This window comes from Jaculus jaculus, chromosome 11, assembly GCF_020740685.1.
Source record: "Jaculus jaculus isolate mJacJac1 chromosome 11, mJacJac1.mat.Y.cur, whole genome shotgun sequence".
Classification (NCBI taxonomy): Eukaryota; Metazoa; Chordata; class Mammalia; order Rodentia; family Dipodidae; genus Jaculus; species Jaculus jaculus.
In genome coordinates this window covers 94,818,905-94,926,315 of record NC_059112.1, presented here as the reverse complement: position 1 = coordinate 94,926,315, position 107,411 = coordinate 94,818,905, and the positions used below count along the sequence as shown (strand labels likewise).

Here is a 107,411-nt window from a genome sequence, read left to right as displayed (position 1 = left end):
ACATTTGTGCTTATTGCTGCACTATTCACAAAAGCTAAGACATGGACCCATTCTAGATGTCCGTCAACAGATGAATGGATAAGGAAAATGAGGTTTAAGTCGGGTGTGGTGGCTCATATATTTAATCCCAGCACCTATGCTGGGGTGGGCTTTTCCATGATGCGGGGTGCCTTTGAATCACCCATGCTCCCATGAGCAGCCCCTCATCCTGCTCTGTAAGTAGCCCCAATAAACTTATTGGTTCACCAGAGCTGATTTTAGAACAATCTTGCTTTGGTCTGTTTCAGTGCCCTACATGGGATAAGTAGACAGGCACTTACATCTTCCTAGGAAAAGAAGTTCCATGCAACATAGACTTCGAAGGACAAATATGTTTTTCCCATATGCAAATCCCAGATTTTAATTATACATATATATATATGTATTTATTTATTTATGTTTGTGTATATAAGTCATGAATTTGAAAGGGGAACATGAGGGCTGGACAGATGACTTAGCAGTTAAGGCTTGCCTGTGAAGCCTAAATGACCCAGGTTCAAATCCCCAGGGCCCACGTAAGTCAGATGCACAAGGTGGCACATGCATCTGGAGTTCGTTTGCAGTGGCTAGAGGCCCTAGTGTGCCCATTCTCTTTTCTTTATCTCTTTCTCTCTCTCCCTCCCTTCCTCTCTCTTTCTCTCACACTCTCAAATAAATAACTTTTTTTTTTTTTTTTTTTTGGTTTTTTTGAGGTAGGCTGACCTGGAATTCACTATGTCATTTCAGGGTGGCCTTGAACTAACAGCAATCCTCCTACCTCTGCCTCCCAAGTGCTGGGATTAAAGGTGTGCGCCACCATGCCCAGCCTACTTGTTTTTTTAAAGAAAAAGGACCATGAGCTGGAAGAAGAGATCTGTGGGATAAGGGGAGAAGGTAATAGAAGGAGAGCCAGGCATGGTGGCTCATATCTTTAATCCCAGCAATCAAGAAGCAGATATAGGTATCACCTTGAGTTCAAGGCCACCCTGAGAGTACATAGTGAATTCAAGGTCAGCCTGGGTTAGAGCGAGACCCTACATCGAAAACAAACAAACAAACAAAAACACAGAAGGAGGACTATTTGGAGGAGGAAGGAGACCAGCACTAAGTGGGGCCGGGGAAATGAGGGAGAAAAATCAACAAGAACAAAGCGTGTATGAAAATGCCATAAGGAAACCCAGTACTTTGTATGCCAGTTTTAAAACGCTAATATAATAAATAAGGATCATGTGTGATACTTACAGTTTCCTGTCACTGTAAACTTTTAGGACTACACAGCACTCCATGTCTTGGATGTCCATATGTTAATTGTAATCCCATGGGTGGGCATTTGGTTGTTTCTTGATCTTTTGCAAACACATTAATGCAGCAAGACACATCTGTGCCCATCCTCTTTGAGCCCTGGAAGGCTGATACTTCCAATGGTGAGAGTTACTGAATTAATACAGCTGTAGCCATTCATTGATGGACCTGCCAGATGGGAGCTGGCTTTCACACTATTCCTAGTCTTGCCCCTGACTGATTTGTGGATAGTCCTCCCCTTGGGCATTCCTGCCCTGACCTTCACCTCTGTCCTAAGGTGTCTGGTGGCAGAGATCCTATTGCTTCAGCCAAGACAACTCTGTTTGAGAAGGCCCACTGGGACTATTATCCAACAGTCAGATTGTCTGCCTCTTACAGCCACAGGGAGCCTTTCTGCCTATAAAACTCTGACTTCTCCTTAGTTGATCTGCCGATTCCATATGGACCCTATCAGAATCCCAGATGGCTTTTTTTTTTTTTTTGGTTTGTTTGCTTTTCAGAAATTGATTAATGGAATAGAATGGAGAGCCCAGAAATTTACCCATACCTTTATAGAGAGTTGATTTTCACCAAATGCACCTGGGTCTATAGATACCCCACGTATAGAAAAATAAAGCTGGGGCCCTACCGCATCTCAGATAAAAAATAACTCACTTGTGTTAAAGACCTAATTGGTATTTTAATACTCTCAAAAAGCACAAGTAGGCCTGGAGAGTTGGCTTAGCAGTTAAGGCGCTTGCCTGTGAAGCCTGAGGACCCATGTTCAACTCTTCAGAACCCACGTAAGCCAGATGCACAAGGTGGCGCAAGTGTGCACGTGCTCACAAGGTGGTGCACACATCTGGAGTTCGATTGCAGTGGCTGGAGGCCCAAGTGTAGCAACTCTCTCTCTCTCCCTCTCTCTCATAAAAGAAATAAAAAATTAAAAAGCAAAGGTATAAATTTGTGTAGCCTTTGATTAAGCAGTGATACCCACACCAAAGGTAGGCAGGGGACAATGGGAGAGAGAGAGGATAAGTTAGGTTTCATCAAATGTAAAATAATTTTAGGGCTAGAGGGATGGCTCAGCAGTTAAGTGCTCACCTATGACGCCTAAGGACCCCAGTTCGAGGCTTGATTCCCCAGGACCCAGATGTACAAGGGGGCACATGTGTCTGGAGTTCGTTTGCAGTGGCTGGAGGCTCTGGCGCACCCATTTTCTCTCTCTCTCTCTCTCTCTCTCTCTCTGTCACTCTCAAATAAATAAATAAAAATGAATAAAATATTTTTTTAAATGTAAAACAATTTTAAAATAAAACTGGAGAAAATCTTTCAAACAGTATCTGTGATAAATGTTCATCCTCCAGAACCACCTAAGCACAGAGATGTAAGCCCTGAGCTGCAACCTCAGGACCCAGAAACGATCATCTCTGTCCCTGTGCAGGCACGGGGACCTCACACAGGGCATATCTGGGAGTGAAGCATTTTCATCTGGGTGAGGGAGGAGGAGGAAGCAGAGGAGAGAAGGAGAGGTTCACCAGGGTATTCACACTGTACTGTCACAATGACGCCGCCACCAGCAAGTGTGCTGCTTTGCTAATGCTGTCCTAACTACACTCCACAGACCAGGGGGCCCAAACGGGGGAAATGGATTTTCTCCCAGGTCTGGAAGCCCCAGCTACTAGCATGGTGCAGGTCTTGGTGAGCTCTTCCTTCTTTGCTTGCAGATATAGCCACTCCTGGCTGTGAGCTGACATAGTGGAGAGACCTCCTTGGCATCCTCTTCTCAGCTTACAATAACACCAGCCCTAGGAGATCAGTTCTTCCCTCCATATGACTTCATTCAATTTTTATCACCTCATAGGCGCCATCCTCAAAGACAGTCACATCAGAGACTGGGGCTCCTACCTATCAAGTTAAAAGGGGACATAGTTCAGTTCATAGCAACAAGAATAATAGATATCATATGATGGTTGGTGGATTTTGTTTTTCAGTTTTGTTGAGGTAGGGTCTCACTCTAGCTCAGGCTGACCTGGAACTCACTATGGAGTCTCAGGGTGGCCTCCAACTCTTGGCGATCCTTCTACCTCTGCCTCCCGAGTGCTGGTATTAAAGGTGTGTGTCACCACGCCCAGTGGTTGGTGGATATTTAACAACCTTGCCTGTTAAAGTCATTGTTACCAATGTTGGGAGTCTTTCTCCCTCTGTCTGTCTTACTCTGTGTGTGAGTGTGTGTGTGCACATGCACATGTGTGTATATGTTTCCAGGTTTTTGGAGTCTTACTTAAGCAATTGAAGAAAGACACGCACAAGTCGTGAAGCAGCAAGAAACTTTATTAAGAAAGGTAGTAAAGGCTTGAACACACTGTCAAAGGGGTGTGTCAAAGGGTCTCAAGGGCACCAGGAGCTGACCTAGCACTGCAAAAAAAAAGGGAGAAAGCTAGCTGAGTGCGAGCATTCACCTCTCTCCATCCTCCTTGGTGACATGAAGATGCAAAGCTTATTTTCCATTCCTGCCCTGTTTTCCCCACCACGATGGACTCTACCTTTTGGAACTGTAAACAAAAGCAAACCCTTCTCTTCCCTAAGCTGTTCCTAGTATGGTAGTTTGTCCCAGAAATGATAAAGTAACTGATACAAGTTAGAGTTATATAACATTTCTTAATAAAACATTTTTATTTGTTTATTTGTTTGTAAGCAGAGAGAGGGAGACATACGGAGAGAGAGGGAGAGAGAATGAGCATGCCAGGGCCTCCAGCCACTGCAGTCAAACTCCAGATGCGTGTGCTACCTTGTGCATCTGGCTTTACATGGGTACGGGGAATCGAACCCCACTATTAAGCTTTGCAGGCAAGCGCCTTAATCTCTGAGCTATCTCTCCAGCCAAACATTTTTTTTTTAACTGTTGCACCTTTTCATGATATATCTGACTATAATCATATACACACTGAATTATGTATGATCATAAATAAGATGGTAAATGGAGATTCCTCCCTAAAAGTTCAATTCAATTGGAGTTTCCTGCCTATGTACCCAGAACCAGTCCAGAATAGGCGGTCCCCTACTGTTCTGATCCCGGATCTAAGAACTTCCTGGGTGGCTAAACTATTCCCTGTGCTTGCTTGCCTCGTCCTGATTTACAGAACTTTGTGATTTCCATATTTTAAATACTCCACAGATGGCCAGTTTCAAGCTAGCAATGCCAACTAAAGTGAATTAGCAACGACTACACGAGGGTTGCACATTTGGATATTTAGACTGAGAAGATCTCAAGAACACAGATAATTGGGAAGATGTAGCACAGTAAGTAGAGAGTGATGAGGCTTTAGTAAGAATCAGTGAGCTGGGCGTGGTGGCGCACGCCTTTAATCCCAGCACTCGGGAGGCAGAGGTAGGAGGATCGCCGTGAGTTCGAGGCCATCCTGAGACTCCATAGTGAATTCCAGGTCAGCCTGGGTTAGAGGGAGACCCTACCTTGACAAAAAGAATAAAGAAGTCATGAAGCTGGGGAGATATCTCAGTGGTTAATGATGCTTGCTTGCAAAGCCTCTTGGCCCAGGTTCAATTCCTTACCACCACATAAAGCCAGATCCAAAGTGGCACATGTCTGGCATTGATTTACAATGGCAAGAAATCCTGGCCCATACATATTTTTTTTAAAAAAAGAGATTTAATTGAAAGTATATGTAATTGAATTTTATGTTATTTTTATTTTTATTTTATTTATTTGACAGAGAAGGGGAGAGAGAGAAAGAGAGAATGGGCATACCAGAGCCTCCAGCCACTGCAAACAAACTCCAGATGCATGTGCTCCCTTGTGCATCTGGCTAACGTTGGTCCTGGGGAAATCGAACCTGGGTCCATTGGCCTTGCAGGCAAACACCTTAACTGCTAAGCCATCCCTCCAGCCCTAGTTTTAATCTTTTTAAGATATATATATGGGGGGAGGCAAATGGGGGGGATGGGCATACCAGGGTCTCCAGCCGCTGCAAATGAACTTCAAATGCATGTGCCGCTTTGTGTATCTGGCTTACGTGGGTCCTGGGGAATCGATCCTACATTCTTTGGCTTTGAAGGTAAGCGCCTGTAATTGATCTTTTCATGGAAGCAGAGCTTAGAAACAACGTTTCTACCAGTTGGATAATGGGCTCTTATATATCTAGCATGTACTAATCCACCTGATGTTGTCCTCTGGCTTCCAAATGCATGCATACATATACCACACCACATACTTTATAAGCTCATGCAAAAAAAAAAAAAAAAAACCCACACCAATGAAGGGATGAAGGAAATACTTTGGCTCAGTCTGAGGAGATTGTCTATAGTGGCAGGGAAGGGGATGGTGGTAGGATTGGTTCACGGTTGTTGCAAAGAGAATTTGAGGAGGACTGGTTGTATTATGTCAAGAATGAGAAAGCCTGGTGAGATCATGCTGGAAGCAGAACTGGCGTACAATCCTCAAGGCCTATGCTCAAATGACTCACTTCCTCATGCTAGGCCTCAGCTCCCAAATGTTCCATAGCCTCCCAAAACACTTCAACCAGCTGCAGGGCAAAGGTTCAAGCAGATGAGACTGCGTGTGATATTTCACATCCAAATCATAAGCAGGAGTTTCATGTTAACTTGGCCCGCAGTCCCAGGACATGGATGCAGTGCATGGACACTCATGCAGTCACATCTCACTGGCAGAATCCAAGTCAGTCCATCCAGTGCCCCAAGAGAAGCAATCTCTGAGAAATGTAGCTTTAAATCTTCCAGTCCTCACAACCCAGGGATTGAGGAATAAATGACATACAAGTGGTTTGTGAGTAAAATAGGTAATTTGGGGCTGGAGAGAAGGCTTAACAGTTAAGGTGCTTGCCTATGAAGCCCAAGGACCCAGGTTCAATTCCCCAGTGCCCACATAAGCCATGTGCACAAGGAGTTCGCTTGCAGTGACTGGAGGCCCTAGAACACCCTGTCTTCTCTCTCTCTCTCTCTCTGCATCTTTGTTTCCCTCCCTCTCTCTCACAAATAAATAAATATTTTTTTAAAAAAAGAAAATAGATAATTTCTAGGCTGTAATAATAGAAAAGAGTTTTTGCCATAAAATGTTATTTGGAACTTGATGTGGTGGTGCCTACCTATAATCCCAGCATTTGGGAAGCTGAGGCAGGAGGATCACATATTCCAGGCCAGACTGGGCTATATGGTAGGAGCCCGTCTCAAAACAGTGCTAAAAATTTACAAACAACTTGGCCTGGTGCTGCAGGTCTGTAATTTCAGCTCCTTGGGAGGCTAAGGCAGAAGGATCAAAAGTTCAAGGCCAATTTGGGCTACAGAATGATTTCAAGACCAGCCCGGACAACTTAATGAGACCTGTCTTAAAATATAAAGTAAAAAGAAGGCTGAGGATATCATTCATTGGTAGAGAAATTGCCTAGCATGTGCAGGGCCCTGGGTTTGACCCCAGTACTGCAAAATAGTAACAAAAACTGCAAGGCACTATTTGCAGTTTTTAAAATATGCATTGACTGATTTGAGAGAGAGAGAGAGAGGGAGAGAGAGAGAGGGAGCCAGGGCCTTGTGCTACTTCAAACGAACTCCAGACACATGCACCACTTTGTGAATCTGGCTTTGTTTTTGTATTGGGGAATCAAAACAGACCATCAGGCTTTGTAAACAAGCGCCTCTTACCACTGAGCCATCATCTCTCCAGCCCCCATTTGCAGTTCTGATGTAATGGAATTAGCAGGTCCACAGAGCCTCTGCCCCACAAAGCGCCTGCGAATCTGGAGAAAATCATCAACACAAAAGTCTATCCTTTCAATGCTCTAGAAACTTGCCAAATACATCAAACCAAGCCCGCATGACAATCACTGTTACTTGGATACAAATAACATAGACAAAAGCCCATGATGGCGTTCATCTCTTTTTCTTTGCTTGGCTGAGTTTTATCTTAACTTTAATTCTGGTATTTGTTTAGTCATCTTTAGTAAGTGCTCCACTTTGGTTATTATGGGGTTGCAATTTCAGAAGTGGAATTCCCATTTGGTTCTTCTGTATAACGTCCATCTTTGTGGAAGTTTCTTATTTATTGACCCATTGCAATCATGTATTCTTGTAGCTACTTAGCTATTTATTTATTTTGGTTTTTTGAGGTAGGGTCTCACTCTAGCTCAAGTTGACCTGGAATTCACTATGTAGTTTCAGGGTGACCTCGAACTCATGGAGATCCTCCTACCTCTGCCCCCTAGTGCTGGGATTAAAGGTGTGTGCCACCACACCTGGCTTATTTATTTTTAATAATTTTATTTTTATTTATTTGTCAGAGACACAGAAAGAAAGAATGGGTGTCCCAGGGCCTCTAGCCACTGCAAACAAACACTAAACACATGCTCTGCCATGTGCATCTGGTCTATATGGGTTCTGAGCAGTCAAACCTAGGTCCTTAGGCTTTGCAGGCAAGCACCCTAACTGCCAAGCCATCTCTCCAGCCCCTATTTAACTTTTATAAGTTTAACCTTTGGACTTACTTATAATAGCTGCTTTGAAGGCTTTGTGTACTCAGTCTAATATCTGAGGACAATAAGATACAATTTCTATTGAGTGTCCTTTCTCCTGAGTATGAGTCTTTGCAAGTTCTATTGAATACTTGGCATTTGAAATAGAGTGTTGTACTGACCCAGGATTACACTTAGTGCTTTTGCTTTGTTTGTTTGCTTGTAAGCACTGTCTCCCCAGCAATATGTGGCTATTTAAAAAATATTTATTTATTTGAGAGAAACAGACAGACAGAGGCCTGATCCTGCGAATGAACTCCAGGTGCATGTGTCACTTTGTACACCTGGCTTTACATGGGTACTAGGGAATTAGACCCTGGACAGCAGGTATTGCAAGCAAGCGCCTTTAACTGCTGAACCATCTACCCAGTCCTTGTTTTTGTTTTAAAATATTTTTTATTTGTATTTATTTGACAGAGAGAAAGATGTAGAGAGAGAAAGAGAATGGGCACGCCAGGGCCTCCAGCCACTGCAAACGAACTCCAGATGCATGTGTCACCTTGTGCATCTGGCTAACGAGGGTCCTGGGGAATAGAACATGGGTCCTTTGGCTTTGTAGGCAAACACCTTAACCACTAAGCCATCCCTCCAGCCCTATTTTTGTTTTTATATGTAAGTATTGCTTGCTGATATTGCTTCTGTGGCTTCATAATTTAGCATTCAGCCAAAGGTTTGCCTAATTATATTTATAGCCAACCAGCTATCACCTTTTGCAGAGAGATCTGCATTGGAGCAGAGCATATTCCAACCATGACCTCTTTCAAGTTGCCATTGGCTTTTGTATTAGGAGAGGGAAAAGAGGGACAAAGAATGGAGGAGGGAGAGAGAGAGAAAGGAAATACTTGCTCAGATATCCCTGTTTAAGAAGCTCAAATCCCATCACCAGAACCCTAACCTCATGATGTAATCACCTTCCAAAGGTCTCACCTCCAAACAAGATTACATATGTGTGTGAAGTTCCCAGTGGCTGGAGAATGAACTGTACTGGGACACCTGAACATCGAGCCCATCACACTATGATTCCAACACCTTTTGACGAGGTCCTAAAGGGGATACAGTTGGATGAGAAAGAGATGGGGAAACAGTGGTTTCTGGGTTGGTGGGATTAAGATAAGGATGTGAAGGAATGCATGAATGGGTTTTTGTGACATGATTGCACTGTCTCTTTAGCTGAACGTGTTAATAGGGTGGATATTAGCCAGACTGGAGACTGTCTCCCTATCTAGTATTGTGAAGTTGCAAGAGTTTGGCCAGGCGTGGTAGAGCACGCCTTTAATCCCAGCACTTGGGAGGCAGAGAGGTAGGAGGATTGCCATGAGTTCAAGGCCACCCTGAGACTATATACTGAGCTCCAGGTCAACCTGGGCTAGAGTGAGACCTTACCTCAAAAAAGCAAAAAGCAAAGAGCAATATATATATGACAAGCGTTTGCTCTTTAGTCACTATTAATTAGACATGGTAAATAGGAGCTCCGTGATTACCCAAGTCCATACACACCATTAATTTGAAACAATATAAAGTATCAGCTGGGTATAGAGATGTTCTCCTTAATTAATGATATGTTAGAAATAGAAATCCTAGCACCAACAAATTTTCCTCATACCATCCTGTGGCCTACAAAAAGAAAGCAATTTTTATAGACCACTTACACAGATTGGGGGGTTTATGGTAAGAGCCCATAAGTGCCACCCAGTGGTAAGCACTGGGATTTTGGAGAAGGAACTTTCCAGACGGGGTGCGAGCATGTATACACTGGAGACTAAATTACTAGCTTGCAGCCAGGCATGGTGGTGCACGCTTTTAATCTCAGCACTTGGAAGGCAGAGGTAGGAGGATCATCGTGAGTTCGAGGCCACCCTGAGACTACAGAGTGAATTCCAGGTCAACCTGGACTAGAGTGAAACCCTGTCTCAAAAAACCAAAAGAAAAAAAAAATTACTAGCTTGCAATCATACATTAACTAGAACTGTTGCTAAGATTGAATGACAAAAAATAAATCTTGAAAGTTGAAATACCCCTAATATCTTGGATGGTAGCAGAGACACACTCCAAGGAAGGCCATGCCCAGAAAAGCTCTGTTCTCTAATAATATATGAGTGCTTCGTACGAGAACATCCTAACCAGTGCTCTGTGAATGAACAGCCTTTAACAGCCGACGCAGAGCTGCTCGGTTTACAGATGGCAATTTTAAGGTGGACGGGTAACATCTGACCTCAGGGTTATCCCGCCATGGCCAGCTAATGAAACTCTGAGTGAAGAAGGTGAGAAAAAAAATCTCACTCCAGTGAAATGAATTGCATTGTGTTCCTGGTTGTAGTGGGTGAATTGCGCAATGCTCACAGCCCCTATGTTTAGATTTTACTAACTTGGGCAGTAACTGACCAACAGCCTGGCCACGGAGCCAGACAGATAGATGGCAGTAACAAATGGGTTACGAAATGCCTGTATGGGGCATGAGCCACTATGGAGATCTGAAGAACCCCTTCCAGGATCAGGAAACGAGTAGATCTGGCAGGTGGGGATCCTGGTGTACTCACTTAAGATGCCCACCTGGGTCCAACACATGAGGGGAACATGGGGCACATGCATCTGGGCAGAGATGAGGTGCTCAACCTATTCCTCTTGTACCCTCTAGGGTACACAGCGCCCACAGGAACTCTCCTGTCTGACAATAGAGAAAGAAACTACAGAGAGCTATGGGGGCAGATTCCCCAGGGGAAGATCCTACCCACAGCTGACAGCAATATACATGGGATCCCTGCTTTACGTCCTGAAAAGAAAAGATATTGCATCAAATGGATGGATCATATTGTGCATCATTCTCAGGTAGTTCGTTAGAGTCTGGGCGGCCAGGGAGATGACTCAGTGGGTAAAGTACTTACTGTGCAAGCATGAGGACTTGAGCTTGGATCAAATTACAAGCGATAATAAACTGCTGAATCTACTGGAGGACATCCGTTCAAACCGTCTCACTATGTAAGCATGAGGAGCTGAGCTTGGATCCCTAGCATCCATTAAGTGCAGGGCGTGGTGACCCACGCTTGTAATCACGGTGCTGGGGAGACAAACACTGGAGGATTCCTAGCGCTTGCTGGCTAGCTAGTCTAGCTGAATCACCGTGAGACCCTGTCTCAAAAAAAAAATAAGGTGGAGGGCTGGAGAGATGGCTTAGCGGTTAAGCGCTTGCCTGTGAAGCCTAAGGACCCCGGTTCGAGGCTCGGTTCCCCAGGTCCCACGTTAGCCCGATGCACAAGGGGGCGCACGCATCTGGAGTTCGTTTGCAGAGGCTGGAAGCCCTGGCGCGCCCATTCTCTCTCTCTCCCTCTATCTGTCTTTCTCTCTGTGTCTGTCGTTCTCAAATAAATAAAAATTTAAAAAAAAAAAATAAGGTGGAGAGTGACTACAGTAGTCATTAAAAAATTTTTATTTTTAAAGTGTGGGGGGGTATTACTATGGGATTTTTTTTTAATTTTTATTAACATTGTCCATGATTATAAAATATATCCCATGGTAATTCCCTCCTTCCCCACCCCCACACTTTCCCATTTGAAATTCCATTCTCCATCATATACTATGGGATATTTTTTATAATCATGGAAAATGTTTTAAAAATTGAGAAACAATAAAATAAGATTTAAAAATTATTTTTATTTATTTGACAGAGAAAGAGGGAAAGATTGAGAGGATGGGTGTGCCAGGGTCTCCAGACACTGCAAACAAACTCCAGATGTGTGCGCCCCTTGTGCATCTGGCTAACATGGGTCCTGGGGAATTGAACCTAGGTCCTTTGGCTTTGCAGGCAAATACCTTAACCACTAAGCCATCCCTCCAGCCCTACAGTAGTCATTTGATGTCGACTTCTGGCCTCTACATGCGCACACACGGATTCCCACATATATAAATAAGCATGCATACATGAATGTGCAGAACATACATATACACACTCAAAAAGAACAAAAAGGGGCTGGAGAGATGGCTTAGCGGTTAAGGCCTACAAAGCCAAAGGACCTAAATTCGATTCTACAGGACCCTCATAAGCCAGATGCACAAGGGGGCACAGGCATCTGGAGTTTATTTGCAGTGGCTGGAGGCCCTGGTGTACCCATTCTCTCCCTCTCTCTCTCTTTCTGCCTCTTTCTCTCTCCCTTAAGTAAATAAATAAATAATATATATATATTTTTTAAAAGAACCGAGCAATGAATGGAAACATTCATCTTAAATGAGGCACGATCAAAGCACAGAGAGCTTGCTTACATGTGGCCATGATTTAAATATGAGATGTTCACGAAAGTCTCATGCCAACCTCCACACACACCTAGATGCTATTCTAGGAAAGTTCTGGAAATTTTTGAAAGCAGAGCCTGGCTGAAGGAAATAGGTCACAGGGGCAGGTTTTGGGCAGCTATATCTTGCCCTTGTTCCCTCCTGTATTCTTTTTCTCTACTTCTGTTTGCTATGAGGTGAAAAAACTTCCCACCACGTCTCCCACCACAATATTCTTCCCATGGAACCAAGCACCCATGAACAGAACCTTCTGAAACCATGAGCTAAATCAAGTCTTTTTTCCTCCTATTAAGTTGTCTGTGTGGGGTATTCTGTCATAGTGAAGCCAAGCTTGACAGATAGACATGCCTTTATGAACGCACGCTCACATTCAACGTGACTCCTCCACCCAACGTGCTTCCTTTGGGTGCACGCAGAGCCTGCAGTGAGAGTCCTTTTCTTACTGACATTTGTATTTCTCACTCCCCTCCCTTGCTGGGGGCTAAAGGTTGTCCAATTTGATCAATCTGTTCAAAGAACCAGCTCTTTGGTTTTATTGATTTTTCTCTGAAGTTCACTGGGTTCTGCAGTTATTTTTCGCTATTTCCTTCCATCCATCTGTTTGTTTCAGGATTATTTTATTCTGTACTTTCTCAAGATGGGAGCTTAGATGGCTTATTCAGACAATTCTTTTTAGGCAAATAGTTCAGTGATTTTTCACATAAGAGCCACTTTATGCAACAAGTTTTTGAATTTTATTTATTTTATTTTTTTGGTTTTTCGAAGTAGGGTCTTGCTTTAGCCTAGGCTGACCTGGAATTCACTATGTAGTCTCAGGGTAGCCTCGAACTCACGGTGGTCCTCCTACCTCTGCCTCCTGAGTGCTGGAATTAAAGGCGTGTACTACCATGCCTAGCTATTTTTTTTTAATTTATTTGCAAGAAGACAGAAAGAGAGAGGAGGAAGAAGAAGGAAGAGGAGGAGAGGAGGAGGAGGGAGAGGAGGATGGGGAGGAGGGAGGGAGAATAACAACACCAGGGCCTCTTGCTGCTATAAACGAATTCCAGATGCACGAACCACTTTGTGCATCTTATTTCATATGCGGGGGGGGGGGGGGCGATCAAACCTGGGACATCAGGATTCCTTTAACTGCTGAGCCATCTCTCCAGCCCCAAGTTTTATTTTTATTTCAGTTAAAAATGGTTTCAAAGCCTCCTCCCTGTTGACTAGCTGCCAGAATTCTGGAAAGAGCTATGCAGCACACAGCTCCTTGGGGGAGGGAAGTCTTCTATGGTCTTAACCAGCAGTGAACCATGCAAGCCTTACCACTGGCTATCCAGGCCAAACGTGCTATCTGGTGCAATGGCGGCATGTCTATTATAGTGGAAATCATCTGCTCTCTGATTAGACTGGAGGCCTGCTCCACAGAAGGGAATTCATGCCTGGTACTGAAAACCTAGTCAAAAGGCTATGGCTGGGGAGGTCATAAGCCCTAGGGGTCAGTAATGACTATTGTTGCCTGGGTAAATGGATCCATTGTGTCCAGCAAACTACCCTCTAAACACTTATGTTTATGCCCATATATTCATGCTACTCTCACTTTTGGTTAAAAAAGCTTCTCTTTTCAGATGGCTGTGACCTCTGGGGTGACTCAAAACTCACCATAGTACTGAGAAGAAGTGACAGTGAGTGTTCAGCACTAAGTGAGACATCTCCACTAAGTGAGACCCTCCAGGGCTGAGGGGCCATTGCCGAAGGGGTGGCAGGAAGAAGGTAAGAGCCAAAGGAAGGGGAGGGCTGCTTACAACGTGCTCCTCCAGACACAAAATGGCCTTGATATTCATGACCTCGCAGTGGCTGACACTACCTACACAAGACCATCATAACAGGAAGGAAAAAATGATGGCATCAAAATAGAAGGAAGGCTAACTGGAAAGAAGGGAGGATTTGGGAGGGGACAGTGGAGATGATGGGAGAGGATTATGATCATGGTACATTATCTATACTTATGAAAGTTGTAAAAAAAAAAACATTAAAAAGTAGTTTCTAAACTAGGCTTGGCGGGTCACATCTATAATCCCAGCACTTGGAAGATGAAGGCAGGAGGATCAGGAATTCAAGATCATCCTTCGCTGCATAGTGAGCTCAAGGTCAGCCTGGGGCACACAACTCCCCACCCTCTATGCCAAAAACATTTTCCAAATTCTCTTGAGATTTCTTCTTTGATCTAAAGATTATTTAGAAGTGTGCTGTTTAATTTTCAGGGACTGGACAATTCTCCTGTTACCTTTGTGTTGCTGATCTCTGATCTCATTTCCTCTGATCTGAGAATAGAGTCTGTGCTGTTTTAAAATTTAAAGACTTTTTGCAGTTTGTTTTATTACCCAGAAAAAGGTTGCTTTTTTGATTCTTCTATATGTACTTGGGGAAAAAATATATTCTAGTATTGTTGGGAGGAGTGTTCAAAAAATGTCAATTTGGGGCTGGAGAGATGGCTTAGCAAATAAGCGCTTGCCTGTGAAGCCTAAGGACCCTGGTTCGAGGCTCGATTTCCCAAGACCCTTGTTAGCCAGATGCACAAGGGGGCACAGGCATCTGGAGTTCATTTGCAGTGGCTGGAAGCCCTGGCGCGCCTGTTCTCTCTCTCTCTCTCTCTGTCTCTCTGACTCTTTTTCTCTCTGTCGCTCTCAAATAAATAAACAACAAAAAATGTCAATTTGTTCTGCTTGATTGATGGCATTTCTCAGTTCTTTTTTTTGAGGGTCTCTCTCTAGCCCAGGCCAACCTAGAATTCACTATATAGTCTCAGGCTGGCCTCACACTCACAGCAATCCTCCTACCTCTGTCTCCTGAGTGCTAGGATTAACGGTGTGTGTCATCACACCCAGCAGTTCTTTTATTCTTATCAACTTTCTTTCTACTAGTCCTATGTAGAGCTGTTGAATTCTGTAGCAATAATCTTAGATTTCTCTATTTCTCCTTTCATTTATGTCAAGTGCTCCTTCTATAGTTTGAAGCTATTAGTTAATTATTATAAGTTAGAATATTATAAGTTAATTGCATATATATTTTGGATAATTATATATTGGTAAACTGAGCTTTTATCATTATTTACTATTCACATTTACTTTGATGACTTTATATACTAAGAAATCTATTTTGGAGCTGGAGGGATGGCTTAGCGGTTAAGGCGTTTGCCTGCAAAGCCAAAGGATCCAGGTTCAATTCCCCAGGCCCTACATTAGCCAGATGCACAAGGGGGCGCCTGCTTCTGGAGTTTGTTTGCAGTGGCTGGAGGCCCTGGCATGCCCAATCTCTCTCTCTCCTCTCTCCCAATCTCTCTCTCTCCTCTCTCTGCTTGCAAATAAGTAAATAAAATTTTAAAAAAGAGGGCTGGAGAGATGGTTTAGCGGTTAAGCGCTTGCCTGTGAAGCCTAAGGACCCCGGTTCGAGGCTCGGTTCCCCAGGTCCCACGTTAGCCAGATGCACAAGGGGGCGCACGCGTCTGGAGTTCGTTTGCAGAGGCTGAAAGCCCTGGTGCACCCATTCTCTCTGTCCCTCTATCTGTCTTTCTCCCTATGTCTGTCGCTCTCAAATAAATAAATAAAAAATGAGCAACAACAAAAATTAAAAAAAAAAATTTTAAAAAAGAAATCTATTTTATCTGATAGTTAGTTAGTTGTTTTATTTTTTTAGGTAGCCTCACTCTGGCCCAGGTTGACCTGGAATTCACTTTGTAGTTTCAAGGTGGCCTCGAACTCATGGTGATCCTCCTACCTCTGCCTCCCAAATGGTGGGATTAAAGGCATATATGACCATACCTGGCTTTATCTGATATTTATATAGCCATTCCAGTTTTTTATTTTTAAATATTCTGTTTACATTTTATATATTTATTTATTTGAGAGAGAGAGAGAGAGAGGCAGATAGAGAGAACAGGTGCACCAGGGCCTTTAGCCACTGCAGATGAACTTCAGACACGTGCACCTTCTTGTTCATCTGGTTTAACATGGGCACTTGGGAATTGAACCTTGGTCCTTTGGCTTTGCCAGCAAGTGCCTTAACCACTAAGCAATCTCTCCAGCCCGGCTTACGTGGGTCCTGGGGAATCAAACTGAGGTCCTCAGGCTTTGCAGGCAAATGCCTTAACTGCTAAACCATCGCTCCAGCCCAATCTTACTTTTTTTTTTTTTTTGATGTGCCAAGAATTAAACCACATGCAAGCACTCTCCCACTATACTATATTCCCAACCCTCATAACCTTACTTCTAGTCTTTCTCTTTTATATTTATTTATTTATGAGAAAGAGGGCAAGAAAATGGGTGTATCAGGGCCTCCGGCCACTGCAAACGAACTCCAGATGCATGTGCCACCATATACATCTATCTGGCTTACATGGGTTCTGGGGAGTCAAACCTAGGTCTTTAGGCTCCACAGGCAAGTGCACTAACTGCTAAGCCATCTCTACAGCCCTTACTTTTACTCTTTATAATAACATATTTGAAGTTAATTTCTTGTGAATGTCATGTAATTGCTTCTCTTGGGTATTTTCTTGTGGTAACATGAAGCTGATTAGGACTGGAATCTATATCCAAAGGTTGTTGTAAGTTTCCAGTAACATCTGCAGGGCTGTTGTGAGTTTCCAGTGACATACAGGCTAGAAGCAACGCTGGGGGCAGAGACCTCATGTTGCAGTTCACTTCCCGGTGTTGGGACACACATGGACCAGAAGGAGCCCGAGGGAGGAAAGGGCTGATTTCAGGCTTGTGAATTCCAGGGGGATGTTTCACCATGGCGGAAGAAGCTAGTTTACTCCAGTATCCACAGCAAAAAAAAAAAAAAGAGAGACAAAACACCATCAGCAAACGCAAAACAGCCAAAGCTCAGCCAGTCCTTTACATACCTACAACTCCTCCAGCAAATTGCAGGGGGCTGAAGGGGCAAGCTTCATCAAGAGTAACTGGGGAAATGAGCAAGAGCGCTGTTTTCTTGGTGAACCTGGTATCAGCATAAGGGTGAAGGAGCTAGACACAGAGAACACTCAACTCCTACCAAACCAGAGATGCAGAGACACAGAGGCTCCCAAGACCTCGTCACTGAAGCAGACCTAAAACGAACTCAACATGGCTCAGGAAAATTCAAGGAAGAGGGGCAGGAAGATTGTTAGAGCCACGAGTTGGGTCATTATGCACAGAGGCATTGCCTCTTCCCCATAACTGATGGCTACCCCCACAATGCATGACCCACATTCCCCAGTGAGGAGGGTCCCTGCAGAGGGGGGAGGACATGGAGGAGGCTAACGATGGAACCAACATGGCTGTATATACACTGTGTACATAACTAATAAAAATTAAAATAAAAAGATAGAAGAGGGCTAGGAAGACGGCTCAACAGTTAAGGTGCTTGCTTATGAAGCCTGCTAGACCTGGTTCGATTCCCCAGTACCCCTTGTAAAGCCAGATGCACAAGCTGTGCATGTATCTGGAGTTCATTTGCAGCAGCAAGGGGATCTGGCTTGCCCATTCTCATTCTCTTTTTCATAAATAAATTAATTAATTTAAAAAAAAAAACCTCAGGCTCTGGGGACCATATATTCACTTTCAAACCACCACACCCCATTAGACCCAAGCGAAGTGAGTGTGAACATCATTATGATAAAGATTAGGAAAATGAGGCCGAAGGAATGGGCTCCTTGGATAAGGCTTCGGATCTGGACATCCAGGCTGAACGCTGACATCCAGGCAGCAGCTGGATTTGCCGGGCACAGTTCGATTCCAGCGAATGGAATGGAAAACACAAGACCTACTCGGGATCCAACCAGGTGGATTTGGAAGGCCTAGGACATAGGCCTTAGAACCCAGTGACGGTGAGCACACAAAGTCCATCATGGTCTAGAAGCTTCCCACTTGTAGTCTCGCATCCCACTGTCCTCGGCTCTGGATCCAGAGCCATGCTCAGGAAGCATTCTAACCACTACCTTCTTATGGTGTCCACGTGGCAGACATTGGTAATTGATCCCTGCACAGGAAGCAGAGGACTGCAGAGTCCCTTGGGTACTAGCTAGTCTAGTCAAAAGTGAGTTCAACACCTCCACCTGTAACCTGGCTGCACTCCTAATCTTTGCACCTTCTGTTCCAACATCTAGAATACTTATTCCAGCTTCATGTTAGGGATTTTTGTTGTTGTTGTTGTTGTTTTAAGGTAAGGTCTCACTCTAGCCCAGGCTGACCTGGAATTCACTACACAGACTCAGGGTGGCTTTGAACTCACGGCGATCCTCCTACCTCTGCCTCCCGAGTGCTGGGATTAAAGGCGTGCACCACCACACCTGGCCTAGGAATTTTTTTTTTTTTTTTAATGAGAAAGAGAGAGATTGAGAGAATTGGCACGCCAGGGCCTCCAGACATGTGCACCATCTGTGCACAGGTGAGACCTTGTTCACCTGCATCACCTTGTGTGTCTGGCTTACATGAGATCTGGACAGTTGAACATGGTCCTTAGGCTTTGCAGGCAAGCGCGCTTGCTGCTAAACCCCATGTTGGGGATTTTTGATTCATCGATCCAGGTCCACAAACCTCTATTAGGGAAGCTTTTACTGCCCCTGACCAATTCTAATGCTTGATGGGCTGGCCGCGGTGCTCTGTCTGCTTCTGCTGAACCTGCCTTGTCACTATTTTAGCTTTAAGGTTGCAGGATACATGCTCCGTTAGACGGAAGTATTGGAGCCAGGACCTTTTTCTCTCTGTCTGTTCTGCAATCTGGACAACTTCCTGGTTCTTTGACCGTGCAATCTCATGGCTTCAGATTCAGGAGGGCTAAGCACTTGGTGTAATGAATTCCATGCTGTCACCATTTTGTGATTCTTAGTACATTTATTTTTTATTTAATTTTAATGTGTGTGTGTGGTGTGCGTGTATGTGTGCAGGCGCACCTGTGTACGGGGTGCACATATATGTGTGTGCACATGCATGAAGAAGTCAGAGGTTGACACTGGATGTCTTCCTCAATTCCTCTTCACTTTATTTGCTTGCTGGTGGAGGGTCTCTTCTTTGAACCTAGAGCTCACCAACTCATCTAGTCTAGCTAGATGACTTGCTCTAAGGATCCTTAGACTCTGCTTCTCAAGTGCTGGGATTATAGGTGGGCTTCCATGCCTACCTGACAGATCTGTGGTGCTGAGGATCTGAACTCAGGTCTTCACGTTTGTGCAGCAAGCACTCTATCCATGGGGTCCCCAGTATGTTCATCTCTGAACTTGTGTTTCATGAGTGAAAATCCTACGCGGTGACAGCCATTGGCCAGGGTCCTGCCTCTCCGTGATAACTTCTCAACAGCCCTCTCCCCTTCTTCCTGGTGCCTTGTCCAACCTCGCCCTTACCCTAGTGTGGGCACCGAGGGTTTTGATCATGGATGCACACTCTAGGACAGTTGGGGGCCATGGGGGAGCAGTGTTGCAGCCAGGCCAAACTCTGAGTCTTGAGATCACCTCTGTGCCACAGGATGGGGTGATGGCTTTGGGAAGGGGAGAAACTGGCCTGAACACCTCAAGAGCCAAGGATGATGGAGATGGGTGGGGGGGAGCCCAGCAACTGTGGAGCCCAATTCACAGGTTATTGAGTGCCTGTTGAGGGCCTGCACCTCCTGTGAGTCTTCAATATCTATGAGCTGGGGACCCTCCCCTCCTCCTCCCAGCCCCCCGAAGTCCAGGTTGCACTCGTCTCTCCTTTCCAGCTTGCAGCACCCTCACCCCGGAGAAACTACAAAGCGCCCGTCCTATGACTGGTGATCCTGCCTGCAAGTCACATTAACGAGTTTCTCTTTTTTTGTGATACTGGGGGTTGAACCTAGGGCCTTGTGATTTGCGCAACACTACCACTGAGTTATATCCTCAGCCTGTGTTTGCATTTAAAAGAGGGGGCTGGGGAAATGGCTTAGTGGTTAAAGCATTTGCCTGTGAAGATTAAGAACCCCGGTTCGATTCCCCAGGTCCCATGCAAGCCAGATGCACAAGTGGGCGCATGTGCCTGGAGTTTGTTTGCAGTGGCTGGAGACCCTGGAATACCCATTCTCTCTTTCTCCCTGCCTCTTCCTCTCTCTCAAATAAATAAATAAATAAAATATTTTTTTAAAAAAAATGTGGCATTGCACGAGGCATGGAACTATGAAAGTCATGTTCTGGGCTGGGTGAAGGTTCAGTGGATAAAGTGCTCGCTGGGCAAGCATGAGGATCTGAGTTTGGATCCCCAGCTCCCACTAAGTACTGGGTGGATGCGGCAGCCTACCTGTAATCATAGCACTTGGGAGGCAGAGACCAGCTGACCAGCTGGATTAGCAGCACCAATGGGCTCTGGGCTCAAGTGGAAGAGCCCGTCTCAGACGTAAAGTAGACAGAAACAGAGAAAGATACTCAGCGTCAGCCTGTGGCCCCCACCACCCACACTCCTGTACCAACACACACGTGAAATACATACACTACACACACATACAGGCAAAACAAGTCATGCTCATGATAATAATTTTTAAAATTTTTTTTGTTTTATTTATTTATTTGAGAGTGACAGAGAGAGAAAGGGGCAGAGAGAGAAAGAATGGACACGCCAGGGCTTCCAGCCACTGCAAATGAACTCCAGATGCGTGCGCCCCCTTGTGCATCTGGCTAACGTGGGTCTTGGGGAATCAAGCCTACAACTGGGGTCCTTAGGCTTCACAGGCAAGCACCTAACAGCTAAGCCATCTCTTCAGCCCCTCATGATTGTAATTTTAATTTTCTTCCTTCCTTTCTTTCTTTCTTTTTGTATTGTTACTTAAGGTAGGGTCTCACTCTAGCCCAGGCTGACCTGGAATTCACTATGGAGTCTCAGGGTGGCCTCGAACTCACAGTGATCCTACTACCTCTGCCTCCCAAATACGGGGATTCAAGGCATGTGCCACCACGCCCGGCAGTTTTCTTTATTTTGAATGGTGTTACATTGCAAGTACAGAGACTGTGGAAGGAAGGAAGGAACCTCAAGTGATCCTTTTCTGCTTTGTACGTGTAAGCCTAGTGCCCATTGGCATGTTGCAGTGGTCAGGACTTGGCAGAGAGCAGGCTCTGATGGTTCTTTCCTGAGCAAAGCGTGGAGTGTAGCTTTCAGTCCGGCCGGGACTCAGGACACCCCTCCCGTGGTTGGCAGCAGGATAACTCTCTGCTGCAGTCAGCCTGGGTAGGCTGAAGCCAGCTTGGCTCCGGGTGTCAGTTACACAAGGACAAGGGAGAGGTGAACAGGGGACATCTGCCTATGAGTTAGACCAAGGAAGACATGATTCCAGGAGAATGGTGTCACCTCCAAGACAACCTTTACTAAACACCAAAGATTCAGGCCTGCAGAGTGGGTCCCACCAAGAGCTAGAGAAAGTCCATGTTTTTATTTATTTATTTGAGAGAGAGTGAGAGAGAGAGTCAGAAAGACGGACACAGAGGGGGTGAGTATGGGTACACAAGGGCCTCCTGCCACTGCAAACATACTGCAGACACATGTGCGCCTCTTTGTGCTGGATATGTGGGTACTGGGGAACTGCGCCCAGACTGTGAGGCTTTGCAAGCAAGTGCCTTTAACCACTGGGCAATCTCTCCAGCCCAGCATTTTTTTGGTGCTTGTTTTTTTTTTTTTTTTTTTTTTGTAGAGTCTCACTCTAGCTCAAGATGATCTGGAATTTATTTTTTTATTTTTTTAAAATTTTTTTGTTTATTTTTATTTATTTATTTGAGAGCGACAGAGAGAGAGAGAGAGAGAAAGAGGCAGATAGAGAGAATGGGCACGCCAGGGCCTCCAGCCACTGCAAATGAACTCCAGATGCGTGCACCCCCTTGTGCATCTGGCTAACGTGGGTCCTGGGGCATCGAGCCTCGAACTGGGGTCCTTAGGCTTTACAGGCAAGCGCTTAACCGCTAAGCCATCTCTCCAGCCCTGGAATTTATTTTTTATTTTTTGACCTGGAACTTATATAGTCTCAGGGTAGCCTTGAACTCATGGTGTTTCTCCTACCTCTGCCTCCCGAGTGCTGGGATTAAAGGTGTGCACCACCACGCCTGGCTCCAGCCAAGTTTTTTTAAAAGTATTTTTTATGGGTTGGAGAGATGGCTTAGCGTAAGGCGCTTACCTGCAAAGTCTAAGGACCTAGGCTTGATTTCCCAGTACCCACGTAAGCCAAATGCAAGGTGGCACATGCATCTGGAGTTCATTTGCAGTGGCTAGAGTCCCAGAGCACCCATTTTCTAACCTCTTTCTTTGTCAAGTAAACAACTAAATAAAAATAAAAATATTTTAAGAACTATGTCACTGAAAGTTGCCATATCCTACAATCCACTCTCTAACCCTAAGCCATTCCTTTCTTCTTGGGTGGGCGAGGGGAGGGAGAGGGAGGAGGAGAGAAATCTTCATGAATTCGTCCACTCCACAGCTCAAATTTTCTTAATCTTTCAGTAGATTTGTCTATGTGTTCACTTTTAAGTTAGTATAAGTGCTTTCAATTTATACAGAGTTTGTCTTACTGTAACAAAACGCCCAAGATAATAAACTTAAGAAAAGGAAAGATTTGGGCATGGGGAGCTGGCTCCGTGGTTCAAGGTGTTTGTAAAAGAAAGGGTTATTTTGACTCACGGTTTTGGATGCTTCCATCCACGGTCAGTTTTCACCACTGCTTTGTAAGCAAGGCAGTAAGTTATGACAGGAACATGGAGAAAGGCTGCTCACTTCATGGTGAGCAGGGAGCAAAAAGACAGGAAGAGGCTGTAGGTTTTGAGTAGCACCCCCCCCAACAGTGACCCAACTTCCTGTCATTACATTGTGCCTCCCAGAGGTCCCATCGCCACCCAAGAGCATTACATGAGCCTGTGTGGCTCACTTAACCAAACCAACAGAACAAGTTCTGGGACTAGTTCTGCTCAATGTTATATTTAGGAATTCATCCCTGTTGCATGTGTAGGTTTAGTTCTTTGTATTTTTTGAGATGGGATCTCATTATATAGCCCAGGCTCATGGTCTCTTGCCTCATCTCCTCAGATTACAGCTGAGTGCTATGATGCCCAGCCTTATTTCATTTTTTTTTTTTTTTTTTGGTTTTTCAAGGAAGGGTCTCACTCTAGCCCAGGCTGACCTGGAATTCACTATGGAGTCTCAGGGTGGCTTTGAACTCACATCAATCCTCCTACCTCTGCCTCCTGAGTGCTGGGATTAAAGGCGTGCGCCACCACGCCCGGCTTCATTCATTTTCAACACATTATTTTGTATTCCAATGCATTAATATGCCATATTAATTCCTTCTCTTATTTTATTTTATTTTATTTGTGTTTATTATTATTCTTGGAGGCAGGGGTTTTGAGGTAGGGTCTCACTGTAGGCCAGGCTGACCTGGGATTCACTATGTAGTCTCAGGCTGGCCTCGAACTCACGGCGATCCTCCTACCTCTGCCTCACGAGTGCTGGGATTAAAGACGTGCGCCACCACACCGGCTTCATTAATTCCTTCTCTTAATCACAGGCATCTAATTTTTCACATAGTGAATTCCAGATTAGCTTCCGCTAGAGTGAGACCCTACCTCGAAAAACTTAAAAATAAAAAAAAAAAAAAAACTGTGTGTGGTGGTATCCTCCTGTGATCTCAGCACTCAGGAAGTGGAGGCAGGAGGGTCAGAAGTTCAAGGTCATCCTTGCATTACTTAGGGAGTTTGAAACTAGCCTGGGCTGCATGAGAGGCTGTTAAGAAAAAGAGACAGAGAAAGAAACAAGGAGAGAGAGGGAAGGAGAGAAAAGAGAGAAGTCCTGGCTCCCCATGGAGAAGCTCTTTTGATCTTTTCTGCCCTTGATAACAGAGGGGAACTGTCCCACAGGCCTTAGGACAAGCTTTGTGATCAGACTCAGGAGTGTAAGGAGGGTCCTGATTGGTGCATGGACTCATAGATGTGCAGAGCTAAGTTTAAGAAGCAGGAAGTTCCTGCCAAGGCATGTTGCAGCAAGGTGGCACCCTTGGGCTTTTGTCCATGGCTGACTGCCTATGAAAAGCTATGTTTCTTCTGTTTCTTCTCCAGGCTCAAACCCTTTGGAACAGAGGTTTGTGTGACATGTGATCGGGTTTTCATGTGACCAGCCACCTAGGGAATTTGTTTTGGGGTCAGAATTTAGGATGACTCCCCGAAATGAGTCAGTTCTTGCTCTTATCTCAGTGTTTTAGAAATTGTAAAGCAGTGTTTTAAAAATATTTTTGTTTTGGGCTGGAGAGATGGCTTAGCGGTTAAGCGCTTGCCTGTGAAGCCTAAGGACACCGGTTCGAGGCTCGATTCCCCAGGACCCAAGTTAGCCAGATGCACAAGGGGACACACACGTCTGGAGTTCCTTTGCAATGGATGGAGGCCCTGGCGCGCCCATTTCTCTCTCTCTCTCTCTTTTCTCTCTGTCTGTCACTCTCAAAAAAATAAATAAAAATAAACAAAAACTATTTTATTTATTTATTTGAGAGAGAGAGAGATACAGAAATAGGCAGGTAGGAAGAAAGAGAATGGGTGCACCAGGGCCTCCAGCCACTGCAAACGCACTCCAGAAGCGTGCGCCTCCTTGTGCATCTGGCTTATGTTGGTACTGGGGTGTCAAACCTGGGTCCTTAGGTTCACAGACAAGCATCTTAACCACTAAGCCATCTCTCCCTCCCTGTAAAAAGTTGTAAAGAAAAAAAAAAACTGCTTTATGGGCTGGAGAGATGGCTTAACCATTAAGGCGCTTGCCTGCGAAGCCAAAGGACCCAGGTTCGACTCCCCAGTACTCACATAAACCAGATGCACAAGGGGGTGCACGCTTCTGGAGTTTGTTTGCAGCACCTGGAAGCGCTGGTGTGCCCATTCTCTCTGGCTCTCTCAAATAACAAATAAAATAAAATTTAAAATTAAAACGTTTGGGCTGGAGAGATGGCTTAGTGGTTAAGCGCTTGCCTGCAAAGCCTAAGGACCCCAGTTCGAGGCTCGATTCCCCAGGACCCACGTTAGCCAGATGCACAAGGGGTGCACACATCTGGAGTTCGTTTGCAGCAGCTGGAGGCCCTGGCACGCCCATTCTCTCTCATGCTCTCTGTCTCTTTCTCTCTCTGTCACTCTCAAATTAAAATAAACAAAAAAATTAAAACGTTTTACAATTTGTTTAATTTATTTGCACACACATGTATGGTCATGCTGAAAGGCCCAAGAATTCAGAAGCCCAGAAATACTATCACGCTCCAAAGGGAGCTTAAGTGGGCCCCTGCATACCTCAAACTCCAGGCTTTACTCTCTGTTGGAAGCAAGTAAAGAATCCCTCTTCTCATTATATCAGAGCCCGCTCCTAATATAAAACTAGGTAAAAAGGGCATGAGATAGCCCTCAAGGATGGGAAATGAGTGATAAAGTGAACCACTTATTTGGTTTCTTTAAATAGCTTGCACCATAAGCCTTAATAGCCCACACCGTAAGCCTTAGTAGCCCGCACCATAAGCTGTAGCAGCCTGCCTGAGACCACCAAGGTCATAGGAGACTGATACCACACTCTGCTACCCCCACCCAAGGACCTGCGCAAATGCTGACCACCAAGGTCATAGGAGACTGATTGGTCCACGAGGGGCTTGAACAAATTAAACTAACTGGCTTAGAAACTATGGAGTGGCACAAACTGACTGGCTCGCACCCCACGGGCTCCTGATGTTAAAAAAATGATTGGTCTAATGCACAGGCTTTGTTAGAAACCCTATAAAAACTGTCGCGTTCCTGCATTCGGGCTCTGCAGTCCTCTACCCCTGCGCGGTGTACGACTGTGGGCCCCAGCGCGCTTGGAATAAAATCCTCTTGCAGTTTGCATCAAGACCGCTTCTCGTGAGTGATTTGGGGTGTCGCCATATCCGGGCAGATCGTGGGGTCCTCATTTTGGGGTTCCTTCAATGCCAGGTTAGCTTACCACTAAAAACAAAACCAGACAGAGTCTCATGAAGCCCAAGCTGCCCTTGTACTTTCTGTCAGGGAAGCTGAGGGCCACAGTGGACTTCTGATCCTCCTCCGTCCGCATCTCCACAGCTCGGATTACAGCCATGTGTCACTACATCTGGCATAAGTGGTTCTGAGGATAAAACCCAGGGCTTAGTGTACAGTGAGCAAGCACTCTATCAACTGAGCAACATTCCTAGCCACAGTCACCTTGTTTTTTTCTTTGAGAAAAAGTTGACAGTTTTGGGTGAAAAAAAAAATCTGAATTTGGACAATTAAATGAAGCCACCTATGCAAAGTATCTGGAACATAATGAACGCTCTGAAAATGAAAGAAATTCCCTTTTCCCTGGTTTTCATTTCTCATCACAGCAAGAGGAAAAAGAGGGATATTTTCACATAATCCATATGTTCTGTCTTCCCCATGTTTCCAGAAACCATTTTTCCAAGTGCCAACCACAGCTTCTGCGATCCTGCCTATTTTGAGTGTTTTCTCCCTGTTGTTACGTCACCCCTCCTGGTTATTTTGGTAACCACATAACACTTGGTGCCTCAGCTCTTCACATCAAGGGCTTTTTAGAAGACAAAGACATTTGCCCCAGACCACAAGCCTATGCTATTATTTTTAGGGATTTTCCCGGCATAGTGAAGGCCAGATGGGGACATTCAGGGATCTGAAGCCAGACCAGTCTCCGGAGGAAGGAACAAGAAGTAAGCATTTTCTAGGGCCAAACACCTCCCCTGGACACGGCTTCTTCTCCTAACTCTGCCTGCAGCATCACCCACCTTGTGGGCATCCACGATCGTGTCAGCAGTCTTGGGCAGCCAGAATTGTGAGACTGGGGTGCAGGTCATCTGGCCGCTGTCTGTTCTTTCCCAGCATGACACTCAAGAACAAGTCAGAAAAGTGACTTTGCCGCAACTTGATAGTCCCATCCTTAAGGTATATAAAGAACATGGGATTGGGAGGGGAGCAGGTTTGCATGTTCTGAGCAGTGTGGTTTTCTGAGCTGGTGGAAATTTCTCCAGCCTCTGGGGAGATGGCTCAGGGGGTAAGAGTGCTTGTGTGTAAGTCTGAGGACCTGAGTTCCACCCCAGCAGCCATGTAAAAAGCTGGGTGTGGCTGCCTATGCCCTATGACCCCAGCACTGAGTGGGGTGGAGACAGGATGGTCACTGGAGCTTGCTGGTCACCTAGTAGAGCTGCCAAACTGTGAGCTCTAGATTCAGTGAAGAGACCATGTCTCAAGCAAACAGGTGGAAGAAAGAGAAAGAAACAATAGAGACTGAGGAGATGGCTCAGTGGATCGGGTGCTTGCCACCCAACTCAGAGTGCCTGAGTTTGAATCCCCAGGCTCCATGTAGAAGCTAGAAGCTGTGGCAGGCTCTTGTAATCCCAGTGCACCAGAAGAGAGGTAAAGACAGGAGACTTTTCTGGAAGCTTTTGGAAACAACAAGGGACCTGCCTCAAATGAGGTTACAAGGCAAGGACCAACCTGCGAGTTGTCTTCTGATTTCCACATGTGTATCTGCCCACTGCCCCCAAACACACCAAATAAATAAAATATTTTTTTAATTTTTAAAAATGCTTTTTGTTTAGGCCTGGAGAGATGGCTTAGCGGTTAAGCACTTGCCCGTGAAGCCTAAGGACCCTGGTTTGAGGCTCGATTCCCCAGGACCCCAGGACCCACGTTAGCCAGATGCGCAAGGGGGTGCACACATCTGGAGTTCATTTGCAGTGGCTGGAGGCCCTGGTGTGCCCATTCCCTGTCTCTCTCTCTCTGCCTCTTTCTCTCTCTCTGTCACTCTCAAATAAATAAATAAGAATGAAAAAAAAATTTTGTTTTTAAAATGAAGAAAAAAAAGAGATCACTGGCATTCACAGTTCAACGACAGAACAGCCACCACCAGACAAGGGCAGATCTCTGCACCAGTAGGTATCGCTCCACATTTTACAACTCAGGAAGCTCATCCCATTGGTGGAAACTGGGGGTTGGGGTGGGGGCAGGGAACTGACCCACAGCCACGTCTTTAGCACTGAAACCAAATCCAGCCTGGAGCCAGGGCTCGCTCCTTGTCACCACATGGCCCTGCCTGGCCCTTTCCAGAATGTGCGTTCACCCAGATGGACGTCTTGGGGATCACAGCCGGTGTGCTTCTGTTTTCTGTGGGTGGAAGGGCTCCATTTAGAGTACAAGGGCTCCAGAAGTAGAATAAAAATCACCAAAATGAACTGGGTATGGTGGCGCATGCTCATAATTCCAACACTCGGCAGGCTGAGGCAGGATTGTTCCAAGTTCAAGGCCAGTGAGACCTTGTCTCACAAAAAAAGAAAAAAAAGAACAAGGAAAAAATGGCCAGGTGTGGTGGCACACACCTATAGTCCCAGCACTTGGGAGGCTGAGGTAGGAGAACTGAGGCCACCCTGAGACTATAGAGTGAATTCCAGGTCAGCCTGGGCTACAGAGAGACACTACCTTGAAGAAAACAAAACAAAAGGAAGGAAGGAAGGGAGGAAAGAAGAAAGGAAGAAAGAAAAGAAATGTTCCTGTTTGTCTTAAAATGGCCACGTGAGTGTGTAAACATGAGTCACTGTGGCCATGAGCCAGGACAGCAGCTAGGTCTGGGTGGGCCTGTGGTTTAGTGCTGGGGAAGAGCGTGGTGCCCATTGAAGAAGGAGAAAGTGCTTAATCACTAGTTTCCACCCATTTCCACTCTCGGTCAGGGTATGAGGGGGTGGAGGGTGGAGAAAGCTCAGGACAGAAACTAACCAGGAGCCAGAAGGACTTGGCAGAAAGGCGCCTCCATCGGGGGAAGATTGGTCATGATCAGGCGAGTGTTTGCAACCAGTTGCAGGGTGGATAAAGCACATTTAAAGCAGCTCCTGGTAAATTTTGGCTCAAAATGAAAAAGCCCATGTAAATGCTAGCAGTACCAGCCGGAATGAGTTGGACAATGACCAAGAATTAGGTCCTGAGACAGAAGTATGGGCATTAGTAGTCATGGAATCCTCTCCCAACAAGGAATGAGGACTTGGATTTTCACCTCACAAAGGGGCATAGTAAGGTTCCTCACTCAAGGTGGGGGTTAAGGCTGAGGCTCAGACCCCTACTACTGGTGCTCCTAGGGACAGGTTTTTTTGTTTGATTTTGTTTGTTTTTGAGGTAGGGTGTCACCCTAGTCCAGGCTGACCTGGAATTCACTATGGAGTCTCAGGGTAGCCTCGAACTCACGATGATCCTCCTACCTCTGTCTCACGAGTGCTAATATTAAAGGTGCGCCCCACCGCCACCACACCTGGCCTAAGGGACGTCCCTTTTTTTTTTTTTTTTTTTTTTTTTGAGGTAGGGTTTCACTCTAGTCCAAGCTGACCTGGAATTCACTATGGAGTCTCAGGGTGGCCTTGAACTCATGGAAATCCTCCTACCTTTGCCTCCCGAGTGCTGGCATTAAAGGCATGCACCAGCACGCCTGGCTGACATCCCTTTTTAAAAAACTAATTTATTTATTTATTTGAGAGAGAAGAATGGAGAGAAAGAGATTGCTATCTCCCCAGCCCCTACTGTATCAAGGTTTCACTTAATCAGTAATGTATCAGAGAATACTCTTTTTAAAGGTATTTTAGATGTATATGGATATGCATGACAAACACAGAGTCAGAAGTCATTTCTGAGTATCCGACCTCCTTCCTAACCCATCAGCACAGTGTGCAAATTCCAGGTCTGGAGGAAGCTACCTGGGAAGGACTGGTTTCCCAGAGCTGCTGCTTCGTGACTCCTGGTCAGTCGGCAGCACTTGGAGCTGTGGGACCCTGAAACCCGCCTTGCCTTCTGCCTCCCCCCACTTAAACAAGGACTCACCATGGGTAGGGACTGTCTAGGCTCCTTAGTGCCCCCAACAGACACAACCCTCACACGACATGCACACATCACTTACCTACAACACATACATACATAAAACACACGCCTACACGCTGAACACAGACACACTCCACACTCAGACATATATCACACTTACATCAGATATACACCTTGCACACCACACACCAGCCACACTACACATAGGCTTACACGCTCAGGAACAGATAGTGTCCACACGAAGATATCCTTAAGTAAATCCTTATCTCCTCTGGAGCCTCCCTCTGCATGGGGAAAAGTCCACGTACCCTAAAGAGACTCTCTGTAGTACTGGGGTGTTTGAAGATTCCTGCTGCTTAAAGACTCTCTAAAGAGTCTGCCAGCAGTAGTGGGTAGGGGAGTGGGTTCAAGAAAAATAAATAGCTTTGCCTCCCGTGCCCTTGCCAGCCTAAAGCCACAGGGACTCTTTCTGCTCCCGTAGCCCAAAGCCTGGCTCATCACCAGCCCAGTGCCTGCCTTGTTACCATGGGGACCCGTCTGTGGCATCGCAGGCTGAGCCCCCCCATCCGCCCGCCTCTCGGGCTCTCCACGTGCTGGCTTTGTCAGGGCTCAGTGTCTCTGCAGCTGGGGCCAGCAGAAGACAAGCCGATTGCCAGGGAGGCAAGACCACCCCGCGGGACCCCAGCCGGCTTCTGCCCTGGGCTCAGCGCACCTCTTGACATCCCTGAAGAGACCCCAGCTTCCTGACCCCTTGTGACCTAGCTGGAGCTATTCCGGAAGCTTTTCCCAGGCGTCTTGCCAGTCTTCCAGGTTGTCTGCTGGGGGCTAAGGGGAGCTGGCTTTTCTCGTTTGCTTTTCAAATGATACTCATTCTCAAAGGAAGTCAAGGTGAGTCCATTAGATTTCAAGTGCCTTTGGGATCCTGGGGGTAACATGTGTGTGTGTGTGGGGGGGGGGGGGTCGTTGTCCCTGATGCTAATTTTCCAGGAGGGGAGTGGGGGTGGAGGTGGGGAGTGGGCAGAATCCTTCCTGAGGAAGGGGAAGATGATTGCACAGGGTGTCATTTGAAGAGGGGTTTAAGTAGCCCACTTCCCTCTCCTGAGTGAGGCTAGGTGGTTAGGAGACCACCATGGCTGTCTGCTGAGGTTCTGGGGTTCGTGGCTCTTAAATGAATTTTCTAAGCATTTATTGAACTACATGTACTAGATTTCACCACCCTAGCCTCCCTCTTCCGTTGTTTTTTTTTTTCCCCATATGGAAAATAGAGTGCCTTAAAAACTGTATCATTGTCTGCAAGGTTTCCATGAAAATGGAACCGCGTGTCAGATGTCAGTGGGTTTTTTCTCCCCCCTTTTCTTTTTGAATTACTGCTGTTCATTGTTTCTCTGAGCATCACCTCGTATAAGGGACATAAAAACCATGGGGGAAAAGAGATCTTTAGCGTTGTTGTGGGAAAGTTTGAGATGCGTTGATCTTTGGATGAACATGGACAAAAACTTTATAGTCATGATGTGACTGCATTTGTCATTTGCTACAGTCCCCTGGGCACTCCAGGTTGTTCAAGTCTCTTTGGCTATATGTTTCTCTTTCTTTCCTTTTTTTTTTTGTATGTGTGTATGTGTGTGTGAGTGTAGAAGCCAGAGGTCAATGCCGGCTCCCTCAGTCACTCACCACCTTTTTTTCCTCTATCCCCCAGGCTGACCTGGAATTTACTATGCAGTCTCAGGGTGGCCTTGAATGCACGGTGATCCTCCTACGTCTACCTCCCAAGTGCTAGGATTTAAAGGCATGCACCACCATGCACAGCTTGCCACCTTTTTTTTTTGGCGGGGTCTGGGGAAAGCAGGATCTCATACTGAACCTAGAGATCACTGATTCAGTTAGACTAGCTATCCAGTAAGCACTAAGGATCCTTTTTTATCTGCCTCTTTAGCCCAGGGGCACAGGTATGTTCCACCACACCTGGCTTTTTTTTTTTTTTTTTTACATGTATGTTGAAGATCTGAACCTTTTGCCTATAGAGCCATCTCACAAGCCCTCTGGTCATGTATCTTGTACTGTGTATCCATCTGTGAATGAGGGCAGCTTGAAGGTTGTACTTTTCCAGAAGGACTGAGGACGCAGGCATCATTACCTGAAACAAGCCTGAGGTGAAAAGAATATATGTGTGTGTGTTTGTCACATGTGCTGGTGTGGACAACATTTAGTCTAGTAGACCAGGATGCAAGCAGACGCCAGTCCCATTAAGGTTGTCATGAGGTCATTCTTTGTGCAGTGAAGTCATGTCTCTCGGCATCAATGAATCTGGATGTGTTTGGCCACCACCCATAGCGCTTCCTTCCCTAGCTATGTGCTGGGACAGGGGGCAGTCCCTGAAGGGCTGCTGCCTTCGGGAACTGAAAGCCAGGGTCCTGGCTTCCAGGACTGACGGCTGAATCCTAGTCCATCGACTCCAGGCCCAGGCTGGGTCCCAGGAGCAGCTCCTTGTCCTCAAGCCTCAAGTTCACTCAGACACCTTTGGGCCGAGCTGGAGCTGATGTCAGAAGCCTCTGCTTTCTTATCTGCAAAACGAAGGCTTGTCTCTCGAGCCCCTGTTGAGAGTCCAGCGTGACCCTAGTCTGAGTCGGTCTGTCATAGGCCTCACCCTCTTCTGAGTCCCTAGGAGACTGGGTCACACGTGGCCTAGGGTTCTGGACAGAATATGCCAGTCTGCCAGTGTGGGGGCACATGTGAGGGTTATTCCTGGAAGGGGGACAGTTGTGGATGGGAAATCTGGTTCTACTCCTACGATGGGACTATGGGCCAGTGCTTCAGTTTCCCTGGCTGTACATGAGCTCAGGAGTCGCCTCCCAGCGGCTTTCTATGCAGTGGAGGAGCTCAGGGTACATTTAAGTGACCATCAGCTCTGTCTGGCTTGGGGGAAGCCATGCGTACCGGTGACCTTTTCCCAAGTTAGTTGGGTATCCCAGTGCCATCCCAGCGTTGTGGCATCCACACTCTCCCAGGGACGGATTCTGCGTGGGGACTGTCAGAGGCAGAATGGGGTGGGGCGTATGTTCGGCTTAGCGTTCCCAAGTCACTGCATATAGGGCCACTAGTGGTGCATCTGAAGCCTGGTGTGTGTCTGCATGGCCCAAGTCGCTGATATGCAGAGATGTGCCCAGGAAGACCGTAGAGACTGATGCTGTACTATGTGGGCCAGCACCCAGCTCTGAGGTGCCTGTCATTGTCCTGTGTGTGCCAGTGAAGTTTTAACCACTTCCCTTCCAATGGTCTGTTGAGGAGTTCTTTTTTTTAAAAAAAATATTTGCCGGGCGTGGTGGCGCACGCCTTTAATCCCAGCACTCAGGAGGCAGAGGTAGGAGGATCGCCACGAGTTCGAGGCCACCCTGGGACGACATAGTGAATTCCAGGTCAGCCTGAGCTAGAGTGAGACCCTACCTTGAAAAACAACAACAAAAAATATTTATTTTGGGGGGGCTGGAAGGATGGCTTAGCGGTTAAGGCACTGGCCAGCAAAGCCAGAGGACCCAGGTTCAGTTCCCCAGGACCCACGTAAGCCAGATGCACAAGGGAACGCACAAGTCTGGAGTTCATTTGCAGTGGCTGGAAGCCCTGGCATGCTCATTCTCACTCTCGCTCTCTCTCCTTCTCTCTCTGACTCTAATAAATAATTTTAATTATTTATTCTTTAACATTTTATTTAATTATTTATTTGAGAGAGAGAAAGAGATAGAGAGAGAGAAAGAATGGGCACACCAGGGCCTCTAGCCACCACAAGCAAACAAACCGCATACATCGCTTTGTGCATCTGGCTTACATGGATCCTAGGGAACCGAGCCTGGGTCCTTAGGCTTTGCAAGCAAGTGCCTTAACCACTAAGCCATTTCTCCAGGCCTGTTGAGGAGTTCTTACTGTCCCTGTACCCAAGGATCCCTATGCCTAGTGCAGGGGCCCAGCTAACCAGTTTGCTGAGCAAGCAACTAACTCTTCCCTTCTTCCCCCAACCCCTACCCCTCCTGCTACGGTTATTCTGAGGTGCCAGTTCTGTCCCTTGTTTTCCCCACTAGCCTTCCAACTCAGTATCATGTCTTTAAGACACCTTCCAAATGCATGCGTACTGTTGAATTCTGAATAGTTTTTGGTTAGTGAGAAGCTGGGACTAAATAGTAAAGGGTGGCTCCAAGTGATGGCAAAAATAACCATTTGGCAGGATTTGATGTCTCAATCGGACACCAAGAGCAGAGGCAGGGCCCGGCATCCTTTCGGCTTCAGTGGTATTCCTGGTTGATGCCGTGCAGCTGTCCCGAAACAATGCTGGAATTATCCTCTATTCAGGGCCTGATAGAACGGGGGCGTGGCCACCCTGTTGATGCCTTAGTTTTTTTTTTGTTTTTTTTTATGGCTCGCTTATTATTTATGCATCCATAATTTTTTTTTCTTAGAGTGGGGAGAGAGAGAGAGAAGGAGAGAGACATCAGAGCTTTTTGTTGCAGATAAGAGGGAACAATTGTTTCCACTTCAGTCAGGTTCAAATGTTCTCCTAGCGTCTGCCAGAGTTACCCTGTAATTACACCCCCCTGTCTGGGGGGAGCTCTCAAAATGTCACTGAATTCTGGAATTGCCTTTTCATGTCACTGAAGCTGGAATTGCCTTTTCAGTTCAGTGCTAAATGCTCCTTTGGCCAAGATGACTAAATAGTCAAATATTTTTAAAGTGATTTACTTATTTTTTTTTCCCCCCCGAATAAGAAGTAAAGACAAGCATGGTTTTTCCGCAGCCACTTCCTGGTGTCCTGTATTTGGGTGAAGGGCTCACCCAAGGTCACTGAACTTGGCTGAGTTTGCACACAGACCAGATCTGAGCCCGTTCACCCTCAGGCTCATAGACCAGAAGGGAAGGCAAATGAAGGTGAAATTAGTCAAAGCTTAGGAAACATTGTCTCAGTTCATTTTATGTTTAATGCGTCCTAGATAACTCTTTGTAGCAAATCTGTTTTCAGAAAACAAAATTACACTCAGTATCCCTTCCTTCTTGGTTTCTCAACCACATTTTTTCCTTAGAGAGTTTTAGGATGGCTAAGTAGAAATTAAAATCTCCATGCGTAAACAGACGTGGAGACAGCTGGCTCTCATTGTGCAAGGGTTCTGGGCGGCTCGGAGTCTTGATGAGAAATGAGAGTTTCTTCTGTTTTTTTAAATAGGTTGGCTTTTCCTCCAACTACATGGTAAATGCTCTTTGTAAAAATTTATGTGTTATTGAGAAGTATTATGAAGAAAAGGAAAACTCCCAGAAGCTCCCCTCCCCAAGATAGCCACGAAAGCTCCCCAGAGGAGCTTGTTTCCCAGGCTCTAGTGTTTAGTGGGATTTATCATGGGGCCTGAAAGCTGACAAAGTTGTCCCCTGTCCAAGCCTGGTGGAAAATAACAGAAGGGATCCCCACAGAATGAGACCTTCTAGTCTGATGCGTTCTTGTCTTGAAAAGATGAGAATCCGCTTGATATTTTGTCTAATATTTGAAGTCTGAAGGCTCCCAGAAAGCATGTGGGAACTTGTGGCTCTTGGTTCTGAACCCAAATAGGGGGATAACTGGAGAAGCAGTCAGGCTCCGAGCACCATGCACCCATGGCTGAAGGGACTGGCTGTGACCCCCAACAACTGAGGAGCAGAGTCAGCACAGGGGTCACCTTGCTCAAGAGAAGAAGCAGACAAAAGGGTCTCTCAATACTCCTCTCTCCATAGGAACTGCCTTATGTCCTGTAGCAGCTGCCAGCCAGGCAAAAGGTTGTTGGCTAACCAAATAAAGGCACTGGACCTCCCTTAACCTCAGTTGCACATATCTCCTGCTGAGTGGATGCCACCCCTGGGCGCTCGGGGAAAGTAAATACTTTCCCTTTGTTAGTAGGTCTGGGCCTAGCTGCTCCCTCCATAGAGACCCTTCCTTCTAAGTCCCCAAGTGTGTAGTTCCTTGACCTTTGAACCTTTTTCAACAAGCCTGGGCTACCACTTACTGCCTGTAAGTCACTGCTGACTTTTCTGGTAGGCAGGGCTAACAAGGAGCTGGGGGTGAGGGCGGTGGGGTGGTCCCTTTACTCATTGGAGCTGCCTCTCAAGCAGTTAGCCATTGGAGGAAAATGAATGCATACGTGAGGGGGCTGCTCGGGAGCATGTGGGTTTCCTCTGAGCTGCCTCTCGATCCATGAAGTTGTTCAGAGTCCTTGAGATTGAAAAGCCTGAAGAAGTCTTCACTTCCATGATGTTATGGTTTTAATCAGAAATATTCCCCCCCCACACACACACACAGCCTCGTGGACGTTGGTTCTTGTTGGTATTACTATTTGTTTTTTATTTTTTTCTTCCTGAGACAGGATCTCTTGTATCCCAGGCTGGCCTCAAACTCAGCAGGTACTTAGGATGACCTTGAATTTCTAATCTTTCTGTCTCCATGTTCCCAAGTGCCAGGATTACAGGCAAGTGCCAGCATGAGTGGCTGGTTCATGTTTGTTTTTTCTTTTTTTAAAAAAAATATTTTATTTATTTATTTATTTGAGAGAGAGAGAGAAAGAGAGAGAGAGGGAAAGAGAGAGAGAATAGGTACACCAGGGTCTCCAGCCACTACAAACAAACTCCAGATGTGTGCACCCCTTGTGCATCTGGCTTTACGTGGGTCCTGGAAAGTCGAACAGGGATCCTTTGGCTTATGCCTTAACTGCTAAGCCATCTCTCCAGCCCCTGGTTCATGTTTTGAATCCGCTTCCTATCTAGTGGCACTATTTGGGAGGCTATAGAGCCTTTAAGAGTCCTTAGGGGTATATTACCCCTGGCTCATTCCTGTCACACTCTGTTTCTTAGTTCAGCTGCCATGTGAGGAGCTCTGCCACATGCTCCCACTGCCACATACCTTCTCCACCATGCTGCCCCCACCATGATGGACTGTAACTCCTGAACCTGCAAGCCCAGATAAAGCTTTCCTCCTTTCTGTCATGTATTTTATCTTGGTGGTGGATAATGAACACACCAGGAGCCCTTCAGGACTGAAGGAACATTGGGATATGAATGAAATTATTGGATGGAAAAATTAGAGTGTGTGCTGTTTTTCCCAGTGGACACTTGTTCGCTGTGGGCAGCTCCTCTGTCTTGACTTCATACCATGTCTTTCCTGAGGAAAATATTGAATCACGTATCTACTGCTGCCTAACACATCACCCAAAGTGTAGTGGTTTAAAACACTAGAAACTGCCTGTTAACTCTGCTTAGTTTGGCTGGTCTGGAACTTGGGTGTGGATTGACACCGGCTGGGGTTCCCATAAGACTGGACTGTGTTCTCCTCTGAGGGCCTGCCTGGCAGAGCATCTGCCTCTAAGGTCACTCACTCACTGTGGGCAAGTTGGTGCTGGCTGTTGGCTGAGGCCTCCAGTTCCTCACCCTTGGGGCTGCTTGAGTGTCCTTCCAGCATGACAGCTATTCTTTCCCACCCAACAGAAACTGAAGTATGGTATATGGTATATATATAAAATCACCTGTGCCATCCTCACAGATCTTGTTGTATGCTAGAGTCCATTGGTCAGTGCTGTTCACAGTGGGAATGGCAACACAAGAGTGTGACCATCAGAATGGTACCATCACTGGAGCATTATGGGAATTCTTCTTAGATGGCTGTATTAGTTATTTTTACTTATTGTGGGACAAAATACTGACCAAGAAGCAGCTGAAGGAAAGAAGGAAGGAAGGGTATATTTCGACTTACAGTTCCAGTGGACACAATCCACCGCAGCAGGTCTGGCAGGCAGTGGGAGGCTGGCTGTTCACACCACATCCATAGTCAGGAAGCAGAGGACGAACAAGAAGTGGGGCTGAGCTATTGAGCTTCAGGACCCACCTCTAGTGACCTATTTCTTCTATCAATTCTCTACCTCCTAAAGGTGTCACAGCCTTCCCAAATAGCGCTGCCCGCTGAGGACCAAGTTTCAAACACATGAGCCTGTGGTAGACATCTTACCTTCAAGCCAAAAGGACGGGTGTTACTCCCAGATTAGAGAGAGACATTGCCTCCTCCCTTCCACCCTCATTCAAGGATAACAGATCCTGGATCATGAGAACAATTTTTTTTAATTGAAACAATAAAAGACTTCTGTTGATTTAGGACATGCTCCTTTTCTAATTATTTCTTGGCAAATAAGCAGATCAAATAATGCATTTTGAAGGAAAAAAAAATCTAGACACTGGAATGAGCATCCATAATATCAGTGTGTCTCTAGCAATGGGAGGCAGACTCAGGCGACTCCCAAAGCTCATGGACCAGCTAATCAGGCATTCACAGTGAAATCAGGAGAGATTCCATCTCAAAACAGACACTGACACACTCATGTCCTCTTACCTTCACATGTGTGCCACAGCACATATGTGTCCAGGCATATCTCTCTCTCTCTCTCTCTCTCTCACACACACACACACACACACACAAAACAGAACAGGTGACTCAGTGGAAAAAGTGCTTGTTTGCAAGCATGTGTGCCTGAAGTTAGATCCCCAGAACCTACATAAGCTGGACATACTAGTGACTGTTTGCAATCCCAGTGTGCCTATGGCAAGATGGGAGGCAGAGACAAGAGTCCTTCATAGGTTCTTGGGTCAACTAGCCTGGCAGATGTAGGAGTGAATCACAAGAGATGCTGCCTCGAACAAAATAGATCAACACCTGAGATCCTCTGACCTCATACATGTGCTATGGCAATGCTTGCCTGCACTTACACACGAACACATGTATGTACATGTGCGTGCACACACACACACCCCTAGAGGAACTGAGTGTGTAACCTAGACCTCATTTCCATCTGATTTCCGCCTGGGGTAGACATTACGCACAGAGCAACTCACCAGTTCACATCCTGTGGAGATGTCCATGGAAGTCACTGTGGGTTGCCATTAATAAGTCTCCTTGTTGCTTCCTGCAGCTGTAGCTTGACTTTGTTTTTAAAATATTTTTATTTACTTATTTATTTGACAGTGAGAAAGAGGCAGATAGACAGAGAAGACGGGTGCGCCAGAACCTCTAGCCAGTGCAAATGAACTCCAGAAGCATGATCTACCCTGTGCATCTGGCTTACGCAGGTACTGGAGAATTGAACCTGGGCCCCCAGGCTTCGCAGGCAATGCCTTTACTGTTAAGCCATCACCATATCTCCAGCCCTTGATTTTGTTTTTTGTCCCACACTTATATGGCATTTTCCTAATTGAGTGGCTGCCTCAGGTGCCTGAAGAATGCGTGTCACGGGACCCTCTCATGCTTCTCTGAGGAGCTGTATTGTTGCCTCCATTTGACAAGGAGGAGACCGAGACTCAGAGAAATTACTTTGTTTTTATTTTTTAATTTTTTATATTTTATTTATTTATTTGATAGAAAGAAGCAGAGACTGAAAGAGAGAGAGAATGGGCACACCAGGGCATCTAGCCACTACAAACTCCAGATGCATGTGCCACCTTGTGCATCTGGCTTATATGGATTCTGAGGAATTGAGCCTGGGTCCTTAGGCTTTGCAAGCAAGCACCTTAACCACTAAGCTACCTCTCCAGCCCCTGCTTTGTTTTGAAAATAAGAATTTAGGATGAACTAGGTGCAGTGGAGTCATCCCAGGAGGTGGATGTAGGAGTACATTCAAGTCAGTCACAGAGTGAGTTCAAGGCCAGCTTAGCCTATATATGGTGAGACTGCCTAAAAAAAAGGGGGGGGTGCTGGTGATATATCTCAGTGGTAGAGTGCTTGCCTGGCATGCTTGAGGCCCTGGGTTCAATCCCCACTACTACCAAAAAAAAAAAAAGTTTAGGATAGATTAAGAAGGCATTACTAGGTCTGAACCTGTTAAGATAACTTTCTTCCTCCTTATTATTAATTGGCTTTCTAAATCATTGATGCGGCCTCTCCTGAGGGCTGCTTGGGTGAGGAGGCACTGGTTCCTGCTGGAGCAGTCTTCGTTTCACCGGGGTCTCTCTCTAGGTCCCCTGGAGGCTGCTTGAAAGTTTTGTGGTGGGGCCTGAATCTTCCATCCTGTGGCCACTTCACTGTTCCACCCACGAAGGCCTAAGGCAGACCACGACCAGCTTCTGGGCCTGTCCAGACCAGACCTCCCACCCTCTCTACTGAATCCCGCTCTCTTTAGAAGCCTGTGGTCTCAGGTCTTAGCCTAGGAGCCCATTGAGCAGAAGCAGGAAGATGATTGTGGTGGGTCCATGCCCGGGGAACTCAGGCCCTACCCAAAAGCCTGTTGAAATGTTAACTCAACCCAGGCTGTTAAGGGCCAGCCTAGTGTGGCTGAGGCTGAGGCTGAGGCTGAGGCTGAGGCTGAGGCTGAGGCTGAGGCTGAGGCTGAGGCTGAGGCTGAGGCTGAGGCTGAGGCTGAGGCTGAGGCTGAGGCTGAGGGCTGCATTTCCATGGCCATCTCCAGCACCAGCCAAGGAGGATCCTCAGAACCAGCAAACCACACTCCTCTCACTCTGCGTCACGCTGCGGAAATGCAAATACACCATCGTGTTGTGACCCACATTGCGAAAATTAGAAAAAAAAAAAAAAAAAAAAGGAAGTTGTGTTTTGCTGTCGTGTGAAGCTCGGCCCCGGAGGAGACGCACACTGGTTTTGGGTGCAGGGTGAGTCGGCGATGGGCTCCCAGCACCTTCCCTGCACCCCGGGAGTCTGTGTGATGCTGTGAGTGGGGCCTTAAGAGGATGGGGCTCTTTGCAGAGCAGGGGAAAGAGGGGGTGTCTTTAAGGCAGGAAGTTGCCTCGGGGTGCTGTGTTGTCTCGTTTCGTCCTGATGTCTTTCTGGGAGTTCCTCTAGCATTGGTAAAGGTGATATTCTGGACACCAAGTAACAAGTGTGAGAAGGCTTTGAAAACTATCGGACAGTCGGAGGGACATGGCTCTGACTGAAACGATGGGTGGACAGTCTTTCGGTGACTCTCATGTCCCCTGGGAAGCCCCGGAGAGAGACAGATCCAAGCTGAGCCTATTTGCTTGATTTCACCCAGGAAGCCTCAGGCAGTGGGGCAAGAGCCTCGGCCCTGTCCTGTCTCCTGGGATGGAATCCCTGAGCAAGGCGAGTCTTCCTCTGCCTGAGCCCAGGAAGTGGGTCCCAGGCGCTTCCCTACTGGGTTTGGGTTTTCCTGCTCACCCTGTGTGGCTCTGGACCGTCTCTGCAGTCTGCAGTCTAGATATTAAACAGGTGGGCCCGCCTGGCAAAGCAGTGTTAAGAAAGAGAACTGAGGGCTGGAGAGATGGCTTAGCAGTTAAGCGCCTGCCTGTGAAGCCTAAGGACCCTGATTCGAGGCTCAATTCCCCAGGACCCACGTTAGCCAGATGCACAAGGGGGCGCATGCATCTGGAGTTCATTTGCATCGGCTGGTGGCCCTGGCGCGCCCATTCTCTCCCTCTCTCTCTCTCTCTCTCTCTCTCTCTGCCTTTCTCTCTCTATCTGTCGCTCTCAAATAAATAAAAATGAAATACTTAAACACAAAGGAAAAAGAAAGAGAACTGAGGCCCACCAAGGCCTTCTCAGACCACTCCCCCTTCCCAGGTTGGGCCTGGATGGCTCTGGGCAGCAGTGAGGCCACCTTGGGAGGCTGGCAGCCCTATGGCCAGGGGCACCGCAGCAGTGGTTGGACCCTGGTGCTGCTGTGATGCTGCAGCCTGTGAGGCCTGCGCGTTGGGCATGTTTAAGGGGCCAGGCTCTCGAACCAGCCTGCTTCCATTTTTCCTGGGGTTCGTGAGTGACCTGAGTGAGGGATGATGAGCAGCTGTAAGGGAGCAGGAAACGAACCTTCACAAGAAAGAAGACCAGGGCTGGAGGGATGGCTTAGCAGTTAAGCGCTTGCCTGTGAAGCCTAAGGATCCCGGTTCGAGGCTTGATTCCCTAGGACCCACGTTAGCCAGATGCACAAGGGGGCGCACGCATCTGGAGTTCGTTTGCAGTGGCTGGAGGCCCTGGCGTGCCCATTCTCTCTCTCCCTCTCTCTCTCTCTCTCTCTCTGCCTCCTTCTCTGTCTGTCACTCTCAACTAAATAAACAAAAAATTTAAAAAAAGAAAGAAGACCAGGTGTGGGGTAATGGGAGGACGTGGAGCCCTTGCTCAAAGCCACCCCTCCCCTGGGGGCAATGTGACTTTGGGCAACTCCTCAGACTCCACCTCAATCTCCCTGTCTGTAAAGTGGGATCTGAGTGGTGCCGGGTGTGCAGGAAGGTTCAAGGCCAGGGCCACAGTGCTCCCGTTCAGAAAGTTCTCATTAGTAGCCAGGCAGATCCCTGCCAGCCCTTCTGATGAGAGGGGGAACTGAGGCACAGGGCATCTCTGCCAGCTCGCCCCAGGCTGGCTGTGAGTGGACTGGTTGGTCCCCTCAGAACTTTCTGCACTGGCGTCTTGCACAATGTGGTGGGGCCAGCCTCCGCCAGGAGGAAGGGAGGAAGTGGTTTGTCTTAGCAGGGCTGCTGGAGGCCACTGGAGGCCTGGTTCTGTCCCTGGGAGTGGGGGTAGGGACTGACCGATGTGTCTAGAGGGGAGCCAGCACCTCCCAGTGTGCAGGGGAAACCGAATGACGCCGGAATAAGCTGTGAACACAGAGGCCAGGAGCACGTTCTTCTGTGAGGTTAGAGACAAAATGACTGCTGCTGGTCTTGAGAAGCCTCGCCCCTGTTTGAGGGCCTGGGGTCATGCCTGGCCCTACTGTCCTGTGATGGGAGATGGCCCGGAAGCGACGTCAGGAATCTCAGATACATGCTCTGGGAGTTCCTCAGGGGCCCCAGGTAGGCCCCTCGTGATCCCCATTTACAGACGAGGAAAGGCTCCAACGTGAAGCAAATGAGCAAGGGAGTATTGGGCTGATGTAAAGGCAGATGACACTGGATCGGTGAACTGTTCTGGTAGCTACGTGGAGGCTCAGAGATGAGTGTGTGCTGAAAACAATGAACAAGGACAGCAGAAGACACAAAGCTAGTCTCTGCAGAGGCAGCCTGTCTCCTCCTGTCCCTGAGCAGGGTGACCGACAGGGGGTTGGGACCAAGGCAGCCCAGGAAGGAAATAAGATAAGAGGGCCTTTTATGTACTAATGACATTTCCCTCTGGGCACTGGATCCTCCTCTGTGCTGCAAATATCTGAGGGTCATGGTAGGTGATGCGGGGGTCTCAGTTCATAAACAGATCTGGGCCGGCTGTGAGGAATGGGGTGGGGCAGACAGAGAGTAAAATGGAGGCAGGAGCATGGGGAGTCAATGACATGTTGTACTCATGGTACCTCCAGTCTGCAGGTGACACTTGTCCTCCCTGTGACCTGCTCTGATAAAGAGGCTAGGATGACCTCCTCCATAGCCATTAATGAGTGTGTGTGTGTGTGTGTGTGTGTGTGTGTGTGTGTGTGTGTGTCCTGGGCCTCACATACTAATCTTCCTTGCTTTTTAAAGAATATTTTATTTTTATTTATTTATTTGAGAGAGAGAACGAAGCACAAGAAGAAAGAGAGAAAGAATGGGTGAGCCAGGGTCTCCAACCACTGCAAATGGACTCCAGATGCCTGCGCCACCTTGTGCATCTGACTCCGCATGCCCTGCTCTTCCACCCCCTGGCAGTCACCACACATTCTTCCCGCCACCTTTCTGCAATGGACTCTGAGTCTTGGAGGGTGTGACAGAGATGTCTCAGTGCTGAACACTCAGTCACGTCTCAGCACTATAGTGCCTTTTGAGTCATGCCAGAGGTCACTGCCATCTGAAAAGAGACGCTTCTCTAATCAAAAGGGAGAGTGGTTTTAATATATGGGAATGAACATTAAGAAAAGTGCTTATTGAGCTGGGCGTGGTGGCGCACACCTTTAATCCCAGCATTCGGGAGGGCAGAAGTAGGAGGAGCGTCTTGAGTTCAAGGTCACCCTGAGACTCCATAGTGAATTCCAGGTCAGCCTGGGCTAGAGTGAGACCCTACCTCGAAAAACCAAAAAAAAAAAAAAAAAAAAAAAAGAAAGAAAGAAAAGAAAAGTGCTTATTGGGCAGTTTGGTGAGCATAGCATATGCACGTAGCCAGACAGCAGCAGGCGTTACACCCCTAGGACGTATCCCTTGTCATAGGCTTTTGACTAGGTTTTCAATACTAGGCATGCATTCCCTCCCGTGGAGCAGTTGGTTTCCCCTATAACAGACATGCCACTATTACATCCATTAGGTTATTTGGCCTGGCTGGCCAAACTTAAGGCTTACCGTGTCCACTGTAGTTTATCACCACTGATGACTTCTCTCTCCCATAGGGCTTCATGCTCTTTGTCAGCTGTCCACCTTATTTTTTTTGAGACAAAAGTCTCTCACTGAACCCAGAGCACACTGATTTGGCTAAATAAGCTATCCAGTAAGCCCTAGGGACCCACCTGTGTCTGCCTCCCATGAGATTAGACGTGTATGCCACCATGACTGCTTTTAAGCTAGAAACTTTTAGAGGATGTGTTAGTTATTTTCTCATTGCTGTAATGACATTCCTGACAAGGATCAACTATTTTGGCTTACAGTTTGAGTTTACAGTTCACTATGGTTCAAAGCAGGTGTGGCGGCAGGAGCAGAAAGCAGCTGGTCACATTCAGTCCATCGTGAGGAAGCCAAGAGTGATAAATGCTGGTGTTTATCCACCTCTCTCCTTTTTAAAACAAATAATATTTATTTATGTATTTGTTTGCAAGCAGAGAAAAACAGAGAGGAGAGAGACAGAGAACGGGCACATCAGGGCCTCTCACAAATGAACTCCAGATGCATGCACCACTTTGTGAATCTGGCTTTATGTGGGTCCTGGGGGGAATTGAACCTGGGTTGTTAGGCTTTGCATGCAAATGCCTTAACTGCTAAGCCCTCTCTCTAGCCCCTCTCCTTTTATAGAGCCACCGACAATTAAGGTGGGGTCTTACCATTTCAATTATTCTAATCAAGGTAATTCCTTCTGGGCATGCCTAGAGGCTAACCTAATCTAGATGGTCCCTCATAGGCATGTCCAGAGGCTAGTTTTCTGGGCAATTCTAGGTCCTGTCCAGTTCACAATCAATATAAACCATCACAGAGATCTAGGGTGGGATAGTTGCAAGTATCTGACCTTGGCATCTGAGCTAACAAGTAGATGCAGTGTAAATTGTCTCGTTTCCTTTCTATTCAGCTCACCCTCATGTCCCTGTTTTACTCTGAGGTCCCACTGACTCCCCACCCCAATTCTAAGGCAAGAGGTATCCCACTGTTCCAGATACACCAGAAGCTCTCAGAGCTTTATCTAGCCTGGGCCCCCCAGACGAGTACTCAGTTCCTTCAGGTGCCTCTTGATCATGGTTGGCCACTCGGGCTCGCTCTTTGATGATATGGGCTTGGAAGTTTTGGGTGTAAAGCCACCAAGTTATGCCAAAGAGAAACACAGCAGGAACTGTCCAGTGGTAGCTGCAGTTATCATTGACTACAAGCACAGTATCTGTTTTAATACTCCTGTGTACTGTTCCCATTATCTTTGTCAGTTATAGGTCAGTTTCAATTCACTGATTTTTTTTTTTCTCGTACTCATGATGGGTTATATATAGTCCCTTTGTATACCTGGTAAAAATATTTTGCACGGGTTGGAGAAATGGCTCAGTGCTTAAGGCACTTGCCTGCAAAGCCAAAGGACCCAGGTTCAATTACCCAGGCCCCACATAAGCCAGATGCACAAGGTATGTGAATGGAGTTCATCTGCAGCAGCTGGAGGCCCTGGTGCACCCATTATCTCCCTCTTTCTTGCTCTCATGTAAATAAATAAAAATGAAAAATATATTTTTTTAAAAATTTAAATTTTTTTCATGGGCTTGAGAGATTGCTTAGTGGTTAAGGCACTTGTTTGCAAAGCCAATGGACCCAGGTTCGGTTCCCCAGGACCCACATAAGCCAGATGCACAAGGTGATGCATATATCTGGAGTTTATTTGCAGTGGTTGGAGGCCCTGGTACAACCATTCTCACTCTCTCTCTCTGTATCTCCCTCTCACTCAAATAAATAAATAAATATAATATTTTTTTAAAAAGTTTTGCATGTGTATGTGTGTGTGGTGCCCCTAAATGTATGCAGGGTTATGTGTGGTTATGTGTGGGGGTGCATGCATGTGTGCAGGTGAGGGTGTCTTCCTCAATTGTTCCCCGCCTCATTTTCTTAAAGTATTTTAATTTTTTACTTATTTTTATTTATTTGAGAGAGAGAGAGGGTTCATCAGTTTGGTAGATAAGCTAGCCAGCAAGTCCCAGGGCCACTCCTGTCTCTGCCTCCCCAGTGCTGGGCTTACAAGTGCATGTGGTCACCCTCAGCTTTTTATTTTTTAAAATTTTGTTTATTTATTTATTTATTTGAGAGAGATAAAGGGGGAGAGGAGGGAGAGAGAAAGAAAGAGAGAGACAGAGAATGGGAGCACCAGGGCCCCCAGCCACTGCAAATGAACTCCAGATGTGTGCGCCCCCTTGTGCATCTGGCTAACATGGGTCCTGGGGAATTGAGCCTCGAACCAGGGTCCTTAGGCTTCACAGGCAAGCGCTTAACCTCTAAGCCATCTCGCTAGCCCCACCCTCAGCTTTTTCACATGTGCTGAGGACCCAAGCCCAGGCCCTCAGGCTTGTGCTCTGCAAGTGCTTTACCGGCTGAGCTGTTTCCCCAGCCCCGGCCTGGCAGTTTTGATCGGAAGCTGGGTAGCGTGATTTCTTACCTTGTTGGGTGCTGGGTATTTATTTTTCATTCTGGCATTTTGGAGCTTCCTTTTGGGATGAAGTTAAGTTCTGAACATTTTAACCTTGCTGTCACAATTTGTTAGGTGGGGCCGTGGATCACTGGAGAGAGTTAGTGATCCCTTACTCCCGAGGTAATAACCTCCCAAGTACTAGGTCCCAATGCCCTGCAGATCTATGGCTTGCTTTTTCAGGCTGGGCAGTGGGAACAGGTTCAACCTTGCCCTATGTGAGTTTGGGAGAATGCTCCCTCTGGTCCTCTGGGGAGTCCCGGGGTTATCTAGCCTCATGGAGTTTCCTCACATAAATACTCAAAAAATTCTCAAAGGTGGGCTGGAGAGATGGCTTAGAGGTTAAGCACTTGCCTGTGAAGCCTAAGGACCCCGGTTCGAGGCTCGGTTCCCCAGGTCCCACGTTAGCCAGATGCACAAGGGGGAGCACGCGTCTGGAGTTCATTTGCAGAGGCTGGAAGCCCTGGCGCGCCCATTCTCTCTTTCTCCCTCTATCTGTCTTTCTCTCTGTGTCTGTCGCTCTCAAATAAAAAAAAAAAAATTAAAAAAAAATTCTCAAAGGGTGTCTCTATATATCTCCAGTTCTTTCTCTCTCTCTTTTAAATATTTTGTTTACTTGAGAGAAAGACAAACTCCAGACACATGTGCCACCGTGTGTGTGTGGCATCACGTGAGTCCTGGTGAATTGAAGCTTGGGCCGTCAGACTTAACAAACAAGTGTCTGTAACCATTGTACCATCTCTCCAGACCTCAGTTCTTTCTCTGTATAGCTTTCTTTCCTCCAGGAATCTGTCCTGTGAGCTCCTGCCCTCTTGGTCTCTTGAACATCTTCTCACTTTGGAGAGTCCACTAGACCTCTCTTTTCTGCTCACTGTCCCAGAAATGGTCTCTAGGCAGGAAGCTGGGGTCGGAGGAAGTCTCACTCCATTGCTTCCCATTCTCTCAGGGGTTATGGGGCCTTGCTGGCTAGTGTGCAGTGTCTTCTAAACTGTTGCTTGCCTGTCATATAGTGCCTTGCGAACAGCTCAAAATGGGCAATGTCTTGTCTATTTGGCCGGTTTCGGTAAGAAGAAACCTAACTTCTGAGCCAGACGTGATGGCTCATGCCTATAATGTCAGCATTCGGGAGGGGGAGACAAGAGGATCAGGAGTTCAAGGGTAACCTTGGCTACATAGCAAGTTCAAGGACAGCTGGGCCACATGAAGCCCTGTCTCAAAAAAAAAAAAAAAAAAAAAAGTGAGCCGGGAGTGGTGATGTACACCTTTAATCCCAGCACTCAGGAGGCAGAGGTAGGAGGATCGCCATGAGTTTGAGGCCACCCTGAGACTACACAGAGTGATTCCCAGGTTAGCCTGAGCTAGAGTGAGACCCTACCTTAGGAAAAAAATAAATGTGGCTTCTGTTACTTGGTTTTGACCAAATTCATCTGAGATGAGAACGAGGCAGATGAACGCACCGAGGCTGAGCTCAGCTCACACTCCACCCACATTTTTAAATTATTTTATTACTGTTTTATTGCTGGGTCATGTCTGGCTTCTGAAAACTTCAGTTTATCTCTCCCATGCTATGAGAAGAATGCAGTAAAACATGTATTTTCCGTTTAGTACTCTTAACATTTCTGCCCAGTGAGCTTGTCAAGAATGTGGCAACAGCCAATGGAAAAGGTCCTCCTGCAGGGATGGTGGAGTCACTTAGAGAAAGGCCCACGCTCAGATCGGTTTGCCACACGAAGGGAAGCACCTGGCCGGCGGCCTATCGGTTACCCCAGCCACAGGGCATGTCACCAGGCTGACACCGCGCCGGGCGGGGAGGCCGGCCAGCCAGCCAGCTGCAGCTCCAGGGCAGGAGCTTCCGCCCGCGTGTCCGAGAGTGCGTGAAACCTGGTCACACTCCCTGTGCTTGCCACTGAGGAAGGGCGCGTGCAAGGAAGGTGCTAGCCAGAGGAACGCCTGCGGGTGAGTGTGCAAGAGCAGTGTGCCAGTGTGAGAGCGCGTGTGCCACTGTGTGAGTCCATCACCATAGGAGTGCTGTGGGCGAGCTATTGAACGAGCGTTCAACAGGGTGACTGTGTGAGCGTGTGTGCACACGCGCGTGCACACGTGCTCTGTGAGTGGTTACCCAACAAAGTTAGTGTCTGGTGGAGCCGCTCAGTGAGTGGATTCGCCAAGAGGGTGTATCACTGTGCGTGTGGCAGAGCCACTCTGTGAACGTGTCGCTGTGTGTGTCCAGTGGAGCCGCCCTGTATTGATATATATCAATAATATAATAAGGACCCAGGTTCAATTTTCCAGGACACACATAAGCCAGATGCACAAGGTGGCGCATGCTTCTGGAGTTCATTTGCAGTGGATGGAGGCTCTGGTTCACCCATTCTCTCTCTCTCTCTCTCAGATAAATAAAATATGTTTAAAAGTTCCTGCTGAACTTTAATATATATATATATATATGTCAGTGTGATAGTGTAAATAGCAGTGCTAACTGTGAGTGCTGAAGGCCACTGCTGTGTGAGTGAGGGTAGAGGATCTCCTGTGTGTGCCAGGAATGAGTGAGGTGAGGTGCCACCTACATTTCTGAGGTGACCCCCGGCTGCAGGACAGACACTGGTGCCACACCCAGCTTTCTCCCAGAGGCTGAGGAGGGTCTGCTGTGCCCTGCGTCCATCCTGCAGAATCCTATGCCTTGCCCCGGGTCTGCTGTGCTGGGCAGGGGCCTAAAACGCCCTCCTCGATCCCTCCTTTAGAACCCTGGCCTTGGGCTGCTCCAAATGCCATTCTTGTCTACTGTTTTTTTTCCCTCCAGTATCTTCTAAACAGCTGCAATTTCACCCCACTGGGCAAGAGAGTTTTGGCAGATCCGTGTAGCCTCCGCCAGGCAATCCTGGGGTCCAAGAGGAGGCAGGCGCCCACCCGTCAACACTGAGCGCTCCTAGAAGAGGACAGCGTCATTGGGTAGTGGGTAAGTGATCATCACTTGTCCCCAAGTCCCTGGTTTCTCTGCAGCTGCATCTCGGGGTCCAGAAGGCACTTTCAGGGACAGTCAATCCCCCTGCGGTCCAGTCTTGTCTTGGCCCCTCCTAAGAGCTGCTGGTGAATTCCTTCAGTGCTGGAAATTGACATCTGAGGGGCTGGAAAGAGGGCTCAGTGGGTGAAGATGCCACACAAGCAGGAGGACCTGAGTTCGGATTCCCAGCACCCATGTAAAAGTAAAAGCTGGGTGTAGTGGCATGTGCCTGAGATCCCAGTACTGGGGAACCAGAGATGGGGGAGGGGGTTTCCCTGAGCTCATGACCAGTATTCTAGCCACATTGGTGAGCCCCAGATTTAGTGAAAGACTGTCTCAAAATAAAAGAAAAAAAAAAGGTGGAGCACTATTGAGGAAGACACTTGATACTGATCTCTGGCTTTCACAAATATGCACACACATATTACATATGTACATACATACAAACACACACCTACACATGCAAAAAAGAGAACTGACACTTGAACTTGCCACCTGCCAAGAGTGCCAGGAAAGACTGGTGTGCAAGTGTGGGGTAGCTATAGTGCCCGGGACACTGGCTTCATCTCCTGGGAGTGGAATGAGTGTGAAAAGTACCACGGGAGTGTCATCAACAGAAGCCCCACTGCTCCTCCTGGATAATGTCGCCGTGTCGTGCCTGTGCTTAGAATTTATTGAGCAGCCAGCAACTTCACAACACAGAAACTTCACACTATTTGGCAGGAACTTTTAAAAATATTTTATTTATTTGAGAGAGAGAGAGAGAGAGAGAAAGGGAGACAGAGAGAGAAAATGGGTGAACCAGAGCCTCCATCCACTGCAAATGAACTCCAGAAGCACACACCACCTTGTGCATCTGGCTTATGTGAGTTTTGGGGAATTGAACCTGGCTCCTTAGGCTTCACAGGCATGAGCCTTAATCTCTAAGCCATCTCTCCAGCCCAGGCATATTTTTTTGGGGGGCGGGGTAGGGTCTCACTCTAGCCCAGGCTGACCTGGAATTCACTCTAGTCTCAGGGTGGCCTCAAACTCACAATGATCTTCCTACCTCTGCCTCCCAAGTGCTGGGATTAAAGGCGTGTGCCACCATGCCCAGCTAGGAATATTTTTTTATAAAGAATATTTTTTTTTTAAATGTTTTTCTTTATTTATTTGAGAGTGACAGAGAGGAGGCAGAGAGAGAAAGAAAGAGAGAGAGAGAATGGGCACGCCAGGGCACTGCAAACGAACTCCAGGCGCGTGCACCCCCTTGTGCATCTGGCTAACGTGGGTTCTGGGGAATCGAGCCTCGAACCGGGGTCCTTAGGCTTCACAGGCAAGCGCTTAACCGCTAAGCCATCTCTCCAGCCCCCTATAAAGAATATTTTAATTAGTTTATTTATTTGGGAGAGAGAGGCATAGTGAGAGGAAGAGAGCATGGGTACACTAGGGCCTCTTGTTGCTGCAAATGAACTCCAGACACATGCACCACTGGCATTACATGAGCACTGGGGAACTGCACCAGGAGCAGCAGGTTTTACAAGCAAGCGCCTTTAACTGCTGAGCCACCTCCCCAGTCTAGAATTACTTTTGTATGGAAAACCAAACAAAGCAAAAACCTTACTTCCTTCTCCTCCTCCTCTTCTTCTTATTTATTTATTTTTTTCAAGGTAGGGTCTCACTCTAGCTCAGGCTGACCTGGCACTCACTTTGTAGTCCCATACTGACCTTGATCTCATAGCAGTCCTCCCTCCTCTGCCACCCAAGTGCTAGAATTAAAGGTATATGCCAGCTTGCCTGGCTCATTTGACCTTTTTTTTTTTAAAAAAGATTATTTATTTATTTATTTAAGAGAAAGCGGGGGGAGAGAGAGAGAGAAGGGGTGCACCAGGGCCTGTAGCCACAGCAAACGAACTCCAGAAGCATGTGCTACCTTGTGCATCTGGCTTGTGTGGGTACTAGGGGATTGAACCTGGGTCCTTAGGTTTCACGGGCAAGTGCCTTAATTGCTAAGCCATTTCTCCAGACCTCACCTTACACTTTTTTGAGGAGAGAGAGAGGGAGAGGGAGGGAGGGAGAGAACTGGCACACCAGGGTCTCCAACCACTGCATTTGAACTCCAGACCCATGTGCCACCTTGTGCGGTTGCATCACCTTGTTTGGCTTATGTGGGATCTGGAGAGTCGAACATGGGTCCTTGGCCTTCGCAGGCAAGTGCCTTAACCACTAAGCCATCTCTCCAGTCTGTCGCCTTACTTTTAAAATAAAACATATTCCACTTGGCAACCTCTCAAAACCTTTCTGGGTGGGACCCAACTGAAGCCAGTAGGGTGTTGGGGGCCGATGATGTTTCCAGCACAGCCCCAGCATGCCTCCCCAGACTGAGGCTGACCTTTGAGCGGGTTGCTTTTGGAGACTGCACTGAGTTGGCCTGCTTCTTTCCAACAGGAAGCCTCTGGCCATCCTCCCACGGAGCCCAGCGAGTTCAGCGGTGAAGATGGAATTGGGTGGGGATTCCTCCACTCCTCCAGAAGCCACCGCCCCTCTAAGGATACCCAGTTCTATGCTTGGCAGCTCCCCGCTGGGGAAGCTCCGAGCGCTCCCTATCAGGCCAGCTTCACAGCGAGGGACTCCTGGCAGCCCGGCCGTAGCTGGGGATAGCCCCTCGGGGGAGCCAAATAGTGGCATGAAGATTCCCAATCGGGACAGTGGAATCGACAGCCCATCCTCCAGCATGGCCAGTGAGAACTTCCCCTCTGAGGAGGGCAGTGAGGTTTCTCCATGCCCTGAGACAGCCGTGGATAGCCAGGCCCCAAAGGACACCCCCCAGGAGGAGGCTGACAGTGACGTCGGTGAGGATCCTGAGCCCAAGAACAGCCCTCTAAAGGCTGGTGAGGACGCCAGCCTGGCCCAGGTAAGCCTTTTACTTCCTTCACTCCAGATGCAGGGTGCCAAGGCCCTCCTTGGAAGGAGCTTGAAGTTTACAATGGGTGACATCCTTGCCTTGTCCCCAAGAAGTGGCGCCCACAGCCCTGGAGAGATGGCTTAGAGAGTAATACACTTGCCTGTGAAGCCTGAGGATCCATGCATGGTCGCCTCTCCGGGCCCTACATAAGCCAGATGCATACGATGACACAAGCACACAAGGTTGCACATGCGCACAAGATGGCACAAGCGTCTGGAGTTCAATTGCAGTGGCTGGAGGCCCAGGCATGCCAGTTCTCTCTCTCTCTCTCTCTCTCTCTGTGTGTGTGTCACAAAGAAAGGCCCAGCATGGTGGCGCACGCCTTTAATCCCAGCACTTGGGAGGCAGAGGTAGGAAGATCGCTATGAGTTCGAGGCCACCCTGAGACTACATAGTGAATTCCAGGTCAGCCTGAGCTAGAGTGAGACCCTACCTCGAAAAACAAAAAATAGAAGAAAAAGAAAAAAACAGAAAGAAATGGTGCCCACATACTTTCTCCACACATAGGGAAGCTCCTCAGATGCGATCCACTGGTTGGGTCCTTTGGGTGGCCTGGGCCTCAGTTCCCCTGTGGTTGTGGAGGGTGACATTCCTGTACAGGGAGGGGATGATGGCTAATCTCCCTGCAGTTGCCCCTCACAGTTGCCCTTTGCCAAGTGCGTACCATGAGCCTGTGGAACCCCTATGAGGAAGGCAAGAAGAAAATAAACCTGCTTGCTTGCTTGCTTTCTTTCTTTCTTTCTTTCTTTCTTTCTTTCTTTCTTTTCTTTTCTTTTTTTTTTTTTTTGGTTTTTCGAGGTAGGGTCTCACTAGCTCAGGCTGACGTGGAATTCACTATGAAGTCTCAGGGTGGCCTTGAACTCACAGCGATCCTCTTACCTCTGCCTCCCGAAAACCTGTTTTCTAAATGGAGGAACAAAGGCACAGAGAATACGGTGCCTCCCCAGGGCTCCCCACAGAGACAGGGTGTTCTGGGCTCCCCTCAAGACACGGGCACCAGTGACCAGGCCCAAGAGGCCTCTGTGTGGGTCGGGTCTTCAGGCTCTCGGTGGGTAGACCCTGGAGACAAACTCAGCTGGTTCTGGGCAGTAGAACCTGGTCCACTGTAAGCTGACCTCTTAGAGCAAGGCTGGGCTGTTTTCATCCAGGTGATATTATTCAGATATCACCCGGTTGCAGGTCAGGAGAAGGCTCCAGTGAAAACAGTTTGCTGTACACAATTGCCAACAGGAGGGTCCATCATGCCACAGAGTCCCAGGGCCAGTCAGAAGGCTGGGGGAGGAGCCCTGCTGTGGTTTGCACATGAAGGAGCTGGTAAGGCAGGGTGAGAGGCTCAGTCAGGATGGTTAGCGTGAATAAGGGCAGGTTGTGGTCTCTTGGTATTGGTCAGCCCTGGGAAGTGGTATCTATCCTTACCATGTCAAGGTACCAGTCAACCTCACCTAGATTTTTTTTTTGGTGGGGGGGAGAGACAGAGAGAGAAAGAGGGAGAGAGCGAGAGGGAGGGAGAGAATGGACGTGCCAGGGCTTTCAGCCGCTGTGAACGAACTCCAGACGTGTCTGCCCCCTTGTGGTCATACGTGGCATTGCATGCTTGTGTCACCGTTGCGTCTGGCTGTAAGTAGAATCTGGAGGATTTGAACAGGAGTTTCTAAGCTTCGCAGGCAAGTGCCTTAGCCGCTAAGCCATTTCTCCAGCCCATCTAAGGCTTTTAAGTGATCTCTGCCCAGCACCATGCCAACTGCCTCTGCATCTTATGGGCTTGGAAAACTATAGACTGCCCTCACTGCCACAGGGATGCTCACCAGAAGGCCCAAGTCTTTGGGTCTGTAACAGGAAGACCATCGAGGACAAACTGAGCATAGTAGTGCCTGGCTGAAATACCAGCACCTGGGGGAGTCAAGGCAAGAGGATCAGGAGTTCAAGGCAGCCTTGGCTATATAGTGAGCTTAAGGCCAGCTTGGGGTACATGAGATCCTGTCTCAAAAAGAAAAAAAAAAAAGAAGAAGAAGAAGAAAACAAGAGCAAAGGGGGAAGGAAGAAAAGAAGAAGAGAGAGGGAGAATGAGAATGGGTCATCTTTCTTTTCCAAAGTAGAGCATAGCTCACCACACACACACACACACACACACACACACACACACACACACACAGGTGGTGGCTTAGAAGACAGCCATAGCCAAACCAGGCAGAGACTGAACTTTGGAGGAATGAAGACTCACTAATTTGAATCCTTTGTGGCATCTTGAGGATTTTGTGGGTATAATATTACATCATCTATGAACCCAGTTCATCTTACTTCTTTTCCAAGTTGGATGCTTTATTTTCTTGAGCTAGAGAGATGGCTTAGCCGTGAAGGTGCTTGCCTGCGAAGCCTAAGGACCCATGTTCCATCTCTCTCCATATCCCACATAAGCCAGACACACAAAGGTGAGGTAAGCGCAAGGTCTCACATGCCTGCTAGGTGGCACAAGCGTATGGAGTTCAATTGCAGTGGCTGAGGCCCGGTTGTTCCAGTTCTCTCTCTGTCTCTCTCTGTGTCTCATTCTCTCTAAAAAAAAAATAAAAGCTTAAAACAAAATTTTTCTTGCCTAATTGCTCTGTCTAGGACTTCTAATATTATATGGGATATAATTGGGAAAAAAAAATCAGCCATCCTGTCTTGCTCCTGATCTTGGAAGAAGAACTTTTACTGCTTCACCATTGACTATGCTTGTTGTAGGCAGACATATGGCCTTCATTATATTGGGATTGTTTCCTTGTGTTCTCTTCTGTTAGGAAGCCAGTCTTGTCAAATGTTTGCTCTGCATCCTTTGAGGTGGCCTGATGAATTCTGTCCTTCATTCTGGCAAGCCCCTTTAACCGCTGAGCCATCTCTCCAGCCCCTTTGTCCTTCATTGTGTCTCTGTGTTAATGTGGATTGCATCGATTGACTTTCTAGAGATATTTTTAAACATATTGATTTATTTATTTGCAAGCTGACAGAGAGAAAGAGGCACAGAGAGAGACAGAGACAGAGAGTGAGAGAGAGAATGGACGTACCAGGGCCTTTCAGTCGCTGTGAGCGAACTCCAGTCGTGTGCACCTCCTTGTGGGAATGCTTGGCATTGCATGCTTGCATTACTTGCATCTGGCTATACTCGGCATCTGGAGGATTTGAACAGGAGCTCTTGGGCTTTGCAGGCAAGCGCCTTAAAGGCTAAGCCATCTCTCCAGCCCTCAGTTGACTTTTGTATGTTGAGTATTAGCTATATTCCAAGACTAAGCCAAAATTAGAAAGTATGTAGCTCTTTTTTTTAATAAGTATTATTTATTTATTTGAGAGAGAGAGAGAATGGGCACACCAGGTTCTCTAACCACCACAAATGAACTCTTGTCACCTTGTACATCTGGCTTATGTGGGTACTGGGGAATCGAACCTGGGTCCTCAGGCTTTGTAGGCAAGCACCTTAACTTCTCAGCCATCTCTCCAGCCCTTTAAAACAACAACAACAAAATAATTTATTGATTTATCTGAGAGAGAGAGGCAGAGTATGTAATTCTTTTAATGTGCTGTTAAGTTGAATCTCCTAGTATTTTCTTAAGGAACACACATCAAATCCCTTAATAAAATATAGGCACACACACACATATATAATTTATGTGTGTATGGACAGGAATATGGATGTGGTGTGTGTGTGTGTGTGTGTGTGTGTGTGTGTGTATGTGGTGCAGCACACATGTACCATGGCATGAATGTGGAAGTCAGAGGACAACCTCAGGGTGTTGGTCCTTGCCTTCTACCTTGTTGAGACAGGTTCTTCTCTTGCCACTGCAGATGCCAGGCTCATTAGCACAAGCTTTGGGACTTTCCCTAACTCTGTGTCCCTTTGCTATAGGCATGTTGGGGTCATAGACCTGGGTGCTACTTCCGTCAGGCCTGACGTGGGTTCTGGGGAGCTGCACTCCACAGTCAGCAGGCCTGTTTGCCTCTCCTTGTCATGTTTTTGTATGATTTTGGTATTAGGACGGTACTTCCGTTGAATGAGCTTGGGAATGTTTCTTTCTCTAATTTTCGTGAATAATTTCATGAAAATGGTTGTTAATTCTTCTTTAAATGTTTGGTAGAATTCACCAGTAAACCATCTGTCCCAGGCGGGGTGAGTTTTCTGATTACTGATTTGGTGATCTTGCTTACAGTCATCGATTTTCCATTTATTTATCCACGTGTGTTTCTAAGTATTTGTTTCCTAGGTCATGTAAATTTGTTGGCATGTAACTATTCCCAGAATTCTCTTATAACCTTTTTATTTTCAGGTCCTCAATTATAAAACCACCTCTCATTCCTGATTTAATCTCAATAAATGTTTATAAATTTGGATAGTCTTTTCAGAAAACCAACCCTTGGCTTGGTTAATTCTTTTTCTATTGTTTTTCCATTCTCTGTGCCATTTATCTCAGTTCTGATCTTTCTTACTTCCTTCCTTCTTCTAGCCTAGCCTTGGGCTTAGCTTACTTATGCTATGTTTTTCTACTTTATTTAAAAAAATTATTCTTTGTTTTGTTTTTATTTTTAATATATTTATTTCTTTGCAAGTAGAGTGAAGGAGAGAGAGAGAAAGGGTGTTCCAGGGCCTCTTGCCCATGCAAACAAACTTCAGACACTTGGGCCACTTTGTTCATCTGCCTTTACATGGGTACTGGGGAATTAAACCTGGGCCATCAGGCTGTGCAGGCAAACACCTTTAACTACTGATCCATCCCTCCAGCCCTGAGCATATGTTTAAAGCATCTTTTATTATCAGGGTCTCACTATGTAACCCATGCTGGCCCTTGATCACATTCACAATCCTCCGGGCTCAGCCCCCAGAGTGCTGGAAGTACAGGTATATGCCACAGTGTTTTCGGGATAACCCTTTTGTCATGCTTTTGCAGCAGAATTAGTGTAGTGTAGGTTATTATATCTGTCCACAAAAGAAAATTATATTAGCATATGCTTGTGTGTTGCTATTTACCATCCTTTCATTTTGGCTTTTTGTTGGTTGGTAGATTTTTTTAAAAAATATATTTTGCCGGGCGTGGTGGCACACGTTTTTAATCCCAGCACTCGGGAGGCAGAGGTAGGAGGATTGCCGTGAGTTCAAGGCCACCCTGAGACTCCATAGTGAATTCCAGGTCAGCCTGGGCTAGAGTGAGACCCTACCTCAAAAAACTGAAAAAAAAAAAAATATATATGTGTGTGTGTGTGTGTGTGTGTGTGTGTGTATGTATGTATTTGAGAGAGAGAGACAGGGAGAGAGAGGAAGAGACAGATAAGGAGAGAGAATGAACATGCTAGGGCCTCTAGCCACTGCAAACAAACTCCAGACATATGCGCCACCTTGTGTATCTGGCTTATGTGAGTCCTGGGGAATTGAACCTGGGTCCTTTGGCTTTGTAGGCAAGTGCCTTAACTGTTAACCCATCTCTCCAGGCCAGGAAGGATTTTTTTTTTTTTAATAGAAGGCCAAATCCAGGCATGGTGTTGCACACCTTTAATCCCAGCACTTGGGAGGCAAAGGTAGGAGGATCAATGTGAGTCTGAGGCCACCCTGAGACTACATAGTGAATTCCAGGTTAGCCTGGACCAGAGTGAGACCTTACTTCAAAAGAAAAAACAAAACAAACAAACAAACAAATAAATAAATAATGAGAAGGCCAAGTGTAGTGGTACATGCCTTTAAAAATCTCACCTTGTGCAGCTGGCTCACGTAGGTCCTGGAGAATCTCAGCTGGGGTCTTCTTTGAAGGCACGCACCTTAACCACTAAGCCACCTCTCCATCCCTGCTTGGCATTTTAGGACAGGGTTTCATGAAGCCCAGGAGCTTTTTTTTTTTTACGTTTTTCAGGGTAGGGCAGCTTTTTTTTTTTTTTTTTTTTTTTGAGGTAGGGTCTCACTCTAGCCCAAGCTGACCTGGAATTCACTATGTAGTCTCAGGGTGGCTTCGAACTCACAGCGATCCTCCTACCTCTGCCTCCCGAGTGCCGGGCTTAAAGGCATGCGCCACCACGCCTGACCTTCAGACTGGCTTTTGAACTCACTATGTAGCCAAGGGTGACCTTGAACTTCACATCCTCCTGCCTCTTTTCGAATTACAGGTGCGCAGCACCACACCCCGTTTCTGTGCTGCTGGGGATTGAACCCAAGCCTTTGGACATGCTCTGTTAGTACTGAACCAGTTTAGCGCTCTCCATCACTTTTGAAGGACACATGCTGTCTACTTGGTTGACAGTTTTGTCTTCAGCACTCTGAATATATTATTCCCCTTCCTCTGACCTTCAAACTTTCCCTTGAGAGAAGTCCTCAAGTAATCTTATGGAATTCCCTGTATGTGAGACAATTTGCTTTTCAAATGCTGCTTTCAAGATCGTCTTTACTTTAAACAGCTTGATCATAGCACGTCTTAGCGTGTTTTCTTCCTGCTTTGCTTCTTGAGGGAGAATTTGGCTTCGTAGCACAAACTGGCCTCAAACACACCATCCTCCTTCCCCTGCCTCTTGAGTGCTGCAATTTTGGATGTGAGCCACCATGCCCGTTGGCTCTCTCTTGAGTTATTCTAATTGGAGTTCTTTGAGCTTTTTCCCACCCCATTACTTTCCTCAGATTTGTGAATTTTTAACTTTGCTTTTTTTTTTCGAGGTAGGGTCTCACTCTAGCCCAGGCTGACCTGGAACTCACTATGTAGTCTCGGGGTGGCCTTGAACTCACGGCGATCCTCCTACCTCTGCCTCCCAAGTGCTGGGATTAAAGGCATGCGCCACCACGCCCAGCTAGATTTGTGAATTTTTTAGCCCCTGTTTCTTCAAATGAATTCTCTGCCTCCTTCTGTCTCTTACTATTTGTGACATTATCAGTAGTCTCCCTGATGGTGTACCATAAGTCATGCGGGTCTTTGCTTTTCCTCATTCTGGTTTTTAACCTTTTGTTGACAACTTCCATAAATATAGTGTACCATGATCAAAATCCCCTTCCACCACCGCTACCTCTTTCCCCTCATTTGTTTTTATTCCTCCTCTGACTCTTTTCTTATATTTTATTTTCATTTATTTATGAGAGAGAAAGAGAGAGAATGGGTGCGCTGGGGTCTCCATCCTCTACAAACAAACTCCAGATGCATTGCCACCTTGTACATTTCTTGCTTACGTGGATCCTGGGGAATTGAACCTGGGTCCTTTGGCTTTGCAGGTAAGTGCCTTAACCGCTAAGCCATCTCTCCATCCCATCTTCTGACTTTTTAATTTTGAGTGGCTTGCTGAATCTTTCTTCTGCCTGATCAAGTTTAAGGTTGAACCCTTTTTATGAATTTCACAGGTCAGTTATTCAGCCTCAGAATGTCTTTTTCGTTCTTGTTTATAGTTTTGTTTTATCCCCTGTTGACAGTGCCATTTTCTTCATTATTAGCTCTTGGTTTTTGTTTTATCGTTACATTTGTCGAGGACACAGCATCCATCTGTACCCATCCATCTTCCATCCCTTGCAAGTGTTTAAGTCATCAGTTTGAAACACAGATCTGTGATTTCACCAGAGACCAAACCAACTGGTGCATTGATCTCAGACTTTTTGGAAGTTAAATAAATAGCAGTGAAATAAATTTCAGTTGTTTGTAACCAAGTATTTTGTTATTTGCCTAACTGATGGACAAAGTGAGGTATGCCAAATTCCACCAGCATTCCTATACCTTACTCTGAGATCCCTTCATATGTGTATGTATGTATGTGTGTGTGTATATATATATATATATATATATATATTTTTTTTTTTTTTTTTTTTTTTTTTCAATTGAGAGAGAGAGAGAGTTGGCATGCCAGGGCCTCAGGCACTGAACTCAAACTCCAGGTACTTGTGCTACCTAGTGGGCATGTGCGACCTTGCACTTGCCTCACCTTTGTGCTTCTGGCTAAGTGGGATTTAGAGAGTTGAACCTGGGTTCTTAGGCTTCACAGGCAAGTGCCTTAACCACTAAGTTGTCTCTCCAGCCCACTTCTTGGTTTTTTTGTTTGTTTGTTTGATTTTTTTTTTTTTTTTTTTTTGAGAGAGGGTCTTACTCTGGCTCAGGCTGACCTGGAATTCACTATGTAGTCTCAGGGTGGCCTCTAACTCTCGGCGATCCTCCTACCTCTGCCCCCCGAGTGCTGGGTTTAAAGGCGTGCGCCACCACGCCCAGCCCTTCTTGGTTTTTTAATGTAGGTGCTTTAGTTTCTCAATTAGTCTCTAGAATTTTCTGAGAGGTTTTTTGGTCCGTGTACTGTTGATCCATCCATGTCTCTAGGCAGGAAGGAGGGACCCACAGCTTCCTGTACCCTCATCTTGCTGATGTCACATTGCGGGAGAACGTGTGTGTGTGTGTGTGTGTGTGTGTGTGTGTGTGTGTGTGTGGTGTCGGGGGTAGAAATGAGGGCCTTGTGCATAAGGATGACACTCTGCCTTTGAGATAACCCCCAGCCCTGCGGCAGTCTTTGATGTGGTTGCTATGGCTACCCCATAGTCAGAGCTCCAGGAAGTCCTGGCCGGGCTGTAGTAGCTTTTGTAAAATGCAACTTTCCCCAGAATCCTCCACGGAAGTAACATCCGAGAGAACTAGCTACTACACCCCAGTCTCAACTGCCTGCCCCTGTCCTTCATGTCCCCCCACCCCCGTCACCCTGCTGCACTGTGGGTAGCCTTGTGGGTGCTCCTGCCCCTGGAGTAAGCCGCTTCCCTTTTCTCTGCAGGGCTCCAACCCGCAGAAGCTGCTGCACATCGCCCAGGAGCTCCTGAACACCGAGGAGACCTACGTGAGGCGGCTGCACCTGCTGGACCAGGTAGCTCAGGGCTGGGAGGTCCACCTCTGGCCTCACCCAGAATTCCAGTGCGCAGGTTCAGAGGCAAACTGTGCATCCCTCAGCATTAGCTGGATGTTATGCTTGGGAGTAGGGATGGCTTAAAAACTAAAGTTTAGGGCTGGAGAGAGATGGCTCAGCCGTTGAGGCACTTGCCTGCGAAGCCTAAGGGCCCAGGTTCGACTCCCCGCAACCCACATAAGCCAGACGCACAAGGTGACGCAGACGCTCAAGGTGGCACATGCATCTGAAGTTCGATTTCAGTGGCTAGAGGCCCTGGCATGCCAATTTTCTCTCTCTCATTAAGACGACAAAAACTTAAACTAAACTAAACTAAAATTCAGATAAGGTTTGAGCTGGTCTGGAAACCCTTTATTTATTTATTTATTTTAACCTTTCGTACTGTGGCTCTGAGGTTTCCCTACACCTTCCCCCGGGCTCCCCTCTTGCTTTTACAATTGTAGCTGCTGGACCTTCTCCAATAGTCTCTAGACTTCTAGAATTTGGTCTCCTGTGGGGCCATTTCTTCTGGGTCATCGCGCTGTCTGGCCACACAAGTGGCGGCTATGCGTTTTCCTGCATCCCTAGTTGGGTGCATGGGTGGTTCCCATTCTTGTCCATAAGGCAGCATGAGGCTCCTGAGCGCAGACATAGAGCACGGGTGGAAACCAGGTTTGGATGAGTACGTGGCTTCTGCTCACATCCCACAAGCCAGAGACGGAACTTTCATCCTTTCCTTTGGCGTGTGTATTTGGTGTGTGTTCACGCGTACGTTGTGTGTGTGCATGTGTGGAGGTCACGGGCAGCTTGCTTGGAGGGTTCCTGTCTCCCCATCTTACCCGCTGGCATTGCAGACAGGCCACCACACCCATTGGGTATGTGCATGGGTGCTGAGGAGCTGAGTCCCACCCTCACACTGGAGCAGAAAGCATTTTACTGACTGAGCCTCCACCTTGAGAAGGAACTCCTTTTCAAAAGTATATTTTATTTATTTATTTATTATTTATTTATTTATTTATTTATTTATTTATGAGAGAGAGAGAGAGAGAGAGAGACAGAGAGAGAATGGACATGCCAGAGCCTCCAACTACGGCAAACAAACTGCAGACACATTCACCACCATGTGCATCTGGCTTTACATGGATACTGGGGAATCGAACCTGGATCCTTTGGCTTTCCAGGCAAGTGCCTTAACCGCCAAACCATCCCTCCAACCTGAGAAGGAGCTTGTGATTTTCTGCTTCTTGTGAGTGGGGGGAGGGAATGGGAAAAATGTCTTGCCCCTTCCCCCAGCACTGCTCCCGCCTCAACCACAATCCTCAGCCATCAGTAAGCTTGTCCTGAGACCATGGCGCTATTTGAACCAAGTGACAGGCTGGGAAGATGGCTCAGCACAGAAGAGGACCTGAGTTAAATCTCTAGGACCAGTGTGAAATGTCCAGGCATGGCCACGAATGCCTGTAAGCCCAGCGTGGAGGGCAGTGAGGACAGGAGAATCAATGGGGCTCCATGACCAGCCAGCCTAACTGAAAATGGGCGGCACCAAGTTCGCCAAGGGACTGCCTCAGGGAAATAAGACGGGAGAGGAACAGAAGAGGCCACCCTGTCTTCCTCTGGCCTCTGCGCGCATGTGCATGGGGTGTGCACATCTGCAGGGCACATATATTTGCATACACATGTGTATATGCCACATGCACACACACACACACACACACACACACACACACACACCAAAAAAAGAGAGAGAAGAGAAGAAAACCAACCACAAGTGCCTGCCCTCGTCTGTGGTGCAGATGTCTATGGTGAATCACACTCAGTGGCTGCCACGGGCTTTCCCATGCCCAGGTTTTTTGCACCAGGCTGACAGAAGCGGGGATCCCTCCGGACGTCATCACTGGCATCTTCTCTAATATCTCCTCCATCTATCGCTTCCACGGGCAGTTCCTGCTGCCCGAGCTGCAGGCGCGGATCACGAGGGAGTGGTAAGTAAGGTCCACGACCCCCCACGGGACCCTTGAACTTGGATTCTTGGGCCCCGAAGCCCAGCAGGCACTTGGGGGCACTGTCTTAGGGTGACCTGAGCACCTTGCTCCGTGTAGTCCTGGCTTCAATCCCATCTCCTCCCCTTGCTGGTGGGCGCACTTGACTGGCCTCTTGGATTCCCTCAGCTTGTAGCATCTAAATGAGATCTAATATCTGGATCCAGTGAGGAATATACCTTGCTGATTTCACCTTCCTTCCGAACCTCCCAACTGTGCTTCCATCTTTGCTTGTGAAAAGGGACATTTTTCTTCAAGGTCTTCCAGTGACACACCCCCTCTTCCCTGTGACTTTGGCAGCATCGTATAGAACCATCATTTCTAATCTGTGTTCACTTAAAATGGCATTTCATAGGCCAGTCATAGTAGTATAAGCCTTTAATCCCAGCATTTGGGAGGCTGAGGTAGGAAGATTGGAGTGACTTTGAGGCCATCCTGCACTTCAGACTGAGTTCTAGATTAGCTTGGGCTAGAGTGAGACCCTTCCTCAAAAACAAACAAACAAAAAACCTTCAAGTTAGTAAAGTGAAAATAAAATGGCATTTCACTGACCCTCTTTGATAACGTTCCATCATTCAAGAGGCAATGCTAAGCACTACTTAGACCTCCCCAGCCCGCACCGTGAAGGTGTTTTACAGACCTCCTCTCCTCCGCTCTCCATAGCGTGCACATCACACAGGGGAGGAACAGGCTTAGAGAAGGTGACCAGTGTACCTACCATCACACAGTCACACAGCACTGGGAATCCACCCCATCCCCCCTGAGCTGCTTCTCTGATGAGCTTACTCCTCCCTGAAGGGACACAAAGCCCCGGCTTGGGGACATCCTGCAGAAACTGGCCCCGTTCCTGAAGATGTATGGCGAGTACGTCAGGAACTTCGACAGGGCCGTGGGGCTGGTGAGCACGTGGACCCAGCGCTCTCCATCTTTCCAGGAGGTCGTCCACAGCATCCAGGTGGGTGGCCGGGGTGAGCTCACAGCACACCGGGCTGGCGGTGGGATTTTTACGAGACATGTATGCACATGGGCTGGGAAGATAGTTCTGTGGATAAAGCACTTGCACCCAAGCATGAGCACCTGAGTTTGGATCCCAAGAGCCACTTAATTATTATTTTTTGAAACTCAGTTGCAGGTACTATAACCTTTTTTTAAAATGTATCTTGGGCTGGAGAGATGGCTTAGTGGTTAAGCACTTGCCTGTGAAGCCCAAGGACCCCGGTTCGAGGCTTGATTCCCCAGGACCCACGTTAGCCAGATGCACAAGGGGTGCATGCATCTGGAGTTCGTTTGCAGTGGCTGGAGGCCCTGGCTCGCCCATTTTCTCTCTCTCTCTCTCTCTCTCTCTCTCTGCCTATTTCTCTCCCTGTCTGTTGCTCTCAAATAAATAAGCAAAATTTAAAAAAAATTGTATCTTGCAGTGCCTCGCAATACTTACACAAGACCTTCATAATAGGAGAAAAAGATGATGACATTAAATTCAAAGAGAGACTAATCCAGAGAGGGAGGGGATATAATGGAGAGCAGAGTTATGAAGGCGAAAGTGGAGAGGGGAGAGAAATATCATGGTTTATTGTCTGTAAGTATAGAAGTTGTCAATAAAAAAATATTTTAAGAAGCAAAATAAATAAATATTAGTAGAGAAAAAATTGTACTTATTTACTTATGAAAGAGAGAATGGGCATGCCAGGCCCTCTCACCACTGCAAACGAACTGCAGACGCACGTGCCACCATGAGCATCTGGCTTACATGAATTCTGGGGAGTTGAACCTGGGTCCTTAGGCTTTGCAGGCAAGTGCCTTAACCACTGAGCCATCTCTCCCACCTTGCTATACCCTTTTATCACTAAACATAAAGGACAATTTCCTCCCACATGACCATACCACAGTGATGGCAGTCAGGAAGCTTGCATCAATGCAGCATCTCTTCACTCAAATGTTACCAGTTATCCCAATGATGTTCTTTGTTTTTTGTTTTTTGTTTTTCTTTTTGGCTTATGACTCCAACTAGTACCACACACTGCATTCATTAGCAGGTTGTGACATTCCTTCTAGCATAGGCTTCTGTTCTTGTCCTCTTAAGGGGGTTGGATGCCTCATTTTGAGGTGATCTGGTGCTGATCTTTCATCCCCCCTCAGGTCATATGCCTTTGTGTGAGTTTCTCTGGGGCCAGGCTGTGTTTCCCCCACTAGTCCGAAGTTTTCCATAGGAAAATGCTCGAGGTCCTATGCATATCAGCTCCTCATCATCCCTTACTTATTCTTGTCTGAAGCCATTGTGCTTATGAAAGTGGCAAACGGAGTGTTTCTAGCCCCGTGCCATCTAAGGCAGTTTGGAGTCCATCTCTCAACAGGAAGTTTTGTTGTGGGTGAGGCAGATGTGGGTGGCTGAGGTCTTGGGGTTTCTGGAGACATTGTGCAGAGGAAGAGACAGCATGTAGGGGAAGAGACAGCATCTTGGAGACAGGGTAACCAAGTAATGAGAACGCAGAGGCCGTGGGGTACACCTGGGCTTGTGTGCCGGGTCAAGGGTCTGGACTTGTTATTGGCAAGGAGGTGTGGAAGTATGAGAAGAAGGGAGGGAGCTGGAGGGAGGAGCGGGCACCTAGGGAACCCTGAGTAGTGCTTGGCAGGGAATGGGTGCAGGCTTTCAGCACCCCACATAAAATATTCTCCTGTATTTATACGTGGGACCCAGTAGAAGGGATCGCAGGGCAGCTTCTAGGTGAGAGGAAAGATACCCTGCAGATGAGGACCTTCATTTTAACCAAGAGGGAGAGGATGATAGATGGGGAAAAATCACTCTTCTGGGAGGAGACATTATCCTGGCTTTTTATTTATTTATTTATTTATTTTTTGAGGTAGGGTCTCACTCTAGCTCAGGCTGACCTGGAATTCACTGTGTAGTCGCAGGTTGGCCTCGAACTCATGGTGATCCTCCCACCTCTGCCTTCCGAGTGCTGGGAATGAAGGCATGCGCCACCACGCCCGGCCCATGGTATTTGTTTCGTCCAACCAGAGCTACTCCATCCAGAGTTCTAGCCCTTGCTCCATCCTTTGAAACCTCTGAGCCTCAGTTTCTCCAGCTATACAGTGTGCTCTATGCCAGCTGGATCTTAAAGAGCAGGTGGATACCAGAGCCTCGGGGGATCGTGGTAGCAGGAAGCAGGGGTGGGGCCAGTGACCCAGCATGTGTCCCCAGAGTGCCCACACTGCCCTGTGTTTTTCCTAACACCCCCCCGCCCCCACAGAAGCAGGAGGTGTGTGGGAACCTGACGCTGCAGCACCACATGCTGGAGCCCGTACAGAGAGTTCCTCGCTACGAGCTGCTGCTCAAGGACTACCTGAAGAGGCTCCCCGAGGATGCCCCAGACCGGAAGGATGCCGAGAGTGAGTGGAGGTGGCTGCCAGGCTGAGGGGCCCCCGGGATGGGGGCTGGCAACCCTGGGCAGGAGGGAGAATAGAGACATGCAGAGAAAACCAGAGAGACTAAAGAGATCGAGATCGAGAAGTAGAGAGAGAGAGACCCAGTAATACTTTGGCAAGTGGCTTTAGTCATTTTGAGGGCAGAGAAAAACGTGTGAGGAGGACCCTGTCTCCACAGAGGGTCCAGCCAAATGGCTCATCCAGAGCTTAGGCCCCACAGAAGCCGTGGCCAGTGGATCTGGCATGCAGCACGGGACTGAGGGCTGTGCAGCAGTGTGGGGGTCCCCCCTGCGGTTGTTCCCAGAAAGCCCAGCATTAAAAGGTTGTATCTGCAGAGCTTCTAGCCTCACCCCTCCCTGAGCCAGACCTCGGGAGCAATCTAGACACTCAGAAACAGGCCAGGTGCAGGGCCAAGACCTCCCACGGGACGCAGCTACATAGTCAGTTTCTTTGGTGACAACATGGGGGGTCACTTTGTACCTGGGCTGACCTGGTTCTCCGTCACACAGGGTCTCTGGAGCTCATCTCCATAGCCGCCAATCACTCCAATGCTGCCATTCAGAAAATGGTGAGTGCAGGCCACGTGAGGGAGGCAGAGGACAGCGTGGGGAGAGGGAGGGCGGGTGGCTCACAGCAGCAAGCACCCTCACCCCTGCCCATAGGTTGAACCCCCATCCATGAGTACAGATGTACGCAGTCCCCCCGCCCCCCAGCACTTAGTCAGGTAGTCCCTGAGCACCAGCCCATAGCGAGAAACTCTATCTGGGCTCCAGCATACGGTGCTGCACTCTCAGCCAGGCAGACAGCTAGCCATTCTAGAAATACCCAGGGCGTGCCCAGCCCCTCTCAGAACAAGCCAAGTATGCATATATCCGTCTGCCCCTGATACAAACCAGGCGCATGTCCCACCCCCTTCGTACCTGCCAGGAGCATGCGCAGCTCGCCTGCTCATACACTAGCTCCTGCAAGGTCCATCTCTGTGCCTTTAGTATTCCGTACAGTCTACACTGGACTCTTTGGCCCTCTGCACCCATGGCACCCGTGCTGCAGACAGAAAGGCCAGCCTAACACGCCCGCTTCTAGGTGTGCAGATAGACACCACTCAAGTCTATAGACAGGATTGCTGAAGCCTTGCGGGTCCAGACCCAAACCTTTTTTCTATTGTTAAGGACCGCCCCCCCCCCACACACAAAGGCTTAATTCTATTTTGCATTGCATTGGTTTGCAGCTCAGAGCTGGGCTTATGAGCCACTGATCCTGTCCCATCACACCTGTGGGCACTGGCTGGACTATAACACCACAAGCCCTGCCCCCCAGAAACGTAACTCCTCTGGCAAGGCTCCACTTCCTAAAGGCTCCACAGACTTCTCAAATAGCCACCAACTGGGGATTAAGTATGTAAACGTGTGAGTCTATGCAGGACATTTAACATCCAAACAATCACAGCTGGCCATGTGACCATCTCAACCAGTCACTATGGCCTGGAAAAGGTGGCATGCAGGGTTGCCCAGTCTGAGTCAGAGTCACCCAATTGCTCTTTCCCTGCCTCAGGTTTCTTGTCAGTAAATTGGGGATAGTAATGGCATTTGTAGAGTCTGTTAGAATTAAGTGAGTTAAAACATGAATTGTGTAAAGCAGCCCCTGGCACGTTGCAACAGAGATAGCTGTGATCAACTATTATGCCTTGCACAATGTATTTCCACTCAGCCTTTAAAACCCAACTTGAGGGCTGGAGGGATGGCTTAGTGGTTAAGGCATTTGCCTGCAAAGCCAAAGGACCCAGGTTCGATTCCCCAGGACCCACGTTAGCCAGATGCACAAGGGGGCAGAGCTGGAGGCCCTGACACACCCTCTCTCTCTCTCTCTTCCTCTTTTTCCGTCAAGTAAATAAATAAAATAAAATAAATTACCTTAAAACCCAACTTCAGGGCTGGATAAATGGCTTAGTAGTTAAGGCACTTGCCTACAAAGCCAGAGGACCCAGGTTTGATTCCCCAGGACCCATGTAAATCAGATGCACATGGTGGTACATGCATCTGGACTTTGTTTGCAGTGGCTGAAGGCCTGGTGTGCCCATTCTCTCTCTCTTTCTATCTGCCTTTCTCTCTCTCTCTGTCAAATAAAACAAATAAAAGAAAAAAGAAACAAACTCTGGCTGGAGAGATGGCTTAGCAGTTAAGGCACTTGCCTGCAAAGACAAAGGACCCAGGTTTGATTCCCCAGGACCCACATAAGCCAGTTGCACAAGGTTGGGTACATGCGTCTGGAGTTAGTTTGCAGCGGCTGGGGGCCCTGACATCCCCATTATCATTCTCTTTCTTTCTCACTCACTCTCCTCTCTCTCAAATAAATAAATAAAATAAAAAATTAAAAACTAAAATTAAGCCAGACGTGGTGGCGCATGCCTTTAATCCCAGCATTCGGGAGGCAGAGATAGGAGGATCGCAGTGAGTTTGAGGCCAGCCTGAGAGTATATAGCGAATTCCAGGTCAGTCTGAGCTAGAGTGAGACCCTAACTTGAAAAACCAAAAACTAAATAAATAAAAATTTTAAAAAATAATAAATAAAAATAAGATATTTAAAAAAACAACTCGAATGTCACCCCGGGTCACAGTTGCAAGGCAAGGCTCTGCCCACCTCTGGGTCCTCAGCAGCCCTTGCAGAGTTTTCGTTCCATGTGTTATTATACCCGCCTGAGTCTCATGTTCCTTGCAGGAGAAAATGCACAAACTTCTGGAAGTGTATGGGCAGCTGGGTGGGGAGGAAGACATCGTGAACCCTGCCAACGAGCTGATTAAGGAAGGCCAAATCCAGAAGCTTTCAGCCAAGAATGGCACCCCTCAGGACCGCCACCTCTTCTTGGTGAGCCAGGCTGCTAGCCCAGCCTCAGAGCTTCCTCACCTGCCCCCCTGGGAACCTGGGTAGCACTGGAAGGACTTAAAAGCCCGAGAACAGACTTTTGTGTCATCTCCTATTGCGTCTGCTGAATTCTCTCTCCGATGACCATGTGCTGTTTTCTATAGATGTGCCATATTTTTCCTCTTGTGTGTACATGTTTTTGTTTTTGTTTTGTTTTTTTTTTCTTTCAAGGTAGGGTCTCACTCGAGCCCAGGCTGACCTGGAATTCACTATGTAGTCTAGGGACTTTAACTCATAGTGACCCTCCTACCTCTTTGCCTCCCATGTGCTGGAATTAAAAGTGTGCACCACCACGCCTGGCTTCAGAAAGAATGGATGCACCAGGGTCTCTAGCTGCTGAAAATGGACTGTAGATGCATGTGCATTCCATTCCGGGCTGGAGAGATGGTTTAGTGGTTAAAGTGCTTGCCTCCAAAGTCAAAGGACCCAGGTTCAATTCCCCAGTACTCTTGTAAAGCCAGATGCACAAGGTGGTGCATGGGTATGGAGTTTATTTGCAGTGGCTAGAGGCCCTGGCACACCCATTCTTTCTCTCTGTCCACCTCACTCTCTCTCAAATACATAAATAAAATATTTTTAAAATCCATTCAGCAGAACCCACTTTGGCATATAGCTATGACTTTTGATAAATGCCACTGTTGTAACTATAATCAAGAACTTGGACCTCCCCTCAAATTCCCTTGTCTTGCTCCTGTGTAGCTAAGCACTCACCCAACCCCTGACAACCATATTCTCTGTTTTTATGGTTTCACTTTTTCCAGATCACTACATAAGTGCCACAAGACAGGTCTGGCTTCATTCACTCAACATGTGCATTGTGACAATCATTTATGTTTGTGCAAGTAACTCATTCAAAGTTTTGCCTTCTTCTCTCTCTCTGTGTGTGTGTGATGTATGGACACACAATTGTCACAGCATGTGTGTGGAGGTCAGAGGACAAATTCTGGATGTCAGTCTTCTTTATTATTTATTTATGAGAGAAAGAGGCGGGTGGGGAGAGAGAATGGGTGTGCCAGGGCTTCTAGCCACTGCAAATGAACTTTAGACACATGTGCCACCTTGTGCATCTGGCTTCTGTGGGTTCCGGGGAATTGAACCTGGATCCTTTGGCATTGCAGGCAAGTGCCTTAACCTCTAAGTCATCTCTCCAGCCCATCAGTCTTCTTTTTGAGATAAGATTTTTTTTTTCTTCTTGTTTTGCTGCTATACTGGCCAGTCTAGCTGGCCCATGAGCTTCCATATTCTCCTGACTCTGCCCCCATTGCTTGGTGGGATTTTAGATGTGTGCACCATTTTATGGCTTCCTTTACTTAGATGCAATTAGCCCATGTGCATGATGGATAAACTAAAACTAGGGACTGGACAAAAATAAAGCAATCATCTACAGTCTCCTCTCTCAAAGATGTAACCAAGCTGGGTGTGGTGGCACACACCTTTAATCCCAGCATTCAAGAGGCAGAGGTGGGAGGATCACCATGAGTTCAAGGCCAGCCTGGGACTACAAAGTGAGCTCTCAGCCTGGGATAGAGCCAGACTCTACCTCAAGGGAACAACAGCAACAACAACAACAAAGGATGTAATTGTAGGTAAAATGACTGGCACATCTTCTATGTGTATGTATGCCATGTATATATTTGTGTATGTGAGGGCACATGTGTGTGGAGGTCAAAGGACAACCTTAAGTATCATTCTTCAGATGCAATCCACCTTTTTATTGTTTTTTGTTTGTTTGTTTGTGTTTTCAAGGTAGGGTTTCACTGTAACTCAGGCTGGCCCGTCTCCATCCATCTTTCGAAAAATAAGGTTTCAGCTGGGTGTAGTGATGCACACCTTTAATCCTAGCACTTGGGAGGCAGAGGTAGGAGAATCACCATGAGTTCAAGGCCACCCTGAGATTACATAGTAAATTCCAGGTCAGCCTGGGCTACAGCGAGACCCTACCTCAAAAAAACCAAAAGAAAAAAAAATTATTAAATTGAAGGAAAATCAGGTTTCTCATTGGCCTGGAGCTCACCAATAAGGCCAAAGTAGGTAGCTGGTGAGTACCAGGGACCCTTGTGTCTCCGCCCACCTAGAGCTGGGATTACAATTGTGCCCCATCATGTCTAGCTTTTTTTTTTATTTCTTAACATGGGTTCTGGGGATTGAACTTAGGTCTACTTGCTTTTAATGCAAGTGCTTTACTGACTAAACTATTTCCCTAGATCCCTGACATTTAAAAAATTCTATTTTAAGCCGGGTGCAGTGGCACACGCCTTGAATCCCAGCACTCGGGAGGCAGAGGTAGGAGGATCGCCATGAGTTCGAGGCCACCCTGAGACTACATAGTGAATTCCAGGTCAGCCCGAGCTATAGTGAGACCCTTACCTTGAAAACATAAAATAAAAAACAAATAAAATAAATAAGAATATATTTTACTTTATTAACTTAAAGGGAAGACTTTAAGAGAGCCCCTTGTGAGCCCTTCACCACATCATCTTTCTTGCAGTTCAATAGCATGATACTCTACTGTGTGCCCAAATTGCGGCTCATGGGTCAGAAATTCAGCATCCGTGAGCAAATAGACATCGCTGATCTCCAGGTGAGTAGACCCCTCTCTCTAAAACCCATTACCCTGGAAAGGGCACACAGGAACACCAGGGCCTCACTACCAACCTAAGGGTTCCCAGAACACCATCTTGGCCCTAGTATACTGGACTGCATGAGCAGGATTTTCTTCCCATCGTTTGGATTGGTCTGTCAGGCCTCTGCTGGCCTCATGTCAAAGGTGGGAAGGGACAGAAACTAAAGTACACAGCCTTGGGGACCACAAGGGGCAGAGGTGGACTGCTAGCTGTGAGGCCAGGTACTTGCCTGGGCTAGAGCACGGATCCTGAGCTCTGCCCTCTGCTGCACCATCTTGGAGCCAAAGGACAGTTTTCAGGAGACTTTGCTTTTGCTGCCCCTCTACCCCCTTCCAGGAGCCTGTTCCTTATAGTGTTCAGAGCTAGAATAGACTCTGTGTGATGTGGGAAGCGTTTTGAATTAATGCATGCTCTATGGGCATATGCTAATTCTATTTTTTTTTAAAATATTTATCTGGACTGGGGAAATGGTTTAGCAGTTAAGGCAAGTTGGCCTGCAAAGCCAAAGGACCCAGGTTCGATTCTGCAGGACCCACATTAGCCAGATGCTCAAAGGGGCGCATGCATCTGGAGTTCGTTTGCAGTGGCTGGAGGTCCTGGTGCGCCCATTCTCTCTGTATATGCTTCTTCTTTTCTCTCTCTCTCTCAAATAATAAATAAATAAAATATTTAAAAATATTTATCTATTATTTGCCGGGCGTGGTGGCGCATGCCTTTAATCCCAGCACTCGGGAGGCAGAGGTAGGAGGATCGCCATGAGTTCAAGGCCACCCTGAGACTACAGAGTTAATTCCAGGTCAGCCTGGACCAGAGTGAGACCCTACCTCGATAAACCAAAAAAAAAAAAAAAAATCTATTATTTGAGAGAGACAGAGAAATGGGTGCACCAGGTCCTCTAGCCACTGCAAATGAACTCCAAATGCATGTGCCACCTTGTGCATCTGGCTTTACATGAATGCCAGGGAATCAAACCCAGGTCCTTAGGCTTTGAGGGCAAGCACCATAACCACTTAGCAATCTCTCCAGCCCCAACCATATGCTAATTCAAAGTATCAATCACTTAAGTAAATATCTACTTAAGTTACCCACCCCCATAAAAGTTCCCTTTAAATTCTCTGAATCCAGATTGAGAAAGACATGATTTTATAAGCAATAACTACAGAAAAAAATATGTTTTTCCATAGAAGAAACCATTTTTTTTTTTGTAGTGTTTTATAAGGAGTCAGCTCTGTTTTAGTGACTTAGATATGTTCATGCAGGAGCCAACCTGTGATGGAGAAAGTCCAGATGATCTGGACCCAAGGTCCAGGGTCTGCATTCCCTGAAGCTACCATCTGGCTGATTGGGCAAAGGGGTGCTGCCAGGCAGGGGCAGTGGTCCTGCCACTGTGTTCTTTGGCCCGGCACTGCTGGGAGAGGGTGGAATCTGAGAACCTACAAGGAAGTGCTCCTGTTTTATCAGCGCCGTTTCCATGGCATATTTTCCTATTTATGACTTTAAACGCAGAATGTGGGCGGGGGAGATAGCTCAGCTACACAGGCATGAGGACGTGAGTCTGATTCCCCAGATCCCATCCTTGTCAATCGTGGTGGTTTGCTTGTGACCTCAGGGCCTGGAGTTTAGGAACAGTAACAGCGATGGGCTCGTGTGCATCCGCTTTGTTCCGTGTTCTTGTTCTTGCAGGTGCAAGATAGTGTGAAACCAAACGCGTCACATACGTTCATCATAACAGGAAAGAAAAGGTCCCTGGAGCTTCAGGCTCGGTACGGCACAGCGGTCACCTGTCTGCTGCCCTGTGAACGTCTTTGGCCTGAGACTGTATCAGAAGGCTTCTTTTACTAAACGGGATAACCTTCCACTATGTGTTGACTCGTTTATTCATAGCCTAACATTTCACCGTACCAAGGAGAAGTTAATGGAAATGAAGTTTCTGCCTATCCCTTCTTATTCCCCTAAGGCCTGGGAGATGCTCTTGTATGTGCGAGTGTGGACATGAGCCCAGGCACATGTGTGCCATCATGCATGTGGAGGCCAGAGGACACCTCAGCTGTTGATCCTTACTTTCTTCCTCCTTGTTTGAAGCCGGGCCTTTATTTGCTAATACCTACCTACTCCAGGCTAGCTGGTCCGTGAGCTTCCGAGGATTCTCTTATCTCTGCCTCCCACCCGCAGGCACGTTCCGATTACAGTCACATGCTACCATGTCAGGTTTCATATGGGTTCTGGGACTCTGAACTCAGGTGTGCATGCTTACATAGCAAACACTTTATCCACTAGCCATCACCCCAGCCCATGATAGACATTCTTCCTATCTCTTAAGCAGTCTCCCAGAAAATTCTGTGTATATACATACATATGTAAATAATATATATATAGATACATATGTTCTTCTACATTTATATACATGCTATATGAGTTACATTATTTATGTATGTATATATGCTTTAACAAAACCAATGATGGATAACCTCTCCTGAATTTTGTATTTTGCACTTGATTCCTCAGCAATTTTCCTATAGCTTTGCATCATTTTTAGAGTAATTTTTAAGATATTTTATTTTTATTTATTTATTTACTTGAGAAAGACAGGGAGGGAGAGAGAGGATGGGCACGCCAGGGCTTCCAGCCACTACAAACGAACTCCGGATGCATGCGCCCCCTTGCGCATCTGGCTTAAGTGGGAGTTGAACCTGGGTCCTTTGGCTTTGCAAGCAAACGCCTTAACCGCTAAGCCATCCCTCCAGCTCAGCTTTGCCATCATGTCCAGAGCAGCATCTCCGGGTCCCAAGGACAGGGAACTGGGTTCCTCCAGGTTTCCCCACTGTAAGCTGGGCGGTGAGCAGAGTCCGCGTGCTTGCGGTTTTGTATTCATGTGTCCTTGCCTGGGACAGATGCGCTTCTGAAGCAGAGCTGCTGTGAGAGTGTAGAACCCCGGCCCGCAGCGGGGCGGAGATCTGGCCTGCCACATTCTATCAGTGGTGCAGGAGTTTTGTGATCACCCTTCAGGGTAGGGGGAAGGACTTCTGCAAGGCAAGCCTGGCCCCACTGGGCCACATGCATGCCTTTGGAGTCACTATGGAGTCTCAGGGTGGCCTCGAACTCACGGCAATCCATCTACCTCTGCCTCCCGTGTGCTGGGATTAAAGGCATGTGCCACCATGCCCAGCTCCCCTGCTTCCTTTTTCGAGCTGCATTTATAAGAAGATAGTGAGTGGCTAGGGAGATGTTGTAGGGCTGAAAAATTCATAGTCAAATTCCCAAGGCTAGATTAATAAAATACTGTTTTTTTTTTGTTTCTGTAGGACAGAGGAAGAGAAAAAAGAATGGATTCAGGTGACACTTCTAAAGGCTCTCCCTCCCTCCCTCCCTCTCTCTCTCTCTCTCTCTCTCTCTCTCTCTCTCTCTCTCTCTCTCTCTGTGTGTGTGTGTGTGTGTGTGTGTGTGTGTGTGTGTTCTGCTCACCACCTGTTCCCCTAAGACCTGGAAGACATTCTTCCCTCCCGTTCACCACTGAGGATAAAACCCAGGGCCAGAAAACTGCTAGGCAAATGCTCCACAACTGAGCCACATGCCCAGCTCTCGTTTTGTTTTTGTTGTTCTTTTGGTTTGATTTGGTTTTTCAAGGTAGAGTCTCACTCTAGTCCAGGCTGACCTGGAATTCACTATGTAGTCTCAGGCTGACCTTGAACTCACGGCGATCCTCCTACCTGTGCTTCTGGAGTGCTGGGATTAAAGGCATGCACCACCACACCCAGCTTGTTTGTTTTTATTTTTACATGGGTTCTTGCTAGGTAGCCCAGGCTGGTCTCAAATTTTTATTCCCCTGCCTCAGCCTCTCTAGTGCTTACAGATCTAGGGATTACAGGCACGGGCCGCCACATTTATATTAAATCCCCAAGTTGTGGCCAATTCATGTTGGAGCATATGGCCCAGGACCTCCTCCTTTACACTGGCCCTGCCTGTCCTATCATAAAGACAGTACCTATGGTGTGCCTTCCAATTCACCTTCAGCGCCACAAGCCATTCACCCCCCGGAACTGCTTGAGCCCCCACCCCCAATAAATAAGTAGACAGAAAAGGCCTGGAGGAGGCTACTGCTGAGGGTCCTCTTTCTGGATTCCATCCCTCGGTCTGGATGGTTCCTGGATAGAGTCTGCGTCATTGGTTAGAGGGGAATACAATGGCCAAAGGTGCCCTAAGAACGCCTGGTCCTCAGGCCCAAGGGAGACGCGTCTCCCGCAGTGTCGGCGTCCTTCCCTAGCTCTCTGACAGCCCTGTGGTTTGCTGCGTCCAGGTCATTCAGGCTACCATGGAGAAGCACAGACAGAAGAGTGAGACCTTCAGGGCCTTTGGCGGTGCCTGCGGCCAGGATGAGGAGCCCAGCCTGTCTCCAGACTCTCTCGTGAGTCAGCGGCTGCATCAGGGAGGGGCGGGGGCTGGCTGCTGGCCGGGCAGAGGGGCTTAGTGGGTTGAGTGGGCAGCTAAGATGCGCGGTCACTGCCTGCCCTGCACGGAGCACCCACTGCGGCCTCCTGGACCCAGGGCCTTACGGGTTAACACCCATGTCCAGGAAGTGCTTGTATGCCCTTTTGTCATCTTGGTGCCTCATGCACAGCTTCCCTATGCACCATGAGACCTTCTCTCCTCCCCACGGATCCTTAGTCTCAGAAGCTCAGTGACATGCCCAGGTCACTGCAACAGCTCCTTATCACAAAGGCCATGACACCTCCACTCTCAACCAAAGACTATGGATGTCCTTTCTTTCTTTCTTTCTTTCTTTCTTTCTTTCTTTCTTTCTTTCTTTCTTTCTTTCTTTCTCTCTCTCTCTCTCTCTTTCTTTCTCTTTCTCTTTCTCTTTCTCTTTCTCTTTCTTTGTTTTGTTTATTTTGGTTTTTTTTTGAGGCAAGGTCTTGCTGTATCCTAGGCTGACCTGTAATTCACTCTGTAGTCTCAGGCTGGCCTCAAATTCTTGGCAATCTTCCTACCTTGGCCTCCCAAGTGTTGGGATTAAAGGTGTGTGCCACCATGCCTGGCCTGAATGTCTTTCTTTTAAATGCATGTATGTTGTGTGTGAGAGAGAGCATGTGTTCACATGTACAGGTATGTGTGTACATGTATACATGTGTGCATGTGCGTGCACGTGTGTGTGTGCATGTGGAGACAAGAGAACAGCCTTAGCTGTCATGTTCAGGAACACCAACCACCTTTTCTGACACGTGGTCTCTCACTGTCCTGGAACTTAACCATTAGGCTCGACTGGCCAGCCAGCCCCAGGGATTCTCCTGTTTCCACTTTCTAAGAACTGAGATTACAAGTACACTCCACCACACCCTGCACTTTTTACACGGGGACCGGGGGACCAAACTTAGGCTCCTTACTGACCCTGCTCTCTCCTCGGCCCTCTGGACATCTTTTATTATTAATTTTTTTTTATTAAGTAGAAAGTTTGTATGGACACATCATGGGTTGGAACCATCCTCTCCCTCCTCCCTGTCCCCACTCCCCTGGGGCCCTCCTCAGTGGCATTGCTGGTGTTCAGCATGGGGTTGCGGATTATGAGATGTGAGATCAGCAGTCAGTCATTGAGTGGGGAGAGGGCTACAAGTGGCAAAGACACTTGGGAAGAAATGCCCAGGAAAGTTGATCCCCTTTCACCGCATCCCCCCAACACGCACGCGCGCGCGCACACACACACACACACACACACACACACACACACACTTTTAGCTGCTTCCTCTCCACTCCCATCAGGCGGGGAAAGCCTTGCCCAGCCTAACCCCAGCAGCCCCATGCCCACCTCAGGCTGGCCCTGCGCTCTCAGGAGCTGTGGATCATCTAATATTTGCCTCCAATCCACCCCTTTGTTTTCTGCTTCCTGGGTGTAGTTTGGAGGAAAGGCTAGCTAGCACTGTTTCTCAGAAAAAGGAGTCCCCTGCGTGTCCTGAGGTGAGGTGACTTAGGGAGGAGGCGAGCGGTTGTCAGCCAGCCGAGCCTCAGGGCATCCGGAAGTTTGCGCTCTGCCAGAGCTGGGAAAGAGCATCAGCAAGGACCTCCTTACATAACGTCAGTGGTGGGATTTTTAGACTCCAGGTCTCAGTGGTCCATGCCTACCACCCAGCCTATACCTACCGCCAGGGAACACGAGTGCCACCAGGTGTCTTCAGCTGGGGTCAGATCCAGGGAGCCGTAGCTCCCGGAGTCCCAGCAGTCACTAGACTGACTCAGTTCTCTGCACACAACTCCCGTCACTGCCCAGAGGAGCTGGGTGGAGACCACTGCCCCTTGCTCCAAGGGAAATGCCATGTGGCCTTGGAACCACCTCACCCTTGACCTCTGTTCTTTTCCAGATGGTGAACACAGGATCCACGGAGCCTACGGGGGTGACCGATAGCAGTGGGGGTACCGCAGCGGTAAGTGACCCACACCTAAAAGTCAACAAGGGAAGGGGGTGCTAGGAGGGGGATTAAACAGGTTGAACTATACCTTTTTTTCTTCTTTGATTTTCTTTAAAAAAAAATGCTTTAGGGCTGGAGAGACGGCTTAGCGGTTAAGTGCTTGCCTGTGAAGCCTAGGGACCCTGGTTTGAGGCTTGATTCCCCAAGACCCACCTTAGCACATGGGGGTGCATGCGTCTGGAGTTCGTTTGCAGTGGCTGGAGGCCACTATCTGCCTCTTTCTCTCTGTGTCTGTTGCTCTCAAATAAATAAAGATGAACAAAATAAATTAAAAAAATATTTATTTATTTTGAGAGAGAGATACAGAAATAGGAAGGTAGAGAGAGAGAGAGAGAGGGGGAGAGGGAGAGAACGGGCATACCAGGGCCTCCAGCCACTGCAAACAAACTCCAGATGCATGCGCCCCCTTGTACATCTGGCTTACACGGGTACTGGGGCATCGAACCTGGGTCCTTTGGCTTTGCAGACAAACACCTGAACCACTAAGCCATCTCTCCAGCCCCCTGGCTCATTTTCTGTCTCTCTCCTCATCTAGATCTCTCCCACACAGCCCCAGTCAGTGACAGGTTAGGGTCCACCTGGCCTCAAACAGCTGGTGAGTCAGCCCATGGCTGCTGGTGCCAGCCCTGAAGCTCTCTGGGAATGTGACCCTGGGAGGTTATGGCTGCTGGGTTCTCAATCCAGTGAGTAAGAGGAAGGCTTGAGGTGGTCAGGCGAGCTGTCCTTAAGGAAGGGGAAGGACCAGCCAGGGGGCAAAGTTAGCACGGGGTGGCAGGAAAGACCTGACCCTGGTCTTTAGTGAGGCGATACTGGTCTTCCCGTATGGAAGAAGGTAGAGCTAGCGTGGACCTGGAAGTGTCCCCATGGGTCCTACATGGGGAGTGAGCTCAGGCCAAGCATCCTGGAACCCGAGGGCCATTTGTGAGGCTTGAGGGAAGGCGGAAGTGTTTCGGGGTCATGAGGAGGAGGAGGAGGAGGAGCTGAGGGAGAACGTCAAGGTAAATACAAATTGGGCAAGATGAAGACAGACCTTCTTACCGCAGCGCAGAGCAGACAGTCGTCCTGGGGGCAAACGCTTTAACTGTCGAAACTGCTAGTCTGATCTCAGTACAGGCAGTCAGCGAGGAAACCCACATCTCCACTCCCGGCGGCTTCCTGTTTGAGTCTGCCTACTGCCGCCAGCCAGCAATGTCCCGGCGTCCCCTCACTCCACCAGGCCCCTGGGCCTTCGTATCTGCTATCAACTCTTTCCACATCCAGAAATCCCGGTGGCCTGTCCCAGGGGGTCTCTGATCAACACTTCTCCCGTGAGTCGGCCTATGAGCAGTCTTCCGAGCCACATGGAGCTGTTCTTACCCTGCGGTCCCAGTCCTGAACGCTGTGGCTGTGTGGTCACACTCATAGATTGAGCTCCCACAGAGGTACACAGTCACCTGGTCACACTGGCAGCCTGCAGCCTGTGCACAGATTAAGTGTATCAAGCACTCCCCAGCTAGACACACCTCCTGGCCAGGGTGAGCCTCCGTCACCATCTTTGTAATGACGCCTCAGACTCCACCAGCATTGGGGCCGAGCTGTACAGACATTACTAATTGTCTACTTGTCTGCTAGGGCATCCAAGCCCATGAGCACCACCAGTTTTTTTTTTAAATATATTTTATTTATTTATTTAAGATAGAGAAAGAGGGTGAGAGAGAAAGAGAGAGAATGGGCACACCAGGGGATCTAGCCACTGCAAATGAACACCAGATGCATGCACCCCCTTGTACATCTGGCTTACGTGGGTCCTGGAGAATTGAACTGGGATCCTTTGGCTTCACAGGCAAGCACTTAACCGCTAAGCCATCTCTCCAGCCCGAGCCACCAGCTTTTTGTTGGTGCTATTCTCCCTGCAGCTGAGCCCACGGACCTTGGCGAGGGGACCCTAGCACCCTAGATAATACAGTTAGGCAGGGGCAGATAAGACTGTGTGGCTGGTTATAGGAACAGAGGTGCCCAGGCCTGGCCAGAGTACCCAGCGTACATATGTGGGATGTCCCATGGTGGAGGCTAACTGGGGGATCAGCACCCAGGTGAGGAGGGTTCAGCAGCAAGGTCATGGTTGAGAACGTGTTACCCTGTGGAAAGACTGGCTCAAAGTTAGCCCTGGATTGAGGACTCGGGCAAGTGATGCCTGCTTCTCCTGAGAAGGAGATCAAGGACATTTTAAAGTGCTCCTGCATATTGATTTCCCTCCTCCTTTGACGAGGGAGGAGGTACCTGGCAACCCAGGATCAAAGCTTCCAACCACATCTAGGGTCTGCCTGGGTCAGGCTGTGATCACCAGACCTGCTGGGCACAATGGCCACCCTTGTTTTCTCTTGCCCTTCAGGTTCTACAACATGTACCCCACAGCAGCCATGCTCTCAAGATCACAATTCCAATTTTGCTGCCCTTGACCCTGTCCCCTTACCTGCACCAAACTGGGCCAGTCCCCCCTTCAACAAACAGCCCCATAAACAACAGGTCAAGTGGCTTGAGCTGAGGCGTCTCGGTGCCCAGTGGACACAGTTGTGTGTTTCCCTTCGGTGCCTCCCTTGGGCTCAGCTGAGATATTCGTGGGGTCCAGGATGGCTCAGGGGGCATCTGTGGAACCACACTGAGTGTGCAAGGTGGGGGACAGATGCTCAAAGCCACCAGAGTAATTGTGGCCATAAATACCAATCATAAGCTGCTTCTTAGCATGTTCGGAGAGAAAAATAAATCCATGCAGTGTACAGGGTTAGTTTCCTGAGTTGAGATGTCCTCAGCACACAGTTCCTATCAATGTCCCTTCCTAAGAGAAGCTCAAGCCTGAGTGGGAAGTTTTGCAGCCAAACTCAAAGCCTCCCTCATTCTGCAAAAGTCCTATTGCATTTTAAAGAGCCACAAGTCGGAAGGCTCTCACTGTCTGATCAACTGGGAACTTCCAGCTGGACAGGCCCAGCCCGGAGGGGCCCCAGCCCTTACTCTCCACATGGGTTCTTTATCCCCTCCAACTCCCCACATGGCAGGAGCTCTTTGAACTTTTTTGTTTTTGTGAGGTAGGGTCTTGCTATAGTCCAGGCTGATCTGGAATTCACACTGTAGTCTCAGGGTGGCCTCGAACTCATGGCGATCCTCCTACCTCTGCCTCCCAAGTGCTTGGATTAAAGGCGTGTGCCACCACGCCAGGCTGAACTTTCTTTTTTCTTCCCCCCCCCCCCATCCACGTCTGGTCACATGGACTCCTGAGCTACACGTGGCCCACATGGGCTTTTGGGCTCCATGTAGTGTGCTTCTCTTCTCCCCACTTTATCTCCCCTTACCTCCTCCCAGCCTTCCCCTTCCACACTCCTTTGTAAAATCTAAATAAGATGTGGTATTAACAACAACAAAAAAAGAGCCATAAACTGGGAATAGTGGCACACCCAGCACTCGGGAGGCAGAGGCAGGAGGACCGCCGTGAGTTCAAGGCCACCCTGAGACTACGCAGTGAATTCCAGATCAGCTGGGTTAGAATGAGACCCTACCTCAAAACAAAACAAAAAAAATCAAAGTCTGCAAGTATCCTCTTCCCAGGGCTCTGGACCTACTGTTGGTGATGCACAAACCCACCCAAAGTGCCACTAAGACATAAGGCCCCAGCCCCAAGTCTCCCTTCCTGCCCCAGGAAATATCGGAACTTTGGCTGGGTCCAAGTCCCCGCTTGTGCCGGGTCTAAGCTCTTGGGCACGTGCACTCTCTCACCTCAGCCTTTCCTCCATCCTTGAATGCCCCCAGTAAGGACGCTGTCACGGCCCAAGAGCCTCCTTTGTTCTCAGCCACCACGCAGCGCTTTTGGCTGGAGTCCCCTGCCCGAGGGTCCCGAGAGTTGTCACCTCAGGATTAGAGCCAGCCGGCTGCTAATTGCTCCCTTCACCTGGACCCTTAGATTCCTCACTTTAAAAAGAAGGATGTTGGGCAGGAGAGGTAGCTTAGTGGTTAAGATGCTTGCCTATAAAGCCCAAGGACCCAGGTTTGATTCCTCAGAACCCACGTAAGCCAGATGCACAAGGTGGCACATGCATCTGGGGTTCGTTTGCAGTGACCAGAGGCTCTGCTGTGCCTATTCTCTCTCTCCCCCGCTTTCTCATAAGTAAATAAGATGAAACGTTTTTAAAAAATATGAGTGTTGGGGCTGGAGAGATGACTTAGTGGTTAAGGCGCTTGCCTGCAAAGCCTAAGGACCCAGGTTCGATTGTCCCACGTAAGCTGGATGCACAAGGTGGTGCATGTGGCCAGAGTTTGTTTGCAGTGGCTAGAGGCCCTGGTGTGCCCATTCCCACTTTCTCTCTCTCTGTCCATATCAAATAAATAAATAAAAATAAATCGGGAAAAAAAATAATAAGAGTGTCGATACCCTGAAGGTAGACAAAAGGTAGAGGCTGACATGTTAAAACATATTTAGCTTGTTTTGTCTAAACTTTTGTTCTGGAAGTTTTAGTTGTATGCATGAAGACGCATCAGACTCATCCTTTCCCGCTTTCTCAGACACACCAGATAAGGTCACTGGCTAAGCTGTTCCAAATGTGAAAATGTCTATGGGAGGCAAAGCTGGGGGCATGGTGTGTCGGGCATGGGTGGGAATTACAGGTGGCACCAGAGGGTGCATGTTCACATTCCTCCCTGGGCCCAAGTGGGCCTCTAAATTCTGAGCATCATTTTCCATCCAGTCATGTGCCTGCTCTGTGATGGGCACTTTGAGACAGGCACACTGCAGGCATGAACGTATATGTGCACCCACATGTCTGTGAGTGTGTGTGTGTGTGTGTGTGCGCCAAACCTGCAGAAGCATTTGAGAGGGTGCCAGGAAACCAGGCAAGCTGAGGCTACACTCAGACTTGACTCCCCGCAGCACGTCCCCTCCCGTGCCGCCTGAGCACGGGACAGTGGTGTGGAGCGTAGCAGCAGGTACAACTGAGGCACCAGCTGAGTCCTCAGAGCAATGAATGGCCAGAGACTGACCCCCACGCTGGGTGAGTCACTTCTCTCTGAGCCTTAGTTTCCTCCTTTGTAACATGCGGTGAGTTCCCTGGATTCCAGGCTTCATGTCAGTACATTCGGGTCTCACCGGTTTCAGTACGATGTAAATCACCCTGTCATGCTGCAGTAGCCCGTGGATCTCAGAAATGCTTATCATGCAGGGAAATTGCGTCCTGTGCTTTTGAAGTCCTTCCCCCGCCACCACATGCCCAGTGTCGCTTCCGAGAAAGGAAACCCTCAAGTTTCCTTACTGTTGACCCTGAAGAGACTGACTTTAAGAAAATTGTAAGAGGGCAGGAGAGATGGTTTAGTGGTTAAGGCACTTGCCTGCAAAGCCTAAGAACGCATGTTCGAATTTCCAGGTCCCATGTAGCCAGACCCACAGTGACATAAGCAATGGCACACATGCACACAAGGGGTTGCGGGGGGGGGGGGGGACACGGTTGACTTAGCTTTAACTTGTTCTCTTTCTGCCCTGAGTGGGGTCCTTGCAGAATCCTGAGCTGCCCTCCATGCCCTTATAGGTCAGTGTGAACTCACGCTCTGAAGGTGATAGCGGCCTTTTGTCTCCCGTAGATCGAGTCTAGAAAATTGTCCTCGAAGTCCAGACGGGACAAGGAGAAGCCGAGCTGCAAGAGCTGTGGTGAGACCTTCAACTCCATCACCAAGAGGAGGCACCATTGCAAGCTGTGCGGGGCGGTGAGTGTGGGGCAAGATGGAGGGGCTCACACAAGGGCCAAGTGGCCACCCACTGGATCCTCTGGGGGCTGGGCAGCAGTCACTACCAGCAGGTGTTGAATGCTGCTTGAGGGCCGTGCAAGCGCCCAGCTGGAGGGTGTGCGAGGATGAACCGTCCATCGGTATTAGTTACTTTTCTCTTGCTGTGACCAAGTACCTGATTGGAAGCAACTTAAGGATGGAAGTGTTATTTTAGCTCGCAGTTCAAAAGGCTGCAGTTCTTTGTGTCAGGAAGGTTACGGTGACAGGAGCATGAGGAAGCTGGTCACATTGTACCTGCAGCCAAGACTCAAAGAGTAGACAGGCTGTCAAACCATAAGGCAACGCCAGTGACTCACTTCTCCCAGCAAGGCTCTACTTCCTAAAGGTTCTAGAACCTTCTAAAACAGCACCTCCAGCTGGGGACCAAGCATCTGAGAAACATAACAAAGATGCCTTTGTGAAATTGTCCCTCAAAAGCAGAAGCTAATTTCTCTGGTCAGCTCTGGTATCTAACAAACATTCCTTGTAGCTGAAAATTTGCTAGATTAGAGCCAGGCGTGATGGTGCATGCTTTTGATTCCCAGGACTTGCGAGGTAGAGGTAGGAGGATCACTGTGAGTTGGAGACCAGCCTGGGACTATAGAGTGAGTTCCAGGTCAGCCTGGACTAGAAGGAGACCCTACCTTCTGCTAGATTCAGAAGTATAGCGCCCAGCTGGTTGTCCACAAGAACAAAGGAATGGCAGTATCCTTGTGCAAGGCATCGAGGAGCTGGGGGGAAAGGAGAGGATCATGATGGGGAGAGCACTGCAGTGAGGCAGGCCTGGGCCCATGGAATGAAAGGTCACCTCTGGCCCATGCCAACTCCATTCCTCATCCTGCAGCCCCAGAACCCCTGCTCTCCCAAGAGGGATTGCTGAGTCATTACTTAGTATCCAACATAAAAGTGACCCCAAAGAAGAAACCGACCGTGGTGGTCTGAATCAGATGTCCCCCATAAACTTGTGTGTTTTGTGTGCTTGGCCCCAGCTGCTGGCAATTTGGCGAGTGGCGCCTTGCTGGAGGAGGTGTGGCTGGATCAGACTTTGGGGTGTTATATCCTGGATTCCCCCTGGCCAGAGTTGAGCTCACTCTCTTTTTTTTATTTTTTATTTATTTTTTTAATGTAACATAGAGGGTGAGAAGTGGCACACCAGGGCTTCAGCCACTGAAACTGAATTCCAGATGTGCACATGTGCCACCTCGCACCACTGTGCGTCTGGCTTACGTGGGACCTGGAGAGTTGAACATGGGTCCTTTGCAGGCAAGTGCCTTAACTGCTAAGCCATCTCTCCAGCCCTCTTTTCTTATTTTAAAATATTTTACTTTTATTTATTTAAGGAACAGAAAGAGAGAGAGAGAGAGAGAGAGAGAGAGAGAGAGAGAATGGGCCCACCAGGGCCTCCAGCTGCTGCAAATGAACTCCAGATGCATGTGCCACCTTGTGCATCTGGCTTTATGTGGCAAGCGCCTTAACTGCTCACCCATTTCTCCAGTCCCAGCTCACTCTCTTGCTGCTATTTGCCACCTGCTGTGGCAAAGAGATCCAGCCTCTGCTCATGCCATGCTTTCCCTGGCATCATGAAGCTTGTCCTTGAGACTGTAAGCCAAAGACAAACCTTTTCCTCTCTTTAGCTGTGTTTGGTCGGGTGTTTTGTCCCAGAAATGTTAAGGTAACTACAATACCAATGATTTGGGTATTTTTAGGTTAAGATATCAAAGTTGCATCTGAAAGACAGGGCTGGTCTTCCCTGACGCACCTTGCCTTGCTGGCTGGGGTAGAAGTGATGGAGGGATAGATGAATGAGTCATCGGATGGATGGATGGGTAGATGGATGGATGGACGGACGGATAATGAATGAATGTACTGATGATGAACGCATGGTCGACAGATGGGTGGTCACATGGATAGTGGAAGAATGCTTAGTTGGGTATGTACCCAGAAGGGTTTGGAGAGCACAGGATGACCCACAGACTCCTGTCTGAGGTGTGCTTGGGCTTAGGGAAGCCAGCAAGACTAGGTGGAAGATGATGCTCCTGACAGATTCATGCCGGGTTCTAGTGGTCACACCTGGAGTGGGAAACGATTGGAAGCTGTGGCCTCCAGTGAGGAAGGAATGGGAGAGGATGGAAGGAGTGTGAGGGCTGCCTTACCCAGAGCTTGGGCTGGAGAGAAAATGAGATAGGAACCTGGGCTGATGACCACGGTAGATTGGGGAGGTCCAGCATGTGCCAAGGACACTGGCCAGGATAGGGCTTGCCTAGGATAGATGGGGTCAGAAGGGCATGGGAAGCAATCTGGGATGCGATGAGCAGCTCAAGAGAGGAAGCCCACGGTGCAAGAGCTTGCAGGTGCTGAGACAGAAACCATCGCGCATTTGGCCACAGGGAGGCCAAGGCTGGTGTGACCCGGGCAGTGTTAATCACGGGCCTGCCAATGACCAGAGCAAAGGAAAAAGAAGGGGGCTCCAAAAGGAGGGCTGAATGCTGCTGAGTCTGGAAAGACTTGTGAGCTGGGGGAAGAACCCAGCAGGGAAGAGAGACTGACGCAGAGAAAAGCGAGAGTAACTGATGAGATGAAGCCCTGAGGAACAGAGGATTCTGCCAGGGAGACAGTGGTCATTGGGATGCAGTCCACAATAGTGAGAGCTCTGGAAGAGTCCCCGAGGGGCATCCCTCAGCTTAATTCTCATGTACCAACCACCCCATCCACCTGGGCAATAATGCCTGTATGGGTAATCATGATTTTTTTTTTAATCTATTCCTCCATCAATGGGTACTTGGCTTGCTCCATCTTTGTGGGAGGAGGCGGTGAGGGTGTTGTAGATTAAATCTTATGCATACTAAGCAAGCCCTCTACCACTGAGCTAATTTTTTCCAGTTTAAAAAGCTCTGGGGACTGGAGAAATGGCTTAGCGGTTAAGACGCTTCCCTGCAAAGCCTAAGAACTCACGTTGGAATCTCCAGGTCCCACATAGCCAGATGCACAGTGACACAGGTGTGCAATGTCGCACATGTGCGCAAGGGAGAGCATGCGTCTAGAGTGCGTTCACAGCAGGCTGAAGGTCCTGGTGCACCCATTCTCTCTCTCTCTCAAAATAAAAATAATAAAAAAATAATAATAATCTGGGCTGGGAAGGTGGTTCAGTGGTTAAAGGAGCTTGCTTGCAGAGCCTGCCAGTGCAGGTCTGATCCCCCAGTACCCACATAAAGCAAGACATCTAAGCTGGCACATGCATCTGGAGTTCATTTGCAGCATCAAGAAGCCTTGGTGCCCTTGTTTTCATTTTCTCTCTCAAATAAATTATTTTTCTTAAATTTTTTTTATTTATTTATGTGAGAGCGACAGACACAGAGAGAAAGACAGATAGAGGGAGAGAGAGAGAATGGGCACGCCAGGGCTTCCAGCCTCTGCAAACGAACTCCAGACGCGTGCGCCCCCTTGTGCATCTGGCTAATGTGGGACCTGGGGAATCGAGCCTCGAACCGGGGTCCTTAGGCTTCACAGGCAAGCGCTTAACCACTAAGCCATCTCTCCAGCCCTCAAATAAATTATTATTATTTTTTTAATCTGGGACTGAGGAGATGGCTCCAGGTTAAAGGTACTTGCTTGTAAAGCCTGCCAGCCTGATTTCAACTCCTCAGTACCAGAATAAACCCAGATGTACAAAATGGCACATGTGACTGGTGTTAGTTTGTAGTAGCAAGAGATCCAGGCATGCCTATCCCTCCCCCCACCACTCTCTCAGCTTGCAAATATGTTTTTAAAAATCTGTATATGAGGCTGGGGGGATGGCTTCGTGGTTAAGGCACTTGCCTGCAAAGCTAAAAGACCCAGGTTCAATTCCCCAGGACCCATGTTGCCAGATGCACAAGGGGGCACATGTGTCTGGAGCTCACTTGCGGTAGCTGGAGGCCCTGGCACGTGCCCATTCTCTCTCTCTCACTCCCTCTAATAAATAAATAAAAATAAATTTTAAAAATCTCTGTGTGTGTGCGTATGATGTGTGTATGTGCATATTCATGTGTAGGAGTGTAGGCGTGTCCATGTCATGGCATGTGTATGGAGGTCAGACCTCACCTTCCACCTTCTTTGAGACAGGTTCTCTTGCTGCCTATGCTGTGCTAGCTGACCCACAGATTTCCAGGAATTCTCCTGCGTCCACCTCCCATCCTGCCATAGGAACGCTGGGATTCCGGACGACACCGCTGTGCATGGCTTTATGTGGGTTCTGGGGTCTGATCTCGGGTCCTCAGGCTTGAATTGCAAGTGCTTTATTCGCTGAGCCGTCTCCCTGGCCCTTCCTGCTCCTTTGAGACAGGGTCTCGCTAAGTTGCCCCGACTGGCTCTGAACTCACTGTGCAGCCCAGGCAGTCCTTGAATTTGTGATCCTTGTGCCTCTGGCCCCCACAGATAGCTGACATTCCATACACTGGAACATGGGTTGTTCCACCTCTTGGGTCTCATGAATAGTGCCACAGTGGACACACCGGGGTGCAAATGTCTCTCTAGGATCCTGATCTCAGTTCTTTTGAGTAAATGCCCAGAAATGGCCTTGCTGGGCCCTATGGTAATTCTGTTTGATTTGTTAAGGAACCACCACACCATTTCCCACAGTACCTGCCCTGCACCACTCCGCATTCCACCAACCAGAATTATTTTCTTTTGTCGTTCTCTCCCTACCCCACCCCACCCCACTGCCAATACCTTTGGTGAGAGGTGTGGGTTGATTTCTCCATATGGTGTTTTAAAAATATTTTATTTTCTAATCCCAGCACTCGGGAGGCAGAGGTAGGAGGATTGCTGTGAGTTCAAGGCCACCCTGAGACTACATAGAGAATTCCAGGTCAGCCTGAGCTAAAGTGAGACCCTACCTCGAAAAACCAAATATATATTATTTTCATTTATTAAGGAGAAGGAGGGAGGGAGAGAGAAAGGGAAGGAGAGGGCCTCTAGCCACTGCACATGAACTCCAGATGCATGCGCCACCGTGTGCATCTGGCTTATGTGTGTTCTGGGGAGTCAAACCTGGGTCCTTAGGCTTCTCAGGCAAGTGCCTTAACCACTAAGCCATCTCTCCAGCCCCCCTCCATATGGTTTTGTCTGCGTTTGATGGTCAGTGATGTAGGTCTTCTTGCATACATAAGCTCTGCCCACTCTTCTTTCCTTGCACACAGGTTATGGGACCCTGGGTGGTCATCCAGGGTGTCCAGGAACTCTTTACCTTCACATAGGGCTTCAGGCCATCTGCCACATTGCAGGGCAAACCATGAACCAACTCCCCTCCTCGCACTGATAAAAGTCTTTCCTCCTTCCCTGCCCAGGATCCAGGGTCATGGGCGTCCTCTGTCTTGCAGGTCATCTGCGGGAAGTGCTCCGAGTTCAAGGCCGAGAACAGCAGACAGAGCCGTGTCTGCCGAAGCTGCTTCCTGACAGAGCCCGTGGTCTCCATGAACCCCAACCCTGAAGCTCCCACTGAGCCCAAGCTGAGCACAGAGGTGGGTGGTCCTGGTTTGGGTGCTCAAGGCAGATGGGGGAGGCACCTGGGTGTGGCCCACAGGCCTGGAGCCAGGGGGAGACCCCGGGGAGCACTCAACATTATGGGTCACACCCCTGTACACATCGTCTCAGGGACAGTCAGGATCAGAGTTTGGAACCACTTGCTCCGGGGAGATGGATGACAGACAGCAAGTGTCGACGCCACCCTGACTTGACGGGCAGGGGCAAACTGTGAACTGCCCCCAAGTCCAGGAATTGAGGTTTATTGGCTTATCAAGGGCCGGACACACCTCTACCCTCAGAATGGGCCCTAGAGGTGGGTGATGGGTTGGGGTTGGGGGAGCAGGTCTTTTGCCACCAGCCCTCCTGCTCCTGAGTATGGCCACTGCCCTTCCCAGCCTTCCTTCCTCAATGGCACAGTGCTTATTTCATGGAGTCATAGGACATCTGCAAAAAGGAGAGCATGATTTTTCCAGAAAACACATTCTCCTTTGTCTCCACTTGATGACACACAAGGTTTCCAGAACCAGCTGCAAAGCTGGGGACTCCAGGGAGCCCTCTAGCATGTTGGTTTTTCTCTCAAAGGTCTGGCGAGGTGGTCTGAGTGGGCTGGGGTCAACATGTGTGTCAAAACTGCTGCCCTGTGGGCAGGCCTGTGTGGGAAGTCGGGGATGGGCAGCCATTAGAATCAAGGCTACAATGGCCTTGACAGTGAGTCGCTGGTCCGGCCCACTTGCTCTTCCTTGGTGGTACTTTCTCGATCCTAAGGTTTGTTCAGAGAGCCCTGGGGCTGAGAGCTTGGGTCTGGAAGGGACGCCAGGTCTTAGGGGAGACCAGCTCCAATAAGATGGGCCAAAATCATGTCCAGGTGGCTCAGAGGATTCATCTCCACACTTGTGTGGTGTGTGTGTGTGTTACACATCTGTGTTTGTAAGTACATGAGCTGTGTGTGGTATTGGGGGGGTATAGAACTAAAACATCACTACTCCCTTTGCCCTGTGACCCACATTTGTGTACTGGCTATTGCATTTTCCCCTGATTATTTTTGTGGCTTGTGTGTGTGTGTGTTTCGTTTGTTGTGACAAAGTCTTGCCGCGTAGCCCTCGCCAGCCTTGAATTTAAAATCTTGCCTCAGCCTCCTGAGTGCTGAGAATTCAGGTGCGCACCATTGTGCCTAGACTTTGGTGGCATCTTGACCTGGTCTGGGGTCTCATTCCCCTGGAAGGCCCAGCCCCAAACCCTGCCTGAGACCACTTGGTACCCATGCCCCTCAGACTGGCCTCTAGTGACCTCTAGAGCCAGCGGAAGCTGGACCCATCCTTGTATCCAGGCCTCAGCTGTGTCTCTGCAGTGGCCTTGGTCCTTCCCCAGCCTCCTTGGGGACAAAGTGGCCACGGCAGGTCAAACCACCTCTAACCTGTATCTCTGTCCCCAGAAGTTGCCCCCTACGGATGCCCAGCCCAGCCTGCTCTGTGGCCTCCTGCGGCTGTCGGACAATGGTACAGACTGGCATGAAGTATGGGCGGCCATCCCTGAGTCAGACCCTTGGGTGCTGGAGCTGCAGGGAGGCAACCAGGTGCGTGTCCCTGTCCCTGTCCCTGTCCCTGTCCCAGGCCGTGTGCTGTGAGGTGCGCTCCTCTACCGCAACACAGAGCCCTGGGCCTGCAGTGCCCACGGCAGCTCGGGGCCACCCTCCCTGCGCTGGTCTACTCCACTGTAACCTGGGCCTCAGTTTCCCCCACTGCCCCGAATAACCCACTGCTCCCCGCTCCTCGGAAACAGGTCTGGGGCCGGAGAGATGGCTTAGCAGTTAAGGCGTATGCCTGCGAAGCCTAAGGACCCAGGTTCGATTCTCCAGGACCATGTAAGCCAGATGCACATGGTAGCGCGTGTGTCCAGAGTACATTTGCAGTGGCTGGAGGCCCTGGAGCGCCCATTCTCACACTTTCTCTCTCTCTCTGTCTCCCTCTCAAATAAATAAATAAAATAGATAAATAACAATGGTTTTGGGCTGGAGAGATGGCTTAGCGGTTAAGCGCTTGCCTGTGAAGCCTAAGGACCCCGGTTCGAGGCTCGGTTCCCCAGGTCCCACGTTAGCCAGATGCACAAGGGGGCGCACGCGTCTGGAGTTCGTTTGCAGAGGCTGGAAGCCCTGGCGCGCCCATTCTCTCTTTCTCCCTCTATCTGTCTTTCTCTCTGTGTCTGTCGCTCTCAAATAAATAAATAAATAATTAAAAAAAAAAAAGTTTTTTAAAAAGTGTGTGATGCTAGGACTCCAAGATAGCTGGAGTGGCATGAAGGGCAAGCAGGGGACATAGAGGCTGGCTCCACCTTCCCTCACATCCATCATTCATTCATCCACTTCTCCTATTCACACATGCTGGGTGGCTACAGTTGGGAGCTGCTGGACTTTGTTCTGCCCTCCTCGGCTCCAGTTGCTGCCCCCAAGTTACATGGACTCCCCTGCCTCGCCTTCCGTGGCACTGTGGGTCTAAGGAAAGTTGTGGATTCTGCGAATCTGGTCAGAAAAGCCCTCTCCTAGCCCCTCTTTTACAGAGAGACCATGGGCTGCTGGAAGGGAAGGTGGTTCAGGCACGTCTATCCGGGTGGGATGCTGGCCCAAGGTGCCCCAAGTTGGGTTGGGTACGGTGGCCCGTGGGGTCACTAGTGTGAGACCCCCACTGACTCTCTCTCTCTCTCTGTCTCTTCCCGCAGGCTGGTGGGCTGCCACGCACCATCTCTCTCCCTGGCTGCACCCTGAGCTCGCCTGGCCCTGAGGAGGGGCTAGAGACGGGCTGTGTGTGGAAGTTGCAACAAGGTCTGAAGGCATGGTACTTGAGTGCCCCTTCCGGGGAGCTGCGGCAGTGCTGGCTAGAGGCCCTGAGCACCGCTGCCCAGGGGGACGCTGCCCAGGACAGCCCAGGCCCCCTGCAGCCCTGCACCCCAGCAAGCACGGCTGCCCCATGAGCAGAGCCGCCCACTGCCCTTGGTACTGTGTGTTCTCTTGGTGGGAGTTAAGGTCAGAAGCCAGGCAGGAGAGTGAAGGACTCCTGGAAGCCCAAGAATGGACTGATGACCTAGAGGCTGGGACGCGTGGCCCTGGAGCGTCCCTCTACTCCGGAAAAAGAGGAAACTGAGGCCCAGAGAGGAGTAACTACCAGCCACAAGCCTGTGCCTCCAGCCCCAGCAGTGTGGTCGGAGCGGAGAGCATGAGCCGCTGCAAAGTCAAGGTCATCGGAGCAGGCTGTGTGGTGACCATGTCCCAGATGTCAGAAGGAAGCTGAGAGAGTGCTGCTCAAGTGTGGTCATGTCCTGACTGGCCTACAGTCATGTCCGGGGAAGGCATAGTTGCTTGTGGCCTGTCCTGGCCTCTGCCCATCTGTCCCCCAAACCCGTGTGAAGTGGACTGTGACTTGCTGCCTTGGCCGCCGCCTCTGAACTCGGCCCTTCCCCGAGGTGCGCCTCACCCACCACCCCTGCTGAGCCTTTGTGGGGAGGGGGTGAGTGGAAGGCCCATGCCGCCCCCCATTCCCGAAGAGACACAGTCAGAAGCTCTGCGAGCAGACTGGCCCTCGCCCCTGGCTTCTCGACAAGTGGACACAGTGCTTGCCAGCATAAATAAATGCTGGCTGTCAGCAAGTGGGCATAGCCTCAGTGTCCTCAGGTCCTCCTTAGGGGGAGGGTCCCCCTCAAAGGCAGGGGGCTGGTGGGGGGAGGAGGGGTAAGAGTGACAAAATGGCATGGGCCACGTATTTGGCTTTAGACCAGTTCCACAGCTCTGGTCCCACAATGGGTGGGTGGCCAACGGAGCAGCCCCCGCTCAAGATGTGGGGGACGTAACAAAGATCTGGGAGAGTGTGAATTTAGAGAATAATGATGGGGGGGGTCTAGTCCCTTGGGACTCCCACCTCTAACATCCACAGGTGTCCAGGAAACACCTGAACAGATGTGTGGTGTCCCTACCTGGTAAGTTGAGAGGGGCTAACAGCCAAAAATGGGGGATTGTCACAGGTGAAGGTGGGGAGCACAGGTTAGGTGAGAACCAGGAGAATCAGGGACCCAGGTAGGTGGGATAGAGCACAAGCAAAGTGGGGGACCCAGGTAAGATTGAGGACATAGGTGGGGTGGAGCTCAGATGGGAACCCATTGGTTGCTGTGCAGAGAAGAAAAAAGAAACCCTGGGAGAGGAGAGGATGGTCCAGCATGGGGGCGGGGCCAGATGCGGTTGTGCTGACTGCCTCACCTGGGACACCTGCCCATCAGGCTCAGAGTGCTGGCTGCATTGTCTGGCCGCCTCACCTGGAACATCTTCCCATCAGTCCCTGAGTGCTGGCTGCATTGTCTGGCTGCCTCACCTGGGACACCTTCTTATCAGGCCCTGAGTGCTGGCTGCATTGTCTGGCTGCCTCACCTGGGACACCTTCCCATAAGGCCCTGAGTGCTGGCTGCATTGTCGAAGCCTGGCGACGAGGAACCAACCCCTAGGAGGGTCTGCTGCAGGCGAGATGTCTGAGTCATGATGTAAAGAGAAGCTTAACCGCAGTGAACCTCGGGCCCAGAGAAGGGGAAACACTTGCCTGAAGTCTCATAGCCAATTAGGGGCCAAAGGCAATTGCAATTGTTAATCCAATCTGTTCACGCGCCAGACATTGCTGCCACACCCAAGTGCCAGCCCCGTGGGGAAGCAAGGGCGTTGTATGCCACTTGGGCTTCAGGGACTGGAGGGAGTGGACACTGCCTGTAGCCCTTGGCTGTCACATTTTCAGCCTTGTTTTCCCGCGTGGAATCCATCCTGTCCGGACTCAGGTCATGAACCTTCACAATTAGCTGGCCTCCTTCTACCCCAGGGCCCTTGTTCCTGCTGCTCCCTGTGCAAGAGGGCGTGGGGTGCGGTTCTTCGTGCAGGATCTTATGTGGTTTCCTTCAAGACCCCTAGTCTTACTCTTCACCCACTTTTCAGCTTAATTTTTAGCTTTCTTCTGTGTGTGCATGCATGCGTGCCACCCAGAGGTCGGACATCGGGTATCTTCCTCTCCACCTTCCTTACTGAGGCAGGATCTCGCGCTGAGCCGGAGCAGGCAGATTCAGCTAATCTAGCTCGCCAGCTTGTCCCAGGGATCCTCCGTGTCTACCTCCTGCCCTCTGGGATCACAGGCAGCCACCATGATGCCCAGAACTTTCGTGGACGCCTAGCACCTGAACTCTGGCCCGCCTGCTTGCATCGCAAGCACTCCACCAACCGAGACAGCTTCCGGCTCAACGCTTAGCTCTCTTGTTTGGCCCACTCCCTCAGGTCCAAAGGGCCTCCAGAGGGCAGGATTCAGCCCCTGCAGCAGCGCCTGGCACACTGTGGGCACTCAGTGAATGACTCCTGGTTTGCTCGCGCTACGTGACCCCTGAGCCCTTTGACTCTGGAATCCTCACTGTGCAGAAGGGAAAACAGAGGCTTCCTGAGATTGAAAGGGAGGAGCTGGGGATGGAAAGATGACTTAGTAGTTAAGGCACTTGCCTGCCAAGCCTAAAGACCCAGGTTAGATTCCCCAGGGCCCACGTAAGCCAGATGCACAAGGTGGCACATGCGTCTGGAGTTCGTTCGCAATGGCTGGAGGCCCTGGCATGTCCACTCTCTCTCTCTCTCTCTGTCTCAAACAAACAAATAAATAAAAATAATATTTTTGAAAAAAAAAAGAAAAGGAGGTCCTGGCACTCCTTGGCATCAGCGACATCAGGGACAGCTTCTCCTCACATGTCTGCTTCCACTGTAGATAGATAGATGCACAGAGTCATAGACAGCCCAAAGACGAGGCCGAGGGAAGTTTGGACCCGGTGAGTCAGATCTCAGCTCTGCCTTCCTCTCACCTTCCTGCAGAAGCAGCGGGACTGGTCCAAAGCCTCAGGCCTGGAAGGCTAAGCTTGCCAGTGTCCCTTACTGGACCCCTGCCCCTGCCACCTGTGATGTGTTCAGGGTTTGAGTCTCACGTACCAGCTGTTTCAGGTCTCTTTCTTGCCACTCGGAATCTAAACGCTTACAGCGGCCAATGCTGGCCCCGGGTGTCTACGGAGGAGGAGGAGGGCTCGCTTCTCTCTCCATGCGGTCTTAGGGGAGCACGAGGGGGAACCCCAGGTTCAACTGGCATCCGTAGCGGCTGTCCATCACAATTCCTTTCTTCAGGCGCCGCCCTCCTCACAGGGCTCCCCTTGAGCACAGGGGTGGGTGTGGATAGCCGTCTGCACAGGCAGTACCTGGCACAGGGTGGGTGAGGTCTGGACCAGTCTACTCTCTCCCTGGGACCAGGTAGCCAGGAGGTCCTTGAAGCAGTGGGTGGTTCCCTTGCTCACAACACCTCTCCCCTCACTGTGGGTAGAGGGCTCCTATCTCTACTTGTAGGGAGAAGATTGAAGGGGGAGAAGACCCTCTTGAAGCCACAGGCTCCTCCTTCCAGACCACAGCTCGTCCCTTAGTTCTGTGCTATCAGGTGATGCCAGGGCTGGAGGTCTGGGTGAGGCAAGGAGAGAGACAGCTGGGGTGAAGGCAGGCCTTGGTGAAGCAACTGCCCCCCACACATTCTGGCCCATAGCACTCGGCCTTCCCAGCCCTCCTGGCCTTGTGAGTGTCTGGGCTTACTGCCTGCTCCCAGGTATGGAGCTCCGACAGAGGTTCCTGCAGGTCTCAGAAAGGCTGCGTCTCAGCCATAGGAACAGGGGCGTGTGGACCTATGGTAGCCACGGTCCCAGCCTGTCAGTTTTCCCTTGAACCTCGAGGAGTGAGTCAGGCCTCTTCCTGCTAGGCCACGGGAAGGGCATGCCCGGATGCTGCCTGGTCTTCATGGATGGTGCCCCCACCTGCTGCCCTTGCTCCCTTGGTGCCTTACTTGCCCCCCCCACACCCCGCACCCTTGCCAAACAAAGATATGATGGCTCTAGGCTGGTCTCAGCCCTCTAACCAGCTGCAGCAGGACAACATGCCACCATGTCCAAGGGTCTCGGAACCACAGTGGGAATCATCTCACAGACAACCCAGAGGCTGATGAGTGTGGTTCTCCAGAGCCTGGAGTACTGGGAAAAATCAAGGCTGAACCAAAGAAGTAGACTCCACCCTCTGCATCCCATGACATGAAGGGCTAATAAAAATCCCATTTCCTAGCCGGGTGTGGTGGTGCATGCCTTTAGTCTCCAGCCCTCAGGAGGCAGAGGTAGGAGGATTGCTGTGAGTTTGAGGTTACCCTGAGACTACATAGTGAATTCCAGGCTAGCTGGAGCTAGAGTGAGACCCTACCTTGAAAAACCAAACAATAATGACAACAAAAAAATCCCATTTCCTCAGCCACAGAGATTGAACCAGGATGACCATGTGACCCAAGATGGAATTTCATTGACCATATGTTGTAGTCAGGTTCACATTGCTGGTAGAAATCACCCAACCTAGAGCAGTTTGTGGTTAAAAAAAAAAAAAAAAGGTTTATTTTGGCTTACAGGCTTGAGGGGGAAGCTCCTTGATGGCAGGGAAAACGATGGCATGAGCAGCAGAGGGTGGGCTTAAAGGCGTGCGCCACCACGCCCGGCTCCTGTCCTTCCTCTTATCTGGTCAGCTTGGTTATCTCGTATCCAGCTGGACACCCTCGTACTCTTCGGCAGTGTTCCCTACTTTACTCTTTTACCTCTGACCTTTACTTTAATTGTTACATTTCCAACATGAGGACAAATGACAAAATTGCCGCCAAGGGGTATCTGAATTGTAGCCAAGGGCACCAAGCGAGTTGCTGACTCGTAGGGCCTTCCCTAACTACCCGGCCAGAGCCTCCGTCTACTCTCGATCAGTACGTTGCTTCACTCGCTGCTGTGACAAAAACAACGTCTGGAAGGAGAGGGGGTTTCTCTTGGCTCACGGTTTGAGGGTGCAGTCCATCGTGGTGGGGAAGACATGGTGGCTGGAGCTTGAGGTGGCCGGTCATGTTGATTCCACAGTCAAGAAGCAGAGAGGGATGAATGCTGCTACCCCAGCTTCCTGCCTCCTTTTCATTCAACCTGGGACCCCAGCTCATGGGGTGGTGTCACCCATCTTCAGGACTGGTTTCCCTTCTCTGTTAAACCTTTACAGAAACGCCTGCATAGCCACATCCCCAGGTGTGTTTCCATGGTGATTTCTCATGCAGTCACATTAACAAGTTAACAACCCAAATCAACCATCACAGCTGTTGAGTTGGTCAGCGTCAAAGCAGAAGTGACCAAATGGGGTCTTATCTGTCAAAAAGAGGAACCTGAGAAGAGCAACTTGCTTCAGAAGATGCTGGTTACATAAGGTGAGCATGGAACAGGCCAAATAATAATAATAATAATAATAATAATAATAATAATAATAACAAGGCAACATTAATTTCCATGAAAACCTAGGCATGTGGTTCAGTTGGATGAGTATTTGTCTATCGTGCACAAGGCCATAGGTTCATTCAATCTCCAGCACTCCAGGGAGCTGGGAATGGTGGCAGAAGCCTGTAATTCTAGCATTTGGGAGAAAGAGAATTAGAACTTTAAGGCCAGCCTTGGCCACATAGTGAGTATCAGGCTAGACTGGCATATATGAGATACTGTCTCTCAAAAAAAAAAATGCAATTGAAAGTTAACAGCGAACTGATTAGGAAGGGCTTTATATCCCGTGATTGGGCTTTTTATAAGAAGAGGAGAAAACACGCAGAAGTACTCCCAAGGAGGAAGGCCAGGGGACAACAGAGACAGAACTGAGTGAAGGGGTCACAAGCCAAGGAATATCAAGGGTTTCTTGGAGTCACTGGAAACCAGGAAGACACAGAAGGATCCTCCTCTAAAGCTTTTTTTTTTGGGGGGGGGGGATATGGATTATGGACACTTTGGTTTCAGACTTGCGGTTTGTAAAACAGAGTAAGTTTCTGCTATTGTAGTCACGGAGCTTGTGGTGGCCCTAGACAGTGGCCCTCACAAAGGAACGCTGCAGATCATTGCTGTAACAAATGCGCCAGAGTGGGAAAGTGGTTTGGGATTGGCTAACGCTGGCAGTTAGAAAAGTTTTCTTCTGGGGGGGGGGTCAGGGGGTTGACGTGTGTGCGAGCTTGTGTGTGTGTGTGTGTGTGTGTGTGAAACATCGTGGCATGCTATGTATGTGATGTGATGTATGTGGACATGCATGGATGCACAAGAGCACCACCTCTGCATATACATGTGCCTATACCACACATACGCCACACACACATGTGCACAGGAGGGCCACCTCTGCATATACATGTAAATACGCCACACATACCACACATACAGTCACACACAACCACCATACCACACACACACACACACACTCACACATACATACCACACCACATACTCAACACAGCACACCACACACACATACACACACACCACCACCACCACCACAGGCAAAAAGTAGGTGAATTGCATTCCCAAAGAATGGCATCAAGGTTTTTCTCTGACCTCCACTACACACACAAAGATCATATACACGTGCAAGCATGTGTGCATGCACACACACACGCACACACACAAAAGGAGTGCAGTTTTGCAGCCAGTTTCATGCTGCTGGGACAAATACCAGACCAGAAAGAGCTATGGGAGAAAAGGGTTTATTTCAGACTTACAGAGTCCAGGGGAAGTTCCGTCATGGCAGAAGAAGCTGGCTCACTCCAGCATGCATCATAGGAGCGTGACAGACAGACAGAGAGACAGGGAGAGAGGGAGAGAGAGAGAGAAGCCAACACCAACAGCCAGAGCTCAAACTGCTCTCCACACACCTTAGGGCTGAATTCAGATCCACTCCCAGTGACACCCCCCTGTAGCAGGGATCTGCCTACTAGGGGCCCAAGTTGCAAGCTCAATTTTAATAAAACACCAGCGTCTATGGGGCCATACAGTCAACTATCACATTCAAACTACCACACGGGGCACGGTAGGAAGTCACTGGGGACATGTCCCGGGAAAGGGCTGGATCCTAGCCTCTCTGTTTAGAGAGTGACTTCCTCCTCGCCCCACAGGCACATGTCTCCTCCATGGTCCCTCCCAGAGTTGAGCTGACGCTAGTTTCATAACCTTGAACCTTTGGAAGAGTGAGCTAAACAAATCTTTCTTGTTCAGAAAGTTGCCTGCTTCAGGTATTTCCTTCTAGCCAAGCAAACTGTACTAGTACAAGGAACTTAATAGAAAGAAAAAAAATAACAACAACAACCTACTGTTGGGCTGGAGGGATAGCTTAGCAGTTAAGGTGCTTGCCTGAGAAGCCAAAGGACTCAGGTTCGATTCCCCAGGACCCACGTTAGACAGATGCACAAGGGGGCGCACGTGTCTGGAGTTCGTTTGCAGTGGCTGGAGTCCCTGGCGTGCCCATTTTCTGTCTTTCTCTCTCTGCCTCTTTCTCTGTCACTTTCAAATAAATAAATAAATAAATAAAACAAAAAAATTTTTAAATGAAGAAATAAATAAAAATAAAAATAAAACTCTACTGTTATGGGCATCCCCCAGAGCATGTGTTGGAAACTTAATCACCATTGTACTAGGGTTAAGAGGTAAAACTTTTAATTAAATAACATTCAAGAGACAAAGATAAGAATATTAGGAGTTCAAGGCTGGCCTAGGATACATGAGACGCTGTCTCAAAAAGCAAAACAGGGCTGGAGAGATGGCTTAGTGGTTAAGCGCTTGCCTGTGAAGCCTACGGACCCCGGTTCGAGGCTCGGTTCCCCAGGTCCCACGTGAGCCAGATGCACAAGGGGCGCACACATCTGGAGTTCGTTTGCAGAGGCTGGAAGCCCTGGCGCGCCCATTCTCTATCTCTCCCTCTATCTGTCTTTCTCTCTGTGTCTGTCTCTCTCAAATAAATAAATAAATAAATATTAAAAAAAAAAAGCAAAACAGACATGACATGGGCTGTTGAACTCATGAATTGACAAAAGTTGTTTATCTGCACAAGATAGTGCCCATCATGGATGTGGGAAGGGCTCATGAGGTCCCATTACTCTCTGAGGAGCAATTGACCTCTAATGGCTGCTGGGGGAGGAGGAGACATTTTCTTCACTGGTGTAGCCACTGCTAAGTTGCCCATAGTTCCCAACACTTGGGAAGCTGAGGTAGGAGAACCACCATGAATTCAAGGCTTGTCAGGGCAATAGCATGAATTCCAGGTCAGCCTGGGCCAGAGTGAGACCCTGCCTCAAAAAAAGAAAAAGAAGGGGCTGGAGAGATGGCTTAGTGGTTAAGCACTTGCCTGTGAAGCCTAAGGACCCTTGTTCAAGACTCGATTCCCCAGGACCCACGTTAGCCAGATGCACAAGGGGGCGCATGTGTCTGGAGTTCGTCTGCAGTGGCTGGAAGCCCTGGTGCGCCCATTCTCTCTCTCTCCCTCTCTCTTTCTCTCTCTCTCTTTCTGCCTGCCTCTTTCTCTCTGTTTGTCACTCTCAACTAAATAAATAAAAATGAACAAAATTTAAAAAAGAAAGAAAAAGAAAAAAAACATAAATTAAACTTCTCTCTCTTCCCTCCCTCCTTCTGCCATGTAATATCTTAGTCATATTTCAGTGCAAGAGGAAGAAAGCCCTTATCAGATGCCAGTGACTAGATATTGGACTTTCTAGCCTCAGAATGAGGAGAACCATCTCAGTGTTTATAAATTCCCCAGTCTGTGGTATCCTATTGTAATAACACAGAACAGACCAAGACACTCCAATTGCCATCAAGAGTTTGTTTTAGAAATACGGAAATTTGGGGTGGCTGGGAAAATGGCTTAGTGGTTAAGGTGTTTGCCTGCAAAGCCTAAGGACCCACGTAAGCCAGATGCACAAGGGGGCGCATGCATCTGGAGTTCGTTTTCAGTGGCTGGAGGCCCTGGCGTGCCCATTCTTGCTTTCTCTCTCTGCATCTTCTTCTCCCTCTCTCTTTCTCTCTCAAATAATAAATAAATAAATAAAGTAAAATAAAAGTTAAAACAAGAAATATGGACATTTATTTAAGGTTTTCCTGCTGAGGGCCTAGCAAGCAAAGAGTATCCTTGCATGGGATACTCGTATTATCTTAGAGAATCTACTTTCAGCATGAACAGAATCTTAGTAGGAAAACAGACAGAGCTTCAGCTGAGGCCTGAGAAGGAACATTCTGGGCATTTGAGGGAACGTGATCTCTGTGACAGAGATGCAGGAAATCTGGCTGCATTGTATTATAGGGTTGGGTGGAAGGAAAGTCGAATTCAATGAATGTGGAGATTTCCAGGCAAAGTGGAGAAGACGTGGCCTCATTTCTCCTTGCTACTTGTAGTGACAATTGAAAGGAGAAAGAGAACTTGAGGAAGGAAGGGTTGAGCAAAGAGGAACCAGCAGTTGGTGACTGGTCAGGTCCACAGCCTGCCCAGATAGCTAAAATTAGGAAATGCATGTTGAGAAAATGTGGTCTGAACACAGTGCCAAAGTGTTGCGTGTGTATTTTTTATGCATCGGTGTGTGTATGTGTCAGAGGATAACTTTAGTGTTTTCCTCCAGAGCGTAGTCCACTTTTCTGGAGCCAAGGCCTCTCGTTGGCCTGGAGCTCACCAGGGATCCGTCTGTCTCTGCCTCCCTAGCGCTGAGACTACAGACATGTGCCATCACACTCAGCATTTTATGTGGTTTCTGGGATAGTGGCTACTCTACTGGGCCGGAGATGTAGCTCGATGGTAGGGCACTGGCCTAGCGTGCAAGAGGTCATGGGGTCAATCCCTAGTACCGCCAAACAAACAGATCACTAAGATGTGTCTAAGATGTCACACAGCAATAGATCCTGGATAACTGCGTGTCTTTTGCCTGGCCTCTGGGCTAAGTCCAGACCGATCCATCCTGGGACAATGTCTGGGCTGCTGGGAAGGATGCGCATCCTGCTTCTGGTGCCATGAGCTGGCCACAGAACCCTGAAGCTACAGGTGGCCATCTCCCCTTCCATGATGAGTATAAAATGGGGACAGTGAAGAGCCAATCAAGGGCAGCTGGGTAGCATGGACACAGGCAGTGAGGGCACACCCAGAGCCCACAAACAGCTCTTCCAGAGGTGGCTTAGTTCCCCCACCCCACTCTCCATGGACATCGTGGGGTCACATTTTCCCTTTCCCTCAAGCATAGGGCAAGAGCTCTTACAAGTCGGTTTTACAGGTGGGGAAACTGAGGCACAAAGTGCTCAAGTAATATGCCCAAGTTCCTTAGGCTGAACCAGACAGAGCACAGAGCATCAGTTGTAGGGAGCAGTTCTGGGATGAGCTGGTGGCTCAGGGCAGACTGTCACCTTCTAGGCTTCAGTCTCCCCACCTGTAAAATGGGAGGTCTTCAAGCAGCTTTCAGAGTATAAGGCTCTCCAATGTCCCTGTTTGTTCCTTTATTTATTTTGAGAGAGAGAGAAAAAAAAATTGGCGCCCCAGGACCTCAGCCACTGAAACTGAACTCCAGACGCTTGCACCACCTAGTGGGCACGTGCGACCTTGTGCTTGCCTCATCTTTGTGCATCTGGCTTATGCGGGATCTGGAGAGAGATCTGACATGGGTCCTTAGGCTTTGCAGGCAAGTGCCTTAACCACTAAGACATCTCTCCAGCCCTGATGTCACCCTTTGGATGGCCCTTGGCCAGTCTTAGAGGTCATTGAGACCCCTACCCAGGAGGTATCAAGAATACCTTGCCCAAGGTGGCAGCCAGGTCAAGTCTGCTCAGCGGGCAACAAGCTGTCATTTCTTTTCACCGGGAGGTAGGGAGAGAGACTGGAGTCTGGGTGGGGCTTATCCAGGGCCATCAGAGACTAGGCAGGTCAGGCCAGGCTAGGAGAAGAGGCAGGGTTGACAGACATGAGCAGCTGCTGAGGATGGAGCAGCCGCTGGTCTGAGGAAGGAGGCAAGTGATGGGGGAGAAGAGGCAGGAGTGTCATGCTTGTCTGGGAACCAAGCGCTAGAGGCTGAGCTGGCTCTACTCACTGGCAGATCCAGGCATCAAGGAAGCTTAACAGGCTGGCAGCATTAAGCTTTTGGCCGCCCTTGACCCACCTGGTCACCTTCTTACCTCCCAGCTTAGCTGGGAGCAGCCCTGGAAGCTATGCTGAGAAGGGAATTCCTTAGATCACCACACAGAGGGGTAATCCAAGTGCAAATGACCTTGCACAAAGCGAAGCGCTTCTCGGCCTTGCTTTCTCCGTTTGTAAATGAGAGTTCACACCATGTCTTTCACTTCCATCCTTCTTTCCCTCCTTCTTCTCTCTCTCCATCCCTCCCTCTCTCTTCCTTTCCCCCTCTTCCTTTGTAATTTTTAAATTTCTTTTTTTCTTTTTATGTATTCATTTGAGAGGGGCCAGAGAGATAAAAGAGAGAGAATAGGCATGCCAGGGCCTCTAGCCACTGCAAACAAACTTCAGACACATGTATCACCTTGTGCATCTGGCTTCTGTGGGTCCCAGGGAATTGAATCTGGGTCCTTTGCTTTGCAGGCAAGTGCCTTCCTGAACTACTAAGCCATCTCTCAAGCCCAATTTTTTAAAATTTTTGTTTTTTGGGTTTTTTATTGAGAATTTTAATATGTGAACATGTTATTTTTATGTTTATTGTTATTTTGGGTAGAGAAAGAGAGAAAGTATGGACACACCAGACGCCATTACTACTGCAGATGAACTCCAGACTCGTGAACCATGTTGTTCATCTGGCTTTATGTGGGTGCTGGGGAATCAAACCCTAGCTGTCAGGCTTTGCAAGCAAATGCCTTTAACCACTAAGCAATCTCCTTAGCCCTGTTTGTATCCCAGGTGGGCTTAGAACTCACTTTGTAGCTAAGGATGGCCAAGAGCTCCTGATCCTCCTGCCCCTACTTCCCCACTGTTGAGATTACAGATGTGTGCCATCACGCTTGGCGAGCCCATGTCTTTTTTTTTTTTATGACAAATAAAGAACACAATGGCTTGGGTATGTTTGTGATTGTTTAACAAGCATGAAGCAATGAAAATCTCTTCTATTTTCTGGTTAGATATTACATCCACTCAGTGTAGCAAATTCAAAAAAATACAGAAAACAGGCAAAAGGTCAGAAGAAAGAGTATCATAACCTGCTGCCAAATGGTGGCCAAGTGTGGAGGAGGAGGAGGAACCAGCTCCTTAAGAGACTTTGTCCCAGCTCTGGGATCAGCCTGACACATGGTAAGAATTCAGCAGTGACTGTCATCTCTCCATCCTCCAGCCACCATTTCTGAACCTAAGGCTGCTGATATCGGCTTTGCCCAGGCTCACTCATGCATTGTTACTGATGTGGCCAGGGAGGAGCATCAGGTGGCCAAGCCCAGGCCCTGAGAAAGGGTGGCCCTGGGCAGGACCAGCATCTTGCTCACCTTTTATACTCCTAACTGGCATTAAGGCACCTAGCAGCATAGTGGCAACCACAGAGGTCTCCAAGTGGCCTGGCAGAAATATTTCAAGGAAAAATCTTTTAAAAAAAAAATTTAGGGGCTGGAGAGATGGCTTAGCGGCTAAGGCGTTTGTCTGCAAAGCCAAAGGACCTAGGTTCAAGTCCCCAGGACCCACATAAGCCAGATGCCCAAGGGGCACGAGAGTCTGGAGTTCATTTGCAGTGGCTGGAGGTCCTGGCATGCCCGTTCTCTCTGTCTCCTCTCTCTCCTTGCAAATAAAAATAAATAAATAAATAAAAATTTAGGAGCTGGAGAGGTGGCTTAGCAGTAAAAGGCGTTTACTTGCAAGGCCTGAGGGGCTGGTTTTGATTCCCCAGTACCCATGTAAAGCCAGATGACAAAGCAGTCAGTGCATGTGTCTGGGGTTCCTTTGCAGTGGCTCCGGAAGGCCCTGGCACACCCGTCCTCTCTCTTTCTCTGTGTCTGTCTCCCTCTGAGGGACCCAACCGTGTCTCGCACATGTACTTGTCATGAACTTCAGGACCCGTGGGGGTGACCTGAATAGCAGAGCTAGGTTTTTTTTTTTTTTTTTTTTTTTTTTTTTTACAGACTTGATCCGGCAGGGACCCTTAATCCAACATGATTGGTGTCTCTGTGTGAGGAAACGTGGATGTAGAGCGACAAGCACACAGAGAATGAAGACTGGAGTGATGCTGTCACAGACCAATCAAGGGCCGCCCGGAAACTGGAAGGGGTAAGGAAAGACTCCCGAGAGCCTTCGAAGAAGCTTCAAAAACCCAAAGCCTATTAGTGGTTAAGCGCTTGCCTGTGAAGCCTAAGGACCCAGGTTCGCGGCTCGACTCCCCTGGACCCACGTTAGCCAGATGCACAAGGGGGCACATGCGTCTGGAGCTCGTTTGCAGTGGCTGGAGGCCCTGGCGTGCCCATTCTCTCTCCCTCTCTCTATCTGCCTCTTTCTGTCCCTCTCTCTCTCTCTCAAATAAATAAACAAAAATAACCAAAAAAAAAAAAAATAAAAAATAAAAAAAAACCCAAAGCCTGGAATACAGGCATCTCAGGCTGCTAGCCTCCTGGATGAAGAGATCACAGTTGCTCTGAGGTCTTGTGTCTATGTCCCGTTGTTAACATAGGCTTAAGAAACCTACTTGGCCCTAAATGATCAGATGGCCAGCATTGCTTGACCCCCTAGAGGCCTGAGCCACGCATGGTAGTGGGTGAGGAGCCCAGAATTTTCACATCCCTCACAGCTCCATCTGGAATTCAAGAATACTCCAGACCCCTATGGACTCCATCCAAGAGCCTACAGGCAGCTGTCCTCCACTGGTAAAGGAAGGACCACACAGGCCGCAGGGAGTGGGCTAGGGCCATTTAAATGGAAGGGAATTCTGAGTTTCCAGAATGTGCGCTGGAGGGGCTGGGCTCACAGCGGGGCTGGGGTCCTAGTGGATACTTCCGAGGTCCTGCCGGCCCTTCCTGATGGGGCAACACAGAGTAGGCGCTTGACTTGTCAGGAAGGAGATTAAAGGAAGAAGACATCATGTGTGGTCCACAAGTCCACAAGGAGGAGATAGAAGGGGGCGAGGCCGGAAGGAAGAAGCAGGGGGAAAGAGCCCCTCACTTGCTACCGCGAACCTCAGCGGTTGCGGGCCCAGAAGGCAGAGGCGGGAGAGCCTGCCTTGCTGAAAGCCCACTCTATTCATCACAGCCGGCTGCCTGGTCCGGGGAGCCCGCCCTGCCCTAGAGAGAGGGAGGGGTGGACCACATCACCCACCCAAAAACTGCTGCAGGTGGAGCTGGAAAGGAGGGGTTCAGCCAGG

The 107,411-nt window shown here is 48.5% G+C and overlaps 1 protein-coding gene across 2 annotated transcripts; it reads left to right on the top strand.

The window, feature by feature from the left end:
* Window positions 1–30,488: 30,488 nt before the first annotated feature.
* Fgd3 (FYVE, RhoGEF and PH domain containing 3) lies at window positions 30,489–93,858 on the top strand. Of its 2 annotated transcripts, none has more exons than XM_045130469.1 (18): window positions 30,489–30,825; window positions 49,488–49,643; window positions 52,116–52,581; window positions 61,363–61,452; window positions 63,316–63,452; window positions 64,308–64,464; window positions 66,758–66,896; window positions 67,442–67,500; window positions 69,648–69,794; window positions 72,340–72,432; window positions 74,159–74,238; window positions 75,778–75,808; window positions 76,770–76,877; window positions 78,823–78,885; window positions 84,529–84,651; window positions 90,069–90,209; window positions 91,646–91,786; window positions 92,926–93,858. In XM_045130469.1, the coding sequence occupies exons 3-18, from the start codon at window positions 52,165–52,167 to the stop codon at window positions 93,175–93,177; spliced, it is 2,178 nt and encodes a 725-aa protein (XP_044986404.1). In that variant the 5' UTR covers window positions 30,489–30,825; window positions 49,488–49,643; window positions 52,116–52,164; the 3' UTR covers window positions 93,178–93,858. The 2 variants fall into 2 exon arrangements, with proteins under 2 accessions (XP_044986404.1, XP_044986405.1); XM_045130470.1 differs by lacking the exon at window positions 30,489–30,825 and adding an exon at window positions 48,495–48,643.
* Window positions 93,859–107,411: the final 13,553 nt, after the last annotated feature.

What these genes read in the sequence shown, in the direction of transcription:
- Fgd3 (XM_045130469.1), top strand. Translation starts at nt 52,165, where the DNA reads ATGGAATTGGGTGGGGATTCCTCCACTCCTCCAGAAGCCACCGCCCCT. An exon ending in AGGACGCCAGCCTGGCCCAG is followed by an intron (nt 52,582 to 61,362) that starts GTAAGCCTTTTA and finishes TTTTCTCTGCAG; the next exon opens with GGCTCCAACCCGCAGAAGCT. An exon ending in ATTGCAAGCTGTGCGGGGCG is followed by an intron (nt 84,652 to 90,068) that starts GTGAGTGTGGGG and finishes TCTGTCTTGCAG; the next exon opens with GTCATCTGCGGGAAGTGCTC.